The sequence below is a fragment of the Brienomyrus brachyistius genome, unplaced genomic scaffold (assembly GCF_023856365.1).
Source record: "Brienomyrus brachyistius isolate T26 unplaced genomic scaffold, BBRACH_0.4 scaffold51, whole genome shotgun sequence".
NCBI lineage: Eukaryota > Metazoa > Chordata > Actinopteri > Osteoglossiformes > Mormyridae > Brienomyrus > Brienomyrus brachyistius.
The window spans coordinates 1191711-1322951 of NW_026042326.1; the positions used below are offsets into that span (position 1 = coordinate 1191711).

General features: G+C 42.6%; 3 protein-coding genes across 4 annotated transcripts; all 3 read right to left on the bottom strand.

Annotated features, from left to right (window-relative positions):
• Positions 1-429: 429 nt before the first annotated feature.
• On the bottom strand, positions 430-71873 carry LOC125723799 (ena/VASP-like protein). Of its 2 annotated transcripts, XM_049000588.1 has the most exons (14): positions 71519-71873; positions 71286-71362; positions 34013-34181; positions 33390-33567; positions 29129-29192; positions 27521-27582; positions 25783-26030; positions 23158-23237; positions 22912-22957; positions 22686-22728; positions 22262-22322; positions 5806-5866; positions 4588-4645; positions 430-2734 (listed from the first exon to the last, which is right to left on the bottom strand). In XM_049000588.1, exons 2-14 carry the CDS (start codon positions 71288-71290, stop codon positions 2697-2699), a joined length of 1113 nt encoding a protein of 370 aa, XP_048856545.1. In that variant the 5' UTR covers positions 71291-71362; positions 71519-71873; the 3' UTR covers positions 430-2696. The 2 variants fall into 2 exon arrangements, with proteins under 2 accessions (XP_048856545.1, XP_048856546.1); XM_049000589.1 differs by lacking the exons at positions 27521-27582; positions 29129-29192 and having other exon boundaries at positions 71286-71871.
• A 14602-nt stretch (positions 71874-86475) lies between these two features.
• Positions 86476-87493, bottom strand: LOC125723804 (trissin receptor). The gene has a single exon (XM_049000597.1). It carries the CDS (start codon positions 87489-87491, stop codon positions 86490-86492), a length of 1002 nt encoding a protein of 333 aa, XP_048856554.1. The 5' UTR covers positions 87492-87493; the 3' UTR covers positions 86476-86489.
• A 2187-nt stretch (positions 87494-89680) lies between these two features.
• On the bottom strand, positions 89681-113505 carry LOC125723809 (galectin-5-like). The gene is made up of 6 exons (XM_049000606.1): positions 113495-113505; positions 94069-94095; positions 92832-93227; positions 91995-92083; positions 90197-90368; positions 89681-89891 (listed from the first exon to the last, which is right to left on the bottom strand). The coding sequence occupies exons 3-6, from the start codon at positions 93150-93152 to the stop codon at positions 89733-89735; spliced, it is 741 nt and encodes a 246-aa protein (XP_048856563.1). The 5' UTR covers positions 93153-93227; positions 94069-94095; positions 113495-113505; the 3' UTR covers positions 89681-89732.
• Positions 113506-131241: the final 17736 nt, after the last annotated feature.

A 131241-nucleotide genomic window follows, 5' to 3' on the forward strand; every position in this document is an offset into this window, starting at 1 on the left:
TTTTTATACTTATTTTAAAATAAGAATTCTACAAAAGGTTTTAAAATGTTTTTGATGTATGTTGATACATGGCGCTCACTAGCTCCTACAGCAATTAAATACAGCGGTGTTTGTCTGGGCCGATTCCCCAGAGATAGCGGGGTAAGGCCTGTACAATCTGCCATAAAAATACATAAATACCGCTAAAGAACATAATGTAAGTTTTTCTTCTTTTAACATGGTGGTTAAATATGAGTTTAAGTGCTTTCTTTTAAAATACTCAAAGTACTGCGATGCTTATGCCTACTCCTAACAGCACGTGGCTGCAGCCAGACCACCGCTGGACGTGTATGCGCTAGCATACATTCATCCTACTATATGTTTTATTATTCCTTAAAACGTAATTAAAAATACATTAATAAATACATGTAATGTATTTTTATTCTATTAAAGTTTACCGGTCCCCCATATCTCCCAAACCATATCTGCAACACGTGGCATAAGCATGTTTGATACCATATATGGACATAACCCCTCGACTAATCAGAATAAGGGATACGCCCCCTCCCACTTATGAGGTCATAAATGGAGCCCTACTAAGCTCCGCCCAAGGTATCACTTAACCTTTTTTCTTCAAGAAAGTATAAAATGTACGGTAAGTACAGTATAGGTGCTAGTTTTCCACTGGTGTAAAAAATGGTTCCGGTGCCGAATGACATCACAACATGAGGGTATTTTGTACTAAATTCTAAAAATGTCTGTAGTAGGACTGGACAACGTGCGATATTAATACCAGTATTACGTGTTATTCACTTTATACTATATATATCACTATATCTAATTCTTACATTACTAGTCAGCTAGATTAATACAGTATCAGGCTTTTTCTTTTCTTCAGTTTGGTATGGATATTATAGCGCAGGGAGTTTAAGTCTCGCTACAACATAGGAAAAAAAAACCTAGCAAGTTTTACAATTTTTATCATTATTCATTTTCAACATTATCTAGCACATGTTTAAAAATCAGTTTAAAGTTCACCTCCTCTGCTTTTGCATGAGTGCTGCAAGTCCTTCCTGTTTAAATCACTCCTAGACAGGTTTGCGAGAAATTTATGTCGCAATTAAAGCTTGTCACTTTATTTGTCCACACACCCATTATTTTAAATGTTATTATTTTTTATGCCTGTGACATAATAGGTCAACTGGAAAAAGCTCAATACTAACAAGCTGAAAAGAGCCATATCGGCACCTATTGTAGCGGAGTCAAACATACTTTGGTCAATAAATCGATTCCCCTCCCGTGCATGTATACTGGGACAAGGACAGTAGTCTGATTAAATGGCATATTCGAGGTATATCTGTAGCTCAACTTAGCTGTGCATGTAAACATACTGACTGACCAAATGTACTGCAGAGAGCCACAGAAGTCTTCTCACAGGGATACGTGTTACCCTCCTAAGACTACAGCTTATCTCCCTGCCTTGGGACAACATGTTTGATACCTTCCACCTTTCAGAATGTTTAACTTGGGGTGCTAACATATTGCAGGGCACCCTCACATTCCATTCACTCACACAGTCACACCTATGGAAAAGTTCACCAAAAACTCCAGTTTAACCTCAGCATGATTTTGGACTCTGGGGACTAACTGGAGTATCTGGAGAAAACCCAACGATGACAGGGAGAGAACATGCAAGCTCCACATACATGGAACACCAGCACAGACTCAAACCCAAGTCCCAGAGGTGTGAGACAACAGTGCTAACCACTGCAACACCATGCCACCCCCTAGCAAAAACTGCAGTCACAAACACTGCAAGTTTTGCAATACATCTGTGTGATCTCTACATGCGGTGTTCCAGGATTGCCACAAATCAGTTCAAGCGTACGTGGTCTAAAATGAGTGTACTGTATACTTGCAGTCTCATTTCTGCTAATGCTCTAAAGTTCAATCTTAATGCGATCAACGTTAATATTAATTTTATTAATGTGTAAATGTGAATTTCAAACTTTATAAACATGGTCAAACAAGAATGTAGAGTAGAGCAATGTTTCGTATTTCTGCAACCAGTAAACGTTTTATTAACATGACCACAAGTACTCCAGTAAATTCATGACTGGTGTGTAGAGTTTCAGTGTTCCTAGTGACAGTTGATATTTTTAATTATTCATTGTTTAATTTTTTTGTTACTTCAGTGATGTAATACATTTTTTAGCAAAAGAATACAAAAACATACTAAAATAAGTATGCTGAGGTCATAACCGGAGTTCAGACTGTGTGCTTCTAACAGTATTTTCCTCCAAAGGATTAAAATAATAGGGTGACATCAGACTGTGTGAGATCTGAATACAGCAAAATAATAAGGAACCTACAGGGGGAAAAAATCCATAAAAAATTTATCAACATTTTCAGACTGAAAGCAGTGAGATAAAATGGGTGTCCAGAAGTGTAGAGAGAAAACAATTAAAAACACAGAGAAACAGGCTCTTCCCACATCTCCTCCTGCCTCGGCGCCTCCCGGATGCTCCAGCTCCTTTCCACACCTTCATCCAGCAAACATGGGGTACTCACTACGTTCCACCAAAATTTTGGTCATTCCGGTAATTTAGCAACATGATGATATGACGTGGACAGCTCAGTGCCGCTCAGCCAGTCGTGTCCATCGGGTGGCCCTCAGCACCGTGGCACCTTCTGCTGTCTTACGTCATCCACAGAGATTACGTTGTGCTAATTCTACTGAGTTCTTGTCTAATGGCTGCAGGAAAAGATAGAAAGAACAACAGGCTTGGTAATGTGATTCAACAGTTTATGGACAGAAGGGGAAACATGGGTCCTTGATAGAGATAATTATTATTATTTTTTTTTAATCCTAGAAAGGCCAGTTACTTAAGATCGGCATTTTGCTGCTTTCCAGATTCATTATCCATAGCTAAAATTAAATTTTGAAAAACAAAACTTAAAATTACCATTTTTGTGGGTTTATTTTTTTGCTGTATCTCTGAAACTTTTGTATATATTCTTCTATTTGTAAGGAAATAGTGATATAGTGTAGTGTTTCTTACTGTGTTACTGTAGTGTCTTGTGGGAGTTTGTACGTATTGTGTATGATATACGCATTTGATCGCCCCACACCTGTTACACACAAGAAATAAGCAGGAAAGTTATAGACAGGAGCCAGGGACGGATTACGGACCGGGCCAGCGGGGCTGCTGCCCAGGGGCCCTTGGGGTGCAGGGGGCCTGTGGGGCCCCTAGCCCAAAACAATTTGCAACGCTTATCAACAATGTATTTTTGTTTGTCTATTTTAGAGGGCCTACATTCTTTGATCCTCTGCCTACAAGGGCCCCTGACCCTATAGGGAGGGCGTTTGGCTGCCAAGGGCCCTTGAATTGTGGTGGTTGTGGTGGTGATGCTGGTGGTGGTGGTGGTGGTGGTGGGGGGGCCCTCGCAAACGTTTTGCCCAGGGGCCCACACAACCCATAATCTGTCCCTGACAAGAGCTACACCAGAGGCCATGGCTTCACACAGTAATGCTACACACAGTAAGTAATACAGAATGAGATGTTGAGAGCCCAGCAAAGAAACACACTGCATTTACAGTAACTACTGCACAGGAAAGTGATCACAAAGAACATCTAGAATAAAATAATGCAACCCAGAATAAGCAGTACACAGCTGATCTAACTCATATAATGTGGAAGACAGGAAAATTAATACATGGTAGATAGCATGCAGGGGAGGGACACACAGTGAACAGTCAGAGGAATTCATAATGTAAATGACTGTGCACACGGGCTAGTGTTTGACCCACACATGACTTACTTATATAGCACTAATTTGTCAGCATGGATGGAAATGATCCATAATAGAGAAGGAGGTGATCTACAGTAATGAGGGGTGTAATAGTGCACTGTGGCATGATATTTTGAATTGAAAAATATGACGATATGCAATCGTGCATATAATCGTGCAACAATGCACCATGCCACAAAATCATTTATTAATGTCAACACATTTGCTTTGAGATTTTATATTTTGCATTTGGAGTCTGCAGAATAAGAAAAAAACTGCAATAAAAAAATTATGATTTAAAAACACCTTTTTGTAAGTTTACATGCCTAAAAAGAAATAAATAAAAACTGTGACATCTTAGTTTGTTTTCAGTCTGATTTTGTTTAATATATGGTGAGCGTATCGAGCCGGGGCCCTGAATCATCTATCGAACTGAATCGTGAGTAGACTGTGAGTAAGAGCCCCCTGGCATACTGCAGCGGCCAGCCATACACCATGTGAATACCATTCTGGAAGAATGCAAGGAATTACTGCACACAGAACACAGCTTGTCAAGCAATACTCAAGAAGTAGAACACAAGGAGGTCACACACACAACAGGACAGAGAAAAGTGCCCCAAAATAACCAACACACTAATTGTGATACAGGCATCATGCAGACAAATGAGTGACTGTTACTCATACAAGGAAATGTGAATAATAGAGAACAAAGCGAAACACAAAGAAAGATGATACAGTCACTTTTATATAATAGGCCATTTTAAATTATTCTCTTCACATCTGACTAATCATAACACACCAATGCCATAAACTCACCATTGATTATTTCATCCTTCACCTTGTGCAATTCACGTACAACCTCCTCCAAGATTTCCTGCAAGAGAAAAAGCGTGACCTTTTCCATGCATCTGCTCTGCCTATATCCTCCATGCACAAAAGAATTGTAATAGAAGGACAAGCATATTCAGTATTATATATAACATATTCTCTAATTTATATATATATTTGTATGTGTGAGGAGTACGTAAGGAACATGCACTGATACAGCATGCTGTTACACCCACCACAGGGATGAGAAACCAAGCACAGCTGAGTGGTAGGTGATTCCTCAGCACCACACTAGTCTGAATGAAATGGAAGAGTGCAAGTTGTTTCCTGCTGGCTGAAGTGCCAATCCTGCCACCAACTCCCAAATTTTCCCCTGAAACTTGAAGGACCTATTTACAGGCCTGGATGTACATTAGTGTCATACCCAGAACAAAGGAATTGCATCTTAAGGGCCTTGTTCAAGGGAACATGGAGAATAAACACTCCAGGCATTCAGAAGATTTGAACTGCTAACCTTTCAATTGCCAACACAGATCTCCAGCCTCAGAGCCCATTTGTATGAGTATGTATAGATATATATGCTTATCTATGTGTGTTTGTGGCTCTTTTATTAAATATACTGGAGCAGTACAGCATAAGATCCATATTTGCCTCCAAAACCTCTTCATGGGTATATGCATTGTGCATTCAGAGAAACCTTTCTGCACACCCTAGTTGTACTGTGCTGTTATTTTGCTCTTGAGGCCTTCCTGTGACCTTTAAGGAGTCTGGCCATTCACCTCTGACCTCTTTCAATAACAAGGTGTTTCACTCAATGGGTGTTTTTCATTGTACCATTCTCTGTGAATATTAGACAGTGCAGTGTGTGAAAATCCCAGAAAGCTGGCTGTTTCTGAGATGTGGGAACCACTGGCCAAACAGTTATTACAAACAGTTAGGCTCTCCACTCTGTCAGGGTCTTGTACGTATATGTCAGCAGCCACATGACTGGCTTTTTGCATGAACAGGCTGTTTGTGTTTATGAGCAGGTGTACCTGAAAATACACAGGCCACTGACTGTATACTTGCTGTTATTTCTCAGTGAGATAAAAACCTTGTGAAATTAAAACCACATCATTATTGCAAGTAACGTGGTGGAACTGTGCTGGAAAAAAAAACAAAAACAGACTATTTGTCTGACCAGTGTCTGTTACTCTACAAATTTACCTGCTTCATTTTGTCAAAGTCTAAGGCGTCCATATCACTGCTGCTCCCTACAGGTCGTACCCTGTGGGAAGCAAAAACCATTAATGAATCCCAGTGTCTTCTGACAAATGAATGCCCATAGTCTCTTCACACTATATTCAGAATCCATCTTCAGGTGCTGATCCAGCTCAGGGCTTTTCTGCTGCCATTACAGGGAGTTCTGTGAGATTTGTAAGCCCACTGATCCGGAGCCCGGGCTCCTGACCTGTCATCTGGGAAGCTCCTCAAAGGTGCTGTGGCCGGAACTGGGGTGACTGCAGGACTCTATTTACAAAGCCAGGGGACCCAATAGTGTGCCCTATCTTAAGGAGAGTACAGTATCTCTATCTCAAGCACCTGTTTTGTCCGTGTAGTTCCTGTACTCTGATTACAACTCCTAGCTATGAATTAGAACCATAACCTCTGCCTGATGGGAGCGAATCTAAGGGGTGGCCATGGCCCCACCCCAAATACCACTCTTCCCAAATAATAAAAACAAGATATGAATCATTTTATCCTGTAAACCAGAGCTGCCAAACCTCATCGATCATGGCATGTGATTAATAGATAATGCTTGTGATTAGCAAAATGTACTGAAGGACCCCGCCCCCCCAACACCAACAACAGGAAAAATATGACCCCATTGCCACACCAGTAAAATCACTGGATCTACTTTGGACACCCCGATTTCCAAGGTCTTAAGTGTAATAAAGGGGGACTGGGAAAACAATTCCCAAGGCAGAAAATGGAATGGGTGACAGGACCAAAGAAGGCTTGTAAAAAATTGGAATTGTCAGATTGGGGGTAGATGACCGAAGGAGGAAGCTTTAAACATACTGGAGCTAGAATGTTGTGAGACAATGCTGGAAAGGAGGGGAAATGGTTGTTGTGGTAAGGAAATGTACAAGTTTATGGCCTTGGTGAGAGCTAGGAGGGGATGGCAGACTAGAGTGGAGCAGCTGAGAGATAAGGTTAGCAGAGAGGAAAGGGGGCCGATCCGACTGCTGCTGTTTCTCCGCCTGAAGTTAATGCTGAGAAGAGGAAAAAGTGTAATTCAGATATCTGGTCCTGCCTGAAGTGTCCCGTCTTCCACTGCTAACACCTGCACCTAGTCCTCCTGCCTATGTCCCTCCTCCATTGGGGATAGCTGAGCCTTCTGCCCCTGATGCTGAAGAAGGAGGGGGGCAGTGGGACTGATGCTACAGCCTTCTGTGAAACAGGAAGAGTTTCTCCACAATGGGGATGAAGATGAATATGGAGGAAGACGGTTTCATAGTGACCTCAGAGGCTTTGGGACTGATTTGCTTATTGGAGAAAGAAAACTTTGCCGCTTGGTGGCTAGCAGATGACACAATCCGTAGAGAGAGAGACTGTATCCCTGAAGGACAAGAACAGCCTGAAAGATAGCATTACACTGCTCAGTTTTCTGGAAAAGGAGGGGCTGAGAGGATAAACTAGTAGAGACTGTTTTAGATTACCTCCATGTGGCAGAAGACAGGTCTGCTGCATCGATCTGTTTGTCAGCTGACCAGGAGCAGTGGTATGTGGGAGGTTCAGTCCCCCATGTATCATATGGAAAAAAGGGGTCATTAGAATGGAAGGATTCAGGACCCTAGGTGGCAGAGTGTGAGAAAAGGAGTGAGTGGGTGTGCGTGGAAGAAGAAAGGTGGATGAGTAGAGATGGACAAGTGCAAAGATACAAAATAGATCAGACTGTACAGGTAAAGAGAAAGGGGGATGCAGAAAGAGATAATGGGAAAGGTGATGATCCACTTCCAGACTGGTTAGGGGAGGTACCAGATTGCTTTTGGGCAAAAGGGAAAAATGATTTTGACAGAATGGTTTCAGCTGAGCCTTTGGTGGTCCACCCCAAGTCTGACTTTCGGCCTCACAAGGCCCAGTATCCTTTATCTAGAGATGCAGAGGAGGGAGTGAGAGAAGTACATGCAGATCTGGTGAAAAAGGGGGCACAAAGCCTCCAAATAAAAGTTGCAGCTGGTGTCACAAACGGTAAAATACCTTGGACATGTGTTGACAAGTGAAGGAAGGTCGTTAGGACCAGACCGAGTGGCCTCCATACAGGAGCGCGAACCAAACCATGCAAACCAGCGACTAAACGGCAATTGCTTTCAGTCCTAGGCATGATTGGCTATTGCAGGCCTTGGATTCAGGACTATGCACAGAGGTCACAGCCCTTGGTTGATTTGACAATTGGGCTAGGACTGACTGACAGACAGACTGACGTGGACGTCCAAAGCTGAAGATGCCCTGATTGATTTAAAACAAGCGTTAATGTCAGCCCCAGCTTTGGGGGTGCCTGACTATAGAAAGCCATTTGTGAAGTATGTGGATGAGAAAAAATGGTCCATGACTTCACTTCTGACTCAGTATCATGGGGAAAGGAACAAACCGGTTGCATACACTACTCAAAGTGTTTGGACTGTGGCTTGAGCATTACCCCCTTGTCTTCAGCGGTGGCTGCAGCAGCTGAGGCAGTCATAATAATAATAATAATAATAATAATAATAATTTTTATAGCACCTTTCTCATACTCAAGGACGTTTTACGATGCAAACAATGATATAGAAAACAATGCACACGCAACAGCAACAATAACAACAAAACAACAACAGCAGTGTTACGTAGTAGCGGTTACATTATAGCATTTGTGGAATAAATGAGTTTTTAACTGAAGCTTGAAAATGGTAAGTGACTGCATCTCGCGCAGACTGTGAGGAAGTGCGTTCCATAATGTAGGTGCTGTCACACTGAACGCCCTGCCACCCATAGAAGATAATCTGAATTTAGGTATGGTAAGAAGGTTGGAGCCCAATGATCTTAGTGTGCGAGCAGGGGTATATGGAAGAAGAAGTTCAGACAGATAGTGAGGGGCAAGTCCATGGAGAGCTTTGTAGGTGATTAGTAGAATTTTATATTTGATTCTGTAAGTGACAGGTAAGCAATTTGTTCAATCATGAACCAATCATGAAGAATCAGGGTGATGTGGGCGGTTCTTCTCGTATGTGTTAGCAAATGGGCAGCAGAGTTCTGAACATATTGTAGTTTGTTCAGAAGTTTTGATGGGAGGCCAGAAAGCAATACATTACAATACTGAAGGCGGGTAGTGATGAAGGCATGGATTAGTGTTTTAGTATCCGTAACACCCTGGGATGGACGGAGGCGAGAGATATTGCTCGGGACGGGATAAGTTGGAAAAATGCAGTCTGTACCAGGGAGCTAACATGTGATTGAAATGTGAGAAACTGGTCAAAAATTATACCCAGGTTACGAACCGTACTTGATGGTTCTATTAAGATTCCATTAACTATTTAATAAATAATTAAGAATACTGCAGCCATGAGAAGATCATTTGTCACCTTAAGTAAAGCCGTTTCTGTACTGTGTAGGGTTCTGAAACCAGATTGAAATGGGTCATATAAATCATAAGAGTTTAAATGATCAATAAGTTGAACAGCAACAACCTTTTCTAATGCCTTAGCCAAGAAGGGAAGATTAGAAATTGGCCTGTAAAACTTTAGCTGAGATGAGTCTAAACCAGGCTTTTTAAGAACAGGTGTAATAGTGGCAATTTTCAATTCTGGTGGGACAGTACAGGTAGCAAGACTACAGTTTACTAAATGTGAAATGGGTACCGACAGGGTGTCTGAACAGTTCTTTATAAGTGTAGTAGGAGCAGGGTCCAACTGACACGTAGATGGGCTTGATTTCCTGATTATCTGATTAACAGAAGTTGGAGGGGAGGGAAAAAATTCTGATAACAAGTGGGCAGGGGGTTGTGGTGTGATGGTGGTTGATGGAGATGGGTGAAGGTTTGCAGAAAAGAAATTATACAAATTATATATTTCAATTTTAAACTAAAAATATTTCATAAATGAGTTACAGCGCTCATCAGAAGCAATGTTAGTTTTAGCTGGAGACTGACAACTTAATTCAATTCAATTTTATTTATATAGTGCTTTTAACAACAGTCATTGTCACAAAGCAGTTTATATTTAACCGGCCAGAACCCCACCAAGGAAGCCTGAGGCAACAGTGGCGAGGAAAAACTCCCTCTAGCAGGAAGAAACCTTGAGAGGTAGACTATGTCGGCTTGAAGCACTGTTAATAAGAGAAGAGTAGTATGATGAGCGTGCAGCCATAAGAGCAGATCTGGAAGCCGTCAGGTGTTCAGCATAGGCTAGGGTATGAACTATCAGACCTGCTTTCTTACATAGCCTCTCAAGATGGCGGCCTGCCTGTTTTATGGTGCGAAGCTCTGGTGTGAACCGGGGGAGGTGTGAGTAGTAGGGAATAGCAGGGATTTGACAGGTGCATAAGTGTCCAGAACTTGTGAAATTATAGAGTTATTCATTGAAAGCATCTGCATGGGACAAGTCAGGTCCAGAGTATCATGGAGACAAGATGCATGGAGAGTGTCAGAAAAGGATGACTAATCAATAGACTTAAAGTTGCAGTAGTTAATCACAGTTTTTTTTACATGTTCTAGGCATAGAGTAATTAAAACAGAATTCAATGAGTTTATGATTTGAAAAACCCAAGAGAGCCAGAAGCATGGACATCTTGCAAACCAGAGGAACATAAAAGGTCAAGTATATGACCCTTGGTGTGAGTTGGAAAATCAACATACTGTACGAAACAGAAACAGTCCAATATTGAGCGCAGCTCACAAGCAGATGAGCAATCAATGTCCATATGAATATTAAGGTCACCAAGTAAGATGATTGCCGGTGACATACCAGAAACAAGAGTAAGCAGTTCATTGAGGTCTGAGAAGAAGTTTGGAAGGAGTTTGGGTGGTCTATAGATTAGTATCATATACAGCAACGTATGGCCAGTGATTTCAAAAACCAAATATTCAAATGATGAGATGTTTAGTAATTCAACAACACTTAAATTAATTCTGTCATGATAGACCACAACCAAATCGCCACCCCTGCCTATTAAATGGGGCTTAGACAAAAAGCTATAGCCAGAAGCGATGAGCAAATAGTAAATAGTCATTCAGAGTTTGCCAAGTTTCAACGAGAAGTAGCATGTCCAGATTCTTCGCAGTAGATAGTTGATTTTGCAAGGTTGCTTTATCTGTCAAGGACCGACAGTTAAAGAGAGCACATCGAAGATTTAAATTGGCAACTTTGCCTTGGTTATTCCACTCCGTAGCGATCGGCAGATAACTCAACACACTCCTTGATCTAACCTTGCGTCTTGATGTGACTCAGGTTTCTCAGTCCAAATTGTCAGAATAGCATAGAATAGTAAACGACGATGTGGGGAGTGGTGAATATATAGTTGGCGATGAGTGATGCCAAGCTCCTTATACTAGATATAGATTGTTTCTTCGAGCCGGGAGTCACTGAGCCAGACACGAAGTTGCAGTGAGGAGTAGGTGTTCATACTCTGGGGGATCATCACTAACCAGCACCACCGACCACCGCGTTAGCCAGAACCCAGAAGTTGCACCCAACTGAGCAATCAACATAGTAAAGGAGAAAATGGAGGCTGACTCACTGACTATGCTGGCACAGGGACACCAAAGGGAGAGAGCTCGTGGAGTAGGTGAAGTAATCAACAGGATGTGAGAGAGAGTTCGAATAGAAAATATGCCCAAACAGTGCCAGTTCTGAAGCTGAGAAAGTGGCAATCCAGAAGTTAAAATCCAAAATTTAGACTGACAAATGCAGACAAGAATAATAAACACTGGTGAGAAGTACAGCCAAAACGTGCAGAACGTTTTCTCAACTAGAACTGATGTCAGCAGACTTGTGTCTTGAGCTGCTCAGTGTAAGACTGATGTCGAGTGCAGATCTAGTCCAATTACATCCACTGAAACTTTGAGTTCCCCATGTGGTATCAGACTAGGTATCTGACACAGGCCGTTACATCTCATTTGACGCTTGTGCAATCGGTGCATTATCAGATGCTCTGCTTTGTATCCAGTGACCCTCCGTCCCACATGGGGTGGATGGGGAACCGCATGATTGTTTACAGGTCATTGACTGTGTGTGCAGACCTAGACCAAATCTGACTGACATCCCACTGGAAGGAGGCACTGTCCTGTTTGTCGATGGGAGTTCTTTGAGGTTCTTTGACACAAAGCGAACTGAAGAAATCAGTCAGGGGAATGTCCTTGCAGACCAGTGGGCTAAAAGTTTAGCTAAGGATTCCACTGGGTTTGGGGATAAGGTTTTGCTGGCAAAGAATGTTGATACCAGATAGCAATAGGTGCAGCCTGGGAGCAGGTTCGTGCCAATTGGAGGAATCCAGAGGTTAAGTCGCTATGAGCTGTGACACCTCTTGAACCAGGCAACTAGGTGTTAGTTCGTGACTTGAGGAGGAAAAGATGGAATATGCGGTCCTGATGGTGACCCCTCATGCAGTGAAAGTGGAGGGAATTGATGCCTGGGTCCATCAAGTCCACTGCGGACGTGTGTATAACCCTGGTGGTTCCTTCAAGACTGGCCCCTGAGAGGGTCACAATTGTGTTGTTTTTCCATGATAGCCATTTTTATTGTGGTAGTTATATTTGGGATCGATGCTATAATGTTTTGGAGAACCGCTTTTTGCAGCTGTGTCATCTGCTGTACTCCAACAGAGCCAAACCCAAACCTAGCCAACTAGTCGGCTAGTTTCCTGTGCCGCAAAGTCTAGATGATATTTCACTTTTGCACGTGCACTTTCCCGCGCTTTCATGTTGCATTCGGCTGTGGATGCGGGTGGTTGCGCTCGGTGCTGCCTACAGTAATGATATTCCAGCAGACCAGGAGAGGGCAGATGTATTGCAACAAACACAGATAAAAGTAGTGAAGCAAGACCTGTAAAGGTTTCGAGGGGAAAGGGAGATGATGGATGCCAATGCTGTGGAGCTTTTTGGCCTGAGTGGTGACTGCCGAGTTGAATGTTTCAGACTGTTGGGTTTGTCATTATATGCCCCACACTTCTGTGGCATAGCCCTTGTACAGGATTCCGTACACTTATCATGATATGTCAGTCCTAAATCACGCATGCTCCGGCCCTTTGTCCATTATGTCTAGGCTGCTGACTCGTGAGCTAGGGTCATTGTCCTCAACTTTACCACCACCTATATGTCACGTTTCTGGTATTGCTGTTAAGTTTCGAGCAGTGGCCCTTAAGGCCACACATGATCATTATAACAGGAGTATGCTGAAAACAATCCAATCCTCTATCTGACTCAAGAAGATGAGTCAAATTACTGGGGTTTCACCACAGATCATTTGCTAGTAGGCATGAATAGAACAGGAGAGGGATGGGTTTGCTCATAAAGCTGATAAAGCATGGGAGGCCGAGGACTCAGAGCACTACGGGCGCGGGTGCGAGAACTGACTGTAACTGCTCTGCAGTGCTGATGAAGCCCTGATAACTACTTATTCTGCTGTGTCCTGTCCATCGGACTCGACTGTGAAGGCGAAAGGAATGACCCTGCCTGAGAATGGCTTGGATGTCATCTGTGTGTTTCCGACTGTTTCATTCAGCCCAGTCTCTAACCCCTTCCTTCCCACCTGTACACTGTAAAGCTTATGTTCATTTCTCTATCCTTGGTGATGTCCTGCTAGTGGTACCGCCACGTTCTGCATTTATTTGTGGTCGTAAAGGCTCTCTTAAGGGTATTACTGTTTTGCCTATTTCAAAGGCGAAGGCTGATTGGTATTGTTATCTAGCTTATATTGTTCCTCCTATTCGTGTAGTGCCTAAGGCGCAGATGTCTTTGGCTGTGTGTACTTATTCACTGAGCAGTCTCTTAGTCGAATTGAGCAATGGTTTGGGATGTTTATTCCATCCCTTGGAGTGGCAGACCTTCAGACAGAGGTGGCTGCCCTGCAGACTGCAGCTGAAAATGTGGCCAATCAGACACTTGACACTGTATAGTTGGTTAAGGGTGAATTATCTGTGGTTAGGCAGGTAGCTCTGCAAAACCGTAAGGCATTGGATCTTCCTGTTAGCTGAGATAGGTGGTGTGAAAGAATGTTGCACGTATATCCCTGATTCCTCTCAGGCTGTGCAGGATCCAGAGGACGTAGTGCTCAAAAAGATGTCTGAAATACATGAAGAGCATGGCCTGTTTGAGTACAGCTGGGACAATTGGTTCTTCTCACCGATTCCGGGATTATCTGGGGTGTTCAAACCATTAGTTTTTAGTATATTGCTTTTGCTTGTAGTGTAGTACCAATCATATTGCTGTTTAAGTGTTGTTCTACTATTCTGTCTTGTTATGTTATGTTCCTGTGGGATCCCCCTTTTCCATACGTGGATGATCCTCCTGTTCCTGCCTGGCTCTATGAACCTCAGCCTCCGGTTGTCATCAATGTGACCAGCAATGCCAACACCGCTGGTGACTCGTGTTCCATCCAACAACCACCAGCCCGCTTCGACCCATTGCGCTTTCATCCAGCGGACTACTAAGCTGTGGACTCTGATTATTTGTGAACAGTACGGATCTGGCGTGTTCAAAAGGTGTGGAAGTAAAATTGGACATTGGTAGGCCCGGGAGGGGAGACATATTGGGTCTGTTAGTTCTTAGGCCTTAGGCAAGAGGAGATTGTTTTGAATACTGTGTGACCTCGCTTCACGATAGCTGCCTGCAGTAAGTTCCGCAGACCCCGAGGAAAGCGTGGACCTTGGAGAGGCAGACAGCGGAGCAAAGGGGAGGAGAAACCACATTCAGGAAGAGATTCTAAGCTGCCCCAACTGTTGCACAAAGAGTTATAGTTTAATATAATAGTCACAGTAGACAATATACAATATGTTATCTGATAGTGCTAATGTATAAGTAGTTGTTACATTAACCCTCTTTTGCACTGTGTCGAGTGCATCGTTGGCGGTGCAGTGTACTCTTCACGTCTATTTCAGTTAATATCTCGCTGAAATCGTATTGTAGAAACATGAAAAAAATGCTGATTAAATCCGTAATCTGTTTTCTTTTCAAAACGTCCATTGTCGGAAGTATTAAAGTTTTTAAAATTAGGTTAAATCGGCAAAAAAGTAAACCATGTCACCTGTTTTACCTGCATCGGGGGCATTTATTACCGCCTTCACCTGAAGATCGTTATCCGCATTATAAATAGCCGCATTTCCACGTATTCAAATCACATGGTAATTTGATGAACAACACAGTGTGGAAATGCGATCCAGATACATCCCCATAAGCACCATAAAAGAGGGGGGAGGGGTGTGAATGGCTCATGCATACACATGAAAGTTGCTACATAATCAATGAAAGGAGCCCAGAAATAGTGACATGAATTAGGTTTTTCTTATTTATTTATCCAACTGAATGTTGTAACCACACCATTTAGTCATCAACATGTAGCCAAGACTTTGGTGATCAGATATCTGGGATCAAAACAAACTGCCAGCATTGCTTACTATGTACTTTTATAATGTTTCTGCAAGTGTTACAGATTGCATTTTGCAATGTACTTTGATGTCAAACTACAAAATGACATATTTACAATATACATTAAAATAAAAATGAGTGTAATGGCAAAACAAATATATAATAATTTATTTATTTGCCATGAATTAAGTTTATGATATTTGAAGAAATGTGTGATAATGCCCCAGTCATTGAAAGCGTGTTTCCTACCGCTAGACCCCAGAGGGTTAATCATACTAATAATATGTTTACCATGTATTTGCAGTGATAACACATTGTCATTTAATCAATCAATGGAACACCCAAACATTAACAGTGATTCAATGTCATATAATCAAAATCTATATACATATCTCAAGTAGAGTCTAGCAGCGGAGAGAGATTCCAGTAAATTGAGCAAAATGGGTGGATTTTACCTTGCTACCAAGGTGAACCAATAGAGCAGGATAATTGTGTTTGTTTTATGTTTGATCTTGGTTTGTTGGTGTTTCGTGGCCAATCAGGACTTAGAAGTCCTTATTGGGAATTGGGAGTTATGATTTATCAACTGGTTTCTCTTTATGCTCCGGGTGACCTGGTACCGAGTGCCAGAGTGTGACGGGAACGCTTTGCTGGAATTGCTGGAATAAAAGAGATTTCCTTTACTCACCAAACTGAGAGGTCCAGACTTTTATTCTAAGTGATTCAGTGATCAGAGAGGTTGATTTATAATTTTTCTATCACACTGTGCTGACTCATGCAGCTACTGTACTGTGCAACAGTCTCAGTCAAAAGAAATGTTTAGAGCTGTTTATCTGGGAAGTAAGTGCACTTTTGCTCAGAACAACACACACAATTTAGTATTAGACCACCTTACTCATTCCATGTGTTTATTAAATTTCACCACCAGCTCATTTAATTAATTAAATAAGTTAAAACGGTCAATGAGATATTGATTAGCTGAAGGAGGTATGCTCGTGGTCGAGTCCAACAATACATGGGTATATTGGATGGTTCCTGCAAATACTGTGGTGACTTTAGGAGAGATTTTGAAATTGATTAGCTAACACAGGTATAATACCATAGTGTGTACACCAACAGGAAGATCATTTAAACATCCTTTTCTTTGGCCACCTAAGACTTTTGCACAGTACAGTACGTACCCTAACCTCTCTCTGGGAATTCTCCTGTATCTGTTTGTCCAGGGCTCCAGGCTAGCTTTTCCAGTAGTAGCACTGCTGCTTCCAGTTTTCCAGTTGGTTACACCAGCGTATGATCTGCTCGCATCTGTACTTTTTGGTGCAGCATGGTATTAATTAATGACCTTACATGCTGATGAATAATTGTCCGAATTTGCATACCCTAGTTTTTTTTATTGAAGAAACACCGACTTGATACAGTAACACCATCACATTAGTGAGGGTTAGGGGTGGTAGATTATCAAGAATAATACTTTCATTGTTCAATACTGTGCAGAAGTCTTAGGCTGTGATGCTCGGCCTGTATGCTCCTCGTGTGTGCCACGCCCCCTGATTACCCACGTGTGCTTCCCTGATCGTCTCCACCTGTGTCCGATTACTTTGATCAGTCTTGTCCTATTTAAGTCCTAGTCTTGCTTGTCTCCCTTGTCCGTCATTGTGGTAATGGTGTGGTTAAGTGTCTCCTGCTCCCTATTCCGTATTAAAACTCGTTTTAAAACCCGAGTTTTGCCCGGATTTTGACCTGTCTGCCTGTTCTTACCTGCCGACCCGCACGATCACCGCTCCGCCTGCCCGTGATTGTGACATAGGCAGCCAAAGAAAATTATTTTTAAATGATCTTTATGTTGCTGTAAAACTATAATATTACGCCTGTCAAAGTCTGCTAGCCTAGCCATTGCAAAACCTCTGCTAAAATCACCCCATTATTTCCAGCAACCATACAATACATCCATGAATTTTTGGGCTTGACCATGAGCATACCTTGTATATCAAGTCATTAGAGGCACCCCTAACTGCTACTCATAACAGTCTGTTAGCCTGAACGATAACATAAAAGCCAATTTGTTACCAATTTCTAAACAAATAGTACTGTATACTTTACATGTCAAATTACTTTATCATTTGCTATCAAGACATTTTTATTTAATATGCAAATCATCTAAATAATGCCCATGTGTGAACAAAGTTTCTCTGTAAGCACTGAGAGCATTTCGTTTTGGACACTGGATTGTTGAAAATGTAAAATTAACATAAATGAAAAGTTTAAAAGTTACTGAGAGAAATGTGAGTGAGGCTGATTACCGAGACAAAGATGTGTGGCGTACCCAAGCCAGGACTTTTAGTATGCACTTACTCTAACAAATATTACATATTACTAATATTTATCCATCCATCCATTTTCCAAACTGCTTATCTTACTGGGTCGCGGAGGGTCCAGAGCCTATCCCGGAAGCAATGGGCACGAGGCAGGGAACAACTCAGGATGGGGGGGCCAGCCCATCGCAGGGCACACTCACACACCATTCACTCACACATGCAATTTAGCAAGTTTAATTAGCCTCAGCATGTCTTTGGGTTTTGACAAGAAGCATATCCAGATGGGAATCATGCCTCGCACAAAAGAGCTGTCTGAAGACCTAAGATCAAGAATTGTTAAGTTACATAAGGCTGGAAAGGGTTACAAAATCATCTCAAAGATTTTACATATTCATTAGTCTACTAAAGTACTAAGTTGTCTATAAATGGAGACAATTTGGTACCGTGGCTACTCTGCCTAGAAGTGGGAGCCCTGCCAAGATGACCCCAAGAGCACAACGCATAGTCATCTTTGAGGAAAAGAAGAACCCTAGCGTGACAGCGAAAGACTTGAAGAAGTCATTAGAACTGTCTAACATCTGTGTTCATGGATCAGCTAGAAAGGAGCCCATGGCAGAGCACCAAGAAGGAAGCCACTGCTGTCAAAAAAGAACATTGCTGTACGCCTGAAGTTTGCGAAGGAGCACTTGGACACTCCACAGCGATACTGGGAAAATGTTTTGTGGAGTGATGAAACTAAAATTGAACTATTTGGGAGGAACAAGCAGAACATCATTTGGCATAAAAAGGGCACTACATATCCCTACAGTAGATGGGCTGGCCCCCCATCCTGGGTTGTTCCCTGCCTCGTGCCCATTGATTCCGGGATAGGCTCCGGACCCCCCGCGACCCAATAGGATAAGCGGTTTGGAAAATGGATGGATGGATGGATATCCCTACAGTAAAGTATGGTGGAGAGAACATCATGATTTTGCCTGCTTTGCTGCATTAGGCCTGGACAGCTCGCCATCATTGATTGGAAAATGAATTCCCTACTTTATAAGCAAATTCTTCAGGATAATGTGAGAATGTCTGTCTGTCAACTGAAGCTCAGAAAAGGCTGACTGATGCAACAGGACAATGACCCCAAACATCGCAGCAAATCCACAGCACAATGACTTCAGAGGAACAAAATTCGCCTTTTGGAGTGACCCAGTCAGAGCCCCGATCTCAATCCTATTGAGATGCTGTGGAATGACTTGAAGAGAGAAATGCACAGAAGACAACCAAAGAATATGGAAGAGTTAAGGCAGTTCTGCAGGGAAGAATGGGCTAAAATTGCCCTCACACGATGTGCAGGTCTGATCTGCAATTACAGGAAGTGCCTGGTTGAGGTCATAGCTGCCAAAGGAGGGTCAACCAGTTATTAAACCTAAGGGTTCACTTGCTTTTTCCAGTACCACTGTGAATGCTGACTATATTTGTGTAATAAAGACAACTTTTTGTGTGTTATTGCCTTAAACTCCTTGTGTATATCAGTACCAGTGACTTAAATGAAGATCAGATCACTTTTTATGACTAATTCATGCAGAAAACCACAAAATTCCAAGGGGTTCACATACTTTTTACTTTGACTGTTTATAACCCAAATCATTTTCAGTATTGTTTTAGGCTTAGGCATCGTCTGATTTCTGCAATCTTTCAGCAAGAAAAATATTCCTGTGTAACTGTTCATGGCAAACTCATGAATGACCGAAACCGCGAATGTTAAATGTGCAAATGTGAAGGGCAGAAATTACTTTTCTTGCAAAATATTTCAACAGAGTAAAATTGCAGTCCATAAGAGGGCTTATCTGTAAAACAGGATGGTCCCTACAGGAACGCCCCCACCATGATGTTGGCATCTGGAAATAAACTACTGGAGAAAGTCAATGAAAGCAAGGTTTGTAGCAAATATATTTCGTTTAAGAATTGTACAGGTCGTGAGTTATGTTTGCATGTAACTTTTATGTGTTTTTCCTTAATGCTTAATGTCATCTCGATGAACAGAAAATAGTGCACGTCTTGTCAACAAGTCAAGAAGTCGTAATGCTAAAGTTGAGCAGCTGTGTCGTTAATGACATAACACCAGGGACAAATGTTAATTTGGTGACACCACAGTTATTTGTATTAAAGAAAGTCTTATGAGGGTTAAACGAGATGTTCTGACTGCTAGATGCATCAGCATGGGCGTCATCACTCTGGGCTATATCACTGAGTATTTTAAGCCTAGCACCAAGTATTTTAGATCCGATGCCAGTCTTCCTTCAAAAAAAAGTCAAGCCCCAATTAAACTGGACTTAACCCCTTGTCTTTTCAATAGCTATAAATTCCCCAGTGTACCAGGATTAAAACATTAAATTAGTTCTTGCCCACCACTGTTCCTGGTGATCGAGCGCTCTGCAGACATTAGGTGCCAGGACCTAGGATAAAACAATTAACTTGTGCCACTGTGTGTGAGTAAAACTAATTTGTTAATGGGCTTGACAAAAGATATGCACCAACTAGAAGGCAATTAACACTAAAAAGTGGAGATTTTCAGATTTTCACATACAGACTCGCACTTTAAAGCTGATTTAATAACTGGATGTGCTGCTAAAATTTTTACATGATTTTAAAATTAATACTTCCTCTCTCCTCTTTCAGCATCGCTTGTCAATCATACCAAGTGGATAAACTCCACTTCCAGTGAGATGGAATCTTTTACACTGTCCCTTTTGCCTGTATTACAAGGGGGATTATGCTAAAGTGGCAGCCCACCTGAACGGCACCCTCGCTATAATACAATAGACATGTATTCCATCACTGTCTTTCTCAGAGTGTATGTGAACAATATAAGCATAACAATTTAGAGATATAGACTGCTTATATAGAGATAGAGATATAGACTGCTTATAAACATGATTACAAAAACACAGACTGATTTTTCCACACCATGTATTACTCCATTTCACCTTTTCTTTTTAAAAAAGGAATTGAAGATCATGAGAAGTCTCCATGCTGCCTATTCCTGGTACACGGAGAACAACGATAAATTCCTTGTACAAGTTCAGACCCCCAGATCCTTTTGCACAGAATATCATGAAGCTACTGAGGCAATAACACTTCATTCTATTTTGTTTTTAGTTATATGTCAGACTTATTTATTGCAGAAGTTTGGGAGAAAAGGTGAATCCATGTGTATTGTGCTTTGCTTCTGAATCAGAAGATGGGTGCTAAGAGTTTATAAATAAAAAGTGTGTAAATAAAATGCTAAAACAATCAGTTTGTCTCTGCGATTGCCTTATGAACATTTAGCTATCCTTGTTTTACAGTATAATCATGCTGTATATGTAGCCTTGTTTGTCTCAACTACTCTTTCAGTTATCAGTTCAGTTTGTTTTATGGATGTACTGAATAATTTACAATTTAAGACTAGCCATAATCTACACACCTGATTATAATGTTCCAGCACTCCAGAAGTAGGAATGGGCACCTCACTAGCTTGTCTGTTTTTTAAACATCCACATCACGGGTTCATTATCCTTGCCATCGCGACCCCCTGTCCTACACAGATATTTCCAACACCTGATCAGGTGTGCTGAAGTAGGAAATACATATGAAGGGCAGTGAATTGTCAAGACCAAGGACGAGTACTACTGGTCGAGATGTACCACGTTCGCTGTTTAAAACAAACATGCAAAGAGCACTTAAACATTAGTAGCGGAATCATAATGCGAATGGTATTCGCATTTAAGCAGTAGTCGTGGCATTGTAGGCCAATGAAAACTATTGATATTTGTTGTTTTAATACAGTTTTAACACATACAAGCAAAGCAGGAAGTCCCCGGCAAACTTTGTTTCCTGGTGTGGGCTATGACGTTCATGTTAAACATAATGGCATAAGAACCAATGAATAAGATGAGGAGTGTTCCTGTCGAGGACATTCCTGTTTTTATACTATAGGAATGCCACTCACTGCAATTCGATTTCAATTTAAATATTTTAATCAGAACAGCTTTAACACCCTAACTCTCATCATCAGATTCAGTTTTGGCTCTCCCTTTCCACCAGCCTCCTCCTCATTCTTTTCATTTTTTATTTTTAATGATCAGCTATCGTCTACCTCGTTTTGTAAACACCACAGTCCCATGCGTTTTATCGTCAAAGCACGGATATGTATGTACTCCCGGGTGCAGGTATGGAGAGACCAATTGGGCAAAAAAGGACACAATGAACCAGGGAAGAATAAAAAAAAAACACTTTCAATCATAATTCACCAATGCAGAGCACCCATGCAGGAGCAAAACAACATTTGCAGGAGCAAATTTTAATTCTCACACTCAATACAAGGTTGCATATGTGAGCATTTTGGTCGCAGCCAAGAGCTTTGCTGCTTATCTTTGCTGTTTCCTGACCCAACCACTGTATTTATTTTGTACAGAATAAACCTGCACTTCAGAGACCAGTGAAGACTTCACCCGAGAACACCATTTCATAAAGGCTCAACATGTTCCATTATTCAGCTATTAGATTAACACCGTGTGGACCACATATCTCACAAGTGAATCTTGCAAAAGCTGTCCTAGGAAGCACTGAGAACAAGATGTGCCATCCTGGATAGTAAACACGCTAGGGGTGTTTGTACTGTGCAGATACTGTGTAGGAGAATTGGATTTGCATCAACATGCATAGGGTAAGGTTACATAAAAGATGCACAGATATTAGCGGATAGCTGCAGTATTGGGCTCACCTTGACACAAGCGATGACCTGTCTGCAGAACTGGCTCGATCCCAAGGCCTCCGTTGGGCTTCTGGAACAGAAGCAGCACAGTGAGACCAGACACTGGCCCCGACACCATCTATACTAACATGACCTCCTCTATGCCCAAAAGTGATGAATGTACATGTTTTATAAGCAGTACTACTGTATGCAATGGAAAACTGTTTAAATGATCTTCTTGTTGGGACATTTACTGATGTAACACCATGCCTCCGAAAATGACTTCAGTTCAGCTATTTGAAATTTAATCAATACATGGAATGGCAGAGGAGCCCCTGAAGGGAGGTTTTGGAACCAAAGTGATGTTCTTCTAGCAAGAAGTAAGTAACTTTTTTGGAATGTTGCTGTTCATTTGCATATATATGTCAAAAATGAGAGGCAGCCACCTGCTTACCTGCCCCACGTGTTACAGGGGATGGAGACAGGCTGAGGTCTTCCTGTAAGACAGAGTAGTCACCGTCAGCCACAGCGCACTGATGCTGTGCGATCAGACATGCTTAGTAAACACCAGTACTGGGTTCACCCATGCGCAGCAATCCTTACAAATAGATAGACAAGCCCGCCAGTTACAGTGCCAACATTTCAGACTGGCATGAGGGCACCTCCTGGGACATACTCACGTTTTGGCTGTCTTCCTTTTCTGCAGGCTTCTCTGCTGCTTTCCTTCTGCCATCAAGAACATTACACTGACATATACTCATTTAAAAATACACAGCAGTCTGTGGGTAAATGCATAATTAAATTATCATCTTTCAACTAATATATACAAGATTGATAAATATCCCATTCAGTGTCATTTAAGAGGCACCACACAGTTCAGTACAGAAACAGTCAGTGAGAAAAGGTTGAGAGCCCCCCACACTCACCTTCGGGCCAGCAGGGCGTTCATCTCCTCCATCAGGCCACCACTCGTCCGGTTGGCGTCCCCTTTGGCGCTGTCGTCAGACTAAGAGTCAAAGGAAATGACACTTAAATGATCTTCATGTTGGTCTAATGGTGCGTTCCATTTAGCCCTCGGAACTCGGATTCCAAGTCGGATTCTGAGTTTTGAAGCCGGAAGTGACGAGATGCGCGCTCCCGTTTCTCGGAGATCCGAGAAATATCTCGGAGCTGCTGAGAGGATCCCGAGTTCAGAATCCAAGATGGCTGCGCCCTTGAGCAACAGAAGGGAAAGTTGTAGCTTTATACTGTTTAAGCACTGCTATTCATTTGTGGCTCATTAAATCAGTCGCACACACTATACCGTCCAACTTATCTGTGGACATGCTGCTATGGAGTTTTATACGTAAAGCACTGCGCACAATGTGTTATCAACTGATATTGATAAAAATGGCTAACAATTAACCGGGCTAGAATTGGATTTCATGATTAGTCACATTATTTGTTGGATTTAAGGTAGTTCGGACTAATTGTAAGTGAACGAAGATAATGGCCATTTAAGCTGAGGTACCTTAAATCCGATGAGTTGTCCAGATAAGCAAAAAAATCTTGCTCTTTCATATATGGGTCCATGGTATTGCTACTTCTGTGGCAAATGAAACGCATCCGACACAGTTTTTCCGAGATTTTAGCGGATGTGACGTAATCTCGGAATCCGAAAATCGGACCCCAAGGCAAATGGAACGCACGATAAACCATGATAATATTTCTGTCAAAGTGTGTTAGCTTAGCCTATCCTAAACCTATCCTAAAGTGACCCCAGTATTTGCTGGTAAAATACCCAGATATTTGTTGACTTGTCTACTACTCAAATTTAATTAATTAACATAATTAAGTGAGCTGGTGGTAAAATCTGGGAGTTTGCAAACCTAAGTTATGTTCTTCTATCCAACAATCCTTACTTTATTGTATCACTATTTGTTTTCATGTATTCTAATGTTAAAGTTTCTTGACCAAATACAAACTTACTAGCCAGATAATCAGCTTCACCCATTCTCCTTGACTTCTAAGACTTTTGCACATTAAGGGTACTTTTCCACTTCATCAAATGCCGTACTTTTGGTACTTCAAGAAAGTATGATACTTTAAGGTATTGGTTTCCACTGATGTGAAAACTGGTGCCGGTGCAGAATGACATCCCAATGCGAGGCAGGGTATTTTGTACTGAATTAAAAAAATGGCAATAGTATACTATAGGGTTAGACAATGTGTGATATTAATACCATCGTTGCATGTTATACCCATGCAATTCTCACATTACTATCCATCCATCACCATAACCATGTACTCCCAATGAGGTCATGGGGGGGGGGACAGATGCCTATCCCAGGAACAACAGGTACAGGCAGGAACCAACCGCAGACAGGCACCAACACACCACAGGGTGCACACATCTGAAAACCGGAACCTCTGGCTGACACCCACGTGAACACAGGGAGAGCATGCGAAGGGTCCAGGGACCCAGGGACTGAACCCAGGACTTTCTTGCTGCAGAGCAGCAGCACTAACCACTGTGCCACTATGCCACCCACTCTCACCTTACTAGTCAGCTAGAAAACAGGCTTTTTCTTACCTTCAATTCTGTATGGAAATTATAGCACAGGGAGTTTAATCTTTGCTAGAATATGTTTACTCTATCATGGGGAAAAACTTAGCAAGTTTTGCAATTTTAATGGTTATTCCTTTTCAAGATATTCTAGTACAGTGGTCCTGGCTTGCGGACTAGAGACAAATGGTCTGCAAGATGTTTTTATTTTACTATTTAATCTGGCCCTCAAATCAATATTTACTGTACTTTCAACTAGGGATGAAATGGTTACCAGTTTCATGGTAAAATTCCCGACACCTTGTATTACGGTTTCAAATTTGAATTACCATTAAAATTGTGGTTCATTACTGTGCTTTGAAAAAGTTCTCCTGCGTCAACCAAAAGTAGCAACAGTCCCCCAGACACTGCATGGAACATTGGTTTCTTTTGTGTCAGTAAAAACATGGAGGAAGATAGTTACTGTGCTCTGGAGCTTTCTCAGCCTTTTTAGAGGACTGGTGTGGTCATATTTTGGGTTTTAATCTTTGTGATCACCACCCACTAATTTACAGCGAATGCCAGGTAAGTTATCTTTTAGTTCAATGTATGTTGGAACTTCAAAACAGGGGGAAAATGTTATGGTTTGTCTGTTTAACTTGCTGATAGTTTGTCGGTAATGTACACTGAAGTTTTCAGTGTTACTTTGTCTTGTAAGAACACTACTTCTACTACTACTACAACTACTTTCTTGCTTCAAAGCTAGCTGAATACCCATTTGCTAAAAACTAATTCCATGTACATTTGTATTCATATCTTCTTGAAACAGAACAAGTCCCACCCGAAAGTACCAAAAAAGTATCCCAGCTGGTTTGGCACTTTTGGTACTGGTACTCAACTGGAAGTCAATGGAAAAAGGAAAGTATGGTACCTGATGCAGTGTAAAAGCACTCTGTGTGTACTGGGATTTAATCCTATCCTTATTATAGCTGAGTATGATCATACTCAGCCAGTGTCTGTCACTAACCCTCTGCACACGACGCAACTTCGCCCCAGCAATCGCAGCTGCCAGGCCCGAGGGGGTATGGGCAACCTGGCCCTGTGCCCATGGGGCTCCACTTGCTGGGAGCGGAGGTGGGGGTGGAGGTGGTCCAGTGGAAGGTGGAGGTGGCCCTGGAGGAGGTGGAGGTGGAAGATACATGCCAATGGGGGCAGGCATGGCAGCAGGCACACTTGAGGTGGGGGCCACACTGAGCACCGAGGAAGCAGAGGGTCCTGCAGAAACAGAAAAAGCCACAATGCCCTTAAACTAAGATACTGTCCGCATTTTCTCACTGGGTGAAAACTGGAAACCAGGAGAGACAGGATGAAGCAATTGGACACAAAACATGGAAAACTACCAGCACAGCGAATGCAGACAAACATAACCTACCAATACAGAATATACATACAAACAGCTGGATAATGTATAACCTACCAGTCCAGAGTATAGAGGCAAACAATTGGATACTGTACAACCTACCAGTGCAGAATAGACAAACAAATAGCTGGATACTGTATGAGCTACCAGCACAGAGTACACAGGCAAAGACCTGGATACTGTATAACCCACCAGCACAGAGTATAGAGGATACTGTAAAATCGGAGTGAGCAATCGTATCCATAAAGGGTCATTGGGTTTGCGGGTTTTTGCTGCAACTTGGCAGTTAACCTGTATGACCTAATGTCACAGAGTATTCAAGCAAACAGCTGGACACTGTATACAGACAAACAGCTGGAAGATACTGTATAACCTACTATCCCCGACCATACAGGCAAACAGCTGAACACGATATGTCCCACCAGCATAGAGTATACAGGCAGAAATTGATACTGTATAACCCATCACTACAGAATATACTGGCAAAGAGCTGGATACTGTATATTCCACCAGCATAGAGTATACAGACAGAGTTGGATACTGTATAACCCATCAGCACAGATTATCCAAGCAAAGAGCAGGATAATGTATAACCCATCAGCTCCGAGCACACAAACAAGCAGTTGATTACTGGATAACCTACAAGGACAGACCATACAGGAAAGAAGCTGATAATATATGACCTACTAACACAGAGCATATGGGCAAACAAATGGATACTGTATAACCTACCAGCACAGAGCATATAGCCAAACAGCTGGAAACTGTATGATCTACTAGCACAGAGCATAGTAACAAGGAGCTGGATACCGTATAACCTAGCTGCACAGAGTACAGAGGCAAACAGCAGGATATTGTATAATCAGAGTGAACAATCGTATCCATAAAGGGTCATTGGGTTTGTGGGTTTTTGCTGCAACTTCCTAATTAGATTACGAATTATAGAACTGATTGACTGAAGAGTCCTCACACCTCGGTTTGAACAATTGACTTAAAGGTTATCCTAAAAACTTGAATACACATACTGGCCCTTTGCAGATAAGATTGCCCACCACTACTGTATAATCAACTAGCACAGAGTATACAGGAAAACAACTGCATACTGTATCACCTACCAGCACAGAATATACAGACAAACAGTTTGATACGGTATAACCTACTATCACAGAATATACAGTAAAACAGCTAGATACTGTATGGCCTACAAAGCCATAGGATATCCCAGGATGCTAAATGCCATGTTTTTGCTTCCTTGATACGAGATCGCATGTGGGATTCCCTGGTAACCTTCGACATGTGGCAGCACTGTGCAGTGGGTGACACTGGCTCTGTCCAAGCTGCTCACCTGAGTTGGAGGCCCGTCTCTCCCTTTCATGTGCCTGCATCTGCTGCTGCTCCATCGCCTGTCTGTGGACATACAGGGACAGGCCTTCAACTGCGCTGATGCCAAATGTACAACATTGTGGGACGAAAGTAGCTGTGTTTGGCTGAGATGAAGGTATATGATCCAAAGGGACAACATTAACCGCAATACCATCACCTGAACCTTCTTCGGATATGGGAGAAGAAAGTTGGGTCCTCTAGCTACAATACTGTCAGCACTTTAAGCGCAAGAAAGCAGCTATGGGCTGAGAAATATAGTCACTGCAAACATATATCCTAATGAATGCCATGAAGTACAGAATATTATATAGTACAGGGGGTCTTCGGATTACGACACAGTTCCGTTCCTACGACAGTGACATAACCCTAATTACGGTGCAAGTTGAAATACACCCTTTTTCTGATCTCTTTAAAATGTCTAATTTCACTTCCATTGTTATGGCTTTCCCTTTCACAAATGGAACACTTGCGCTTTTAAAAGTCCAAAATGGCACAAGTAAGTGTACTGGGGGACGCCAACTCCTTCACTCATATGCCACATTACTGCATATTCTTCCACCGCGTGCAAACAAACTAGTTCACCCACGTAGTTCATAAGTACGACACTAACAGCGTAAGCTGAAAGACTCAACTTTTAAAAGTTTTCATTGGAGTGAGTGTCGTAAACTCGAAACGTCGTATGTTGAGGCGTTGTAACCCAAGGACCCCTAGGATTGATCACTAGTGAGAGTATTTCCAACTGTTTCTGATGTTTCCAAGAAACCAGATTTCAATATGAATCATTGACATCGGATTTGAAAATATACCAGATAAAGTAGACGTAAGGACTAATTCATGAAACAGGTATTATTTTCGTTAGACATGTTTAGCTTCCAGCTGCAGTGCAAATGAGCTTCAATATATCATTTCATTACTATTTCAATATTTGTCAGATGTATATCCTTCGGCCCCTTCCTCTCAGGATCAATCAGACAGTAAGGAAAACACTTGTACAGAAAGGTTGGTCTTAGTGCACCACTAAAAGATTCTCACTTTTTATACACGGTCTTGTGAACTTTTATAATTTGGCAAGGTTCAAACTGCTCACCAATGGTAACACTTTACTTGAGGGGCACAGATATTTTGTAGTAACTTAGTTACTTCCGAGGTATAAATAATGAACAAACATAGTAGCTGCTTTAGAAATTATATATCATGATTCGTTAATGATAAACATGAGATCAGTATTTAACTTGTGTTATTCATTACTTGATCTTTCAGTAGTTCCTTCAGTAGTTCACAAAGGTTTACAGAATTAACAGATATAGTAAAAAATATAGAAACTACTTGAGATAAAAGAAGATAAAAGAAGAGATTCATTAATGATAAACAAACATGATCAGTATGCAACTAAGACTTAGTTTGTGGTTAATAAATTACTGTAGTTACTATATTATTTGTGCCCCATTAAGTAAAGTGTTATTTGGTAATCTGTTAGCCTAACTGAGCTTGTGTTCCTGTCGGATTTTTGAAAGGCTAGCTGCGCATGTTTTGTCATTCATGTCCTGTGTGTACTGCTTGGAGGCCTTGCCTTCTCTGCCCCTCCTGGTCATCTGCAGGGGCCCCATTCTGGATTTGGCGTGGGGCAGCTGGACCTGAGGTGAGGGGAAATGGAAGAGCTTACTTTACCTGTGCACCTACAGAAATTCATTATCTGGTTCATCTGGAGAGTCTACCTGCTGGTAAAACGTTGTATGACTTTTTCATGTAGCGGCATTTGGAAAATGGTATTTAAAATGGTAGTTAAAATAACAAACAAGAAAAGGTCACACTTTGCATGATCAGGTTATGCAAATTGTGGCCTTTTCTCATTTGTTATTTCCACGACTCAGTATTACGTTCAACTCTCTGAAAAGTTGAAAATGACTGGGAGTGAAACCGGTCTCTATTTCTAAATTTGTGGTAGTAACACATGAAGAACATCAGCTCTTGGTGTCAGACTGGTGCCTTGTGTCCACCAATACAGTGCTGGTGGCCCCAGAGTTTTTCACAATCTGGGGCTCATTCTATGTATTCCCAAAAAATGGCCCTGGGCCAGAAAAAAATATTTTTGTGGTCCAGGGCCAGAAAATGCTAGGCTCAGAATTTGCCACTGTAACATCAGCGAAAGTGGAACGGACTATAACGTCCAAACCTTCCTCATACCCATAAAATTCAATGCATAACCGATATAGTTTAGTCTTATAACAGAGATACTGGCAGTGAAACAGCTTTCCAGCTTATTAGTGGAATGAGGATACATTGTTTTTTTATTCTGAGAAAAAAGTAAGATTTAATTGCTGGTTAGATTTTATAATAAAATATAAATATGTAGCAGATTGAATAAATAAAATATTTTGGCATTTGACAGCACACACGGGGGAGCCTTTATGGAGACAAAATGTCATAAAATAGCTTAAAATATTATGAACTGTATTTGCTGAAAATAAGATATTTTACCCCAAATATTGCAGTTTTATAATTCACACAAATGATGCAATGTTACATCATTTTTTTATTTAGTGAAAAACGAAAAAAAATTATCTGCTGGCCAGATTTAATAATAATGTATAAATATGTTTAACAATGAAGTATAAATATGTCACAGGTTCAATAAATAAAATATTATGGCTAATAGATCATGAGGCGAACTGCAAATTAGACAAAAGTGGATATAAGCAATAGAGACACCGCGCAGTGAGTCATACTTTACTTTACTTTCACTTCCTCCTACGTAACATTTCTGTTCTGTTGTTTTTAGAAACCAGTGGTAATGCAGGTTGATTCTCAAAAGGCACCAAGCGAAACCCAGCCCAGCACCGGCACCAGCACCTGCTCCAGCTCCATGTTGGTAGAAGGTATGAGTGCTTTGAGTATTTCAGAAACTGCAGATCCTAGGATTTTCAGTATAGTCTCATGTCAGAAACACAAATCAAAAGTCCAGAATGACTACACTGGTTTGAGATGACAGGTGTGTTACAATAACTCAAACAATAACTCTTTGCAAGAGATGTGAGCCTTTACATGTTTCTGAAAGCATTTCATGATACTGTACATTGAACCATAAGGTTCAGGGCCTACTACAGCAAAAGACCCCATTGGGTTCCACTCCTGTCACCTAAGAACAGGAAGCTGAGGCTATATTTGGCTTAGGGTCACTGAAAACATACCTTATGCCAAAGCAAAAGAAGCCATGTCCTGACTGGAGCCAACAACCAAGTCAAACCCGCAAGATCACACAGCCTGTCTACTACTACCCTTTTGTACTCCCCACCTTCCTGGGTCAAAAACCATGTTTGCCTATCTGCCCCTGTTCCTGCAGTCTACCAGGTCACCCTGGTGTAACATATAGCACCAGCACCAAGCAGGACAATGAAGCCGACATAGCTTTCGTATGAAGCTGACACTAGACAACAGCATGGAGGCATATCTCTACACACTGGAGGCAGTCGCTGGTTAAGAAGGGTGGCGCATCATCCATCCATCCATTTTCCAAACCGCTTATCCTATTGGGTCGCGGGGGGTCCGGAGCCTATCCCGGAAGCAATGGGCACGAGGCAGGGAACAACCCAGGATGGGGGGCCAGCCCATCGCAGGGCACACTCACACACCATCCACTCACACATTCACACCTATGGGCAATTTAGCGACTCCAATTAGCCTCAGCATGTTTTTGGACTGTGGGGGGAAACCGGAGTACCCGGAGGAAACCCCACGGCGACATGGGGAGAACATGCAAACTCCGCACACATGTGACCCAGGCGGAGACTCGAACCCGGGTCCCAGAGGTGTGAGGCAACAGTGCTAACCACTGCACCACCATGCCGCCCCTGGTGGCGCATCATGACACCAAAAATTTTAAATGTAAGGAATCAATTTGGAAATTGTGGTATTTGATAAAAATATGCTATACATATACATATAGAGGTTTAATTCATAAATAGGCTTGTTTATTTCAAGAGTCAAGTTTCAAGATTCCTTTATTGGTCACATACATTTCAAAGCAATTTAATATTTAAATATTTTTCAGTATCGATTTGGTAGTGATAGCGAGGTATCAAAATCAAATTTTTGATATTGATCTAAGTCTACATGAGTACATGGAGACATCTTCCAGATACCCTGCACCACTGTCTGGCTGCTGGGTCCTCTAGAAGACAGGAATCTGTTTAAGGTGGTGCCCAAGATACCAGTACATCTCCTGACTGGGATTTCTTAGGATTTGATTCTCTCTGATGAGCCAGAAAACGAGCCTGTCAATACCAACAAACATGAAGAAACAGAAGGGACTTCCTCATGCAGGAGATCCCACAACCGGTGGCCCTGGGAGAAGGGGATGCAGAGGAGGCAAACCTGCGAGGAAAACCCTTTCCATTGCCCCAATCTCTTTCTGATCTGTTTCAGTAGGTGACCTGGGAGTCCTTCTTTCATTAAAAGAGTTATTATAACACTACTCAGTGGTCCACAGTTACCCCTATTCTGTGACCACCAGTTGGGGGGAGGCAGTTGACTTGTGGTACAAGTTTGTGGTACAAGTCATGCACATTACAAATACTCACCCCCTGAAAGGGCATCTGGGGGAACAAAACACACTGGAGAAAATCCTGGAGTGGATGCATTAAGCCTGGATGCCAATAGACCTCACTCCAAACTCTCCCCACATGCCATTCACTCCCCATCATTGACATGTTCTTTGAGTGACTCAGGACACTTTCACAGTCTGCCAAACAACACAAATATGTCCTGCTGCTGGTTGATTATGCCACCCACTAACCTGAAAGTAGAGCATCCCAACCTACGAAGGTGAGCATCCTAAAAGACATAACTGAACAGTGAACCCCAAGTGTCTCCAGACTCATAGGTGACCTCTACAGTCTTCTTTAGATATCCCATCTTGGGACCCCTTCTGACCTACTGTAAACTAATGGTCTGGTTGAGCATTTCAGCCAGTGGATGCTTCTCAAGGTGGTGGGTGACGATAAGTGCAGCTGGGACCTCATCATCCCACAGATGCTTTTCCCCATATGATGAGACATAGAGGACTCTTCCACATTGCACAAGAGGCCTACAAGTCCCAACCAGCTCCAAACCCATCCATCATAGAAAACATCCAAAACATGTTACAATAAATCACAAGGTGCATCCCTGTGGTTAAGAAAAACCTGAAGGAGACTAACAGAGCAGAGCAGCAATTTTACAACTATCCTGCTGAGCACTCAGAATTCCACCCAGGTGAGTGCTTCCTTGTCCTCATTCTCAACTCTGCAAGTTCTAGACTACCTGGCAAGGTCCCCATCTCATCAAGGTGACAGGGGCTATTGAACTTGTGAATCAGCCAAGCAGAATACAGGAAGACCAACCAAATATATCATGTGATGTGTGACAGAGGAGGAGGTCTACAGGATGTTGCAGATGGGAGTGACTGAGGAGAGCCACAGTCTCTGGTATAGTCCTACTGTCATTGTGCCCAAGCCTGACAGTAGCTTCTGGTGTTATAATTACTTGAGAAAGCTGAACAAGGTGTCTCTGGGGTATTGGCAGATGCCCCTGACACCAGTGGCTTAGGAGAAGGCTACATTCAGCACTCCTGAGTCAATAACTTGAACCCATCTGCTTTTGTGCCTCTTTTTTGGTGGACTTCCACTATATATAATATACACATCTTCCAACCCAGACATACTGCATCTTCCCATTGACTACTCAGTCAAACAATACAATCAACATAACAACTAACAGTAAACATGACCACAGTACTAATGAGTACAGAAAGGACAGTCCCAACAAAGAAGACCACAGTAAATATGGTGACTCACCTCCATCTTGACTATTCAACACATTGAGGGCAAAGAGCATTGCATTTGAGAAAGTGGTAGCCTCTTCCTTGCTGGCAAAGTTGAGTCCATAGACCTGCCTGGCATCTCGCCACTGATGAAAAGTGGGTGTGGCCTGATTATATTTCAGTCCTCTCACAATGGAGTAGTTAATGACCACCTGTGTGAAGATGATGAGAGACTAATTGTGTAATTGTGACATCACTAAGGTGTAAAAAAAAACAAGTTTAGGTACATTTAAATTATAATAAGCATGTAAACTTTTTTGCTTTATCATTTATTTATTATTTCATGAAAATATATCATTGTCACTCATTCTGAAAGCCTTTTTATTCACATAATAATACAAAAATATCAGTTATGTCCCATTATCGTGTTTTTGTCATTTCACTTACATTAATGAGCATCAAACGGAAAGGATCAGGGGAGTAAAATAAAGGCCCATCCCCTTTAACAATATTATTTGTAGTTTATGATTAATTGGTGATGTTTGAATTACTGCATATTGGACCTGGCCAATGAAGGGGAACCATGCAAACATGAATCATGTAATTATGAAGGCAGAGACAGTCCTGAATTTATTTTATTATTCTTGATGAGCTTACCTGCTGGTCCTGCAGCTTCACGCCTACCACACGGAAGCTGTTGTTTGCCGTGTTGTGGTAGATGTTGATGCGGCTGAAGCCCTGTTGTCCAGGCTTGATTGGCACCCACTTCTTGCTGCTGTCATCATAGACCATGACTGATGCCCGGGCCTGGCAGATGCTTTGCTCACTATGAAGAGAAAAAGGCCACCCTTGAATCATTGGGTTGTCATTAGCATATCTTGGCTGTCAGTTTCACTGGGGCCTGATAGGGACATATACTGTATTGCACCTGTATGATCCCAGTTGAATGAAGAGAGATATATCTCTTCTCCAGTTGATGCTAGAATGGCCAATTTATGTAGCATGCCTCCCCTGTTATGTGTGCAACATTGAAGGTTAATGTGCTACTTTCTGACTGTGCATGTTCTTTTGTTGGAGATAAATGTGAAAACTGACTAATATTACTATTCAAACTCCCATTTTGTTATACTTTTATCATAAAACATTGAATAACCTCCCACATCTCCCAAGAAGTTGTTTCTAATTTCATTTTTTAGCTTCTCATCCCCATTTGATGCAGTCTGAATTCAGCCACCCATACTATATACTATATACAGTATATGGACATTGAGAAATAGTGATATGATTTTAATGACTGTCCATCCACATTTCTGTTCCTATAATACAGTGGCTTTAGCAACCTTCAGTAGTCTGTGTAAATGAGATTCAATACCCAGGAGGACCATGTCGTACTTAGTTCTGAACCTTCAATAAGTGGGGCCAACTACTGAGGACACTGAGGCTGAGGAATCACAGTATACATTGTTATGATTAGGCTAAGCAATACTGGTAATGACATTTGCTATGTGGATTGTGCACAATAAAAACTGTACTCCAGTTCCAACAATGTCAAACTGTCTAGCACAAGAGATTCAAGTGTGTTTTTATAATAACCTTTCTCTTCTGTTATAGAACATAATTGGCTAATAACAACTACAACAACAATAACTATAATAAATGGTTCTGTATAGCATTTATTTTACAATATTACAAATGTAAATTGAATTTGTTAAAATATTATTAAAATGTCTTTGAATTGCGCTCCTTGATTTAATTCTTTTTATCATTCCTTTGTTAATGTACATTATGTTTTACAACTTAATTTCAATGCAGTAACTTTAACACTCCATCCATCCATCTTCCAAACTTCTTATCCTACTGGGTCGCGGGGGGTCCGGAGCCTATCCCGGAAGCAATGGGCACAAGGCGGGGAACAACCCAGGATGGGGGGCCAGCCCATCGCAGGGCACACTCACACATCATTCACTCTCACATGCATTCCTACGGGCAATTTAGTAACTCCAATTAGCCTCAGCATGTTTTTGTACTGTGGGGGGAAACCAGAGTACCCATATTAAACCCCACGATGACATGGGGAGAACATGCAAACTCCACACACAGGTGACCCAGGCGGAAACTCGAACCCGGGTCCCAGAGGTGTGAGGCAACAGTGCTAACCACTGCACCACCATGCTGCCACCCACTTTAACGCTATCAAAGTGTATTTTACCTTTTTTCTTCTTTTTTTCACCACAGCTGTCAGGGGAGCTTCTTGTCACTGCTAACTTTAGCTCTTATCAATCCTGATCATGATCGCAGTAGGATTTATTCCAGCTGGCCTCCTAATTATATTTAGTGGAGATGTTAATCATTTAGCTTGATTGAAAGTTTATCATAGACATTTGCTCCCTGATTGTAAGAATTAGTGGTTTACCCATATGTAATTTTCAAGAACGGATACTGATACCAAAATTTTGACAGTAGTAAAGCTGATGACCAAAATATTATCAATAATGAATTGTATTTAAATACAATGAGAATACACTTGTGGAATACATTAAATATCTTAATCATAATACTGCTGCATATTTTCAATTTCCAATAAAAAAAATCTAGCAAAACTTAGTATTAAGAATATTTATCTTCCCGATAACAAAATTTAAAAGTACAAAAAATAAATAAAATCTACAAAAATCAATAAACCTGGAAAACAAAAATTCACACTTTAAATATTAAACATTATATTCTATAAAACTATACACTTCACAGAAGAGAGCTGCATTTCACTGTAGAGGTAAATCTGGGTTGGGTGTAAACAGGCTTACTGTATTCACTCATTATGAACATCTGCTGACAAACAGCCTGCTCAGACAGTCTTACAAAGAAGCCTCACTCTGGAGTGTGTGAGTGAATTTGCATATGTTTGAATGTTCTGGACACTACTCGTGTTGTATATAATTAAGAGAGAAGATTGCCATGTGTACAGAGACCACTAGTGAGTCTCTATATTCTTGTTTACAGCTAGTACAGGTTTTTGAGCACTACATACCTACACACACAAAGGGTTATTGAGGGGCAAGGCAAGACCAGTGTATACCGTGGATGGGATGCCACTCAATCCAGAGCAAACACACAGTCATATGTCATGGGTAGTATTAGAGACACATAGTAGAGTAACTACATGTCCATGGACTGTAGGAGGACACTTGTGTAACACAGGGAGAACCTCTGTATGCACACATGCACATTTATATTCATATCTTTGTGGAGACCATCCATTTTCCTTTGGGCAAATCCCTAATCCCAACAATGATAACCTTAACCCCTACCCAGCCCTAACCTTAACCTTAAGTAGCCAAACAAAAACAAGACTTTTGGCATTTTTACTTTTTTGATTGCATTCACAGATTTCTATAAAATTGAGTTTCCCCTTGTGGGGACCAAAAAAATGATTTGTGGGGACTCCTATGGGCATAACCGTAATCCCACAGGCCACCCCTCCTGATGAACTGTGTCTCAAATAATGAACATTTAATTAAGTGTTATCAGATTTTCTTCTTCTTCTTCTTCTTCTTCTTCTTCTTATTATTATTATTATTATTAATAGTAGAGTATGCCATGAATTTATATTTAGCTTCTATTATGTAGACCATGCCATTAAATGACAGGGTCCAGCCATGACGAGGATTCATTACATACAAGCACACCAGTGTGTGTGGAAGAGAAAAACATTTGCCTTGACCAGGTGAATCCTGTCAAATTGAACAGTGCGGTCAGGAGCATAGAACTCACTGGAGGGCTCGGGTATATCGGGGCCGGAGGTGTGCTGTCACATTCCATTATATAGCCATTCTATAGTCGCAGTGAATACAGTTAGCTTTTTTAATTTGTAAACTATTGCTGTTACACTAATAATTTATAAAGTGATATTCCTCCTTCCATTTTTATTGTTATTCATCTTCACTAATACGGCAGTTTAAGTACTGTAAGATCCCACATTATGCATGCTGAAGTTGTGGGTATTAAATTATGAACCAGGTCGGGTTGCTAACTTCGATCAGCTAGCTGGCTGGAGTTAGATTTTCAATTCTGCACACACATTTACATGTATGTAAGTTTATTACATTTTACTTCTGAAAGTGTGAGTATCACACCAAACGTATGAGAGCTGGCAACCCTGTATGCACAAATTGTTGGATTCCGCCACAAATGTCAGGCCATGCACTGGAAAAATGACCTCAGCTCAGGGTCCACTATGATGCCCCTGTATGTCACTATCCTGCACTGTCTTCTCTCACAAACCTCATTCTAACTTTCCAGAAAGAATCACTAGCACAAACACAGCACACATAAAATTGCAACTAAGAGATAATTTCTAAGATAATTTCTTACAGACCCCAAAAAGTAAATATAGGAGATTTAGAGTATTTGTTCTTGGCAATAAATGGGACTTTCTGCCAACTCAGTTTATGAATTGAATGAGTTTTTCTCAAGTTACTTCGTGGTGTTTTCCAAATAAATGTCAGGTCTGGTCCAGCCCTAAGCAACTCATACAAATCAGTAATTATGATGTCACATTTTATTTTTGGAATTTTAAATAAATGCACAACATGTGTTTTGATTAAAAAAAAATCTGTTTTAGCCATTGAAACACATATTGATAAGTGTTTAATTGGTTTGATGTATGTGGCTTTGCATTAAACTGTTTAAAGTGTTTTCTTCTAAACAGATACATGTCAAGCATGGTACATGTAATGTAATTATAATGTCTAATTTCAGTGATCACTACTATGCTACAAGAAACATTAGGTGAAATAATATAAAAAATATATTACCATAGTTTAGCATTTTTAAAAACATATTGTTACCGTGGTACAATACAAAAAGCTTTACAGATTACCACTGTAACATTTTAACTGAAGATACACTGTAATACTATGTAGTATACTTGTCAGGGTCAGCCCCGATTGTTCCACCCTGTGTCCCTTCCCTGTTGGGCCAGCAGGCATTGCTGGTCATCCCATCCCTTGTGTTGTCAGTCTTTGTGTGTCCCCTGCTTCCTGTCAGTTGCATGGCTCAATGTGTTGAGCATGTGGCTGATTACAAATCCCTTTGTCCTGTGTTCAAATCCTGCCTCCTGTGTTTTTGTATTTTGTTCCCTAGTGTTTCATTTATATGAGTTTCTCTACTTCTTGTGTCTGGTGATTTTGTATTTGATTTTGGTTAAAATTCTTTGTGCCCATGCTTGTGTTTCTACCTGTCTGTTACTCCCCAGTGTTAGTTTCTGTTTCCCTGTTCAGTTCCTTGAGTTAATTAGTTCTACCTGTTGCCCGTTCTTGTGCCTGCCCTTGTGTGTTTTCCTGATTGCTCGTTGTCCTGCACCTTCCCCTATTGGTTAATTGTCTATCTCTTTACTGCTGTCTCGTTACCCAGTTCAGTTTTAGTATTTAAGTACCTACCTGAGTTCTGTCCCTTAGTGGTTCATTGTTTTATAGGTTTGTCCCCCCCCTTTGTAAATTTAGACTTTGTTTATCCCCTTTAGTTTATTGACCCCATGTGGTCCTTTTGGTTTTTTGTAGTGTTAGTGTTTTCTGTTTCGTTTAATAAATCCCCATTTGTCCTGTGAGCCACCAGTGGGTCGTCCATTTCTGCTCCAACCTGCACTATGCCTCGTCCCCGCTCGAAACCCGTCTGGATCCCTGACAATACCACAGTACATAGGTGGCCACGTTACAATGCTTTTATTGGTATTACTCTGCTATTAATTTGACAATACCATAGTACGTTTTTGTAAAGGACCATAACACATGATGTTTTCCTGATTAACTATTGGTCATGACACAAGACCTTCAATCAATGAACTTTGCATACAAAGCAATGCCGTGCTTATCCACTCGCTGTTCTCTACGTCTGTTGTATCTTGCAGGTCGGCTTTTGGGACATGGACCTGGAGCAGTAGTTTAGCCTAAACTATTTTAAGAGATGGGTATGAGTTCTCCAAGTGAAAACTGTCAGAAAAAAAAAAAATTATATAATGAGATGTGTTTATATGTGTGTTATTTTTTTGTAAACCAAGCATTATATTATATACTGGGATGGACGTAACTGGTATGCAAATACGCATTCACCTTTAAAAACGATACAGTATGTGCGACAATCGATTGCGGTAACAGTGTAAATGATAAAGTTTCTTTATCATTAGTCATTAGCCATAACCCATTTTCAGTAAACTTAAATTTTAATTTTTTATATCTAAGGTGAACAAAGTATTCATAATTATTAAAGGGCCTTTTCTCAATTTACCATTATAATCTATATGGGATGTTGCATAGTATATAAAGAAGTTTTATAAGTTTATAAGGAAGGAACAATTTTTCATTCCAATTACTGTGGTCTGCGAACAACCTCTGCAATATGAATTACCTGGTTTGGCGAAAGCTTTCCCTGCAATCTTATTAGTGGCAATGCATGAGAAAACCATGAAAGAAAGTGTGTCTGTGTGTGTGTGTCTGTGTGGGGGGGGCAGGGGACAGTAGCATAGTAATAACACAAAACAAATATGCATTCTACTGAAAGGAGAGACAGCCAACCTTCCTGAATGGAGCTGGCTCACATGCAAACTCTGACAAGGTAATACAGCATTACTATTGAGGGCTGCTCCACCATTATTGACAGTCTACATGGACTACAACACAGATTCGGAGTACTCAATTAAGATACCTTTACTGGCTTTCAGAAACAGAGCCTTCCATCCACAATGCCAGATTTTCAGCTGCCTGGGTACATAGACTACTGGACAGTACACTGCAGAAAACAGGTAACCGACTCGAGTCGGGACATCTGATTGGATGAGCAGCTGCAGGACGAGGTCAATGAGAAGCAGACTGAAGTGTGGACCAATGGGAAAGCCAGGAACGGGAAGTAGAATGGAAACACAGAAACAGGACAACCACAGCCAGCAAACAAACAGATGAAAATTCCAGCGATTAGGGCAGAATGATTTATCAGTTTCAAATACAAATCGCGATTTGAGACAACGCCATTAGCAAATTGCAAAGGCTACAATTTAGGATATGCATTATACAGAATGTCTGACCCAAGGCTTAAAACTGTAGTGAGAATAATTTTACAAATTCATGCCATCCTCCTTGTGTGACAGTCATGCTCACCGATCAGAAGTGTTTTTTGTTTGATATAGCCCGATTATGCGCCATGGGCCTTTTAATTTGTTTGTTTGCAATTGGGCTACATTCTTTAAACTGAGTTTTGTTAGACTACATATTTAGGGATGTTTTATTGTAGTCTTTATAAATATGTATATAGTTTAACCTAACCCAGCCACTTAAGGGAGCAAACCATCTCAACTAGGTGTCGGTCCCAAGCCTGGATTAATGGGGAGGGTTGGCATCAAGAAATAAATCTTCACTGGATCACTGATGTCAAAATGTGGGAAATATGTGGTTGTATAAATAAATGTGTTAAAGTAGGCTGATGATTCTGTGCTGTGTAAATTGTATAAAAAATTTCTAGGCATAGCCAAACAAATCTTCCCCCGTCTGAAAAGGCGTAGAAAATGCAATTTAACCACTAAAACTGTACAGTTTTTGTGAGGGACAGTCGAATTCTCTCGTTACGTTTTTTGTGATCCTGCACCTACACTTTAAAACTTGTTTCAGCGCCACCACATACACGCGTGTGTGTGCGTGCCCCGGGGCCTTGTGTGCAGTTGTTCCGCCACTGTTCATTACTAATTTAACTTTGACTGAAATTCACGTATATTCGGTTGAACTTAAAATGGTGAGGCTCAGACTTCTCCTTGAGACGCTGCGCAGCTCTGTGGCTCCTCTCCTCTGACCCTGCATGCAGGCAGGATCGCGCTGTCAGCTCTCTGTGCCTTGAGTGTTTTAACGCAGTGCCATAGCAAAGTTTTTTTGGGACCTAAGATTGCATTTACAGTTAGATCTGTCTCCATGTTCTGTTTATTTCAGTGATCTGAGTAGCTTATGGGCGTAATGGTGATTGCGTTTTTATGATTATAGTTTTAACTGAAAAGATTGGGGGGCAAGGCAGCTGCCCCCTCTTGCCCCCTGTCGATGTGCCACTGCAACCAGGTGATCTGAGCCAGTGACCAGGGGTCTGTACTACGAAGTGGGGTTACTGGCTTATTGGGGTAACCTGTCGGATTTAAGGTAGCCTTGGCAAAATGTAAGTGAATGAATATGAAGGCCATTTAAACCATGGTACCTTAAATCTGACAAGTTACCCCGATCAGCTAGTAACCCCACTTCGTAGTACAGGCCAGAGGTCGAACCTACGGAGCCACACATCATACCTCCTTCAATGCAAAAGAAACTAAAAACAGTGTCAGTGAATTAATATAAAAATGATTTCTTGCAAGAAAAAAAGGACGAGTTCCTATACTGTATTATATCAGCTGAACAAAAACAATGAGGCAGAGTTAGTCAAAATGCCACCATATCATTAAGCAACCATAACTACTGTAATGCAAGATCTATAGACTTGCTCAATTTCTAACTGCTTATCCTGGTTAAGATCATGAAAAGGAGGCCGGACGCCAGTCCCAGGCTGCAATCAAGTCATTGCATTCACATAAACTGTAAATATATTACTTAAAAAATAAACGAATGTGAAACAACCAGCTTCATTAGAAAGCTTAGTTTACAAGATCATTCAGCACCTGTGTGTCATCTTTGAAGCTGACAGAATCCAACCACAAGTGCAAAATGGCATGGGAGCTACTTTTCCAGGCAAAGCACTTCTACTGCTCATGCAAATAAATTAGCGGTAAAGGCAAACGGTAAAAAGGCATCGTGACACAAGTGGAATGTTATGAAGGTCACTCAGTCATCTATGCCAGAATGTAGTACCTGTGCTAACATCTAATCATATGTTGTTTGCATGTGATCTGTATGCTCAGATCTTCATTTGACTTCCAGGTCTTGTCAAGTTGGTAGGACCATGAAGTACTGTTAATTGATTTTTTTTTTTCTTTAAAGCGACCCAACAAGTTTTAAAGACCCCAAGGGAACCTGGTAGTATAGGGGCATCTTTGCCTTGCATGTTTGGCATCATTACTAAAATTTGTTTCATACACATGATATCCTCTCTATGGCTTCCCGCAGATACCTGGCATTTGGCTTATAATAGTTTTTATGGATTAAGCAGTGACGGCCAACTGATAGAGTGTCATGACTTACGGGCACGGGCTAAGGAAATAGGAGCAGGACTCGAGGAATCAGGTGAATACGGGATTTACTCAGGGTTAAGACAGGCCAGAACAAATGATGACTTCACAACGTCACAACATTAATGACCGGACTGGGGAAACATACTCTAATGCGGACTTAAATACACAACAGCTGTTAACAAGACTAGAAACAGCTGAAGACATTGGGATTCTACACGTGGTAGTGAGAGGGGTATGACACACAGGAGGATTGGCATGAGCTGGGCATGACATAGAACAGATTCAGTGGATATGCAAAAGAAAGAACACTGAACTGTTTTGATTGTTTCAGTGGGGCTCTCTGTTCAATGTAAATAATGTACTGTGTGGTGAACTAAATTGGGTGCCGGAAGAAGCCTACCGTTATGTAAAACATCTTTCATTTTGCAAATATCATCTTTTTATACACAGAAACATGACACAAGGCATACATCTGGCTGTTAAAAATATGTGCCTTTATTTCAAGTTTAGAAAAAAATATATTTTTTTCTTGTGCACCACCAATCTGAATTTGATTCCAACTGCAAAACCACTGGGTTTCTTTCAAAAGGGGAATTGCAGAAACTTCCAAGGAACTACCAACTGTGCAGGGGGATTCCTGGGTAATGGAGGTAAATGTTGTTATATATTGTTATATACGGTAAAACAAGCCTATTAGCTACCAAAAATGGGTTGCATGTTTTTGATTTGTGTTTATTGATTGTTGTAATTGTTTCTGCAGGAAGTCTTTTTTTCTGCTTTGATTCAGGAGGGCATATTGGTGTAAGCAGGCCCACAGCAAAGGTCACCATAGAGAAATGCTTGAGATTCTGGTCTTGGTGTGGGAGTCTAAACACTATAGCTCAATCAACCAGTGATGGGCAGATGAAGACACATATACTGTAGTACACAAGGTGTTGCTCTCAATGTTTTGGGAAAATTGTTATTTGATACATTAAACAGTGACATCTGCTGGATTGAAGACAGCATAGCAGATAGTCTGAATGAGGAACTCCAACACCATATCACTGAATTACAAAAAAGTAACCAAACCAAAAGTAAGCTAACCAATGCCTGGACATTGTGTGTATATTTAATTTAGACTCTACATAAATATTTTAATATTTTTACATTATTAGCACAATATCCTACTAGTTAAGCTACTAGAACGGAGAACATCATTTGGGGATTCTTGGGAAATAAAAATGCTTTCTCCTGCAAATGATGAGTCATGATGCTTTTGAGTGAACTGAGCAGGGGGCAGGTTTGTGATCTTTATCCAGAAACAGTGTAGTTGTGGGGTGGGGTGGGGAGAGGGTGATGGGGACTGTAAAAATTTGTCACCCGGGGAGGTGTTGCCATGTTTATGTATTACATTTATTATAAAAAAAGACAAAATATGAAAAGCTTGATCTGATATCTTACTGGCAAAGAAATACCAAATCATATGATACTTTTCCTCTTTCTGGTAAGTTCAATTACTCAACACTGAAACCAGTAAAAAATAATAATGTGACCTACAGTCATGTGAAAAATATTCTATTCAATTCTAAGGTTTTACATATGAGAACATAAAAAAATCATCTCGTCCATAGTAGGTCTTAAAATTAGGTAAATACAACCACAGATAAACACCAATACATGACATTTTACACCGTGTAATTTTTTTTTTTTCAAAAACTAAGCCAAAATGCAGAAGCAGTGCGTGAAAAATTAATTTAATTACTTACTGCTTCCATAGGAATTAAGCCAGCCAGGTGCTGCTAATCAAATGCACTTGATTAATTGGTCATCAGTAAGCGTGACCACCTATGGAAAAGCTGAAATTTTTGCAATTTGCTGGTCTGAAGCATTCAGGTGTGTGTTAACACAACGCCAAGGAGGAAAGACACCAGCAATGGTCTTAGAAAAGCAATTATTGCTGCCCACTAATCTGCAATAGTTATAAGGCCATTTCCAAACAATCTGAAATCCATCAATCTCCAGTGAGATGGATTACTCAAAAGTGGAAAACATTCAAGATAGTTGCCAATCATCCCAGGAGTGCACATCCCACTAAATTCCCCACAAGGTCAGACCGTGCAGTGCTCAAAGAAATTGCAAAAAACCCAAAAGCTACATCTCAGATTCTATAGGCCTCAGTTAGCATGTTAAATGTTTGACAGTACAATTAGAAAAAGACTAAAGAAGTATGGCTTGGAAGTATTGCCAGGAGTCTCTTCTCACCAAAAGGATCATGGCAGCATGGCTTAGGTTTTTGCAAAGTTGTATTTGAACAAACCACAAGATTTTTGGAAAAATGTGTTTTGGACAGACAAGACCAAAGTGGAGATGTTTAGGCATACTGCACAGAGCCATGTTTGGCAAAAACCAAGCACAGCATATCAGCACAAATACCTCATCACAATTGTCAGGCAGGGTTGTAGAGGGGTAATGATTTGGGCTTGTTTATCAGCCACAAGATGTGGGCACCTTGCAGTCACTGAGTTGACCATGAACTCCTCTGTATACCAAAGTATTGGAGAGTGAAATGTGAGTCCAACAGCTAAAGCTTGGCCGAAATTGGGTCATGCAACAGGACAGTGATCCCAAGAAAATCTACAACAGAATTGAAAAAGAAAAGAATCAAGGTGTTAAAATGGCCCAGTCAAAGTCCAGACCTCAAAGGGTCTTATTTCTTTATCACATGACTGTATATTGTAGGTCATGATTATAACCAAAAATATTTTGTCGATATCGCCCACCCTGCTCCAGTTTATGTGTGACGGTAACCCTAGTGTTTTCCAGCCCCCAGCAGATAGAGGACACTGAGCAGCATTCCTATGCTGCTGTTTTGTGCTCTCAGTCCTCTGACGGCTTGCAGAATGCTGACTATAATAAGACTCCCTCTTTGAAGCTGTGGGTCATATTGGTTGTTACTCTGGAGAACTCCACTGTTCACTTTATGGTTCTAAATTGAGCTGATTTTGGACTGCATCAAGAAAACACATTGTAATTAGGGGAGGGAGTCATGCTACACTCCTAAATGAGAATTATCTACAGTCCTGTTCTGCAGTTTTCTCCTCTGTGAGTGTGCAACATAAAATGAATACACATTGGGCTAGAAGGTTCTGGTCTACCTATAGTAATGATCATATTAGAACTGTATAAAAGTTTTTTTTACCACTGTAAGAAACTCAAAAACTACATCAAAATCATATGTATGGACTATGTGACAGTGTCATGCCCGGCTCGTCCGCTCCTCGTGTGTGCCACACCCCCTGATTACCCACGAGTGCTTCCCTGATCGTCTCCAGCTTTGTCCACTTACTTTGATTAGTCTCTGTGTATTTAAGCCCTGGTCTGACCTGTTCCCCTTGTCCGTCATTGATGTTGGTGAGCGTCTTTTCCCGTGTTCCGTCTTGTCCGTTCCTGTCTCCAAATAAATCCCAGTTTTCCCCGTATCCCGCTTGCCTGCCTGCTCTTTGCTCGCTCGCCTGCCCGACGATCGCCCGCGTTGCCAGCAAGATCGTGACAGACAGTCCCATCATTCAATGGCAAATGATGAGAGAACGCACACCTTTGATCCTTTGCTATCCTCTGAGCTGCACTCAAGGTCTATAAACTTTAACTCTGATCACTCTATATTGCTAAAATCCTTTCTTGTTAAAACTACACTGACCCACATTCACACATGTCGAGCATCAGAGTAAAATGCTAGATTTTAAAAGTAGACTGTTGCACTACTTAAATAACTGATTCTGGGAAACAGATTTTAAATCCAATATACAGAGAACTTTTTTTTTCCAAAATTAAGCCAAGAACCACAGGTTGTAGAGGTGTACACCTTACAATAAAAACACCAGAAGAAAAATAGCTTTCAAGCTTTTCCTGTGGGAAAATACTGTTCCCAGTTCATGTATGCACCTCCGGGTCTTAAAGAAATTATTCCAACAAACGTCTTCATAGCAGTCTCACGATGCCATTTATTCAGATTTTCTATGCTCAGGCTAAATGTTATGCACCTGCTGCACTGGCATAGCCTGTAAAACATGGGGTGCATCCTCTAGAGGTCAATGATGAGATGACAGACTCAGTGGCAAGTCACATAAGAACATAAGAACATAAGAACTATACAAACGAGAGGAGGCCATTCGGCCCATCAAGCTCGCTTGGGGAGAACTAAACTAATAGCTCAGAGTCGTTAAAATCTTATCTAGCTCTGATTTAAAGGAACCCAAGGATTCAGCTTGCACTACATTATCAGGAAGGCTATTCCATACTCTGACTACACGCTGCGTAAAGAAGTGCTTCCTTAAATCCAGCTTGAAATGTTCTCCCGCTAATTTCCACCTATGGCCACGAGTTCGTGTATTTAAACTAATGCTGAAGTAACTATTTGGTTGAACAGCATCCAAACCTGTTAGAATCTTATATACCTGGATCATGTCCCCCCTCAATCTCCTTTGCTTGAGACTGAACAGATTTAGCTCAAGTAACCGTTCCTCGTATGACATTCCTCTAAGACCAGGAATCATTTTTGTGGCCCTACGCTGCACCTTTTCTAAGGCCACAATGTCCTTTTTAAGATATGGTGACCAAACCTGCACACAATATTCTAGGTGAGGTCTCACCAAGGAATTGTATAATCTTAGCATTACCTCCCTTGACTTAAACTCCACACACCTGGAGATATACCCCAACATCCTATTGGCCTTTTTTATTGCTTCCCCACACTGGCGAGAATGGGACATGGAAGCATCAACATACACACCAAGGTCTTTCTCATGATCAGCTACCTTTATTTCAGTGACACCCATGAAATACCTGTACTTTATATTTCTGCTCCCTAGATGGAGTACCTTACATTTATCGACGTTAAATTTCATCTGCCAGGTATCGGCCCAGTCACTAATTAAATCAAGATCCCGCTGTAGCTGCTGAGCCACTAATTCAGTATCTGCTACACCACCCACCTTGGTGTCATCTGCAAATTTCACCAGTTTACTGTATATATTGGTATCCATATCATTTATGTAAATTAGGAACAATAGTGGTCCTAAAATCGAACCCTGCGGTACCCCACTATGAACGCAAGCCCACTGTGACATTGTGCCTCTTATAACTACTCGCTGTTTCCTATCTGTTAACCAGTTATCAATCAAGGTCGCTACGGTACCTAAAATACCAGTCGCTTTGAGTTTAAGTAGGAGCCTCTTGTGGGGGACAACATCAAAAGCCTTTTGGAAATCTAAGTAGATGACATCATAGGCCTTCTTATCATCAACTTCCTGAGTAGCTTCCTCAAAAAACTCCAACAGATTTGTTAAACAGGATCTACCTCTTCTAAATCCATGCTGGCTATCCCGCAAAATGTTATTGGAGTCCAGGTAATCTATCATTTTCTCTTTGATTATAGCCTCCATAACTTTACCAGTTATACAAGTTAGACTGATTGGCCTATAGTTAGACAAATTACTTCTATCCCCTTTTTTGAAAATAGGCGTTATGAAGGCGTGCTTCCAATCAGAAGGTACCACACCTTCAGATAAGGATTCACAGTGCATCCTGACACAGGTGGCAGCCCTGAGAAATCTGACTCTTTCTATACAGAGCTCCACCCCCCACATCAAAAAAAGCATTTCCCTGCATGATCATGGCTATGTATTCCTGACTGTAGGAATTTCTGAAAGAAATCAACATAAAGGTATCAACCAAATCTTATACAGTGGTTAAAAAGAACTTGATTTCATTGAATTGTTTGGACTTTGCAAAGGATGACCTGATAATATATATACGGGCGGACGCTTTGAATTACTTTGTGTTTTACAAACTACTTTGAATCTGAACTGCTCCTATACTTGGTTAAATAGTTTACATCCTTTTGTGCTTTGACTGGTTTCTTCCCTTGACTGAAAGACTCATCCAGCTGTTTACATTAGCATTAGTGACACATGCATGATTATAGTAGATGGACCAATCAGCACACGGCAAGAACTCAGTGCTTAAGTGAAATCCAGGTCATTATAATTGAAATGGAATTTACAAATTCTGTTTTAGCTCAAAGCCTCCTGACATGGATTATCTGGTTACTGTTTCGCTGCATGATTGGCTCCTACAATGTGATCTGATTTTTGGATCAAGCCAAGTATCCACCCAACCTCAACCAGCCGGATTCTGTACCGCATCCCCTGAATGACAGGTAAACTTTCAACTCATCAACCAACGTAAACAACATGGATAAAAAGCACCTAGTGTCGATAAACACCTTGTTAAGCATTTGTTTCATGATCTAATTTCTTGCTTATTTAGTTTTTGTCTTTTATTTGGACGTAGTTATTGACCCAATACTCCCTGCATGAACTATGTGACATTCTGCCTGTAATTGGGTTGGAGATTTGAATCCCAGTTTCCCAGTTTGGATTTGTTTGCCTTCATTTCTTTCTGCCTGGTTTCTGACCTATTGTTTCTGAACTATGATTCTGGAATGGCTCTCAGACTTGGATCATCCATCCATCGCTTTTTTAAACCCACTTGTCCTACAAACACAGTATTATTTTACATTGGTGTATCATTATTAAACAAAATTATTTTTAAAAATCACGACGAGTAAACAGAATGTGAGCTATGATAAGAGAGGTGCATAATCATTTTTGGGTTTACCAGTTAATTCAGGTGCAAGTTTTGACTTGTCGTGTCATATAAAAGAAACCACACAATTCTTATTACTTGTTATTCACAACAAAATTGTGTTCAGTTGCAATATGGCCTGATCAAAACAGATTACAGAGGAACTGAAGAGCTGAATCAGGTACAAATGGATTCCTAAATTCTGACCTCCATCAGTCTGCAGTGGGGCAGATAGTTTACAAAGGGAAGCAGTTTATGTTGCTACTCTCCCTAAGTGGACACCCTACACAACTGATAAAGAAGCAGAGGCTGTCTTTGGTTTCCATCGTGTAATGCTTATCACATTTACCTGACATGTGAAAGGTCCTTGGTTCAAGTGGAGATATTCTTGCTTTAAGGCAGTGGTGTCCAAATGTTATTTTGACAAGGCCACCTCAGCTCTGAAATACTTGTCCTCATCTGACACCACCCAACTCTCCCCCCCCCCTGTATTTAAATGGGGACCTTCCATTAATTACTATGGGAAAAACTTAATCCCAAGCAGGACACTCTTATCGTCTACCCAGCCTTAACCTTAACTTTAAGTTTAACCATAAGTAACCAAATAATACAAGATTTTTGGCATTTTCACTTGTTTGATTGCATTAACAAATTTTCATAAAATTGAGGTTGTCCAAATGGGGACCCAAAAAATCTCCCCAAAAGTAAGGAAATTTCAGGCTTTACCACACTTTGGGGACATTTTGGTTCCCAATATATGATCCATGCAAACTCACACAGACACATGTTGGCGTATCTGCCTAAAAGGGGACCTTCCATTTATTTATATGGGAAAACCCCTAATCCCTCTCAGGAGTTTAAAAGTGAGAAATCTGATTCTCTCTGTACAGAGCTCCATGCTCACACCAGAAAAAACACTGCATGAAACAGTGACCAAATAATCCAATCAATGGTCCCCTGCTTGCCAAATTTTACTGTCGGGAAACCCTCCCCCCATCAGCTAATTTTTTTCTAACATGTATCTTAGCCTTGTGTTACTGATGGAATATACTCCCCTGGAAAAAATAGATGCGGACCCCTGCTTTGTACCATAACTCTATAACTAAACCACATCTGGCCACTAGGGGGGAGCAAAGAAAAGACACAGAACAGCACATACTGAGAATCCATATTCCCCTTCGCCATTAGCACACAGAGGCTTCAAAACTGTTTCTTCATCTTATTCCTAAAAGAAGAATCTCTTCTTTCTGAGTGTGAACTACAGAACAGAAAAATGGCAACGCTGAGTAAGAAGTAAATGCTGACATCATTGCTGTGGTGACCATTTCTACCAAACAGAAGGGCAGCCTGCCAAACTGCAAGGCATTAAAACACACAGAATACATATGTGTAATACACCACATCACATTAGAGTTTAAGAATTATCACGTCACTTGTGATGCAATACACAGGCAGTTACACAGGCTACAGACACATAATGAAAACAAATAATAGCAATATAAAATGTTCATCTGACTGGTGAAATCAATTTAAAATTCAATTAATCTGGTCATTCAAATTGAAAGAAAGAATAGGCATCTCTTGTTTGTAGTATCTGGCCTAAAGACACAAACAAGATACCTTCCTTAGATGTGAACCTGGGGCATCAATGATAAAATGTTGTCTCTATAGTGTTACTTCTTCTAAAAACGTTATGCGCCTTTGTCATTATGATGCTTATTAAAGGTAAAATATAATATAGTACTCATTCATTGCAACGTGTATAAATCTATGAACACATACACATGTTTGTATTCATATCTTTTTGGGGACTGTCCCTTCATTTCTATTTCCCTATTTCCAACAATGACAATGTTAATGCCTATGCAGGCCTATCCTAAATCAAACAAAATATGATACTTAAAAATACAAAAACGGTCCTCACAATGTCAAAATAATAGGTTTTTATCACATTGTGGACACACACACACACACACACACTAAGTCATGTTCCAGTTGAACAGAAAACTGCAGGTGAATAATTAACACAGTGTTCACTGTTAAGGCTCCAGAACAGATATGTTGATTATACTTATTATACTGTAACTGCCTGGGAGGAAATGTCTGCTCTTGCTGCTGGAATGAGGGACCCACAGAGTAAGAAGTGAAAAGGTTGATGCTGTATTATGCATACAGTAGATTTCTGATTTCATCAGATTTTACAATAAGTGTCTCCCCAGGTCCTCACCCCCCTCAGTCACCAGCCCTCTAGATTATTATTGTATTTTAAAGTTGACAGTTTATTTTAATTGTATAATTTTGGAATTTTGCACATTTTTAAATTTCAAATCTTTGTTTCTTTACACACTCATAGCACTTCAATACTATATTGTATTTTTGTACATGTACACTGTGTGTACACTGCTGTAGCCTTTTTGTAATTAATAAAGTACTACTATTGTTACTGCTTGTTATAAGTAAGAATTGGTGGGGTCAGGATGAGGACTTTCTAATAATGTGCAGATGAGAAGGTGAAAATGACAACAAAACAGGTAAAAGATAGATAATGATGATTTACATCATTTAATATTATAATATTTAATAATAATTTAATATAATAAATAAGCAGACTACATAGCCTGAATATGTGCAGAAAGAAAAATAATTCCTTCAGAGAAGAAGTGAGGTGGCAGGCAGTCTGAGGTGGATGAAGGCACAGAGTGCACAAGGAAGAGGGGACAGTACGCCTCACTTATCCATGGGCACAGAGTGCACAAGGAAGAGGGGACAGTACGCCTCACTTATCCATGGGCACAGAGTGCACAAGGAAGAGGGGACAGTACGCCTCACTTATCCATGGGCACAGAGTGCACAAGGAAGAGGGGACAGTACGCCTCACTTATCCATGGGCACAGAGTGCACAAGGAAGAGGGGACAGTACGCCTCACTTATCCATGGGCACAGAGTGCACAAGGAAGAGGGGACAGTACGCCTCACTTATCCATGCTAATCCACACAAGCCTCAGAGGACCTTGGCCATAGCAACTGCCAGAACAACTTACTCCAACTCCACAAGTAGTGCATGGTGACAGGTCTGTTTAAAGAACACAATGGGTGTTTAAAGTTGAAACAATGCGAAATATCTGCCATTTAATGTCAACTATGCAAAAACAAATGGCAAATACTAAATAAAAGCATCACAATTATCCATGCATAAAGGATCAAACTTCTATGTCTAATAGCACACGCCAACAAAAGCACAAAAAAAGACAAAAACAAAATTGGCCACAGTATGAAAATGGTGAAATAAAGCAACACAGACTCCAGCCTATCAAGAAAAAACACAATAAGAACTAATCCAGGACCTCAATGACATAGACGTAGATTTAGGGAGGGATGGGAGGGACATTTCCCCTTCAATGTTGAGAAGAGGAGGACTTTCCCCCTCAGTAATATCATATATAATATAATGCTTGGTTTCCAAGAAAAAACACATATGATAAATATATCAAATAATTTCATTTTTTTCCTTCTAGTTTTCACCTAGATAACTCCTACCCTTTGTAAAAATGGTTTAGTCTAAACTCCTGCTCTGTGGTGCTTGTCCCAAAAGCAGGAAATCTATGAGCAAAGAAACAACAGACATAGCGAGTGGTGAGCAGAAAAGTGGAAAACTTAACTCATTGAAGGTATCATAACCAACAGTTAATCAAGAAAAAATGATGTGTTATGGTCCCTTACAAAAAAGTACTGTGGTATTGTCATCAAAGTAATAGCATAGCAGTACCACTATGGTAAAATCATTGTAATTTAGACACCTATATACCATGGTATACTACACTGAACAAAAATATAAACGCAACACTTTTGTTTTTGCTCCCATTTTTCATGAGATGGACTTAAAGATCTACAATTCATTCCAGATACACAATATTACCATTTCTCTCAAACATTTCTCACAAATCAGTCTAAATGTGTGATAGTGAGCACTTCTGCTTTGCTGAGATAATCCATCCCACCTCACAGGTGTGCCACATCAAGATGCTGATCTGACATCATGGGTAGTGCACAGGTGTACCTTATACTGCCCACAATAAAAGGCCACCCTGGAATGTGCAGTTTTGTCTCACAGCAAAATGCCACAGATGCCACAAGCATTGAGGGAGCGTGCAATTGGCATGCTGACAGCAGGAATGTCAACCAGATCTGTTGCTCGTGCATTGAATGTTCATTTCTCAACCATAAGCCGTCTCCAAAGGCGTTTCAGAGAATATGGCAGTACATCCAACCGGCCTCACAACCGCAGACCACGTGTAACCACACCAGCCCAGGACCTCCACATCCAGCAGGTTCACCTCCAAGATCGTCTGAGACCAGCCACTCAGACAGATAATGCACGGCCCCATGTTGCAAGGATCTGTACACAGTTCTTGGAAGCTGAAAATGTCCCAGTTCTTGCATGGCCAGCATACTCACCGGACATGTCACCCGTTGAGCATGTTTGGGATGTGCTTGACCGGCGTATACGACAGCGTGTACCAGTTCCCACTAATATCCAACAACTTCGCACAGCCATTGAAGAGGAGTGGACCAACATTCCACAGGCCACAATTGACAATCTGATAAACTCTATGCGAAGAAGATGTGTTGCATTGCATGAGGCAAATGGTGGTCACACCAGATACTGACCGGTTCTGAGTCCCCAGACCCCCAATAAAGCAAAAAACTGCACATTCCAGGGTGGCCTTTTATTGTGGGCAGTATAAGGTACACCTGTGCACTACCCATGATGTCAGATCAGCATCTTGATGTGGCACACCTGTGAGGTGGGATGGATTATCTCAGCAAAGCAGAAGTGCTCACTATCACACATTTAGACTGATTTGTGAGAAATGTTTGAGAGAAATGGTAATATTGTGTATCTGGAATGAATTGTAGGTCTTTAAGTCCATCTCATGAAAAATGGGAGCAGAAACAAGAGTGTTGCGTTTATATTTTTGTTCAGTATACATAGTATTACCGTATGTGTTCACTTAAAATACAATGGAAATCTGTAAAACTTTTTGTATAGTACCATGGTAATATGTTTTTAAATATGCTATATTTTGGTAATACAAGCATATTTTTTCGATAGTATATTACCTAATGTTTACCATAGTATTGTAATGAGAAACCAATTAGCCACTTAATAATATGTTTCAATAAGTATTTTTTTTTCAAAACACATGTTTTGTCCTTATTTGAAATGCCATCCATCCATCCATCCATCCATCCATCCATCCATCATCTGCTACTTATCCGGAGTGGGGTCACAGGGACAGCAATCTAAACAGGCATGCCCAGATCTCTCTCACACCAGCCACCTCCTTCAGCTCCACCAGGGGAATACCAAGGTGTTCCCAAGCCAGCCAAGACATATAATCTCTCCAGTGTATTCTGGGTCTGCACCGGGGCCTCCTCCCAGTTGGACATACCTGGAAAAACCTCTCCAGGGAGCCGTCCTGAAGACACCCTAGATAGATGCTCAAACCACCTCAACTGGCTCCTTTCGATACAGAGAAGCAGCGACTCTACTTTGAGCCCCTTCCAAATATCTGAGCTCCTCACTATATCGGAGCCCAGCCACCTTGCAGTGGAAACTCATTTCAGACAATTGTATCTGAAATCTCATTCTTTTGGCCACTATCCAGAGCTCATGACCATAGGTGAGGATAGGGAACTAGATCGACCAGTAATTTGAGAGCTTTGCCTTCTGGCTCAGCTGTCTCTTTTCCACAACAGAATGGTATTGTGTCCGCATTACAGCCAACAACAAACTTCGATTAGCTCAGAAGTCTTATCACTGCATGGATTATGATCAGGCAGGCCATTCCTCCTAATCACACCCTTCCAGGTTTCACTGTCATTACCCACGTGAGCATTAAAGTCCCCCAGTATAACAATTGAGTCCCCAGAAGGGGTGCCTTCCAACATCCCCTCCAAAACCTCTGAACTGATGTTTGGCGCATACGCACAGGCAATAGTCAGAAGGTGGACCCCGACTTGAAGTTGAAGGCAGGCGACCTTCTTGTCAAACAGGGTGAACTCCAACGTTCTGGCACTGAACCGGGGGAATATAAATAGACCTCCCCCTACCTAGTGCCTCTGCCCATGGGGAACACCAGAATGCAATAGAGTCCAGCCTCTCCCCAGGAGTTTATTTATTTCCCCAGGAGTTCAGTCCAAACCATGCGTTGAGTTGAGGTAAGTCTAACTATATATTTTTTTTTCTTTTTCTCCCTTTGTCCTGTCCGGCAGCTTTAGCAGAATCATGGTCTGAAAGCACTGCTCTGCCAAACATGTTTGCTTTACCATGAGAGGCTCTATAAACTCTGTATAGGCCCCTCGTGTTGATCAATTTCTTTTTATTTTAATTTTATTTTATTTATTTATTTCATTTTTAACACATGTAAAATATTGCAGTGGGTGAGCTGGCCGAAGAGGAGGGACAGATTAGGAGGGGGGAAGGAAAAAGAAGGAAAAAGAAAAAAAAATTGAGAAAAAAGAAAAAAGAGTAAGTGAGAAACATGTTGAGTAGATAAATTCAGAAAGGAACAAACAAAGTTAAAGAGTGAAGAAAGTAACACAAGTAACAAGCAACAGTCTGGCTATATCTAATCGGTATCTCTCTACCTCCCGCACCAGCTCAGGCTCCTTTCCCATCATGTACCTACATTCAATTTACCTAGAGCCAGTTTTGTTAGTTGGCGATTAGTCTGTCGGGGCCTCTGCCTTCGACTGCCACCCAGTTTACATCCCCCACCCCCTCATCTGACCGCTATGGCTCCCATTGCAGGTGGTGGGCCTACAGGATGGTGGACCCATGTTATTTCTTCGGCCTATGCCTGGCCGGGCCCCATAAGTGGTACAGCCTTCAAGCTCTCACCCCAGGCCTGGCTCCAGGGCGAGGCCCCGGTCTCCCCAGTGTGGGTGGGGTAACATAGTCCTTCATTGTAATTGTCATGGGAGCCTGTTTGAATTGCACTTAGTCTGGTCACTCACCTAAGACCAATTTGCCTTGGGAGACCCTACCAGGAGCAATTGCCCCAGACAAAATAGCTCCTATGATGATGGAGGCACAAACCGCTCCACCATGATAAGGTGGGGAAAATAAAATGCAGCATCATAATTACTATTTGTGCGAGTTGCTTAGGTGAAATTCTCAGAGTCCATCACCAAACCCATTACAACTGAAATGATCGCAGTCCAATGTTTACAATACAGTTACTTTTTTTTTGTAAGAGCATTAACAGGTTGGAAATAAATACCATAGGACATAACTGAATACTATGGTATCAGAACAAAGTACTATAGTATAAAATAAAATACTAGGAACATATACCATATGTATATCATCATACCATACATGTAACATGCACAAAATAGAAACACACTGAAAGTACAATCCAGTACAACCATACTGACATGATAATTCCAAGGTAACTTTTAGTAAGGGGTGGAATTCAATCATCTATTATTATCAGTTTTCATAAAGAAAATTGTGTGAACTGCAACTAGCTTGATTAGTTAATAGCGGCACTGATAACACACCAGCATTCTCAATTCTCATCCCACTCTGTTTACTGTCAGGGCATACGAGTAAGAAGCCCGTCATAAAAACAGGACCAGACCTGGCATTTATTTTTAAAACACCACAATGTAAGTTATCCAGTTACCAGAAAATCAGAATCATTCAGTTCATAAACTAAGATAGCAGAAAGTCCCATTTATTGCTAAGAAGAGATTCAGTAAATGCCTTTTATTTACTTCTACAGGAAATTATCTCCTAGTCGCTATTTTATGTTTGTTTGTGATTGTGCTAGTGATTCTTTTTGGAAAGTCTCATGTGTATGTGAGAGAAGACAGGGTGCAGGAGAATGACAGGGGCATCATAGTGGACCCTGAGCTGAGGTCATTTTTCCAGTGCATGGCCAGACATTTGTGGTGGAATCCTGCAATTTCTGCATAAAGGGTTGCCAACTCTCATGCTTCAGGGGTGACACACTTTCAGACTTTCATGCTCACACAAGAAATCTTGTGACACATTTATAGTATTCCATTAAAAAGCTAAATCAAAAGCATAAGGGTACATAATGCAGAACATTAAAGTGATTAAACTGCCATATTAGTAAGCAGTCAGTGAAAATGGGAAAAAAATTATATCACTTTATGTATTGTACATGTCAGAGCAAGTTTACAAATAAAGAAAGAAAACTGCATACACTGCGATTACAGAATCGCTCTATAATGTGACATCACACCTCCGGCCCCGATATACCCGAGCCCCCCAATAAATCCTACACCCCCTGACTGCACTGTTCTTTTCTGCAGGATTTCCCTGGTCAAAGCAAATGTTTCTCTCCTCCACACACACTGGTGTGCTTCTGTGTAATCTGTCTCTGCTTTACCCTGGATGACTCCCTATCATGGCTGGACCCTTTCTTGTAACGCATATAATATAATCACAGTTACAGTATAGACAATACATGCAGAGATCAGGTCCCACCTACTGAAATTCCCTTTGGCTTTGCAAGTGTTTGGATTTAATTAAGTCATTGTCCACATAATAGAGGGTAAATCTGAAAAATTCCACGGCATACTCTAATAATAATAATAATAACAATAATAATAATTAGAGATGGGCCGATCCACATTTTTTACATTATGCTCCAATTCTGATACAATCTGCCGATACCAATATAGGTTCTGATACAAGAAATCTTTTTATTTTAATATTTTAATACAATAGATATAAGTATATCCATCCATCCATCCATCCATCCATTTTCCAAACCGCTTATCATACTGGGTCGCGGGGGGTCCGGAGCCTATCCCGGAAGCAATGGGCATGAGGCAAGGAACAACCCAGGACGGGGGGCCAGCCCATCGCAGGGCACACTCACACACCAGTCACTCACACATGCAGGGGAAACCGGAGTACCCGGAGGAAACCCCACGACGACATGGGGAGAACATGCAAACTCCACACACATAACCCAGGAGGAGACTTGAACCCGGGTCCCACAGGTGTGAGGCAACAGTGCTAACCACTGCCCCCATATAAGTATCTATACTTTTATATATATAATATTTTTTATTATAATATATATAATATTTTTAAACAAATGAAAAAATGTACGCCAAAAAATCTTTATAGTATATACTATATAATTAGGCTACTAGAAACATTGGCCTATAGTACATAGCGTACCATTCCACCTTGTTTGTACAGCTTGTTTTTGAGGCATTTCCAGTTCAATGTCAACCTTCACCTTCCAAGACAGAAAATGCCTCTAAAACACCCTGATATACCTGTCCAACCCAATGTTGATTTGAAACCTACACCCATGATATGCTATTCCTACTATATCCCAACATTTACACTTTCAGTACAATACTCATGTCTTATTCTGGATACGTGCCACTTTTACTTTTTAGGTATCAGCACACAGGACACTAATATGCTTTGACGCCTATCAACTGTAACAGAAATCATATTCATTTTATTAATTCTAAATGAAAGACCTTCCTACACTCATATTACATATATTCAAATGGGCAATTTTTTATTGGTCTTTTAAAGGTCTTTAAGATTGACCCACACATCATAGTCTATCCCCAACAGCACAGGGAACACGGTAGGGGACACCCTGATGCATTCATAGTGAGATACTAACTAAGGAAGTGAGGGAGGGAATCATGAGCAAGAAAGCCATGTGCACAAAGAACATACAAATGGGACACCAATCACAGTCTGATTGTAGCAGACTCCAGTCCCCAGAAACCCTTGCAGGCACTTCCTGTTCCATTCCGTCATTTCCCTTGATTGTTTCACTGTGCCCAGCTGTGTCTTGTTCTCTTGCCAAATTTAGCCCTTTTCCTCGCAGCCCGTTTTTGTGAGATTGTCAGTGTTTTGTCTTGCACTTGAGTGGTTATTTTCATCCTGCCTTGCTGTATTTTGACCTGATTTTCTTCTTGTGTTTCTGATTCCGCCCAGCCCTTTTGCCTATTTCCTTTGTCTGCTTGTTTTTGACCATTGCTTGTCTTCTGAGTATACAAATGCCTTGTGCTTTGATACCTTTGACCACCTTGCATGCCAGTTTTGACCCTTGTCAGTCTTTTGACCATGCTCTTGTTTTTGTCTTTCATTGTACCAGCTTCAGTTCATGGCATTAAACTTGTGCATCATATGAGCAGTCTTTCCTTGTCTGCCTGTGACTCCACCTATTGGTGAGGACCATTAGCATACGTTACCTTAGAACAATTAGATTAATGCATAAGATACACTTAATTGGTTTATTTAACTCTTCCAGTAACTGAATGTTGACCATCTTCTACAAACTGCAGTAACTTTTGAAGATGAATAAATTGAATAAATAGTTGTGCTATAAAATCTGTCCCTTTTTCAAGCCAGTTTCCAGGCCACCTTTAAATTGCACAATTAAACAGATTACTCCTGTTCAAGAATGCATGCCTATGAGGAAAGGGCTTTTCATTTAAACAGTATACTGGGGTGTTTATTTAAATTACTGTAAAGCAGGTCAGCCAACATAATTTTAGATGAAAGGTAACACGATGATGATGGTTCTCAGTCGTTCTATACGTGTAAACATCAGACTGTGGAAATCCAATGGAAACTATAAAAGGGGGCTGTCACCTGTGATACTGGGTTCTCACCCATCTGATCCGCACTCCTTGCACTCACCAACATGTACAGTTTCTAGAAGTACTGGTGGATATTGCTGAACAAATGACTTTGTCTTGCCTGACAGCTGAACTCACATTCTGAATGGGTAAAAGGAAAGCCCAATATGAGCAAAGAGTAACAAAGGTAAAAAGAGAGGTCAATTTGAGTAAACTTCAATTTTATTTCAGTGATATTCTAAGTAACAGGCTCGGGGAGATGACATAATGTGAAAAAACATGTTTTTGATCGAGCGCTGTTCACAAACGCAGAACTTTAAAAGAGCATGTAAAAATATAGACACACTACTGTGTTGGAATCGTTAGCACAGATTCGAGTCCCCATTTCTGCTGGATCACACCATATATCAACATGGAGGCCCCCTTGTTACTTTGCATTCTATTTATTATCTTCTTATTCCAGGAGTGTAAACACATATTATAATTTTTAAATTTTAGATGTAGGCTCCCTTATCCAAAGGAGCACCATATTTCTTTTGGAGAGAAACCTGGACCAGAGCAATTGGGGTTATAGGCCTTGCTCTGAGGTCCAATGGTTAAAATTGCTCTGCTGACCTGAGAATTTGAGCTGGAAATCTTCCGATCATGGACATAGCGCACCAAATCACTAAGACATGCCACAACCATACGTCTGATGTCCCACTGAAGTACAGTACCAGGTGGCTCCTTTGCGTACTGACATTGGACAGATCTCCATCAGCACAGGGAGCTGACCTAAGACACTGAACTCACCTCCCTACTGTGCAGCCTCCAGACAAACTACAATATGGCTTAACTCTGCTCTTCTGTCATCTTTCAGCACACATGTTATAGGGGGATGCAGAGTGCTATTTGTTTTTCACTATTATTTATCACATTCCAATGTTTTAGTCTCTGCTGTCTTTGTTTTCCAGGTTATTCAATCCATCAGGAGTCAACATCTCCTTTCACCTCTTGACTGACTTCTTTGCTCGCACCACACAATTTGCTTACAGTACACAGAATGCAAAATAAACCACATTAAACAGAGATTTAAACTCCAAACAAATAAACAGACCCACTTCTGTGACACAAGGAAGAAATAATTTGTAAACTCCCAATACCACAATGTCTAGGTTCCCCAATTCTTAGTACACCAATTCCCCAGTTTCTCTCAGTCCACAATTCCTCTAGCACCCCAGTCTCAGAGTCTCTCAATTCTCAAATTCCATAGTACCTTGGTCCAATAAAAAATTATTCAAAGCCGCGCCCACATTAAGCCAAGCTTCCAAACAGGCACGCCCAGACATTTCCTGCCACACCTCTACCACATCTAGAACATCAACCAGTTTAATTAGTATTGTATAAAACCTTGATTTCAGACTCTGCAGTCCTGAGTGTCTCACACATTGAGTGCTCCTTTAATGATCTGCCATTCATGAATGTCTCTCTTGCCTGCTTTACTTGTTTTCTTGCTCTTTCCTGGCTTGCAAGGCTTCAAATCCCATGGCCAACAATGCACTTTTAAGAAGAGCCCATACCCCTGGCTGCTGCAGGATGCTGACTGACCCTGCTCTCTGACCCTGAGATTGTGTCCCAGAAGGTCATGTGTATGATGGCCTCAGGGATACTGTATAACTTGTGGATTGTAAAACACACCATGTAACAATTTAAGTTATTACTAAAATGTACAAAGCATTGCTTTAAAAAATCTTGAAATAATATTGCCCCCTAAATCTGCTCTTTTTTCCTATGCCGTCTTCCAGTCATGTTGAAGCTTTTTTTAAAAATCTGAAAGTTATTTGTTTTTTCCAGAAAGTATTTAATAGACTCAGAAAACCAGCAGGTATATTTGAAATATAACACTCTTTTCAGTAGGTATTGCTGTCAGTAATTGTCATTCCCACATGGGCAGCCTGCAGATGAGGTCAGTATTGAATCATGGACGTGTGCAACTGAACCTGAATGGTTCTGTTCTAATGCCCACATGGTGCCACCCATCATCCTACATATTGACTCCAGGGCATAACATGCACTCTTCAGATTCTGAGTATAAAACTTGCTGATTCAGTTGTGGATTCCGAAAACTTCTACACACTTATTTCTAGCAGTTGACTTTGAAACTGAGGAAGGGCCATTCTGTTTGGGAAGCTGGAGGCTTGGCTATCCCAGTTGTTCAGTTCTCTGGGCCCAGTTGTTCAAAAGTAATCCAATGGGATTTCAGATTGGATTGAGTCTTGAGAACTGGTTGTTCAAAGTGAGTTCCAATCTCAGTTTTAATCTGGTTCAAACCTTCACTTTGTGTTGTTCAAAAGATTGTGTTTGAATTGGGATAGTTTGATCCAAAAACTCTGGATAACCCTGATCCCAACACAAGGTTGGATTCAGTGCGGATTTATGGCACAAAAAAAAACTTGAAAATTTATCACAAAAGCAATGTTTGGTGATGATATACACATTTATTTATATTTTGTACAATTGTTGAACTAGGACAGCGGCAGTGAAAATGAAGTAGGAAATAAGACATGAAGCCTTTCTGTATAGTCAAGAGAAAAAAAATCCCTGTGAGATATCTGCATTCAAACAAAATCTCAAAGCTCAAAACAAAATGCTCTACTGTCCATTGTATTTTAATGAAAATTACAATAATTACTATTACTCAATTCATCAGTCAGAAGTAATGTCTTACAATTGCATCCCTGACTGCATGTAAAGTCTGTCCATTATTTGGAGAAAACACTGGAGGTTGCTCTGGTTGCTCTTCATCAAGCTCAAGTCCATCATATACACCATAAAGAGGAACGTTACTCATGGTGGTGATGATATGCAAGACAATACAGGTTAGTATTATATGGCATGCCACCTTGAGCTCCACCCGCAAGTAGTTAAGGCATACAAAGCACCTCTTCAGTATTCAATTTAAACACTCAGTTGTGCATCTTGTTTTACAATGTGCAGAGTAGAAGCCTGCCTGCTTAGGTGTGTTTGCAACTATAAAAGGGGTCACCAGCCATGGTAGGAGTGGGTAAGCACTGTCTCCCAGTATTATGCCATTTGGTCAGTTGGACTGAAGCTCTCTGCATAGTGTGCTCTTCCTCAAGATATGTGCATCATGGACAGACCCTGGCCACTTCACAACACAGTTTGTGATGATGAGGTCAACGTTGCCCACAAGTTGGATATTGATGCTGTGTCTCCCCGTTCGGTTCACATACTGCAACTCCCTTTCATGATGTGCTTGAATATGCATAGGAGTGCAATCAATAACACCGATAGTATTAGGCATGTTTCCCAAAACAAAAAAAAATTACACTCAGTTTGAACCATCTGGTCATCCTTGAAATTTCATGATATGAAGATGTCTTCATTTTCACAGTGTCCCCAAAACAGTGTTGTCCCTGACACAGTGAGTCCCCGACACAGAGCTGTCCCTAATACAGTGAAGCTTCTGAAACCATGACACAGTGCTGTCCCTGACACAGAGCTGTCCCTGACATAGTGCAGCTCCTGAAACCATGACACAGTGCTGTCCCTGAAACCCCAACACAGAGCTGTCCCCAGCACAGTGTAGTCCCTGACACAGAGTTATCACTGACACAGTGCCGTCCCTGATACAGTGCTGTGAGAGTGCTATTTCTGACACAGTGCTGTGATAGGGTGCTGTCTCCGACAAAGTGCTGTCACTGACACAGTACTGTCCCCGACACAATGCTGTGATACAGTGATTCCCCAATACAGTGCTGTCCCTGACACAATGCTATCCGCAACACAGTTCTGTGGCAATGTGCTGTCCGCAGTACATAATGTAAAACTTATGGCTTACACATGCACATGAAAGTGTGTGCTGTACATTGTAAGAACTGTGTTGCACCTTACCTTGATAATCTCCTGTGACCCCAAAATAACAATTAGCTTGCCTGTCCAAGAAGCTTCTCCAGGATAATCCTGTTACTGATCTGCTCCTCCATTTCAGACCTCCCTTATTCTTTCTCCAGGTGTGATATTGACGGGGTGAAATTATTTCACTCTATGACTACAGTTGCTCTTTTCATGCATCATTAAAACATTCAGTTACTGAGTTTATGCATGTCACTGAATGCCAAGAATGTACACAATAAATTAAAACTAATGACTTTCTAATGACCTTTGTGTCATGTTGCAGGTTAATGTATCCAAAAATAAGTGTCATTTCCTTGATTTAAAAAAAATCTGATTCTGGACAAATGCATCGAATGTGAACTCTGTATCCAGTACGTTAAAAAAAAAAAAAAAAAAACATTAAACACTTCCTATCACATTATGCTCCCTTACTGTCACTGATGTACAAAACATGTGGTAAGATTTTAATGAGAACTAAAGAATTACATATATTTTTATAAGGGAGGGGGGTAATTCCAGACAGCAAAGCGTACAATGTAGCTCTCTCAAAATGTCACTCCATTACAGGGTACAGATAGATTATGGACAAATCAAAGACATATATTCACCTTATTACATGTCTTTGAACGGTGGTGGTTGAACCAACCAGGAGGTACAAGCTGACAGCATAACCAACTGAAGTACTGCACCACCTTCATTTTGTGCTACAGAGCACCCAGATTAACTAGGATACACACAACGCCTTAATATGTAACATAATTGACTGGGGTCAAATCACTGTGCAGATTGTGAAATGTCATCATCAGGACCCTGCACTGGATGAGGAATTATGAAGGCAAGAATATTTACAGACTGTGATTTCTTATGCGTCCCATCAATACTGAATCAAAGAGCAGGTTCAAAACATTTTAACTTTTTGAAAATTTCTATAATGTGTCATTATTTTAATTTTCATGGATGACTGAAATGTTTTACAGCTCAGTAAATTAAACTAAAAGTAAAATAAATCTTCCTACAGCAGAACAGAAAAAATGTACAAGGGTAGGAAGGTTCATCATTGCGAATTATTTTGTGATGAATACAGTTCTGTCACGGACCAACCCCGGGGATCCCCTAGTGACATCAGAAGGGCCACACCCCCTTTTAATATGGGACTGACTGAGTTCTCCATAGGACTTTCTCATATCGCTGAGTCCCGATTCGGGTCCCCTCCAGGAAGTGCACCATGTCTTTCCCTGCCAGGGCAATACAATGGAAATCCGGGATCCTGCAGGTCGTTTCTTTCCCAGTGCTCCATGGTTTTCAAGCTTCACCCTGCCTTTCCTACCAAACGATCCCGTGTAGCCTTTGCACATGTTCAGCTTGGGAGTGGTCGGTTGCAGCCTGGGATTCTGGTGCTGCCTTTTTGCTCCGCAAAATTAGGGTTGATACCCAGATTCACCAGCACTGGAGAGAATGACGCGTAAGGGAGGAACAACCCCAGACACAAGAATTTTTTCCTGTTAACCCCTCGGAGTCCGCACCTAAGCCGATGCAGGTTAATCGTACCAAGCTAACTCGGCAATAAAGGCGGATAACGTCTTGGGCCTGTCTGTATTGTGGCCAAGTCAGACATTTCATTGCCATGTGTCCAGTAAAAGGTCATATGCACCATTGAGGAGGAGGGCACTTGTGGGTGTAGTTCCAGCATATCCCTCCTTGGCTCATCGCAACCGTCTTCAGGCAACCGTTTTGTGGGTGTCCAACACGCAACCTCTGATGGCTCTCATTGACTCAGAAGCTGACAGGAGTTTTATTGATGCAACGCTCGTCCGCCAGTGGGGAATTCCCATGACTCAGGGACAGACACCTCTGGAAGTTCATGCCCTCAATGGGCACAAGATGGCCATGGTTAGCCACATTACTTCCCCGATTTTCTCCGTTTCTGTGGTAATCATGTGGAGCTCATATCGTTATATGTTATTGAGTCACCTCAGGCACCCCTTCACTTGGCGCACACGTGGTTATAGCAGCATAACTCTCAGATTGACTGGTCATGAGGTACCATTACGGGGTGGTCTCCATCATGCCTCTCACAGTGTCTGTCTGCCCCTGAGTCCACCTGAGTCCCTCATGGAGGAAGATTACCTGGACCTGTCCACCGTTCCCCCAGAATACCTCGATTTGAAGCTGGTGTTCAATAAGTCCTGTGCCTCTCCCCTTCCACCTCACCACTCCTCTGATTGTACAATCGAGTTGTTACCAGGTACAAGTCCTCCCAGGGGGGCATCTGTATTCCCTCTCAGCACTCAAGAGAAAGGCTATGGAGGATTACATTCGTGGAGCGTTAGCAGCAGGCCTTATCTGTCCTTCCTCGTCCCTTGTTTTTCTTTGTAAACAAGACAGATGGGTCATTTCATCCCTGTATCGACTATCGAGGACTCAACGAGGTAACTGTGAAGAACCAGTATCCGCTTTCATTAATCTCATCAGTTTTTGACCTTCTTCAGGGGGCTCGGATTTTCACCAAATTGGATCTACGGAAGTTTGAGAGGGTAGATGGCATGAAGGAACTGGCCCCCATCCTTCATATGACTTGTTTCGTGGGAGCAGTGTCCTGGGGACTCGAGGAGACGGTCCATGCATGCCAACATTTTGTTCAGCCTACAGAGGGAGTTACGGATCATGGATGCTCCAGTGAGGACATTCCTATCTTTTAGCTTCTCAAGCTGGGGTTCATCGAACCAGGGCCTTGCTTGCTGGTGGCCTTCCATGCTAGGCGACATTCGCAGCTATATTGCCACTTGTCCCACCTGTGCCAGGAGCAAGAGTTCTTCCCAGGCCTCAAAGGGTCTGTTACAGCCCCTTCCTGTTCCCCGTTGCCCCTGGTCCCATGTGGGTCTGGATTTTGTTACAGGTCTTCCTCTGTCCCGAGGGTTTACAGTGGTGCTGACAATTGTGGATAGTTTTTCTAAGGCTGTGCATTTTGTCCCAATTTTGAAATTCCCTTCTACTAAGGAGATGGTGAAGCTTTTCATCGACTTTGTCTTCAGCCTCCATGGATTACCACGCAAAGTGGTTTTTGACAGTGGGCCACAATTCATCTTCCACTTCTGGTGGGAGTTTTGTAAATTGATCGGAGCTTCTGAAAGCCTTTCCTCCAATTTTCATCCACAGACAAATGGTCAGAACAAGAGGGCCAGTCAAGACCTGGAGAACATGCTGCACTGTCTAGCATCTCACATGCAGAAGTCCTGGAGTGAATTTCTCCCTTGCTATGCCCATAACTCTCTGCCTGTTGCTTCCACAGGGTTGTCTCCTTTTCAGTGTTGCCTGGGCTATCAACCATTGCTGTTTCCTGTGTTGGAGGAGGAGGTGTTGGTCCCGTCAGTTCATCAGTTTCTTCGTCAATATCGGTGAACCTGTAGGTTGGCAAGATCCGCATTATTGCAATCCTGTGTCCACATGGAGAAGTATGCCAATCGGCATCATCCTCGGGCGCCCCCCCTTCACGTGGGTCAGAGGGTTTGGCTGGAGTCTTCCCCCTCCATGTGTCTTCTCATAAACTAGCTCCTCGATTCGTAGGTCCTTTCCCCATTGCCAAGATTCGCCTTCGTCTACCAGCTTCCATGCAACGGATCCATCCTACCTTTCACGTGTCTTTCCTCAAACCCCATGCGATCAGTCCCCCGGCCTCTCTTGCTGTGTCTCCCCCCCGCCTAGGCTGATTGATGGAGGTGAGGCGTACAGTGTCCATCATATATCGGATGTTCGTCGCAGGGCTCAGGGTCTGCAGTATCTCGTGTACTGGGAGGGTTATGGTCCAGAGGAACACTCCTGGATTCTGGCTAGGTTTATCCTGGATCCTTCTCTCATTGCTGACCTCTGTCGCAGGTGTTTCGAGGGGGCTGGGTCTACCTCCGGGTGGCGGTCTTTGGAGGGGGGTACTGTCACGCATCAATCCCGAGGATCCCCTAATGACGTCAGAAGGACCACACCCCCGGGGAGATCCCGACGAGGATTACCTTTCTCAGAAGTGGAAACTGCCCAATTACGTGCTTCTCAACCAGCTTGTCTGGTTTTCCCAGTTCTTGGGCAGTCTGATCTCTCAGCAGATTCGTAGCATTTTAATCATTTATACCTATTTTAGTTTGCCTGATCGGAAACTCCGATGTGAGATCTTCATGGCTAGTCCTGAGTTCAAGCATTTATTTCTGCCTGGTTACCTGCATCCAGTTTTCACCCCCAGACTCCGAAGTTTGCCTGCCCCCTCTGATTTCTGATGCTCATCGCCCGACTCCTGCCTGTCCACCGACCACCGAATACCTGCCTAAGCCCTCTGATCTCCGACGCACATCAACCGACCCCCGCCTGTTTCTTGTCTGTCGACTTGGAAGTAGCGATGAGAGTTTTTTTTCGCCCTTGCAAAAAATAAAGCCACTCCTCGCTCCTGATTCCACACAGGTGTCTTTTCTTCTCCGTATCCTTAACAAGTTCTTCAGGTTTAGCATTATTTCAGAGTTGTTATATTATTAAAAGTGAAAAAAAGTTTATAAATGAAGCACATTCTTCATTCCAGAATATATTTCCTAAAACACTGCCAATACAATACTTCATCCATCTTTCAAACACCTACCCTGTACAGGGTCAAGGGGGCCTGTGTTGGGCAGCAAAGGGTACAAGCTCCGGGAAGTGCCCTGAACAGAACAACAATCTACAGCATGGCAATTCAGAAATTCAAACTTGCATAAGATGTTGTTGCTCTGTGGAAGAAATGCAGATGCAACACGGGCTGGTAACATTCGAGCCTGCAACCATGCAAATGTGAGGCAATAGTGCTGGCCAAATTTATTCTTTTAAAAACCCAGAATTCCACTTAAAATGAAGTATTCATAACTTCATATTTAAATATCTTTAAATTGCTCACAGTAGCAAATGCATTTATTAGGCTAAACAGACAGAAACACATAAATACAAAAAACACTTCTAAGAATAAGCATTGTCGGAAGGCCTACTGATGCAATCATGCACACTGCACTTAGTTAAAAAAAATATTTAAAAAACAATTAACAATAAATCTAACTAAAACGGTAAGTTATTTTTGGGGTAAGCATGCATTTCAATTTTATTTTAATGACCGTAAGAAGATGCTTTGTTTTGTTTTGATGGGCCGAATGGCCTCCTCTCATTTGTATAGTTCTTATGTTCTTATGTTATATACCATCTTTAGCAGGCCATGTAAAAAAGCAGCTAAAAGCAATGTGTGGAGATTTTATCATGATTATCATGAGACTTCCAGCTGGTATGGGGATAACTCAAACATAATCTAGCTCAGGGGGAGGCAGTCCCGATCCTGGAGTGCCAGTATCCAGCAGGTTTTCCATTCTACCTGATGACTTACTGAGATCAGGTGTGGTTCAACAGAGAACAAATAGAAAACTAGCACTCCAGTTCAGAGTTGCCTACCCCTGATCTAACAGACCACATGCAGTAATTAAACCTATATGTGAAACTATCCCTTACACTTAGATACTAATGTGCTAGGATGTATTGGAAAGTTGTGTATATCTAAAAAAATCAGGTGCTACAATATTTACAATTCACATGTAGGCCTTTTTACACTATTGACTTTTTAAAACAATTTAATACTGTTATCAATAAATCACCCATCCATCTTCAAACCACATATCCTGGTCAGGGTCACAGGGGACTGAAGCATGTCTCAGGTAGTATAGGGGACGCAGCTGGAGACACTGGGTGGGATGCCAGTCCATCACAGGGCACATGCACATTCACAAGCACATAATAACTGCATGTCTTTGTACTGCAGGAGGACGCCATGGTATCCAGGGACACAGGGAGAACATGCAAAGTTCACACAGACACAAAGTGGATGTGAGATTCCAAATATGGTTACCCATGGAACCACAGTACCACGCTCTGTAAGTCATAGCAGTCAATAACAGCAATTAGAAAAAAATGTTACTGAAGTACTGGTAAAGGCAGTAAGATCACTGCTGTTTTTATTGTATAGCACATTATGGTAGCTGAATGGGTGAACAATGGTCAGGTTGTGGGTTTGAATCCAGGCCCCTGCATGATATATATTACATTTGCATATAGTCTAGGATTGTTTGTCTTTTCTCTCTGATTTCAGCTGGTGGTTTACATGTATTTTTGTGTAAATGTCACACTGTTTCTGTGTGAGTGTGCCCAAGGATTGCCTGATACATAATACGTTGTAATTATGTTTATTTTATTTTAGGCCTATGTAGTTTTTATCGAACATTACTCCTTCAAAATTACAAAACTGCAAACTGCCCCAATAAAGGGAATTTAACTCTTAACCATTAACAGCACATTGAAAATGCATATGTACAACAACAGTCATACGTCAAACAAAACGTAGGGAGGTTTCACATTTATTCGTCATACATTTACGTTTACTTGTAAATGTGGGGTAAAATGACTCACAGCTAGAATATTGTGAACTGTTATTTAATTAAGTAATTATTTCAAATATTTAATTAATACAGCTGGTAAAATATGCGAATAAACGATACATTTAGAGGGTTGGCTACCTTTGTCGTCTACATACTGACATACACAGATAAACAGTCATATTTTAATTCATTTTTTAGAACAATGTCCTTAAGGAGCAAAGTCTGGGTTTATGCATTCGCGAGTGCTAATAGGATACACCGAGTAGAGTTTCGCCTCCCCCCCCCCCCTTCTGCCTTTTAATGTAATAGCCGAATGCTATTAAAGTGTGAGAAATTTTGCGCATTTTATAGAAATAAGTCGAACGCAAGGCATTTTTTACCAAGGGTATGGCCTTTCACTATTTAAATCACCCAGTCATAATTTATTATTATTATTATTGTTATTATTATTATTATCGTTACGTATACAAGAACATAATAACGATCATTGTCACAATCACGTTCAGCCAATACGGCCATTTCATCATTTGCTTTCGCCGGTAACCGGATGCGATGCTGCGGCCACGGCGGTCCTCCCCTTCAAGTACGATCTTGCGGCACCCCTCGACTTATTATATCCATGTCACATTTTATCGTATAATCATCATCATCATCATCATCATCATCATCATCATAATCACTTATGTACGTGTTACAAATACAAACACAAGCGGAGGTTTAAACAATAAGGGATGACAAACCACTAGGGAAGACTAAGGTAATCGGTATAGAGGGGTATAAAACAGACTGAATATTATAATGAAGTAATGGAAGACGTATGTATCGTTATTGTCAGTGCCGCAGGAAACCCACCGCGCCGTATTAAACCGCTGTTCACCAAAAGCGATCACACTGCTGCATTGGCCGGATCGCATCCTTGTTAGTAACTGCGTCTTTCAATCCCTCTAATATGCGCACATTGAAGAAATATATTTTGAATGACAAGAATATAAAAATAAGTAAAACAAATGATCTATTTAGCAGCGTAAAGCACGAAAGACAATAAATCTGCCAGCATTTAGGCACCTTGCATTGTGAAATACCATACGGTCTGATAATTTTGCATGGTGTGTCAGACGAAACAAATGCCGCTTACCTCATTCTTCCCTTTTTCTCTTGTAAGACTGAGAAAAATCCGTTGATTGGTATTTATTTGAAGGCTCCACTGGGCAGCTATAACAAAGAGAAATCTCAGTCTGGTACTTATAATTTGATATTTTGTATATTAGGCCAGCCAGGCAGCGTAAGCAATGTCAATGTGTTGCTGATGCTGACGAGTGACGCCTGGGAAAAGCTACAGACTTCAAATTGCAAATGTTTTCTCTTAACCTTTTTGCGGACTACCATTCCCCTCTAGTTATTTTCCGCGTATCCCCTGTCCTATGTTGATGCATCGATGTCTGCTGTTGCTGTAAAATGGCACGGCGTCGCGTCTAACAGTTGTCCTTTAGTTGCCATCTTCCGTTCTTTTTCCTGCAGGGTTTACAGAGAAAGGGGGATGAGAGGTGGACACAACCTTACGATGCTGTGCTGCCCACTTGCGACAGCACCGCCCTACAATACAGCGGTCATGGGTAAAAGGGGAGCGCACATGTCCGCCCGCTGTCTGACTCAGGCTTAACAAACTGCCTGTAATATTGTTTTAAGGGTTAAATGTGCATTAAAAAAACGGTTTTTCCATGCGATTTTTGCAATGCAAAAGCATTCGAATACGCAGCTAACAATTTTTGGTCCCGAGAATTTTCGTGGAATGTTATTTTATAGTTAAGGGAGCGATCCCTGAAGGTTTGTTTGGGAGTCCTATGGTTTGCCTGGAAATTTATACGTTAATTTTGCTTGCATCTTTTGGTTTATGGATCATTCTCCTAAAGTTTGGATTGCGAAAACCTTTGCATAACCTTTGGGCACCATTCCTGTTTGGTTGTATTAATGTTCCCTTAACCAATGCTATACAAGAACACTTTGGAAAACCTCCTGGCAACGTTCCAGTTAGGTTCCCTAGCGTTATAGAAACGTTCATGTAATGTTAGAGGTCTCAAAACATTTGGAGAACGTTATGAGAAGGTTTTTGTAAAATAACCATAGGAGAACCATAGCCTAACATTAGTTGACTGGTAAATTTGGATTGTGACTTTAAACATTTACCTTGTTTGTTTTGCAAGAAATTACAATAAAAATATATTCATAATAACTGGACTGTTTTAGTGCAATAAATTAGCCGTACATAACATTTAAACAAGGTCTGTCAGTCAGCTTCACTGAGTGAAGTTTGTGGAGAGATGAGGGCCTGAAAATTGCTTATTAAGTTTGTGAGCTGCGAAAAGCAATTGTGGATTTTAAAAATATATAATGCACTTACTTTTTATGTATGTATTATTATATTAATCAATTATCTGTAACTGTTTGTCCTATTCAGGGTCATGGGGGTCTGCAGCCTATGTGAACAAGGCAGGGAACAGCCTAGGACAGTTCTAACCCATTGCAGGGTACACTCATATACACTGCAGTCACAGAGGCAATGTGGTAACTTCAGTTAAGCATGTTTTCAGATTATGAGGGGAAACCCATGAACTTGGAGGAAACCCCACAATGACACGGGGAGAACATGCAATCCCCATGTACATGGAACCTTGGCAGAGACTCAAACCCTGTTCTCAGAGGGGTGAGGCAACAGTGCTAACCATTGCATTGCTATGGCACCCCATGCAGGTGTTCTATAACCATTTTATTCTTACAAGGTACAATACTATTATTTGAAAAAAAGAATCTTTAGTTATTTATGCTCATTGCAAGAAAGCACTGGATGAGTGGTTGGCAGATGGACTGCTGGATCAAGTTTTGTTACTTTTGTGGACTATTTAATGTGCCTTCTTTTTTCTCTTGTATTGGTTTTTAGGCAGCTGTACAGTTTCCTTCAAACCCCTTTTTTGCTGGGCACCAGAGAATTGGCAGACAGCTTGTTACCCTAACTTTGCCTAAGTTCTGCTGTTTCCCTACAACTGTTTCCTGTCTAGTGTTTATCTCATAGTGACTATTCTATTCACATTATTTTTCAACATGCTGTTAGTTCTTTTAAACAGGGGTGAATTCTTGTTAATAAGTTAACATACATAAGTTAATATATCAACTTATATAATATTAGTACATACTAGATATTGTATGGTGTATATATTACACGTGTGTTGTACCTGTTGTTGTGTGTTGTTTTAAATAGATTAGTTGTTTACATACGACAGTACATGGCATTGAAATGCCTCCTCTGCCTTTAACCCATATGTGACATAGGGGGCAACTAATTCAGCACACAGGGAACAGTGCTTGGGGGTGGTACATTGTTGAGGGTACCATAGCACTACTTTGCTGGTTGGGATTGAAACCAACAATCTTTTGATTACAAGTGCATTTCCCTAACCATTAGGCTACGACTTCCCCACTTGTTCGCCTATTATATTAATTATGTTGCATTTATTATATGTACAGGTGACTATTCCCTCTGTTAGACGCTGCCTAAGTCTGCAAGAAGGAATGCAAGTTCATTGTACTTATACCTGTACTTGTACAAATGCCAGTAATTTTCTGAATCTTGAATTTCAGGTGGCTTAGCCAGAGACAGGCCAAGTCTTCCAGGGGGGTATTCCATTAATGTAGCTAAAGGAAGCCAAGACTCAAACTAGCAGCAATCTCTAAATATGGCCACAAGTCGTTCCACTAATGCAGTTCAGCTTTAACTAATCAAGACTCATGCAAGACAAACTTGCATAGCCTCACTTTGTCTCACTTAGTTAAGCGTTGTCTCAGGTGTGCGCACTGTTAACTTTGTCCGGAGCAGACTTGTTCACCCCAAGTTACCATGGTAGCTCAGCGGGGATTCATTTAAGACACGTTGATGGAACGGAACTCCCACTTAAATGAGCCAGACTTGTCAAAATAAGTCAGACTTTCCTTTAATCCTACTTCGTGGAATACCCCCCAGCTCCATTTTTAAATGGATTGTTTATTGTTTATTTAATATGATTATGTCATCATTATGTTTTGGTGCCAAGTGGACATGGGACATGTATCTAAGTCGCTGGTTACCAGAACTGGCAGATGTACCTCTTCTCCAGGTGTTCGAGGCTCTACCCATGGTAACATGTTACCTGTCAAAATGATCACACTTATCAAGGGTGTAGTGGAGGATGGATATATGAGCAGATATGAATAGTATCACTCAGGGCCAATTGTGATTCAGAACTGAAAACCTGTAATGAATCAGAGAATCTAGTCTCTGTCTGTCCTAATCTAATGTAAACAGGCTATTTGAATGTTACGGCAACATATAACCACATCCTAGTTACAATAATAATGATAATTAAAAGTGTCTTCCAGAAAATCTTTTATTCAGAAATACCTTATAAGATGCAAACTTCTGTATTTGTTTATGGATATGTAGAGGTATTTGATGCATTCAATTCAGTAATTAATAATACAAAAGCAGACTAAAATAATCCAGCTGCAATTTCTGGTCTTAACTTCTCCGCAAAGATCTTCACTATGATGTGCTTCGGGTTGTGAGCACAAATTCAGTTCAATTCTATTTGATTCGGTTCAATTCAGTTTTATTTGTATAGTGCATTTTCAAAACATTATAGTGTCTCAAAGCCCAAAGCCCCCAGTGAGTAATGTAGAGGCCACAGTGGCAAGGGAAAACTCCCTAGAACCTTCAGAGGAACCAGACTCAAAGAGGGAGCCCATCCTCCAGAGGCCAACAGAGGAAGTCAAATGGGCAAGATGGCAATTCACACTGTCCCACTTTTAACATTTGAGTCTCAAGCAGGCGGCAGACAGGTGATGGCAGGCAGCTCCTGGTGCTGCTTCAGATGGCAGGATGAACAGTGGTATAACAGCAGGGTATTCAGGAGAGACATCACAGGCAGAAGGGTGAGCAGGCTGGAATGACCCACAAGTAATGGAGACGTTGCAGGCAGCAGGGTAGGCAGACTATCTTGATAATTTGGTGTCGCCAAGCAGCACACCCCAGGAGGAGTAGGAAAAATAAAATGTGCAATTAGCCAAAGTAGGGGATATCAGTGCAATCAGATAAGCAGTGCAATCAGTTAGGTGATGTAAGTTCCGGCAGATAAGTAGGAGGGACAGACAAGTGGGAATGCCCCTGAAACATCAGCACTCCAATTCCACAAGGGAGTGTGATGCTAGATTGACAGCACTGACAGTTCAGTTCATCCAGAGCCAATGGCACCAATCCCCACCCAACTCTACACCTCACACTATAGGTCTAACTGGGAGTGAGGAGTTAGCTAGAGCTAGAACTAGTGTCCCTATACGATAAACTAAACAGGTGTGTTTTTAGTCTAGTCTTGAATATTGAGAGTGAGCCTGAAACCCGCACATCCGGTGGAAGACCATTCCACAGCTGAGGAGCTCTGTAGGAGAAAGCTCTGTAGCCTGCCGTAGCTCTTTCTACCTTAGGCACTAACAGATATCCCATGGCTTGAGAGCAAAGCAAGCGTGGAGGGTTGTATGTGGTCAGCAGATCACTAAGGTATTCTGGTGCAAGGCCATTCAGTGCTTTATAGGTTAATAGCAGTATTTTATAGTCAATTCGAGACTTAACTGGCAGCCAATGAAGAGACCGGTGTAATACAATCAAATTTTTTAATGTTTGTTAGAACTCTGGCTGCAGCATTCTGTACCAACTGAAGTTTATGCAAGGAACCAGACGGGCAACCCGATAGGAGGGCATTACAGTAGTCCAGTCTGGAAGTTATAAAGGCATGTATTAGTTTTTCTGTATCATGAAAGAAGAACATGTTCCAAGGCTTGGCTATGTTCCATAGATGGTAGAATGCTGTTCTAGTAATACTTCATATATATGTGAGCATCAAAGCGTAGATCATACACCTACATGTACAAAGTCAAGAGTCGCAGTAAATTTTGCTGTTAAAGGATCACTGTCATTCTCCATGCGAATTTTAAAATTGCCAACAACCACGGCTTTGTTAGTAGACCACCAGGTTTGTTGTGAAATCTGCTTCACATTACTGTACGGACCAGGCGGTCAATGATGACTGGAGGTGAAGGACTACAAAACTTCTAATGCTATAGCCACTTTTTTCAGACACTTCTAGGATAGACTGAAATATTGCAGTAACACCACGACCTTTGCGATTTGGTTGACTGTTATGCTTTTACAGATGTGGACAAATTCGTTGGTACCAACGAATTTGTCCACATCTGTCCACTTTCAGACAGGTGCTTTTAATTGAATCACTTTTCAGGAAAAATAAAGCATTGTTTTAATGAGCTGTAAGGGTACCAACAAATTTGTTCACGTCTGTAACTATTCAGCTGGAGTAGCTTCATTTAGTGTTAATGTCATGCCCTGCTCGTCCTACCCTCTCGTCGGCCACACCCCCTCATCTACCCCATGTGGATTCCCCATGTTCACCAGCTGTTTCTCGTTGTTGCGATTAGTTCAGAGTATTTAAGTCCACGTCAGAGTATTTTTCCCCAGGCCTGTCATTGACTTTACGTGTGTTTTGCATTGTGTCACCCCATTAATAATTCCTTTTTTCGTATTCACAGCTTCCTTCGCCTGTTCCCTGTGCCGATCATGACACTATGAATTAATTCGATGTAAGCCGGGTCTCAGTAAGGCATAAGACACCAAAACTAAAATCATTAATCATTTCATTTATTAGTAATACCTTAAAAGCCAGTGATTTTACATTCAAAAGTCCACGTTTTAGCCTTGCATTACACCTACTATCTAATAATGTATTTCGTTTAATTTTTAGTAAGTTATTATGACATACACTCCCGTGGCATTGACCTCCATGTTTAAAACTGTGAGGAACACACACAGTCTAAATAACATGAACCCTAGGTGACGATTCTAAGCGACTAGCAGGCGGTCGATTGTGTTGATTATCCTGCCCGCTGGACATGCCTCTGGCTAGTCAGTTATTTACCTTGAGACTATGAGTTATGCTTTTAGATCGGCACCGGCCTGCAAGGGGTGAATACCGTCCCTATTCAAAATCCCAGGCCTACCCCAGAACATCTGCCAGTTGTCTATATAACCCACACCATTTATTGGGCACCATTCTGACAGCCAGCGATGCAGCGACATTAATCTGGTACATTTTGTCACCATGTCTAGCTGGGATCAGGTCATAGCATGTTACTGACACAGACATCTTCTATGCAAGGTTGCACACCTCTATGAAATTTGTCTTTGTGAACTCCGATTGCCTCAATCGGACATCATTAGTGCCGAAGTGGATAAAAATCTGAGAATACGCTTACTGTTAGTCAGCACTTTTAAATTTGCTGAGATGTCAGTCACTCTGGCACAAATGAGACAATTTACTATGGTCACTAGAGTTTCTACTTTCATCCATCCATCCATTTTCCAAACCGCTTATCCTATTGGGTCGCGGGGGGTCCGGAGCCTATCCCGGAAGCAATGGGCACGAGGCTGGGAACAACCCAGGATGGGGGGCCAGCCCATCGCAGGGCACACTCACACACCATTCACTCACACACGCATACCTACGGGCAATTTAGCAACATGTTTTTGGACTGTGGGGGGAAACCGGAATAGTTGTAAATTCAAATCTAACTCACGCAGGCATCATTCACCAATTCACCAATTCACCAATTCACCCACGACGACATGGGGAGAACATGCAAACTCCACACACATGTGACCCAGGCGGAGATTCGAACCCAGGTACCAGAGGTGTGAGGCAACAGTGCTAACCACTGCGCCACCATGCCGCCCCCGTTTCTACTTTCATATTTCTTAAAATAGAATCTCCAATAAGTAGAGCAGTTTCAACAGGTGTCTCAGTGGGTGTTTCACTGAGTGGGGAGAACCTGTTGGAAATGCGAATTGGTGAATGATGCCTGCGTGAGTTAGATTTGAATTTACAACTATCGTCAATTACTCGTCTTGCTGCGAAAGCTCTGCTGCTGGAGTGGGGGTAGACTGACTAACTATTGTGGACATATCCAGAGCCGCTAACACTGAATCTGAAACTCTCACTCTCCTGAATCTCCCATAATGTCCGGATACGTGCTTCCAACACTGCAATCTTCTCTGTCAGCCTAGCAAGTAACTGGCACTTCTCACAGATAAATCTACCCGTAATGACAGGAGAAAAATAACTAAACATACCTCACTCAGAACATGGAACAGGAGCCATGGTGATATACTCGAGGTAAAGTCCTTGAAAAGTCCTTGAAAGTTGAAGGTGCTCTGGCAACTTGTTATACGCGGATTAGATAAATCTTCACTATTTAGCTATATGTTTTATTAAAGCTGTTACAATGATATATTCAGAGGTTTGTAGAGAAGATTAATAGAGATCTTGCTTAGCTGCTACACATTAGCACCAAAAAAGCCACGTGAAGTTATAAGCATTGCCTATGCACAGAATGGGAGCTGAAAGAGGCGTATGCCACTTCCCACACAGACCTTGTGATCTATAGAAACAAAATTGATGCCAGAATGTGTGTTTCCATATGAATTTGGATTCAGTTCTGACTAGCAGACTGGTATTAGTTGGATGGAAGAACAAGATAAAATTTTTATCAAATGGAACCAAGATGTAGTCAGAAATCGGGAAGTTACCTCTAGTTGTCTGGCGATTGGAAGAAGACTTGGCACTGGCTTGTCATCACCTCCCTGCTCTCCAGTTATTTCTCAAATCTTATGATTAGGACAGTGTGACTTGGCACTTAACCATCTCTCCTATTTGACTCTCCCTGCCGGCCCTTGGAGGATGGGCTCCCCCTTTGAGTCTGGTCCCTCTCAAGGTTTCTTCCTTCTTGGGAGTTTTTCCTTGCCACTGTCGCCTTTGGCTTGCTCACTGGGGGCTTTGGGTGAGGATGCTGTAAAGCACTTTGAGACGATGTAATGTTGTGATAATGCGCTATACAAAAATAAATTTGTTGTTGTTCTTGAATTGGGAGAAATTTGGTCAGATTATGTAGCCTGGGTTAAGGTTAGGGTTAGGGGTTCCTGGGTATGCTGGAGATGACTGTCAGCATTATCACTTCATGTTTGACCCATCTGAAATCGATGGAATTAGGACAGCAGAGATTCAGTGAAGGAGATGCAAAAGTTGAGGAAACCAAAAGTGCATCAAAAGGAACCAGCTGAGGTGGTTCAGGCATCTGTCCAGGATGCTTCCTGGGGAGGTGCTTTGGCATGTCCAACAGGGAGGAGACTCTGGGGCAGACCTAGGCCACACTGGAGAGAGAGTGTCCATTTGGAATAGCTGGAGGAGGCGATTGGGGAGTGGGAGGTCTGGACATCGCTCCTCAGACTGCTGGCCCCATTGCCTAGACCTGGATAAGCAGTGCACAATGGATGGAGGGATGGAATGATGTAACCCTATGGCACAACTATGAGTCTAATGACTTTCAGTAACTCTCATATTACCACCATGCAGAAAGGACTCACAACAAAAACAGCCTGTGAATTTGCTGGTGATTGTGGTGATTGTGGTGGTGGTGGTGGGGGGGGGGGTTCCCCTTGGTATATTTGGTGATCAACTGGTCATTCAGTATTATCCATTAATCATCTTCTGTGATTGACCTGGGAACTTGCCGAGATCAACCCCCTGGTTAGCCAGCCCTGGTCTAACGGCTATATAATGCTGGGGTTAGGGAGCAAAGACCAGCCCACCAGGAATAATCAGCACTTGCCACCATAAAACTTACCAAACCAATCTGCCTGTCAACCTCACTTTCCCTCTGATCATCATTCAAGAAAAAGATTCCAAGGTCCTCAAAATCGTTTATTAAGGCCAAACACTCACCTGAAAGGAGCAATTCACTTTTCTTCCCAAACAGTACCATAACATTGAATTCAAATGTGCTGATGCTCATCCCTGCCACTTCACAAATAGCATCAAACTGCCCAAGTATGTTCGAGAGGTCCGGGTCGGATGAGGGCAAAAGCATGTCACCATGTACATATAGCAAAGATGTCACCCCCTACTGGGCACCCCTTTAGCCACATCTGCGCCTTGATATCAAGTACGTGAAGATCATAAAGAGCATTGGAGATAAGATGCATCCTTCTTCATCTTGACAGCTTCCCACCCCTCAAATATTTACATTCATGTGTTCTTGAGTTACCACCATAACTGGCACTGACCGCATTCTAGCCACAGGTCTTTGCAGCCACTGCAACAACTGAGACCTTGAACATCGTCTGTTCAGACTCAATGGCCCTCATTTATGAAACGAACATATGGCAGAAAATTGGGCATACACGTCATTTCCACGTAAAGCTTGCAATTTATCATTGTGGTCGTTAGCAGAGGCTACAATCAAATCACATGTCACGTCTCAACTCATGTGCGTAAGTTTCCAATTCATCGTGGTCTGGCATGCAGCTTAGCAAATCTGTTGGAGTCAGAGATTTATCATATATTCAGACTTCAAAGTATGTAGCCTATGGAAATATATATTTTGTAATGCTTGCATTGACTATGTGTCATATATAACATGAATCATTTTCATTTTCAAATTGATTGCAATTACTGGGGGTCAACGGTTTTGGGTGTATAATCAATTTTTCGTTTCTTTTTAGGTTTTGGCTACTGCTTAAAATTACAACAAATTTAAATTATGAAATTAAAAGCTATGGGTAGTTTAAGCGATTTGCAATGTGATCACTTACATGTAAATTCAATCACCTATTTAAACAAGTACCAAGGTCCAGTGGCAGATCTGTCTCTTCTAGTAGACCTCTGTGCATCCACGCGAGGGGTCATTTTGGGACTGCACAGATTATTTTATGGAGAATGACTAGTGGCTTTTAAGTCGGTTTCCTCTCCCATGGCATCTCCTTCTATAACTTTGCCACATTTTGGAACCTCACTTAAGAAGAGAAACCTTACACTTTAATGGCAAACCTGCCAGTGCTGGTGCTCTCCACGCTGGAGTTTCTGGCTATCGGAACCTTTCAGTGGGAGATCGGAGATAGGTCCGGCATATCACAGCTTACAATTAGTAGAACGATGCCAGCAGATCAAAGTCCCTTTCTCACCAGTACATCCAATTTGCCTACAATGACACCCAGCAAATTGTGATTAAGAGAAAATTCTATGATGATGGGGTTTCCTAATGTAATTGATGCAATTGATTGTACCCATGTGCATCTGAAGCCACCATCTACAGGTATGAATGATTATGCATTCATCAATCGCATAAATGACTCTTCCAGTCATTTATGATACTAATCTTTCTCTCCTAAACATGGTAGCCCGGTGACCTGGAGAAACACACGACACGATTTTCCAAAAAAGCAGTGCAGGGACATGGCTACAGCAGGATGCACTGCATAGCTGGAGTAAGCCGGAGTGATTTCCTCGGTGAGTAACTACTGCATTAAATGACTATTTTAAAAGTATTCTAATGACTAACAGTTTTGTATGATTCATGTACTGGGTGACAAAGGTTGTCTTCTAACAGAAAACCTGATATCCCACTGGTAATCCCTGCAACAGAGCAGTAGTGCATGTTCAACGTTATCCAAATATGCACACTGGGTACACTGGAGCAGTGCATCGCATTGCTTAAGGGCAGATGGCTCTGTCTAGGTTCGGCAGGGGGAACTTTATTGTACACCTGGAGAAAGAATATGTGACATAATTTTGACCTGTGGGGTTCTGCACAACATCGCACAGGATAACAGGGTGATGCCATGTGATGTTCTGATGCAGCCAGATGACCCTAAAACTAGAGAGCCATGACCAACACAGCCCCACCTGGGAGCAGTACGAAGGAGGCAGAACATCATTCATCGCTTCTGAAGTGTTAAATAACAAGTATAATAATAATAATTGACACTTTTATTTATCCACGTAGGGAAATTGTCTTTACGCCTCCCACAACTTGCTCTTTTTTCATAGAGGAAGTTGTCTGTGAAGGGCTGCCACCTGTAGCAGCGCCCAGGGAGCTGGGGGTTAAGGGCCTTGCTCAAGGACCCACAGGCTGAGGCTGGGTTTGAACTTGTGACCTTCTGATTACAGGCACACAGGCTTAGCCCACTGAGCCACACACTGCCCCCTAAGTATTCAATTCAAAACTGTAAACCAGCAATGCAGAATATTTAGTCACATTTTATTTATGTGATTCACCTTTCAGGTTTTAGTTGATTTATTTTAAAGTTCCGTTAATTGCTAGTAGTGAACGATTTATCTCTGCCATTAATCGCCACATTTCGGTTTGTTTGGCTAGGACCTCTGCTGTCAGAACCCAGGGTTGTCAGAACCCAGCATAGGGGGTGGAGGTCACTTGCTCTCTCCTGAAACCCAGGATTGCCTGGCTCTGGAGCTTGGCTCTAGACTGGCTTGTCTAGCCAAAGGTGGAATTCCACTAGTGCCAGGCTCAGCTTGATCTGAAATAAATATAAAGAAAAAACACTAATTGTGTAATTTATAGGGTATAAAAATACTATGTTTAGGGTAATTACCATTTTCAGACTTGGACAAAAGTGGTGCATCTGTGTCTCCTCCACCACCCATTATGCTGAAAATGAGGCAGATCCTATAAGCACTGCCATGAGATCCTCAGTCTGGGACAATGAAAGGCTGGGGTCTAGCTGGTCTTCTCCAATCAGTGTGACTATTATTTTTAAGCTGAATAAACCTTGCATAGAAGCTTCAGCCAGACACTCCCAGCAAACCCTGATTGTTAACCGGAGTCATCCTGGTCTATCTGGCTTTCTCCCCAGGCACCAAATCCAACTTTGCTCTGCTTCTCTCTTTACCTAAATAGAGCCTCAGGTCAGATGGTGAATTATAAAGTCTATTGTTGACCTTTGGCGTAGGGTTCAAACATGGTGTTTCTTATGAATAATCCTCAGAAGCCCAATAACAATTCACATTACACCTGGAAGAACATTCTTCGCAATCACAAATATCTCCATAATTCCCCATTTAAGTGCTGAAGGCTCTTAGTAGTACGTAGGCAGTAATCTAATGAGCACCTCCTCCACAGTCTCTAAGGATATTACTGGATACTCTGAACTGCATACAAACAACAGTGACATACAGTAGAGGAAACCCTCTTCAGGAAATCAGAAAAGCTTTCAGGCTCATCAGGAAAGCCATTAACCACCCAGTCTTCAGCCTGAATATGCACACACCTACCTGAGGATTTCCACTATGGGGAACTGCAGTGTAGGACTGATTGTAGGATTGTACTCTGTCCCTGTGATGTCATGACACGCCCCACAGTGTACCCCAGCCCCGTGATGATATGACACCCCCCACAGTGTACCCCGGACCTGTGATGGCGCGACACCCCCCACAGTGTACCCCAGCCCTGTGATGACATGACACCCCCCACAGCATATCCCGGCCCTATGACGGCGCGACACCCCCCACAGTGTACCCCAGCCCTGTGATGCCATGACACCCCCCACAGCGTATCCCGGCCCTATGATGGCGCAACACCCCCCACAGTGTACCCCGGCCCTGTGATGGCATGATAGCCACCCCCCCCCCCCCCCCCACAATGTACCCAGTCCTGTGATGACATGACACTCTCCACAGTGTACCCTAGCCCTGTGATGACATGACACCCCCCACAGTGTACCCCAGCCCTGTGATGACATGACACCTCACATAGTGTACCCCAGCCCTGTGATGCCATGACGCCCCCCACAGTGTACCCCGGCCCTGTGATTGCATGACAGCCGCCTCCCCACAATATACCCCAGCTCAGGGATGACATGACACCCCCCACAGTGTACCTCAGACCTGTGATAGCATGACAGCCGCCCCCCTATAGTGTATCCCAGCCCTGTGATGGCCTAACAGCCCCCCCACAGTGTACACTGGCCCAGTGTTGCATGCAGCTGTGACCCTAACAAGAAAAAATGGGTAGAAGGGGATAGTTCTGCTGCTATTGATTTATCATCCTAGCCAGTATTAAAGAAGTCTCAAGTACAAAATAATTTCTGCACTTACAAATTGTATTCCCTTGAGAGAAGAGAATCACAATGAGGAAATGACAGACACACACACACGGACATACACAGACATACACAGACATACACACACACATGCACACACACCCAGGTTTGTAATTATATCATTCATAAATATCTTTCTTATATCTTTCTTATTTCTCATTTATTTCTATGGGGAAACCTTTAATTTCAACATGACAAACTTAACCTCTATCCAGCCCAAAGCTTAACCATAAGTAACCAAACAACATACGAGACTTTTTTACGAGGCATATTTTGTTTTTGGATTACACTCACAGGTATATTTATGGGGACTTGAAAAATGGTCCCCATGACGTCAAAACCATAATTGGTTCTGGGGACATTACCACTAGAGGGAGCCACGTCTTGGAAAACTGTGTATCCTGTGTTACACTGTACGCAGAAAAATAATCATCTTAGAATATGATGTCGATAAATGTAATTAACAAGCATGCAGATGGGGTGTAATTCAATACAAATGCAGATACACACAGCCTGGGAAGGGTGGGGGGATGCTGAAACATGCTACCCAGGGGGAGGGGCAACAGAGACGCAGCCTGGGGGGAGCGGCCACAGATACACACAGCATTGGGGGGATGGGGTGAAAGATACATGCAGCTGGTGGGGGAGGGGGGTAGTGGGGGTGATGGGGGATGCTCAGGGACACACAATACAGAGAGGGGGGGGGGCACAGATACATACAACCTGGGGGGGGGCACAGATACATGCAACTGGGGGGATAGTGTCCACAAGAAATACACACAGCGTGGGAGGAGGGGAGACACAGATACATGGACTTGAGGGGAGGAGCACAGATATACACACCCCGTTGGGGAGGGGCACAGAAACAGACAACTGTGGGTGAGGGGCAGAGATACATAGAGTCCAGGGGGGTGCGGATACACAGTGCTCGCCAATGAGTGCGCTGCTCTCTGGGCGAGAGGATATGTGAACTCCACATGCAGGATTAAATTAATTATTAAATGCAAACATTAATGAGTATTATTTTAATTGCAGTTCATTGCATTATGCTTACATTTTGTTAGTAATGCAATCGTATATCAGAGCCAGTTTATGTGATTAACATCCAATAAAATTTAGACTAGCTGCTCCAACTCACTGCTGCTCTTTTCATTGCTGCTCCAACATTCTTATTGTTTATATAATATTTTATGACATTTTTCCGTAAATATGCAACATATTCACTGTTTCTTGCTTCATTTCTTTCTTTATTTATCTATTATTACTATTATCATTATTATTTATTTTTTCTATTTTCTTTTCCTTTCGTAAACTTGTTTATATTGTATATATGTATTTTTCTTAAAATGTTTTATTTTACATTTTTTTTAAAGGCTTTGCCCTTTCCAGGCCACAGTTGTAAATAAGAAACATGTTCTTAATCTGTCTTGCCTGGTTAAATAAAGGTGAATGAAAAAAATGAAAAAAAAAGCTGAACATAGCATTATCCATCCATCCATCCATTTTCCAAACCGCTTATCCTACTGGGTCGCGGGGGGTCCGGAGCCCATCCCGGAAGCAATGGGCACGAGGCAGGGAACAACCCAGGATGGGGGGCCAGCCCATCGCAGGGCACACTCACACACCATTCACTCACACACGCATACCTACGGGCAATTTAGCAACATGTTTTTGGACTGTGGGGGGAAACCGGAATACCTGGAGGAAACCCCACGACGACATGGGGAGAACATGCAAACTCCGCACACATGTAACCCAGGCGGAGACTCGAATCTGGGTCCCAGAGGTGTGAGGCAACAGTGCTAACCACTGCAACATAGCATTATGAAGCTAATTAAAAATAGATGTAGTCAAATCTATGAATTGAACACTTCTTAGCAATCTGTCTTTGGTTTACTGTCCATTGAAATTGTTTCACTTGGCACTACTGAATGTTTTGTTCTTCTGTTTTGCACTTAGACTTGGTTTCTACTAATCTGTAGTTTATTATAAAATACTGAAATAAGAAACCTTTCTTTAACTGAAGTCATATATGAAGGCAAAATGTGTTTTCTGTGGAGTTCTATAAGAAAAATCCTTCATGATAGATTGCCATATCAAGCATGACAAAATACAGAAAAAGAAATAACAAACTGAAATTTTTCTAATTGCATTATTTATTTGCCAGCTTTTTCTGAATGTACCAGGCCAAATTAATGACTTGACATTATTATACATTATTACTCTACAGCAAATTGTTTCTGCAAAACAATGGTTCAATTCTACTTCTCTTCATTATCCGACAAAAAAGAAGCAAATTCACCTAATGCAGTGATTAATAGAGAAGAAGTTATTTCCAATACCGTACACATATGGGCTGATGGTGGCATATAGGGTGGTGATGTAGAATTCAGCTTCAGGCCAAAACTGGAATGTATAAGAATCGAAAGCTAAGTACAAAGTCAGGTATGATGCCCATGTCACCTGGCAGATTCCCATAGCAGCCAGGATTGCAATGGTGCTCTTGTGGAGGTTGTGATGATGATGGTGATGATGATGATGATCATGATGATGATGGTGATGATGATGGTGCATGTGGTGATGAACATCCTCAATGAGTTCATGGTCATGTATGAGCTTTTGCTGATGCAGAATGATCCGAAGGATGAGGCAGCTACAGCCAGTGACAATGACAAAGGGCAAGAAATTCAGGATGAGGAGGAACACATACTTATATATGGCATGGGCGACTGGGCAGGGCCCCTGGAAACAATGGAAGATGTCCATGGAGCAGCTGACATTGCCGGTGTAGGTGGACACATCAAAATCGATGAAAAAAGTGGGGACTGCCAGAATGGCAGCCAGAAGCATACCGACCCAGCTGGCCACACCGGCTACAAGGATGTTGTCCAAAGGCACCGGCATCTGTCCTCGTGTCCCAGCATCCCGAAGCTTCTGGTAGCGGAAAGCACAGATCAGCACTGTGAAGTACATTGAAGCGGTGACCCCAAAAACCTTGAGAAATCTCACGGCACTGCAGCAGTTTAAAGGCAAAGACCATGACTGTGAGTAAAAGAGGAGCGTCACATCATAAACCTCCACATTTATGAGCATTACCAGGTTTGAAGTGGCTAGTCCAAACAAGAAGATCTCAAAGGTCTTCATGTGATTCATTCTGATGATAGATGCAAATAGAATGATGTTTCCCAGAATTCCGGTTATGGATAAGAAGAACTGGATGATTAGCAGTTGCTTTCTGAATCCATCCATTTGATCTGGAAAGCTGCTTTTATTACTTCCCATCCACTCCTGGTGCTCCATGATGTGGGAATCTTGGCAAGCCAGTTCAGAAAAGGAGACTGAAAGTGCTGGTGCACATATAATGAATGCCAAGATCAGGAACTGCTGAGTAATGACTACAGACGCAAGGAGAAATTGATTGGCTGTTCTCATGTTTATTAAGGGACAGAGTTTGACAGAGATTAAATTAAAGAAAGTCATTTAGTTACTATCAGGAACATTGCCATTGAAAACCAGTGTCAGTTTCCAAAAAATAGATGACATATAGCTTCTGTCTAGTTAGGATTTTTGTATACATTGCTAGAGATTAACCTGTTGTTCATTGGATAACTTATGCACAGCATGCAGTATGGGTAACACAGCTTCTGGGGGAGTTTGGGACTTATGGTCACCAGAGGCCCTGTTGTGAATGGTGTCTTTAATGAGAAAGGGCCCCAGGGCATTATGCACTGCTGATCCGATTTACTAGATTCTTGTCACATCACTGAACCTCGCTGTAAACCCCAGTAGAACAGACAAAAAACCAGCACCAAGTTGATCAATTAATTAAATAAATGTAAGACTATAATGCAGCATCACTATATGTTAAAACATTTGTTTTTCATGCTGCTTAATTTAATGCTTTCAAACACACTAAAAAATCCATGTACTGTAAATAAATAAACATGTAGAATACTAGTCAAAAGATTGGACATACCAATCCACCTACAAAGGAGAGTGATAGAGTGTCACATCACATGACCTGGCCATCTGACCTAAACAGAGTAGAAAAGCTTTAGGAGGAATCTGCTAAAGCTCGGAGAGTGAAGGAAAAGTGGCCAATAAGTGCTCAGTATATGTGGGACCTACTTCAGGACACCTGGAAATGCATCCCTGGAGGCCACCTCATGAAAATGGCATAGAGGAGACAGTAGGGTCAGCCAGTCCTTGGAGCAATTTGTTTTCATTGTCAGATACTTCAGCTAATGAAACAAGTTGCGATAATTTCTCTGAGTGCAGTTTCACATATTGAATGAAGATATATTACTGTGTTCACATACAAATAGTCAGCATGGCCTGCTTGTCCACCAGGTAATCGCTGCTGGATTCTTATATCCTACTGAGGTATTTTGATCATTTGCTTGCAGCATTTCAGTGTCAGAATCAAAATCAATCTTATTTGTACCAGAGTCACAAAAAATAACATTTATAGATTTCACAGAACACCTCTGAGTAGAGAATGTGGTGTGTGGTACACCAAGATCCATAAATTAACCTATGTGAAATCGGAAAGTATTGCCTATAAATGTATGTGGTGTTCCGTTATTGGTGCTTGTTGGACCGAGCGCAAGTTTCATGCAGGTTGCGTAAATTTTATCGTCTGGTGTGAGGGAGGAGACCCTGTTGCAGAGCAAAAGGAGACGATGTGTGCATGGGAAGATGGTGGATGAATGAAACTTGTTCTAAGTTCACGTGGTGTATTCTTTTGGAAGTTGATTTAAACTCCTAGTAAACTGTTCCTGCAGTTTCTAAAAACAACAGAGAACAGCTGTACAACAAACATATATACAAATGAGCAGATTTGTGAACATCCATATTCATAACATCCTTCCATCTTCTAACTGATTATCTTCCAGCATAAAGATCAGCTCGTTGTGGTACAAGGCTGAGGTGCACCCTGGAAAAATCCATACATGCATCATACTGTACGAACAGTGATTATTAACTGCATGGAGGTGCGGTAGTACTGTCTGTGGCATGGGAGTCATTTTATTATTAGACTATTATTAGATTTTTAAAGTGTACATGACTAGGTAAAGATTCTGGAAGTAATATTGCACTCTTCTAATTTGCTTTTGTCATAATTTTGTCATAATGAAAAGTACTATAACATGGATGAAACCGAATTTGATTAACAATCTTGAAAATAAAACTTATCACTATTTTGTTATTACCTTCATTATTATTATTATTATTATTATTATTATTATTATTATTATACGATTGTTGTTATTATTATTAATACATGCAAACCACTCAGAATGCCTCTGTTATGAATCATCTCAGACATCAACAATATATCTGGGGGGGTTGGCTCAAAACAAATGGGCACAATTTCTTTAATGATACCTAGATACAAGGGCAAATTATACCTCAGTTTAATATAGTCATGCAAATTATGTGCAACTTTATAACAAAGCATACGGTAATGGTAGATATTAGTGAATGAACCGGGGACAGGAAAAGCCAATGAAGTTAGTGGCCCCCGTAAAGTGATGGGGCTCAGGACAAGTTATCCACACTGATGGATGCGAGGGTCATGTCATCACAGATGTCGATGCGGTTGATTTGATTCAGCTCTCGTATGCGATGCTTGAACTCCAACACTTGTGTGTTGTTCACTGCAACCTTGAATTCATTGTAAGTGCACAGGATCTTCATCTAAAATGACAATGAAAGCATGTGTGAAATTACACTAATACAAATAAAATGTCTGACAAAAAAAACATTTAATGTAATTTTAATCTTTAAATTAAATTTAATGACGTAAGAAATTTGAAAAAATGCTAATTAAAAATGTAAATGAATGAAAATTCAAAAGCAAGAATGATTTTTGCATTCACAAATTAACTATAAATTTGTGTCCCTTTATGCTCCACAATTACTGGATGAATCCTGAGCTTAAAAATGCAAAGACCCATTTTAGCATAAATCTACCTAGTTTATGTCATCCCATGCAGACTCACCTCAAAGGGCGCGCCCCTGGTGAAGGGGAAGGGGGCCTGCAGCTCTCTCTCCTCCCGGCCCCAGGACTCATCCACCCAGTGGTTCCTCACCACCACCTGCTTGCCAGCCTCACTAAAGCGTGGGTTGATGTGCAGGGCAATGTCCTTACCCCGCAGCAAATTGATGGTAATCCTACATGTTAAGAAATGTTAATAACATACTGGATAAATGAGCCATTTATGTATATTTGTACTACACTGGTGTCCACTAAAAGGCTGTCCACACTCCCAGCCACAGCACACCAGGAAGCACCCCAAAAGTCTAATGCAGATTGTTCTGTTACTTCCACATATGCTATCCACCAACTTATTATTATTATTATTATTATTATTATTATTTAGTAGTAGTACTACTACTATTCTTATTATTATTTTCTTACTATTATTTATTTATTTATTTGAAACATGACATATATACATACAGTATACAGACGTGCACAAATTTATTGCTACCCTTACAGCTCGTTAAAACAATGAACAATGCTGCATTTCTCCTAAAAAGTGATTCAATTAAAAGCAATTGTCTAATGTATACCTGCATGCCTTTAGTACGTGATAGAGTAAACCAATAAAATTGTGTGAAGAAATGCATCTGGCACAAGGAACCTTGAATCTGTGCAGGGCACAAAGAATTCTTAAGACTACCAAGGCATCCTGGTGCAAAATATACCGCCCAGTGTCAGAAAGCTCAGCCTTAATCGCAGGTCAAGAGTCCTCCAACACGATATTGACCCAAAACATACAGGTAAAAGTACAATAACATTGGACTATTTTTAAATGTCCCTCCATGAGCCCAGATCTTAATCCTATTGAAGATCTATGGAAAGTTCTGAAAATTGCAGTTTGGAGACACTACCCTTCAAACCTGAGACAGCTTGAGCAGTTTGCTCAGGAAAAGTGGGCTGAACTACCTGCTGGCAAATGCAGATGTCTTATTGCTTAGTACAGAGATCGCTTGTTGGCAGTGATTGCTGCAATAGGTGGTGCCACAAAATATTAAATTAAGGGTACCATCTTTTTTGTCTGTGCCATTTTCATTTGTTTAATTATATGAAAATTTCAACTGAATCAATAATCAAAAGCAAAGTTTGATTTGTGTTAAAAATCAAACAAACTAAAAGGTAAGAAAGAAATAAAGAAAAAGAAAGAAAAAAATGAGCAGACATGCCAAGTTCATCACTGAATCAGTTCTCTACGCTGGCCTGTGTAGGGTGGCAGATTTTTTTTTAGTATTCCTTATTGTTATTCTCTTTAGGATATTCCATTTGTGTTCTGTAGTAAATATTTATCATGTTATAAGTAGAATAATTAGGATAACACTTCCATTAGAAAATCATAATAAGTTTACACTTTACTTTTAGCAAGCAGGCCCACTGTTACTTTTTCCTATAATGTTACCATGCCTGGGGGCGTTCGGCAGCCAGTTGACCTTGGACCCCCAGATGTTTTTTCTCTCCCCACTTGGGAGTTTTTGGTTCCTCTCCTTCATTGTCATCTGACTTTATTTCTCTCATTTCATTTTATCTCATTTCTCCTTTTCCCTGTTTTTGTACTGTTCTCTCTTAATGATGTTGTACTGTAATGTAACACAACACACCCATGTAAAGCACCTTGGGGAGACACTGTTGTGAAAGGCGCTATATAAAAATAAACTGTATTGAATCGACAAGAAAGAACATGTGTCAAATGACCTCTAATATCTAATAAGCTGTGAGTATAGTGTGTCCCTTCCCCAGACACTGCCGGAGTGCCTTCTCACTTGTTAGCATTGGGGTTGACCTGCCCGCGGATGGTGATCAGCATCCTGTCATACACTCCTCTCGGGAGGTCGATGTGGTACGGTACTGCCTGTACGAGAGAAAAAGAAAGGACTACCAATCTAACTGCTGCTTCATACATTAACTATTAAGCATAAGAAGATACAGTTGTGTCAAGTACATGAAAAACATGAGATAATATAACAATAAAGACTGTCCAGCTTAATGTTAACATCATCACTAAAATGTCACACAAACTTATGCATGGCCCAGATTTGCAAATACACTCCTTCCCCAAATTTTGCACTTTGAAAGGGAACTCCAACAAATGCATATGCAATATGGCCTAAATTTATTGTTTCAACGCCTGCCCACCATTAACTTTTCCCTATGCATACTTAGTAAATCCTGACAGTACTATTTTAACTCAAAAAGACGGTTTGCGCTGGCACAAACCATTAGGAAATCTGACCCTAAATATGTTGAAATACGAAAATGCTTATTAACATTATTTGATAATAGGCTTGACAATCATGGAGGTTATAGAGTATAGGATTGATGACTTTGAAATGCATAGCAGACCATGGATATGCTTGATAACATACACCATGAACAGAGGTGATGTGATGCTTCTGCATATTTATGTGGATACACCAATACTGATGCTGCTGGTAAAAGCGCAAAAATCATGAGTGCATTTAATGCCGACTTGCCAGTGTGCCCTCATGTTCCTGCCAAATCATTGCTAACCCAGCCCTACTTAGGGGCTATTTCCTGTGTGAAGTGATATGATGAAATACTGCCTGAAGGAGACGGTGACCAAGAGCAGGGTTTCTCACCAATGGTGCAATGGGTGGGCAGGGCCAGGGCTGGGATGGAGTGGATGGGGTCTGGCCGGGCCATCCGGGCTGGCCGGGGTGCAGGGCGGGTATGGCTGGCTGAGCGGGCCAACTGGACTGTCCTTGCCAGGCAGGTACAATAGGTGGGTTTGGCTGCTCTGGGCAGAGCACCTGGCCTGGTTGTCTAGCTGATTGACCTGGGTTTCCAGGCCAGCTGGGGGCAGTAGATGAGGTTGGTTGCCCAGGAAAATAGGGGAGGTTTGACCGAGCTGGTTGTTCTCCAGGCCAGCATGGTTGGTTTGGCTCTTCAGACCACATCATCCCAGAAGAAGGTGGAGTTTTTTGGCCCGTCCAGGAATTGTTCACTGATTGGCAGTTACTAATGGCCTCAGAAAGCTATGAGGGACGGGAGAGGACCAGAATCAGCCACACACACAACAACAGCTTACGTACTAACACTAGTCCTCAGCACAAGCAGACCTACCCACACACACTAATGGGTTACCTACTGACCAGGGCCGTAGCCAGGATTTGAAAAATAGTGAGGTCCAGGACCCTGGGGTGGGGGGTGGGTCTCATCAATCACATTATCGATACCATCCCCTTCATAAGCTGTTTTTTTTTAAGTAATTAGTAACATGAAATGTTAGTTAGCCAAATTTTTTATTCAGGTTAATATTCAGCGGGAATTTTTATTTTAAACTCTTAAAAAATTGGATCACGGTGACCTCATAGCTGGCTACAGCCTTGCTACTGACACTAATGCACAGCACAGACAGGCCTGCTCGCACACATTTATGGTTTACCTACTGATGCTAATGATCAGCACAAATAGTCCTGCTCACTCTCTTTTGGAAAGAACTTTTGTTAAATTTCCAAAACTCACTAAGCCCACAGAATTTTTCATAAAAAAGCAGACTGAATGACTTTTGGAAATTTGCTCTTCAAATGTATTCCTAACTTTTTGGTGACTTTGTATTGATGATCACAATCCTCTAAAAGAACAATCCATCCATCCACCTTCTAATCCTGGACTGGTCCATCACAAGCCATATGAAAAATTGCACTTGGGGCAATTAAGCAACACGAATTAGACTAACTACATTTCTTCAAGATAACAGCAGGAATTCAATGCACCCAGAGAAAACCCACACACCACACAGAGAGAACATGCAAACTCCACACATAGGGCAGGATCTGGACCCACACCCAGGCGTGTGCTGATAGCACTACCCACCAAGCCCCGTGCCACCCCCAGAAGCAACTGCAAATCAAAAACAAGAAAAGTAGATGAAGTTAGAAAAATACTTTCTTTTACCCCGGTTTCTTTATCTCACATACAGAGACACATCAATATCTACAACAAGAAGTAGAGACAGACATACAGTATTGGTAACACTTTACTTGAGAGGGCACAAATAAACTCAGTTACCACTGAAGTACAAACGAAAATAGATATAGTTGATGAAAGATGCATTATGATTCATTAATGATGAACAAACATGAGATCAGTATTTCACATGTCTTATTGATTACTTGTTTATTCAGTAGTTCCCTCAGTAGTACCTACACCAGTTCAGAAAGGTTTTTCAGGATTAACATACTGTACAGTAGAACCTTTGTAACAAATGTCTCTTAACTTGACCAACTTGGACGTTGAACGGGTCTGTCAAATCTTTTTCAACTTGTACTTTTGCTGAAATATTGGAACTCAACCATTCCTGTTAAAACTTGTATGGGTCGGGAAAGATAAGATAAGATAAGATTGCCTTTATTAGTCCCACGGGTGGGAAATTTGCGTTTTACAGCAGTAAAGTGGACAGTGCAGCAGAAATAAGCAGAATGCAGAAAAAAATCAAGTATCAAACAATAGAAATAAGAAATATAAATAAAATACAATACAATATATACAATACAATACAATACAATACAAGATGGTATGTGCCTTAGTGTTTGTTGTGAAGTCTGATGGCAGATGGAAGAAAAGACCTGCGGTATCTCTCTGTCGCACACTTTGGATGCACCAGTCTGTCGCTGATGGAGCTGCTCAGTACTGATAGTGTGTCCTGTAAGGGGTGGGAGATGTCCTCCAACAGGGAATGTAGCTTAGCCAACGTTCTCCTGTTGCTCACCACCTCCACTGAGTCAAGGAGACCTCCCAAGAGGTCAGCCTGTTAATCAGCCTGTTCAGTTTTCTCCTCTCCCCAGTAGAGATGCTGCTGCCCCAGCAGACCACACCATAGAAGTAAGTGTTCTACCAATTGAACGAGTCGATCAAGAAATATCTAGCCACAAGTTGACCGAAAATTTGGTAAATAACAAAACAACATTTCTGCTAAAATGTGTATGGATTGAGACACATCCAAACAATAACCACTCTATCTCTCCTCCTCTCCACCTGCCATCAGTTCACTTCAGTACATGAACTTCTCATAAATTGTCATTTATTTCATGTTTCTTGTTTTTGTGCGTGTGTTTTATTTATTTATTATTTAATTATTTATTTATTGTTAATGGTTTTATCATTAGTTAGGTAGGTAAAAAGCTTTAAATAGACAATAATTTGGGGTTCTGGAACAGATTAAATTAATTTACATTATTTAAATTTTACTTGGACCTCGAACCAAATCACAACTCAACCAGTCTTCTGGAATGAATTAAGTTTATGTTCCAAAGTACCACTGTATATAGTAACAAAGGTAACACTTTACTTGAGGACACATATGTAGTAGACCATGCTTATTTAATGCATTAAATAATCAGTAATTAAGTGTTAGTTATGCACTGATTCCATGCTTGTTCACCAGTAATCAATTGTGAGAATTATTTTTAGTTGTTAGTTAATTAACTGACATAATTCCTGTATGGAATACATGAACTCCATCCATCCATCCATTTTCCAAACCGCTTATCCTATTGGGTCGCGGGGGGTCCGGAGCCTATCCCGGAAGCAATGGGCATGAATACATGAACTCTTATAATTTATTAATGATAAACTAACACTTACTTAATGATTAATTAATGCATTAAGTAAACGTGTATTACTACATTATTTCTGCCCCCTCAAGTAACGCATTACTGTAACAAATATAGTAACTGCTTAAGATAAAAGATTCATTAAAGGGGCCCTATTATGTATTTCCCTTTCCTTTAGTGTGTTATATAGCTGTATATGCATATAAACGGTTTGTTAAGTCTTAAGGTCCAAAGTACACACCAAAGGGAATAACTCTCACCACATAAACCCCTCGATGGAATTCCATGACATGGTGAGGTCACCTCGTAACACAATCCTTGGTTACCTACCTTAAAGTTCTGTCTGTAGCAGGGGCAGAAAGTTCAGGTCCAGAAATTACAAATCCAAGGTTTTGTTTCTACTGTCCAGTAGGGTACTCTGTGACTGTGACTCATTATACTTAGTTGGTTGTAGAAACAAAATCCTAACAAAATCGCACCGCCTGTTTGAATTTGCATTGTACTTTCTGGACCTGAACTTTCCAGCCCTAGTCTGCAGACTTTTTATCCGACCTTATGGCGATTAAAGCCTGTGTTTTCTTGTTTGTCCAGCCTTCCATTTTACTTTTTTATATATTTTTGTTTCTACTGCTTTTTATTTCGTTTCTCGCTGTTCGCTGTGTATTTCAAAAGATGGCAGTTGTATTTTGTGTTTCAGTGGCAGGCTATTTGCATAACCAATCAAGAGCAAATACGTTTGCAAGTCCCACCCCAAAGTACCGAAGTACCAAAGAGGTACCTCAGCACCGCAGCTGGTTTAGCACTTTTGGTACTGGAACTTTCGGCACTGGTACTCGACCGGAAGTCAATGGAAAAGCGAATGTACCGAAAATACCGTACCGAAAGTACCGTACTTTGTGTGGTGGAAAAGTGCCCTAAGACAGGGTTGGAACACGTAGCTCCAGCTGACCAATTGGGCAAGTTGACCAATCAGGCAAGCTGGCCAATCACAGCACAATGGGCTCATCTTGGGTGGGGCTTAAAGCTCTAACAAAACATTTCAGCTAGAGTGAACAGAGATGTACAGTATGAGATTCAGATGTATGAGATTCAGATTCAGATGTTCATTGAATCATGTACAGTACTCTGCAAAAGTGTTAGGCAGTCCAAAGAAATGTTTAAAGCTGTTTATCTGGGTAGCAAGTGTACTTTGGCTTAGAACAAAAGACACAATTTAACATAAGAACATGTGCAAATTAAGATTAACACAATAAAAGCTAGTAATGCCTGTAATTTCTTCTTTTTCTAAAAAGTTACCTATATCTAGTGGGATGACTAGATGAACACCGCATCAGTTCCCAAACTTCACCTCAGGGGCACCTCAGCCGTTCCATGATTTTGTTAAATTTCAACAATACCTCAATTAAATAATTAAATATATTGGTTTAAAAGGTCAGTGACAGATTGACTAGCTGTATGAGGTGTGCTAGTGGCCAAGTCAAAAAATACATGGCTGCACTGGACGGTCGCTGCAAATACTAGTATGGTTTTAGCAGAGGTTCTGAAATGGTTAAGCTGACACACTTTGACAGGCATAATATCATAGTTTTACACCAACACGAGGATAATCTAAACATCATTTTCTAAAACTTTTGCACAGTACTGTATATGGCAGGTTTTTGTGAAGGTTTCCATGTCACAAACATAGGTTTGGGCTGCCTTGGATTTGAGCTAGCAGTCTGAGTAAATGCAAATGTGCCAGGGTTCACAGTGTGTTTGCACAACAGAGGCAGGAGGACAATGGAGCTGAAGGCCTGTGCAAGGCCTTGGTTCTAGTTCAACATAAACTTTTCAAAAACCTATTTTCAGTGGTGCTGAGAAATTGTAAAAAAAATCACATTATAAACATTTCTAGTCAAGACTTTTGAGCTCTGAAGCTTATAGACATAGGGGCTGGCTACACAAAGGTGAATGAGACATTCAAAGAATTGTATGAGGTTTGATTACTAAAGTGTTACAACTTTGAAGTGACTTTGGAGTCACCACACCTTTGCATACTGTCAATGGCCCATCAGTCTGGAATGTCTGTCACTGCTCCTCACACCAATCAGTTTGCAAAGGCAGTGTGAATTTTACAGTTTTTTTTTTCAATTGCTAAGACAGATACTGCAATACTGAAGTTGCTTTCCCAAAACTTTTCATACAGTCACCACAACATTAGCTTAAGTGGGCTAAACTGTTAAGCATTTTGCTTTGCTTTCATACAAAATGCAATCAATAACTAAATTCTTCAAAATTTATTCTTCAATTAATTTATCAGAGGCCATTTTGCACAAAAGTACATACTGACCCTAAAACTGCTAGTAAAACAGTCAAAACTGAAATATATCATTTTATTAAATTACTATCAAGACCCTTTCTAAAATAGATAGATGTAAAAAACACATAAAATAAATAATGTTAATTGACACAAGATCAAACAATGAATGCTGTATGCCAAGATATTTCTCCAGAGCAATGCCAAGGATGGATCATGTATGTGAAGAGACAGAGTAGAATCTATGGTACTGTCTTAGCAATTGAAAAAAAAACTGTAAGAAAAGACACAATACTAGCCTTTTCACAGTTTATAACATGCAACAGATTAAACGTTGAAGTATAAAATTTGCAATCACATTATATTACAGGAATAATACAATACAATAAATGAATATTAGAACAACAAATTAGTTAGCTATTAGTTGCTGAGCTATTACAGTTCTCCTCAAATGAGCTTGATGGGCTAAATGGCCTCCTCTCGTTTATAAATTTCTTATGTTCTTATGTTTTTATATAAATTGTCACTCCTGATCAGGATGCCAAGCTTCAAAACAGTTGTGGGTTATGCTGAAAAGCCAGGTCTGTGCCTGGAACCCAACTAGTTTAAATGAACTAGAAATTCTGCAAAGAAGAGTGGTCAAATATTCAGCCAGAATTATGCCAGAGGCTTGCTAATGGCTACCAAAAGATTCTGGTTGATACCTGTTGTATGTAAACTTGTGACCACAACTAAAATGTGTTTTTGTAAAGAAAGCGCCATCTCATGGTAACACCCTGCAAGTGAATAAATGGGCGGGTTTAGATGAGAATTTAGGCACACCCCCAGAAGGAGGGGGGTCAGTCCCTTTGGCTGGCTTTTGGCAGGCAACCGGCAGGCAGCCGGCTGGGAGGGGAAAATTCAAGTGGCTACATCTGTAGTAGCAAATATAGTAACTGCTTGGGATAAAAAAATGTGTTACGATTCATTAATGATGAACAAACATGAGATCAGTATGTAACTTAGACTTACTTTTTGGGTAATTAAAAGATAAGTTGGAGCTTAAAACGGTATTATTTGTTACTGACAAATTTATACAAAAAAAAAAACAAGCAAAATACTGACTTACATCCATCGATCTGTAAAAAGAAGTGGAGAACAGTGCATCACTTTTATATACATAGAAAGAACCCTGCAATGCAATAGGAATGTACAACAACTCAGAAGGATAAAAAGATTTTGTCAGGTTTGGTGTCTGTCTGGCCCTCCTTTTGCTGGCCATCCTGTTCCCTCTGTCTTGTAGCCCTATGTCCCTGATGTGTTTCCCTGCTTTCTGGGCTGCGATGTAGCTCATGGGTTGCGTGACCGGTTCAAAAGGCAAGGCAAGGCAAGACAAGTTTATTTATCCCTCTGGAGTCGACGGCATCATCGGTTGCCGCATATCTTTCTCGTGTAATTCAGTTCATAACTCACTGAAATCGTATTGTAGAAACATGAAAAAAAACACTGACTAAATCCGTAATCCATTAATCCGTAATTAGGTTAAATCGGCTAAAAAGTAAACCATGTCACCTTGCTTTGTTTTACCTGCATCAGGGGCGTATAGTGCGGCCCTCACCTGAAGATCGCTATTCGCATTCCAAATAGCCGCATTTCCGCGTATTCAAATTGCATTCGCATGGTAATTTTATGAACAACGCAGCAGTGAAACGTGATCCAAATACATCTCCATCAGCACCATAAAAAGGGGGGGAGGATGTGGCCGGGTGTGAATGGCTCATGCATACACATGAAAGTTGCTACATATTCAATGAAAGGAGCCCCGAAATAGTGACATGAGTCTTTGTTATATATTTATCCAACTGAATGTTGAAACTACACCATTTAGTCATCTTCATGTAGCCAAGACTTTGGTGATCAGATATCTGGAATCAAAACAAACTTCCAATATTGGTTGTGTTAGAGAAATATGTACTTTTTATTGTCATTGTGCTAGATGCCATTTCTTAGAAATAACACCCTGCAGCAGCTTGATCTTAATTTAGCAATAACTCTTCTTAAGAATTGTCACTTGAATATCTCCACCCCATATATGGTGATAAACAATGTTGAATGTTATTTGCATATCCTGTTTGTGTACCTCAATAAAAGATACTGCGAGGGGAGTTCCTACTTTGAAGTTGGCTGAGTTCGACTGAGAGGCTGACACCTCGAAGTCAGGACCAGACTTCCCTTGCAGCAAGTAAAAAGTCATCACAGCTGTCTGTGTTGTTCTGTGTTCAGAGATTGGTTGGTTTCCAGCATATCTTTAGAAGAATATAACCCTAACAGCTTGCTATGTACTTTTGTAATGTTTCTGCTAGTGTTCCAAACTGCATTTTGCAATGTCTATACTGTACTTTGATGTCAAATTACAAACTTCAGATATTTACAAAGTACACTAAGATTAAGATGAGTTTAATGCCAAAACAAATATATAAGAAATAATTTATTTGCCATGAATTAAGTTTAGGATACTGAATGAAATGGCCCAGTCAGTGAAAGTGTGTTCCTTACCCTTACACCCCAGAGGGCTATACTGTATAGTACAGGTCAAAAACAAGGCAATTCAAGGTGCTTTACCAAAGGCACATTCAAATGAAAGACAAAAGCTGACACCCCTCCACTTGTAGCATTAAGGCTCACCTGAGGCTGATTTCACCTTATATTTATTTATTTATTTATTTATTTATTTTTATCCTTAGCTTTTGTATTTTACTTGTATCTGGGGATGTTTTCTGTACGTGGGTTACTCGTTTAGCTGAATGTAATTGTTGGTGATTTGGCATGATCTGTCGGTTTTACGAAACTCTTGCTGGATGTGTTGTCATAGCAGCACATCCAAATCTTCAAACCTGCTCAGAGCAGGGTTATTCTACATAAACAAGGATTAGCTCACACACTTAATCAGTCTGTGCATGGAAAACCGTTCAGTCATGGCCTCGCCATTCATGGATGAGCGACCAATTGCAATTGGTGCACAAATAATATCAAGGGAATTTTAAATTCAGAGTTTTTCATGATTGGCAAGATCCTTTATTGTTGCTGGATGATATTCTTCTCAAAAGATACCACTTCAGCTGAGATGGAATATTATATCTTAAAGATTTATTAGCTCTGTATAGTAAAAGTCCAGCTAGGCGAAGTCGGGGTATCACAGCCACACAGACAATGTGCATTGACTTGAGATATTTTGCAAGCAGCACTGTTTGAGCCTGAAATATTTCCTTAGGCTTTTCATTGTCTTTCCTGTACACCTGCGAGTGGAGGCAATTTAAGAGGTGTTTCATGCCATCCTCCTGTGTGCTATACCCCTCATTTACCTCATGTGAAACCCAATTGTTACCAGCTGTTTCCGGTTTTTCTTGTTGAGTCCTGTGTATTTAAGTCTGAGCCCAAGTCAGTTTCCCCAGATATGTCATTGAGGTTCGTTGCCATCTGTTCTATGTTCCCTTAAGAAATCTGTCTGATTTGATTCCTGGCTCCCGGAGTTGATTCCGCTCCCACTCATGCACGGAACGCAACAGAAGGACAGATCTCCCAAAAAAGACACCTGCTAGGATCGAGGAGCGATACCTCAATCTGGTTGATGAGGCTCTATACTGGCTCGATCAGCCCGAGATTAAGGACGACCCCAGGTTGGGAGTTCTCACTTTCTGTACCAGGGACAGGTTGGAGGAGATGTCCCCGTCCGAAGACTCTCACCTCATGGAAGAGGAGAGCGACAACCTGCGGCGGCTGAGAGGCGAGGCGGCTGAAGCAAACCTGAGGCAAATAGCCTCAGACTGTGGCTTGGTGTGTGATCCTCAGCTGGATTTGCCAGCAATTTCTGAGGATTTACCAGAAAGGGAAAAAAGAAGTGGAGGCGCAAAGGGTAGGATACCTTGAAATCTACTATCTCCGTTGCCTGTCCTGCTATAATCGGGAACTCCTCCCAATTCTGAATCCGGCGCTGTTCGCGAAAGACGTTATCACCGCAGCTTCGTCAGAGTGATCGCCCGAAGCCCGCCACCTCCATGAGTATCCCCAAAGCTCACTTTGCTGCTGCTGCCCCCAAGAAGAAGCCAGAGGCTCGCCTGCCTGCCACTAAGTCTCTGGTTGGGACGACTTTCATCTTTCAAGGCCTTTTCTGGAAGGTGATGGCGGGTTTAACAGTGCATGACTCCCCAGAGGTTTCCTAGTTGTGCATACAGCTTCAAGGGGAGTTTGCAGCATTCACCCCAACTTCACCACCACACAAGCTAGACAAAATAGTAGAGAACCTGTGGGGGCTGCTCTGGTTAGGACAGAGAAGGCTCCTTCGACAGGTGAGACCGCTTCTGTACCTGAAGCGCATTCGCCTACAACAGTGGTCGATGTTCTGCTCTCTGCGGTTTTTGCACTGCCGGCCGACGCCCCAGCCCTAACAGTTCCAGTCCCGGCAGCTGGCGATCTGTGCCCCGTGGTTCCAGTGCCAGTGGCCCCGGCAGCACCCCCTGTAGTTCCTGCTTCGCCCATCCCAGAGGTTCCTGTGCCTCCGTCGGCGCTGCCCAAGGTCACTGCTGCGCCAGCGTTTCCTGCTGCTACGCCGCCCAAGGTCCCTGCTGCGCCGGTGGTCAATGCTCTGCTCCCCACTGTGCCTGACCTGCTTGTGCTTGAAGTTCCTGACACGCCTTTGCCTGATGTTCCTGACCCGCTAGTCCCAGCGGCTGACCCTGCTGCGTCATCGTCCATAGAGGCTCTGACTCCGCCCGCACCTATTGTCCCGACTCCGTCTGCGCCTGATGTCCCGGCCTTGGCTCCGCCCACAGAGATCCCTGCTCTGCCCATCACTGAGCCTACACAGGTTCTGGATCTTGACCTCTATGCTCCAGATCCGGTGCCCCAAACTCCTGACCCTCCTATTCCTGACCCCGCTCTCGCACCACCTGCTCCCAGGATCCCAGTCCCTGTTCCTGAGGAGGTCCTGGACTGCCTGACCATCACTCATCCTCCCTTGATGGAAGGAGAGGAGGAGCTCGAATGGGACCCTTCGGGGAACTCCTTAATGGCCCCAAAGGACCTCTCCAAGGGGTGGGGGGGCACACTGGCATAAAACTAATATCTTATGTTAAATGTGGGGGGATCCAAACAAATAATTATGACATGTGATCCCCCTCAGATTTAATGGCGGCGACGCCCATGCATTAATGAGCTGCATGTTCGAATTGCACATAATTTGTACATTAATAGAGTGAAAGTACTTTCTATTTACATAAGCAAATTCGTTCTCTGACGGTGCCTTTATAGCAATGTGAGTGCAGTCAATGGCTCCAATTACATTGGGAAAACCGGACATCGCTGCAAATTGTGCTTTATTGCTTGCCTGTTCAACCACAGTGTAAGGAAATTTTATATATCTGGGTGACAAGTGGATTATGCCATCCCATACAGCTGGCGTTGCTGTTGACTAAATCACTATGATCCCTGAATATGCGCTCTCTTCTAATTCTTCCACAAGCTACGTCTGAAACATGGATGAGTGAATTATGGAGAAGAATATAATATGTATATGGTTCTGTAGAGACCGGATAGGCAAGATGAGGGGTGGTGTTGCAGTATACGAAAAAGAAAACTTACAGGCAAGGGAGATCATTGATAAAAAAAGTACATAAGCTGTATGGACATTATATGGAATGTTATATGATGATTGTCATGCCTGGCTCGTCCTATCCTCCTCATGTGTGCCACGTCACCTGATTATCCACATGTGCTTCCCTGATCTTGCCCAGCTGTGTCTGATTATTTTCGCCCAGTCTTGTCTATTTGAGTCCACGGTTTTTGCCCTGGTTTTTGTCCGTCATTGATGTTAGTCGATGTCAGTGCTATTGTTTTGCTCCGTTCTGTCCCGCCCCTTATTAAATACCCATTTCCTCGACTTTTGCCTGCATGCCTCGTCTTTCCCTGCCTACCTGCCAGCCTGCCCGTCCGATCACCCGCGATCCTGACAACAATATCAGGATTATGAGTAATAAAAATGATGTGGTGGTTAATTTAATTTACCTGGGATACAATGGGACATAGTCTCTGGCTTTTCTGTAAATGAACTTGTTACGTGCCGTAAGGTTAGGGGAGGGGTTGCTCTGCAGATCCTGATCGTTGCCCAGCTCCCTTCGACTCCGCCTCCCGGACCTGGCCACGCCCCGAGATTCGACACTACTTCCAACAACAACAGCAAATTTATTTTTATATAGCGCATTATCACAACATTACATTGTCTCAAAGCGCTTTACAGCATCCTCACCCAAAGCCCACAGTGAGTAAGCCATAGGCGACAGTGGCAAGGAAAAACTCCCTAGAAGGAAGAAACCTTGGGAGGGACCAGACTCAAAGGAGGAGCCCATCCTCCAGGGGCCGGCAGGGATAGTCAAATAGAGAGATGGTTAAGTGCCAGACATGGGCCAAGTCACATTGTCCCAATCATAAGATTTCCGCATTTATGATCGAAAGAGCCGTGGCGGGAAAGTAGCAGGAGCTCTGCTCACTGTTGGTTTTGTTATTGGATTGTTTGTGTGTTGATTACTTGTGTATGACAGATTTTTGGTTTTCTGGTTTTGACTTTTGCTTTGCCCTTCCTGTACCTTTGCCTTCGGTTTGACTGTCTCCTGGTTTTGATCTCTTGCCTTCCTCCTGACTATTCTCTTTGCCTCGCCCCTTTGGTTACTGTGTTTCGGCTTTGGTGTGTTCTGTATGTTCGTTTCTGTTAAGTGCGTAGGGAGTGACTGCTGTTTTGTTTTGTGTACGTGTGGCTTATTCTGTGTTTTGGTTAGGGAGTTAGGCTTAGTCTGTGTCATTTCTTTTTCTCACCTTTTCGTTTTGTTTAGAATTAGTTTAGTTGTGGACGTGTTCGGTAGTGCTGTTTTGTTTATTGTTTTGGCCGTGTCACTCCCGAAGTCTGTTGCCCTATTGTTTGTGAAAGTCTTTGTGAATAAATATAAAAAAATACAAAAAAGATCCCTTTGTTTCCTGTGTTCCCTTTTCCCATACCCTGGTTGTCTCGTTTTCCCCTCTCCTTTCCCTTTACCTTCCTGACGGTCCTCAACCCTAGACTGAGGATCGTAACAAACTTAAGATGTTGGAATTATTACAGGATTGTTTTTTTACTCAGTTTGGTAATACCCCACAGTTTTAGAAAGTATATTAGGAAGGCTAACTTTAATGGTATGAGACTGAAACTAGAAACTGTAAACTGGATGGAGTTAAACAGCAAAATTGTTGAATAGGCATGGGAATTTTTAAAAGCACATGGTTGCAAGTGCAAGAGAACTTCATACCTGTTTCCAGCAAAACTAAATCTAGGAAACTGCAATCAAGGTGGTTTACTAAGGAAATTAAGAATACTGTATAGTCAGGTGGAAAAGGGCTCTGTTTCACAAATGGAAAATAACGAATGATTTCAAAATAAAGCAGGAGTATTTAAGTCTACAGGTTGAATTAAAAAATAACATTAGACTCTCCAAGGCTAAGGATGACAATAAAAGTTTCTTCCAATATTTTAATTTTAAAGAAGACCTCTAAAAGCTGAAATCACTAATTAGCAGGATAGCAAGGGCCTTATAATTGAAAATGAAATTGATATAGTAAATGATTTTAATGATTATTTTACATGGGTGTTCACAGTACACGAGTCACTTACCACAATGTAGTATAAATACAGCATCGTCTATGACCAATATATGTATAACTCAGGCTGAGCCTAGCTAAGCCCGAAATAAATAAATCACAAGGCTTTGATTGTCATGCCCGGCTCGTCCGCTCCTCATGTGTGCCACGCCCCCTGATTACCCACGTGTATTTCCCTGATCGTCTCCAGCTTTGTCTAGTTACTTTGATTAGTCCTGTGTATTTAAATCCTGGTCTCCCCGGTTTACCTTGTCCGTCATTGATGTCAGTCAGTGTCTGATGTTCCCCGTTCCCTGAAACCTATGATTAAACTCCCGTTTTGCCCCGTATTTGCCTGTCCGCTTGTTCCTGTTCGCTCGCCTGCCCGACGATCGCCCGCTTTGCCAGCGAGATCGTGACAGAATGACGGACCTAAAGGAAAAGGCACCTTCCGTAACCGAGGAAGAGTACATCGGTTACGTAGAGCAGGTGCTTTTCTGGATTGCTCAACCCGGCATCCGGGAGGATACCCCGGCATGGGATCTCGTAAGCCGGAACAGAGACATCCTGGACCAGCTGTCTCTCGAGAAGGACGCTCACCTCACTGGGGAGGTGCGCGAGAACTTCCGGCAGCTGGTCAAGCTCCAGCCAGAGCGGTGGGTCGCTCCAAGTGAGCCCGGGACTATTCTCCCACCGTCTGCTTTTGTAGAAAGCCCACAGCCTCCCCTCCCGACGAGGAGTCGGAAGAAGAGGAGAAAGCCTGCGATCGTCCCAGTGATCTCTCTGGGGAAGTGTGTACTCGTTTCCCCCGAGGCACTTCCTCCGTCACCCCCTGAGCGATGTCGACCAGAGCAGCTGGCCTTTATGGAGGCCAGAGCGGTGCGGGAAGCCATCCCGCTAGTCCCCCGCTCTCTTAAAGGGGCCACGCCCGTTTCACCCGCGGCTCTCGCCGACAAATACTTCACCCTCCAGGGACTTTACTGGAGAGTGATGGGGGAACTGGCCCCACAGGGCCCCCCTGAGGGGGAGAGGCTCGCCGAGCAGCTGGCGCTGGATTTCGCCTCATTTTCTCCAGAATCTCCTTCTTCCGACCTGGAGAGAATGGCTGAGGACCTCCGGAGGCTGATCAAGCTCCGGAGATCACCGGCTTCGCCTTCCGAGCAGCAGCAGCCGCCGCTGTCGCCCGCGGACCCCGCTCCCATGCGGCCACCCCTGCCCGAGGATCCCTCTCCCGTGCGGCCGCTGCTGCCTGTGCAGCCGCCTGCGCAGCCGCTGCAGCCTGCGCAGCTCCCCCTGCCTGCAGCTCCAGGGCAGGCGCCCCCACTGCAGCAGCCTGCAGCTCCAGGGCAGGCGCCCCCACTGCAGCAGCCTGCAGCTCCTGTCCCTGACTGCGCTCCTGTCCCTGACGCGCTGTTGCAGCCCCAGAGGCGCCCCCTCCGCCTGCTGCAGCCCCAGCTCCTGTCCCTCCGCCTGCTGCAGCTCCTGTTCCTTTCACCCTAGTCCCCGAGGTGGTCCCGGACGATTCCATCTTGGCTCCTCCCTCTTCGGAGGTGGAGGAGCTGGAATGGGACCCCACGGGGACAGAACTTGTGACTCCTTGTCCCTCGCGACGTCAACCCCGACCTAGGGTCGGCCTCTCTGTGTTCCGCAGGGGAAGGGGGCACAGACGCAGGGCTGGGGTCCCGCCCGCCCTGCCCCCTGGCTCGCCCTGCCTCGTCTGCGCTGGGGCTCGGTTGGCGCCCGCGGGTCCTGGCCCTCTGGGTCGGCTGTCCCCTGCGGGTCCCCCTCCGGTGCCTCGTCGCCCTGCCTCGCTCCCCCCTCCGGTGCCTGGTCGATCACCGGGGGGCTCCCCGACGGCGGCTCCTCGGTCGCCTGAAGGGCCCCCACCTTCGGCCCGTCGGAGGACGTCGCCGCCTGCGGCGGCTCCCCCCCTCGCCTTGCCTTCGCCCTGGCCCCTTCCAGCTCCCTTGTCCCCTTCCCCGGTGCTCCCTCCTGCTCCCTCCCTGGCCCCTCCGCGGGTTCCTCGCCCTGTCTTCTCTGCCCCTCCGAGGTTCCCTCCGGCTCCGGCCTCCCGGCCGCCTGCGGCCCCTCTGGCTGCCTCCCGTCACCCGCTTGGGCTCCCTCGGGCTCCCCTTTGTTCCCCCTCCTTGTCTCCCTACGCCCTGCCTTTGTCCCGCCTGTCTCTGCCCCTTCGTTTTCTGCTCGCCCTTTCGTTCTGCCCGTCTCTGTTCCTTGTGCCCCGGTGTACCCGCCTTGCACTCCTGGCCCCTTTGTTCCGCCCGTTCCTTCTGTGTCTCCCTTCCTATCGTCCGTTTGCCTATCTGCTTTCCCGACCCTCTGTCAGGTTTTGTCCTTTGTCTTGTCCCTCGCTGTGTTCTGTGCCTCTGTCTTGTTCCCGGTCCCGCGTCGTTGATTCTGTTTTTGTTTTTCAGGTCCTGTTTTGCCTCGTCCCGTCCATCGCCCCCTTCCTTGGCGCGGCCGGAGTAGCGCGCCTTTGGGGGGGGGGGTTCTGTCATGCCCGGCTCGTCCGCTCCTCATGTGTGCCACGCCCCCTGATTACCCACGTGTATTTCCCTGATCGTCTCCAGCTTTGTCTAGTTACTTTGATTAGTCCTGGTCTCCCCGGTTTACCTTGTCCGTCATTGATGTCGTTTGATGTCAGTCAGTGTCCGATGTTCCCCGAAACCTATGATTAAACTCCCGTTTTGCCCCGTATTTGCCTGTCCGCTTGTTCCTGTTCGCTCGCCTGCCCGATGATCGCCCGCTTTGCCAGCGAGATCGTGACAGAGATGGCATCTTACCTATAGTTTTAAAAGAGTTGACGGATATTATTAGCCAACCTTTAACTTTACTATTCCAGAAATCCTTATCTGCTGGAGTGGTACCTTCAGATTGGAAGCGTGTTAATATAACACCCATATTCAAAAAAGGGGATAGAAGTAATCCAGCAAACTATAAGCCAATCAGTTTAACTAGCATTACTGGAAAAATAATGGAAGCTATAATCCAAGTGAAAATGGTAGATTACCTGGATGCAAATAACATTCTGAGGGGTAGCCAACATGGATTTAGGATAATTAATTTACTTGAGTTCTTTGAGGAAGTTACAAGAGAAATTGATCACAAAAAGGCCTACGATGTGATCTACTTAGATTTACAGAAGGCCTTTGATGTCCCCCCAAAAACGGCTTTTTCTTAAGCTAAAAACTGCAGGGATTTTAGTAACTGTAGCAGCGAGTAGTTATTAGAGACACAATGTCACAGTGGGCCTGCATTCATAGTGGGACACCGCAGGGTTCAATTTTAGGACCACTCCTAATTTACAGTAATGATATTGACACCAATACATTCAGTAAATTAGTTAAATATGCAGACGACACCAAGGTGGGTGGTGCAGCAGATACTGATCTAGCAGCAGAGAGGCTGCAACAGGATCTGGATTTAATTAGCGACTGGGCTGATACCTGGCAGATGAAATTTAACATAGATAAATGTAAGGTAATCCATGCAGGGAGCAGAAATATAGAGTACTTATACTGTGTATATATTGATACTTTATGGGTTCCACTGAAATAAAGGTAGCTGATTATGAGAAAGACTTTGGTGTGTATGTTGATGCTTCCATGTATCACTCTCGTCAGTGTGGGGAAGCAATAAAAAAGGCCAATAGGATGTTGGGTTACATCTCTAGGTGTGTAGAGTTTAAGTCAAGGGAGGTGATGCTACGATTATATAATTCCTTGGTAATACCCCACCTTGAATTTTGTGTGCAGGTTTTGTCACCATAAGAAGGATATTGCTGCCTTAGAAAGGGTGCAACGTAGGGCTACAAGAATGATTCCTGGTCTTAAAGGAATGTCTTATGAGGAGAGGTTAGCTGAGCTGAATCTCTTTAGCCTCAAGCAAAGGAGACTAAGGGGGGACATGATCCAGGTATATAAGATTATAACAGGTCTGGATTCTGTTCAGCCAAATAGCTATTTCAGTATTAGTTTAAATAATAGAACTTCTGGCCATAAGTGGAAATTTATTTGAGGAATCACTTCTTCACACAGCATGTAGCTGGAGTATGGAATAGTCTTCCTGTTAGTGTAGCGCAAGCTAAAACCCTGGGTTCCTTTAAATCAGAGCTAGATACTGTAAGATTTTAACAACTCTGAGCTATTAGTTAAGTTCTCCCCAAATGAGCTTGAGAGGCCGAATGGCCTCCTCTCATTTATAAATTTCTTATGTTCTTATGAAAGGTAATACTACATTCATGTGAAGAATACAATAACTAAAAACTACTTACACATTTAATTTGTCAGACATTTTTTGCCAGCAGTCTTTTCTGGTTTGGACCGCTTTTGACGTGTTTCCTTTAGTACATATTAAATCTTTAAATTCATCAAACCCCTCTAATAAAAGGTCCTGCTCAGACTACGTGACTGTTTTTTGACATTTTATGGAAGCCAATGAGAGACTTGCCAATGAAGTTTTCTAGACTCAATATATATGGGCTTTTTAAGCAGCGCAGGCGCGCGCAATCATCTCGGATGATTGGATCCAGCTAGACTAATCTACTACACAGCTGCGTTTGAAAAACCGACTTATCCCGGATGAGTTTCACCGACATTAACTCATTCAAGATGAGACATCTGATCTCGGATGATTTATGCTCATACGGAAAATACCCCCCGTTTCCTAGTTCCTATATTTGTTGCTCCTTTGTTGATTGGCTGATTTTTGTGATAGTCCACACCTGCCCTTTGTTAGAATTTGTTATCTGTGTGTGTATTAGTGCCAAACTTTGTCCTATTCCTCAGTCAGTCATTGTGTTTATGTTACTGCGTGTTGTAGCCTTCCTCCGTTCCCTTGTAGTGTTACTTTGTAGTTTCTTCTATTTACTGCTTGTTTTTCCTTTTTTTGTATTGACCCTTCAAAGCCTCTTTATTTTGTGATTTCCCCTTTGTTGTATTGTTTGTTAATAAACTCACTTGTCTCGTCAATCCTTTCCCTAAAGCAAGGAAAATCTGTTGCACAATATTGCAAAGCAACGCTTATTTTTTATTGCTTGGATTATAAATAAAACATTTTTCATATACTTTTTGAAATATTTAGGAACAGAGAATGCCTAGAACCCAGAAGGAGAACATAAAAAGCTTCTTCGCACTACTCCTCATGAACATAATGTAATGTAATACAGGCTATTCCCAGGTTACAAAGGACATGTGCTCCTTAAGTCATTTACAGTATGTTCAGATTTATGTACCTGCATAAATTGAAGTAAGTTCGAATAGGTACATATGTTTCTTATTTAGTGTTAGTCAAATATTTGTCTTAGTATATATTTTACCTTTCTATGCATATAAAACACTTAAGAAACACTTATTAATATAATAATTAAAAGCTCTTAAATGTAATAATACAGCACGTAATAATAGTAATAATTAGAAGAATAAAAGTAACTACGCATGATACTGTAATATGCCTCGAGCCAACGTGCAATGTTTTCACTTTATTACGAACCATTGTATTTAACCTGAAATTTTAATATACAGTACACCCATTCATAACACAGGGGTTATGGGGGTCGGTCCCTAATAATCTGGAAAATCAACATACAGACCTGCTTCTGACACATTTTTGTGGGCGTCTCACACATTTGGAATGATTGTCCCACACTCCCGCTAGCCTGTGGTTTTTCAGTCATCCATGTTTAAATTTCATGCTAAAAATTAAGATTTTAACATTTTAACACATTTCTGTATCACCACTAAATGGCACAAGTCATCTACCAGTTAAACTTAAAAACATGGCCTGAGATGACTCAGTTTGAAATAAAAATCTTCAGAAAGAGGAAATATTTAGAAATTTCCACCATGGCAATGCTCCAAAAAGCCAATTACCCAGCAAAGTGGGGTAAACCCTTTGAAAAACCCTTGGAAGCTCTATACGAGTAAAGATATGAGAAATGTGTGATACAAAGTTCACTATGAGACATTGCATGAGAGACTGCCATAAACATGCTTGGCATCCTCCAAACCACTGTAAATAGAGTAGCGCCAGAGGGATCAGTGCATCCCGGCATGCTCGCAAGCCGTGTACATAAACCATATATACAGTATGTACATGTATATAGCCCTTGTATATGTATTGCGTATACTCGTACCTGTGTTGCATGTGTAATCCTGATGTGCTCTAGTATTGTGTCATGACCTACTATGTGTGAGCCTTCCTGTTTAGTGTCTAACCTTCCCGCATTTGCCTGCCATGTTGATTTCCGTGTTATTGTTGCAATTTGTGCGGTCCTTTTAAGGACTTGTTATAAAGAGCAACTTTGTGTCAATCTGTCTCTCCTCATCTTTATTCGCCACCGCTGCAATGCCTCATTCTGCCAGGCACCAAAATACATTTCATGCATTTCTGAGTTTAGAATTACCAGCGCTCACACATCTATTGTGAAACTCATGGTTTCAGACTCTCACGCTCTCAAGCAAGAAATTTTATGATTAATCTATATTACTCCATTATAAACCTAAAATTTGATAAATCAAAAGAGTTGGGGTAGAGTACAAATTCTTCAGACTATTTACAAGGTAATAAAATGGTTACATACATGTAAATGCATGTGCAAACCTGAAAATGTCACCCCAGCTAGCTGACCGAAGTTGCCACCCTGTGAATTACTAAACTGTTTGTGTATCTCTGCTGGACTTCATCTGTCATCCCTAGCTTTCACAAATCTTCCAAAAATTTCCCATTTAATTTCTTATGCCGACCTCACGATGTATAAAAACCATGATGAGCAAAGTCATGATGCAGATGGGTTGACTGTAATAGGCTTTATGGCAATCCATTTGTGAGATTGAGTTGTCTGTGAGTCAGATGTTCTTAACTCAGAGACTGCCAGTAATCACACTAAGATCCTTTCCATGTTTCAGAAAGTAAACTACACACATCACTTTCTCCTTTTACATAATACATTAAAATGGCCAGCAGAAAGCACAGAACACCTTGGATGTGATGTCTGTCCATCTCAAAGTGACAATACATCAGTTAACCAAACCACAAGTCTTCAGACAGAATGAGGAAGTCAGCATGTAGCCATGGAGTGAGCTGGGAGTGAGAAGCAGACCCACAGTACTGCAGACAGTCAATCTCTGTCCAGCTTTATGCAGAATGCTGAGTATCCTGAGTATCTCCGCAGAACAGAAACACACTGACAGTCAGATTTGATGTAGACAACCAGCCAACATAAGCTACCAAATCCAGTATTAACAGTTAGTAAACATACTGGAACATGTGCTCTGCAGCTTCTGAGAAGTTAATTTGAGTTAAGTTTAGAGGATGTGATTGTTGAATGGGAATATGTCAGCATTGTGTTTATTTGTAAATTATGCTATAATAACAGCTTTAATAAATGTTTCAGGTGAATATATAATTTCAGTGCCAATACTTAGATAGAGATAATATTCACTTTTATGACATGCAATACAGAAATTATGATTGTATACCTCTCTTTAGGTAATAACATCATCTTCAAAAAAATAAACAAATCTATTAATTTATAAATTATCATTTTGTGGTACTTACTCTTTCCTTGATTCATGTACTAAAGTACCATAAATGACACACTCTTATTCTGTAAGAGGAAAACACAATATGTACTCATGCTGTTGAAACATATCTAACTAAAGCTTTCAACATCATACTGTATCAAGAAAAACATAAAATTCAAATAATAATAATTCTTCTAAAAGTGTTTACCTACTTGTTGCTGTCGTGGTCTTCAGTTCAAATCATAAAGTTTCTAAATTCAAAACACACTTATATACCAGTATTATGCATAACCCCTCCTTGTTTCCTATAGTTAATGCCCTGAAAAAAACTACTCCCAGTGACATAAAGGCCTGTTTCTCACACATACCATCTGGGTTAGATTCACTTTAACATTAGAATGTTCAACTTTCTGTCACTGAGTATCAGTTCAGTCAATTTCTGCTTTTGAATTCTAAATGTACATAGAATTAAGCAGTTTAATTGAATGAACTTGATATCCAAAAATATAACCTTCATAATACCAAGCAGGGATATCATACTCACAGGGATATCATACTCACATAACAACCTAAAATCGTATTCCTGGACTTTATACAGCTGAAATATATCCACCAAAAGAATTTTTGTTAAAACAAGAAGTGTTTTGTTTAAAATCTATATTCTTTCTTTATTCTGTATAAAATTAATTCAAAAGAATTTTCAACAAAAATATCCATGGATATATTCAGGCATACAAATTACAGAAAGAATTGAAAAATGCCATCAAATGTCATTTTTTCAGATAAGTCTTTCTCCTGTGGGGATTAGCATTTTATGAAATGCATATTTACCTTGGTTAGGATATATGAGCCATAGGAGGCACTCAGTCATAGTTCCTTTTCTACACTTGTCCCAAATAAACAGCACCATTTGTCCTCAATTTACTGTTTATTGCATAATTGGTCTTATTACAATCATAAGACTCTTACTCAGACTGAAAATCACTTGTGTCTTTAGCCATATTGGAGTTTATTTCGCGGTTACTATAGATACCATTAGGGTTTTTCAGATTTTCCCCTAGATACCAGCAATGTTAATTGAACCACTCTGACACTCTACATGAAGTATGGCTTTAAACAAATGCACATGATCAACAACACAAGCATTCATAATAGATAAGGAACTGTCACTGAGGCATTGAGGTGCTCTGACGCACAAAATTCACACACATGCACAAATGTAGGAGTAAGATAACTATGGGTCAGGGGCCTGCAAGAAGTGTGGAGTGCAGGTACAATACTTTGTGTTACAAGGAGACTTTAATTCAATGCAAAATGTAGGAAAATGCCCCATTAGGATCATCACAGTGTGCAAGTGAATAAATTTAATTCCACCCCAAAGCCCTTCATTTTCGTCACATAGCACATTCCTAACAATATCCTCCAAAATGTCCTGAGAAGACCATATACAGAAGCTTAGAGACATATATACCCCAATAATGTAATAATTTCCCAATAACACGACACTCAAAAAATAAATGCTTAAATGATTAAAAATGTAATAAAAACTTGTCTAATAATGTAACATAATCCATCCATCCATTTTCCTTAACCTCTTATCCCATTGGGTCGCGAGGGGTCCAGGGCTTATCCCAGAAGCAATGGGCACGAGGCAGGATGGGGGGCCAGCCCATTGCAGGACACACTCACACACCATGCACTCACACATGCACACCTACAGGCAATTTAGCAACTCCAATCCTCAGCATGTTTTTGGAGTGTGGGGGAAAACCAGAGTACCCAGAGGAAACCCCACGACGACATGGGGAGAACATGCAAACTCCACACACATGTGACCCAGGCGGAGACTCGAACCTGGGTCCCAGAGGTGTGAGGCAACAGTGCTAACCACTGTACCACCATGCTGCCCCATGTAACATAATATTACTAATAAATTAATAAGTTATCACATTACAAAAAAAATCATATTAAAGGTTGGTAATGATTTCCAAATGGATAAAATTTGTCTGATAATGTACATTTTCTAAATGTAATAGATAGATACAGTAGACCAAAATATCCCAAGGTTGGCTAACTAGTCAACCACAACTGTCACAAATAAACGTCACAAATAAGGACATTATGCCTGGATCTGGGTAAATACTAAAATTAGATTAGCCGGTAGGTGCGTGTTTAAGCCTATTTATGCACAGGTACGCCAACAGGATAAGCCTTTAACAACCACATGTGAACACTATCAAGCCCATCAACTTTTCCACACTTCAGCCTCTTTCAATCCCCCATATCTCAATGCTGATTAGGAAATAACATATCACAATGCATGCAGCTATATCAGAAAATGGAGCAGTTAGTCATGTTCCCATCATTGGGCCATACAATATGCATCATCTCCAGAACGCCTTGGACATGCTTCACACAGATCCCATTCCAGGAAATGAAGGGGGGCATGTCAGTAATGACTTGCCATAATTTGTGATTGTTTGGGACAATTTCAATGTTTCCACAGAACAAATCCCATCCAAGAATGGGTTGGTGCCATCCAAGACTGCCCCCTCCCTAACTCTCCATTCCTGAGCTCTTTTCAGTGTGGAGGTGGGAAGTTTTTGACCTCATGATCAAATGCTGATTCTAGATGCATTGAATTCTGAATGCTTGTTAGGATATAACAGCAGAAGCTTGTTGAGCTGGGTGATCCATGCATTATACTTTTTCCCAACCTAACCCTAACCCTAACCCAACCTGAAAGGGAGAGCATTCCATGTGATGAGGATGAAATACATGAATACATGAGGTGAAATAATCACATACTGCATCACTTGCTCTTCACTTTTCAGTTTGGTTTGTTGGTTCCCACACTGCATGGTTGCCATTTTGTTGTTTTTGTGCTATAGAGTGCTGTGAAACTTTGTTTTCCAAATACCTTTTGATGCCACTTTAGCTTGAAATGAATGGTTCTGAGTGAAAAAGATTCATTCTGTAACAATAGTCATTTTTACTAGTAATTTATAATGTGTGTGTGTGTGTGTGCGTGTGTGTGTATTATTGCGTTATAAATTGTGTAGCTGCCTGGGTAGGAATGCTGATTCAGTGAGGAATGCTGAAGTACAGCAGATACAGGGAGTATGGGATTAGAAGCTCACTATCTAATTACTCTCTAAATCTAACTGGCACTGGAAAATACGGCTCACATGATGCTCTCAGTCTCCACTGAACATTGTTTAAGTAAACACTAGGTAACTAAGGCTTATTCAAACAGCCATAAAATGTTTTTTTCCTTTGTTTTCTAAATTTTAACCACCGTCTCACGGTGGCCAAACCAAGACAGACGGGAGGTGTCATTAAGGAATATTATTTAGCATTACGTAAAGTCCCCCCCTGGAGCCGAGACCTTATCGTGGTGGAGGGGTTTGCGTGTTCCAATGATCCCAGGAGCTACGTTGCCTGGGGCTTTTTGCCCCTGGTAGGGTCACCCAAGGCAAACAGGTCCTGGGTGAGGAACCAGACAAAGTGCGGCTCAAAAGACCCTTCATGATGAAGAAAAACATGGACACACGTTTTCCCTTGCCTGGACGCGGGTCACCGGGGTCCCCTCCTGGAGCCAGGCCTGGGGGTGGGGCTCGATGGTGAGTACCTGGTGGCCAGGCCTACACCCATGGGGCCTGGTCGGGTACAGCCCGAAGAAGGCACGTGGGTCCCCCCTCCAATGGGCTCACCACCTGTAGGAGGGGCCAAAGGGGTCGGGTGCAGTGTTGAGTGAGCTGGGCAGTAGCCGAAGGCGGGGACCTTGGCGGTCTGATCCTCGGCTGCAGAAGCTAGCTCTAGGGACATGGAATGTGACCTCTCTGGTGGGGAAGGAGCCTGAGCTGCTGTGCGAGGCTGTGAGGTTCCGACTAGATGTAGTCGGGCTCACCTCGACACACGGCTTGGGCTCTGGAACCAGTCTCCTCGAAGGGGGTTGGCCTCTCTTCCACTCTGGAGTTGCTCACGGGGAGAGGCGCCGAGCAGGTGTGGGCATACTTATTGCCCCTTGGCTGGGCGCCTGTACATTGGGGTTTACCGCGGTGGACGAAAGGGTAGCCTCCCTTTGCCTTCGGGTGGGGGGACAGGTGCTGATTGTTGTTTGCGCTTATGCACCAAACAACAGTTCAGAATACCCACTCTTTTTGGAGTCCTTGGAAGGGATGTTGGAGAGCACTCCTCCCGGGCACTCTCTTGTTCTACTGGGGGACTTCAATGCTCACGTGGGCAATCACAGTGAGACCTGGAGAGGCGTGATTGGGAGGAACGGCCCCCCCCCGATCTGAACCCGAGTGGTGTTTTGTTATTGGACTTCTATGCTCGTCACGGATTATCCATAATGAACACCATGTTCAAGCATAAGGGTGTCCATATGTGCACTTGGCACCAGGACACCCTAGGCCGCAGTTCGACTTTGTGGTTGTGTCATCGGACTTGCGGCCGCATGTATTGGACACTCAGATAAGGAGAGGGTCGGAGCTGTCAACTGATCACCACCTGGTGGTGGGTTGGCTCTGCTGGTGGGAGAGGAAGCCTGTCAGACCTGGTAGACCCAAGCGTATAGTGAGGGTCTGCTGGGAATGCCTGGCGGAATCCCCTGTCAGGAGGAACTCCAACCTCCGGCAGAACTTCGCTCATGTTCTGGCGGAGGCGGGGGACATTGAGTCCGAATGGGCCATGTTCTGTGCCTCAATGTTGAGGCGGCTGACCGGAGCTGTGGCTGTAAGGTGGCCAGTGCCTGTCTTGGCGGCAATCCCCGAACCCGCTGCTGGACACCGGCGATGAGGGATGCTGTCAAGCTGAAGAAGGAGTCCTATCGGGCCTTTTTAGCCTGTGGGACTCCGGAGGCAGCTGATAGGTACCAGCAGGCTAAACGGATTCGGCGGTCACTGAGGCAAAAACTCGGGTAACGACTTCCGGATGGCTTCGAGGAGATTCTCGTCCACCATCCGGTGTCTCAGGGCGGGAAAGCGGTGTAACATCAACACTGTTTATAGTGGGGATGGTGCGCTGCTGACCTCAGCTCGGGACATTGTGAGTCGGTGGAAGTAATACTTCGAAGATCTCCTCAATCCCACCGACACATCTTCCAATGAAGAAGCAGAGTCTGAGGACTTGGGGGCGGAGAGGAGGGTCCGTCGGATAGTCGAACCTCGGATTCAGGAGGAGTAGTGTGGTTTTCTCCCTGGCCGTGGAACAGTGGACCAGCTCTATACTCTCGGCAGGGTCCTGGAGGGTGCGTGGGAGTTTGCCCAACCAGTCTACATGTGTTTTGTGGACTTGGAGAAGGCATTCGACCGTGTTCCTCAGGGAGTACTGTGGGGAGTGCCCCAGGAGTATGGGGTGCCGGGCTGCCTTATAAGGGCTGTTTGGTCCCTGTACGACCGGTGCCAGAGCTTGGTCCGCATTGTTGGCAGTAAGTCAGACTCGTTCCCGGTGAGGTTTGGACTCCGCCAGGGCTGCCCTTTGTCACCGATTCTGTTCATAAGTTTCCTTCCCCAAGTGGAGGAGTTGAAGTATCTCAGGGTCTTGTTCACGAGTGAGGGAGGAATGGAGCGGGAGATCGACAGGTGGATCGGTGCGGCATCAGCAGTGATGCGGGCGCTGCATTGGTCTGTCATGGTGAAGAAGGAGCTGAGCCAAAAGGAAAAACTCTCGATTTACCAGTCAATCTATGTTCCTACCCTCACCTATGGTCATGAGCTATAGGTACTGACCGAAAGAACGAGATTGCGAGTGCAAGCGGCCGAAATGAGTTTTCTCCGCAGGGTGGCTGGGCTCTCCCTTAGAGATAGGGTGAGGAGCTCAGTCATTCGCTGCTCCTCCGCATTGAGAGGAGCCAGGTGAGGTGTCTCGGGCATCTGATTAGGATGCCTCCTAGACACCTCCCTGGTGAGGTGTTCCGGGCATTTCCCACTGGGAGAAGGCCCCGGGGAAGACCTAAGACATGCTGGATGGACTATGTCTCTCGGCTGGCCTGGGAACACCTCGGAATTCCCCTGGAGGAGTTAGATGAAGTGGCCAGGGAGAGGAAATTCTGGGTTTCCCTGCAAAGACTGCTTCCCCTGCGACCTGACCCTGGATTCAACTGAAGATAATGGATGGATGGATGGATTATGTAACGTAGAATATAAGTATTATGATATTAAAACACTGCGATGGGCTGGCCCCCCATCCAGGGTTGTTCCCTGCCTCGGGCCCATTGCTTCCAGGATAGGCTCCAGACCCCCGGCGACGCAGTAGGATCAGCGTTTGGAAAATGGATGGATGGATGGATATTATTAAAAAGTATGCCAAATATCCATGATGTAATCAGTACAATGTAAACATTATAATGTAATCAACAGCATGTAATCAGTTGAGTAGCTACTTTATGTTAGTCCTGAACCTATGAATATCCACTTTTATTAGCGTATATTTTATCGCTTTTATGTTAAAGGACAAATATATTATCAACCCTCTAGTTAGATAATTTGTAACAGGCTGAAGCTGCCAAAGTTACTACTGAAGGAAGGGATTCGCCTGATTTCAGCAAAAGTACACAGCTGAGCATTTTTAAAAAACCAAGTGGAGATGGTCGCGCCACCATTATGTTCGGCCGAGGGACCAAACAGTAAAAGAAATGACTAGCAAACTTATGACCTAGGGGTGTGGATTAAGGGAAAAACCATGATTCTGAATGGTTGAAGGAATGATGATGCTTAAGTGACGAAATATTGTTAAATCATAACTTGTATAAAAATTGGTGTAAAACAGTATTGGACACCTTAGTTATAACTTCATTGTTGCAATAAAGACTGAATTTGGATCTACATAAGCGGCTTCTGACTTCTGATTTGGTGGGGAAGGAAAAACCACAACATCATGCCCTGCATCTCTTCCCCCTTTTTGTTCTTTCCCTTGTGTGGCCCCTATTGGTTTTACCCCAAGCCTGTGGCCCCTACTAGGTTTCCCCCAAGCCTTCTGTCCTTGCCCTCAACATGACAGATGGGTGGATGGATGGATCTAAAAATATTTTTTATTGTACATAAATTATGCTGTTATATTATAAATTCAAAGCAATACATTTGTTTAATGTGTCACGACCGCGGTCGGGCGAAGCGGCGATCGTGCGGGTCGGCAGGCGAGCAGGAACAGGCAAGTAGGCAAAGTCGGGAAATACTGGGGATTTATTGGTGGACAGGAAACAAATACGGGGAACATCTACTCACGCCAACGGACATCAATGACAGACAAGGAAAACTGGGGAGACCAGGACTTAAATACACAAGACTGATTGAAAGCAAACGGACACAGCTGGGTACGATCCGGGAAACACACGTGGGTAAGCAGGGGGCGTGGCACACAGGAGGAGCGGACGAGCCGGGCATGACAGAACCCCCCCCCAAAGGCGCGCTTCACCGAGCGCGCCAAGGAAGGGGGCGACGGACGGGACGAGGTAAACCAGGACCTGAAAAACAAAAACAGAACCCATCAACACGGGACCGGGAACAAGACGGAGACACAGAACAAAGCCAGGGACAAGATGTAAGACAGAAGCTGACAAAGGGACGGGAAGGCAGAGAGACAGATCAGGAAGGGAGAAACAGAGGGAACAGGAGGAACAAAAGGAGCGGGAGTGACGGGAGGGAATGACGGGAAACCAGGAGCGGAGCGGGGCAGAACAAAGGGACCAAGAACAGAAGACAGCGGGACAGAGGCAGGCGGGACAAAGATGGAAGGAGGAGAGGGGAACGAAGGGACAAAGGCAGGAGCGAAGGGCGACAAGGAGGGGGAACAGAAGGGAGCCCGAGGGAGACCCAGCGGGCGACGAGAGGCGGCCGGAGGGGCCAAGGAGGCCGGGCGAGGGACCGAGGCAGGGGCCGAGGAGGGAGCAGGAGGGGCCACCGAGGAAGGGGACGAGGATGCAGGAGGGGCCCACGGCGAAGGCCCGGAGGAGGGGGGAGCCGCAGCAGGCGGCGACGTCCGGGGGAGGGCCGGAGGTAGAGGCCCCGCAGGCAGCCGAGGAGCCGCCGACGAGGGACCCGCAGGAGCCCGACGAGACGCCGACCGAGGGAGAAAGTCAGGGGGACGAGGTCTCGGAGGGGGGCCCGCAGGCGACCGCTGACCCGGAGGGCCAGGGACCGCAGGCGCAGACCGCGCCCAAGCGCAGGCGAGGGAGGGCGAGCCAGGGGGCAGGGAGGGAGGGACCCCAGTCCTTCGCCTGTGTCCCCTCCCCTTACGGGACACAGACATTCTGACCCCAGGTCGGGGTCGAGTTCGCCGGGGCAAGGGCCTTGGAGTCACTAAAAGTATCCCCGAGGGGTCCCATTCTAGCTCCTCAACCTCTGCAGAGGGAGGAGCTATGATGGGGTCCTCTGGGACCCCCTCGGGGACAAAAGCCGGCGGGGTTGGAGTGGGGCCAGGGACAGGAGCGACAAAGGGAGTCACTGGGGGAGAAGGAACAGAAGCGGGGCCAGGAGCAGGGAGAGGGGGCGCCGGGACAGGAACACGGTCAGGCTGTGGGGGCGCCGGGACAGGAACACGGTCAGGCTGTGGGGGCGCCGGGACAGGAACACGGTCAGGCTGTGGGGGCGCCGGCCCGGGAGCTGCAGGCTGCTGCAGTGGGGGCGAAGGCGGCGGCTGCGCAGGCAGCGAAGGCGGCGGCTGCGCAGGCAGCGAAGGCGGCTGCCGCACGGGAGCGGGATCCGCGAGCGGCGGCGGCTGCACGGGAGCGGGGACCGTCGGCAGTAACGGAGGGAGCTCCTCCGTATAGGCGATCGTCCTTCTCCTTCTCCTCCTCCCTCTCTGGCGCCCGGTGTTAGTGGGAGGCGGCGCGATGTTCGTGATAACGGACGGCGAGAAAACGAACTCCGGCTCCGGGTAAGGGTAGAAGGACTCTTCTTCCTCGTCCGTACTCAAGGGCCAGTACCTCCACACGGAGTATGGGTCCCGTGGGGTCGGTCCTCGGGCTGGAGTCCGGATGGGCTTCTCCGCGTCCGGAGACGGCCACATCCGGGAGAGCGAGCAGGCTCCGAGACTGATAGTCTCCTGCGGGACTCTCCTCTGCCTCCGCTTCGTCTTTTGTGGGTCTGTCATTCTGTCACGACCGCGGTCGGGCGAAGCGGCGATCGTGCGGGTCGGCAGGCGAGCAGGAACAGGCAAGTAGGCAAAGTCGGGAAATACTGGGGATTTATTGGTGGACAGGAAACAGATACGGGGAACATCTACTCACGCCAACGAACATCAATGACAGACAAGGAAAACTGGGGAGACCAGGACTTAAATACACAAGACTGATTGAAAGCAAACGGACACAGCTGGGTACGATCCGGGAAACACATGTGGGTAAACAGGGGGCGTGGCACACAGGAGGAGCGGACGAGCCGGGCATGACATAATGGACATTTGTAAAAATACTAAATGTATCTGACACTTTACTAAATGTAAAGTGTCTTATGCTTATTTATTCAGGTTGATTAATGTGTTTATATGTATAATATGCTTTAAATGGAAAGTGTTATACCTGTGTAATGTTTAGCTGTCGAGTGCATGTGCTTGTCACAGTCTAACCCTGAGTGTGTGTGTCACGTAAATTGTTGACTCCCTTGTCTGGCCTGCTGCTGCTCTGCATTGGCAGCAATCTGTCAATGAAGGCAGAACTTCTGTATTATGGGTTTTCTCAATTGCTTTGACACATTTCATGAAACATATTTAATATTATCACAATTATAAGAGCATTTCTCAGAACAGTTCATGTATATAGCACAACCCTATGGTTTAGCTGCAAAGGGCTGTAACTTACCCAAAACAATTATTTCTTGTCTCAAAAGCAAATAATTCCACCAATGAATTAGTGAATGCCACCAAAATGAAAAGTACGGTTAGCATCGTTTTAATTGAGAGTCAAAATGCTTATATACTGTACATTGTCAGAATGTCAGTGTAAGTGTGCACCTGAGCTCCACAATTCTGAATGATAATCGGTTCCCACTTTCTCATTGTCACTGTCACTCTCATTGGATTGATCATTTTTCATTAGGAAACAGATACTTATTTTTGTCAGACACCCATTTCAACATTGCATTGTAGTATGTGAAGTTCAATGGCAAGAGAATGCACTCATATGCAAATGCCTCAAGCCATAGTATACTTTGTCTCACATTTATCAGATCAGAAGTGGAATTCTCGAAATTACTTGACCAATTTCCACAATCTTCAAGTCACTTGTAAACAATATATAGTTTTTTTCAACTGCTTTGGCAGATTTCTTGAAACACATTTACAGTTTTTCCCAACTGCTAAAATAAATTTCTCTGAAGGTGCCCTCAAATTCTCACTCAACTGTGCAAATCCCAGATTTACAGTGCAAAAGCAAATAGTTAACTCAAAATCATTCACTATGTCACTTAAAGCACACATTTCACTCAGATGACACAGACAAACATGCAAAAATGATCACTCACACAATGATCACAAAACACAAGGATCAATTCAGAACACTGTTCATACAACCAGGAACCATATATTTCAAATTTATCAAGGTTTCCATTCATAGTACTCAACACACAATATTGTAAGTTTACAAAAACACCACATGCAAGATCATGTTTCAAATATTTTTTTCTCAAATGCACTGCTCCAAAATCAACAGTATGTAAACTCATGAATTACAAAAAAAAAGTTATATTCATGCTGCAAAGAACATAAAAGAAAAGAAAATGTACATGAAGCTGATAAATGTATGTTACTGTAAATACTGTACATTACGGACATTATTCATCAGCTTCATGTCTCTGGGCCGGGTTACGCCACAAAGCCTCATCCCAACCACATCACACAATATGTTTATTCTTCTAAGGCAGCGAGGGAAGTATGTTTGGCTGTGTCTTACCCAGGCTTAGATGGACTCTAAAATGATATCCCCACAGGCTTCCTCCATGACCCACAGAAGATTCCCTGCTTCACAGGGATTCTGGTCATAAACTTTCCGCCGCCATGCTGAGAAGAATTCTTCTATGGGGTTGAGAAATGGGGAGTATGCTGGCAAGATCAAATTAGAAAACCTGGGATGATCAGTGAACCAGTTATGTGCAGTTGCAGCTCTGTGGAAACTGACATTGTCCCAAATTACAATGTATTGTGATAACTCTGCCCTTCCAGCCTCATTTTGTTGTCATTGCTCAACATTTTCAAAAGGATGATCAAGGAAATTTAACAGATGTGTTGTAAAGGCCACGAATGACATGGTGGTGAAGAACCCTGTGTAGCGAACCCTGTGTATGGATGCACACATGGTCACATTTCCTCCCCGCTGCCCAATAATGTTGCAGCCTCTTCTTTTTTTGGTGAGGTTAAATCCAGCCTCATCAATAAAGATATATTGATGTGGCTGGTCACTGGTATCAAGTTCAAAAATTCCCTAGGAAGAAAGGACAGAGCTAAGCATACTGTATAGGAAAAAGATGGAATTTAGTGCATGTTCTCTAAATCAGTACCGTATTTCATAATAACCTAGTATTACAGTGTGAGGTTGCAGTGATCTTACCTGTACATATGGCAGGCGTTGGGTCTTGATTCAGTCTGAATTCCTTTCAAAAGGGACCTTACACACCTGCTTCATGTTCATGCTGTTACGATGTAGTATGCAGTCAATAGTACAAATGCTGATGTGATTTATACCCTGGAATGTTTTTGATCCACGTTTGATCCATGTTTTTGGCCACAACCATATTTACATATCTCTTCTTCTTCTTCATTCAACAGGAGTCATTTTCTGCCTCCACCATGAGGTCGCTTTTCAGTTCTACACACAAAACATACACACAATCAAAACATATAAAACATGGTGTGTGTCCTAATTACTGAATCATTTATGTGTAGGATCTCTCCAGTTGTTGCAATATAAATTTTATGTAACAGCTCCAAGAAAACTGTCCATGTAATAATGCAATATAAGTCTGCTAATTGTAACAAAGTTAATGTGCTTTACCTGTTTTCAATTCTGAAAATACGGATTATGGAACTGTATACCGACAGATTTGGATGCACATGAAGTCCAGCTTCTGTCATTGTCAAGCCATGGACAAGCACATGGTCAACCACAGTGCACAAATATCATCTGATATTACAGTTCTTCGCCTTCCTCTTCCAGCTCTCTGTCTGTTATCCATCATAGATTTATTGAAAAACAGCCATAGTAAACACACACGCACACACACAAACAGTAGTAGGTGAGCATCATGTGTGTAGCAATTTGACACAAGGTGTTTTCAGATGGAGTGTTAAATGCTACCTGATCTTAGGTTTTGAGCCCTTGTGTTTGATTAGAGCAAGGAGTGTTTTCTGATTGGTTGTTTGGCAATAACTGTGCTTTGCCAATGGGGTGTGTGTTTAAGGATCTGCTGAAATCGTGCAACCAATCTCCGATATCTCAATCTCCTAATCTTCTGGGAATAGTGTGCTCATTTTGAGGACTGAATTAAAGCATATGGTCATCTAGCATATTGGTCATGACCTAGTGTTTTAGCAAATGGGAAAAACTGTAATATTCTCAGGACTACAGTGCATTTCTCAAAACCTCAAGTTCATGCATACAGCACAGCCCTATGGTTTAGCTGCAAAGGGCTATAAATTACCCAAAACAATTAACTCTTCTCAAAAGCACATAATTACACCAATGAATTAGTCAGTGCCTCCAAATAAAAAGTACAATCAGGATCATTTTAGAGTCAGAATACTTAGATATACTTTCATGGCAATGCAACACTGTAGGGTTCTACATTACAGTAGGTAAAGTTCACTGGCAAAAGAAATACAAATAATCTGCTTAAACCACAAAAGTGTCTATTCAAATGCTAAAACAAGCTCTGCTTGGCTATGCATTGCAACTCTCACACATCTGCACTGATAAATCCTCCTGGGTGTTCCACAGCTCTAGGTCACCCTCTACTGGCTAAGGGAAAGCAGGCGTCTATCCATCTCCGAAGTTTGGAGCAGCACTAACTTGTAATTCCATTAAACAGTACACTGATAAAGATGACTATGGTCAGCAACAAATACAGCCATAATCTTCAGTGGAGATCACAGTGCCGTCTGTATAAAGAACTTCATATTGTCTCATTTTTAGAAGGGCAATATCTTACCATCTTCAAAATTCTCTTCAAGTTGTCATATTTTGTCTCTGGGTCTGGATTCAAAAAAATGTTGCATTTTGTTATGCTGACACTAACACCCCATTTATGTTTTTTTTATCATTTTGCAATATTGTTCAGTAAAATATAACTATAGTTAAAAGGCATCTATCTGGATTGAATGCAAAATAATCATTAATACTGTTAATAATAATAAGATTATTAAAATTTAAGATATGCTACTGGGACGTGCAAATATATTACATACACCTTATTTTTTTAATATATATATATATATATATATATATATATATAGGGTCATGTCACATGTCAGATCTAAGTTAGCATAGGGTTTTGATGTCTGGATTTCTGTTTTACGAGTTCTTATGAGTTTTCCTTTCCTTTTTACTACCCCGCCTCCCACCCACCCCCAATTTTTTCCTACCAGGCAAATACAGGAATGAAGATAGAACAGGAGATATAGAATGATAATTGTCATGCCCGGCTCGTCCGCTCCTCGTGTGTGCCACGCCCCCTGATTACCCGCATGTGCTTCCCTGATCGTCTCCAGCTGTGTCCGATTACTTTGATCAGTCTTGTCCTATTTAAGTCTTAGTCTTGCTTGTCTCCCTTGTCCGTCATTGTGGTTATGGTGTGGTCTGATGGTCTTAGATGTTCCCTGCTCCTGTATTTCGTAATAAACCCCTAGTCTGCCCTGATTCATGCCTGTCAGCCTGCTCATTGCACACCTGCCTGCACGATCGCTGCTCTGCTCGCCCCTGATCGTGACAGATAATAATTTCAATTAATCAAATTAATCAGCAATATAAAAATATACAAATGAATTATTTCATTAACTAATAAGTACAACAATAATAATTCAAGAAAACAACGACAGAGCCAGTTAGTGATGTCATGCAGTAAATTTGTGTAGTCTATTGAGATTGCATACTAAACTTCCCCCTTAATGATGGACATGTGTTGCATGTGAGCAAGTATATGTTTGTGTCTTCTTGTGTATTGGGGAAAATAAAAGAGATACATTGGGTGGTAGAGATGGAAGAGAAGAGAGATAGTGTCTGTATTAAGACGAACTCACAGGTGGCCCCGTAATTGGCCATGTCGTCCCAGTAGCATAGAATTAAATATGTTGAGTGTCCCCCTGTCACTGATGATTTGGGAGGTAGTAATTGTCCGGCTTCACTACTCACGATTTGGTGGAGTACTTCCAACTCCACCTAGTAGACATACATATGAGGTGATTGAGGTGTGGATCGATTCTGACCGTGTGTGGATTAATCATCCTGAAATTCAGGTACAGTGCCGTGATTCACTCATAATATTGTTGTGTCAAGGTTGAATTGTACAGTATAAATTGTTTCTCATGAGAAGAATCAGCTTATCTTGTCCCAAGAACTCTTGTCTTGGGATACTTGTTCTGTTCAAGGACACTTGTCTTGTTATTTCTGATTAACTGAGATGCTAACCCCGTTCAAGGATGCTTACTTTGTTTTTTTAGGGGGTTTCCTGGGAAGAAAGGGTGGTCCAACATGTGTTTTATACAAAATCGATTAGTGTGTGGGCCGCTTATTTTATTCTCAGAAGATGTCCTCATGAAAAAGTTGATCAAGCAAGGATACTTGTCTAATTACTTTTAATTGAAACCATATCTAGCAGTTGTGTGTGTGATGCTGATCTTATCTAGAGAAAAGGGGAACGTGTTGATTATGGGAACTTGTTTTTGTATTTTTAATTTTAACCGCAAGCCGCATTACCCAGACAAGATTGGAAATTTGAGAATGCCTTGCCTGAGGGGAGGTGTGAGCCTGGCCAGCCCAAAAATTAGTATAAAGGAAAGGGGAGATCTTAGTGTTGGTTGGAGCTCAGCCTTGGGACAGAGCGTGCATCGCCCAGGACTTTCTCGGGACTCGCGTGTTGATCTCTTGCCAGGATTGAAACGGGCTCCCCAGTCTAAGAGTGAAGGTGAATGATGATGGCACGTCCGAGTATGAATAGCTTTGCAATGTCTGTGTACTGATTCAATCATTATTGGTGTAACCCCCATAAACATGGTTACAAATGGAGAGAAGTTTTCCATATACTAATTTTATTATTTAATAAAGTTTAAAATTATTTTTAGAAATTTTCACGTGCAGTGAAAAATATATGATGAAAATGATTTTGACTGATATGGTGATTTGATTGTTGCAGAGGTGTTGTAGATTGTTTTTTTTTTTTGTCGTTCTGGAACATCGTACCCCAGTTGGATGGCGAGCCAGTCCCGATAGATCGCAAGCATCACTGGATTTGACATACGGACTACTTCCAGATAACATTTTGTTTCTTTTTTTTCTTTATCTTTCCAATAATCACCCGAGTGGTGTATTTCGCTAATTTTTTCTTACTTTATTATGGATTGAACTGAACTGAAATTTGCATACACATATTTAGCAAATCTTTTCCGTTGTTGCTTATTTATTTATGTACTTATTTTTCGAGCTGTAGTTCGTATGGTCATTCTGCGAATCCTTTTGTTTACGACTTGAATGATTATTATTTCAGGAATGGTCGTTTGATTTTGTACATAACATTTAATATTTTTGATCTTTTTGGTGAATTATATAATAAATTGTTTATTACACTCCAAATTAAAAAAAAAAACAAGTCTTTTTTATTCTGCCTGGCCGAATCTGGGATCTCAGATGTGTACAATTGTATCTCACATTGGGGTATAAAGTGCTACATTGGGATTAATTATTTTATAAGAATCACAATAACAATAATATTAATTTGTACTTCCTATGTATGCATGCTTTATTATAACTTTTTATATATATACATATAATCAGCTGTATTGGCAGTTTGATTATTGTTTATGATTTATAATACTACTGGATATCACTTGTGCTATGGAATTATTTTGCATTGTGTGACGCCCGCTCCGTCCGCTCCTCGTGTGTGCCACGCCCCCTAATTACCCACGTGTGATTTCCTGATCGTGCCCAGTCGTGTCTTGTTTCCTGCTGCCTTGTTCCATGTATTTAAGTTCCTGTTTTGTACTAACCCGTTGTCTGTCATTGATGTTAGTTGGCGTCTTCTGTTCCCTGCCCCGTTAGTCGTAATAAACCCCTTGTTTGCCCTGATTACGGCTTGTCTGCCCGTTTATGCCTGCTCGCCCGCACGATCGCCGCTCCGCCCGCGACAGAATGACAGACCACAACAAGGCTGCATACATCTCCGAGGAGGAGTACTTCCGCCTCGGAGAACAGGTAGCGTACTGGAGATCCCAACCCGGTATCACTGAGGATCGTCCAGCGTGGAGCCTTGTCCGCTGGTGTGAGAGGACCCTCGGGGAGCTAGCCCTCGACCTAGAAGCCCGCTTGGCCGAGGTGCTGCGCAAGGGTCTCCTGCGGATAGCTCAGCTCCGGACCCAGCGCTCAGTCGCTCCCAGCGAGCGGGGACCAGTCCTTCCGCCGTCCGCATTGGCGGACGTAGCTCCACCTCCCGCCGCTACCAAAAGCCGGAGGAGGAGACGGAAGGAACCGGCGATCGCCCCGACGATCGCCTTGAGGGCATGTGCCCTCATCCCGGCGGCCCTCCCGGAGGAGGATCGGGAGGTCTCCCCAATCGCCCGGATGGTCCCTAGCTCTGCTAAGCTGTCTCCCCAGGCAGCTTTTCCTGTCCGGAGAGCACCGGTCCCGGCTACGCCGTCGGAACAGCTGCCATTGCCGGCGGACCCCGCTCCCGGGCAGGCGCCCCCACTGCAGCAACCTGCAGCTCACGGGCAGGCGCCCCCACTGCAGCAACCTGCAGCTCCCGGGCAGGCGCCCCCACTGCAGCAACCTGCAGCTCCCGGGCAGGCGCCCCCACTGCAGCAAGCTCCTGTTCCTGACCGCGCTCCTGTTCCTGTCCCGGCGCCCCCTTCGCCTGCTGCAGCTCCCGGGCAGGCGCCCCCACTGCAGCCGCCTGCTGCAGCTCCCGGGCAGGCGCCCCCACTGCAGCCGCCTGCTGCAGCTCCCGGGCAGGCGCCCCCACTGCAGCCGCCTGCTGCAGCTCCCGGGCAGGCGCCCCCTCCGCCTGCAGCAGCTCCCGAGGCGCCCCCTCCGCCTGCAGCAGCTCCCGAGGCGCCCCGAATGACTTTACTGCCTGTCCCTGGCCCCGCTCCTGTAACCCCTTGTCCCTCGTCCCGGCCACGTCGACCCCGACCTAGGGTCGGCCTGTCTGTGTCCCGCAAGGGGAGGGGACACAGACGCAGGGCTGGGGTCCCGCCCGCCCTGCCCCCTGGCTCGCCCTCCCTCGCCTGCGCTCTGGCTCGGTTGGCGCCTGCGGGTCCTGGCCCTCCGGGTCGGCTGTCGCCTGCGGGTCCCCCTCCAGTGCCTCGTCGCCCCGCCTCGCTCCCCTCTCCGGAGCCTGGTCGGTCGCCTGCGGACTCCCCTTCGGCGGCTCCTCGGTTGCCTGCGGGGCCCCTACCTCCGGCCCTCCACCGGACGTCGCCGCCTGCTGCGGCTCCCCCCTCCTCCGGGCCTTCGCCGTGGGCCCCTCCTGCTCCCTCGTCCCCTTCCCCGGTGCTCCCTCCTGCTTCCTCCCTGGCCCCTCCGCGGGTCCCTCGCCCTGCCTCCTCGGCCCCTCCGAGGTCCCCTCCGGCTCCGGCCTCCCGGCCGCCTGCGGCCCCTCCGGCTGCCTCCCGTCACCCGCTGGGGCTCCCTCGGGCTCCCCTTCCTTCCTCCTCCTTCTCTCCCTTCTTTCCTGTCTCTGTCCCGCCTGTCTTTGTTCCTCCTCCTGCCTTTGTTCTGCCCCGCTCTGTTCCTGGTTTCCCGTCGTTCCCTCCC

What these genes read in the sequence shown, in the direction of transcription:
- LOC125723799 (XM_049000588.1), bottom strand. An exon ending in GACCAGGAGGGGCAGAGAAG is followed by an intron (nt 27,583 to 29,128) that starts GCAAGGCCTCCA and finishes GTATGTCCACAG; the next exon opens with ACAGGCGATGGAGCAGCAGC. An exon ending in AACGCCCTGCTGGCCCGAAG is followed by an intron (nt 22,958 to 23,157) that starts GTGAGTGTGGGG and finishes TCTTGATGGCAG; the next exon opens with AAGGAAAGCAGCAGAGAAGC.
- LOC125723809 (XM_049000606.1), bottom strand. Translation starts at nt 93,152, where the DNA reads ATGATGTGGTCTGAAGAGCCAAACCAACCATGCTGGCCTGGAGAACAA. An exon ending in GCCCACCCATTGCACCATTG is followed by an intron (nt 92,084 to 92,831) that starts GTGAGAAACCCT and finishes TCTCTCGTACAG; the next exon opens with GCAGTACCGTACCACATCGA. An exon ending in CCAGGGGCGCGCCCTTTGAG is followed by an intron (nt 89,892 to 90,196) that starts GTGAGTCTGCAT and finishes TTGTCATTTTAG; the next exon opens with ATGAAGATCCTGTGCACTTA.
- LOC125723804 (XM_049000597.1), bottom strand. Translation starts at nt 87,491, where the DNA reads ATGGAGCACCAGGAGTGGATGGGAAGTAATAAAAGCAGCTTTCCAGAT.